The 144179-nt window shown below is 42.8% G+C and overlaps 2 protein-coding genes across 3 annotated transcripts; both read left to right on the top strand.

The window, feature by feature from the left end:
• Positions 1-13065: 13065 nt before the first annotated feature.
• LOC306768046 (hippocampus abundant transcript 1 protein-like) lies at positions 13066-35321 on the top strand. Of its 2 annotated transcripts, XM_079256256.1 has the most exons (13): positions 13223-13303; positions 20920-21064; positions 24513-24611; positions 24690-24752; positions 24837-24964; positions 25136-25250; positions 28205-28423; positions 28807-28920; positions 30326-30397; positions 30577-30689; positions 31395-31492; positions 31657-31820; positions 32920-35321. In XM_079256256.1, the coding sequence occupies exons 3-13, from the start codon at positions 24603-24605 to the stop codon at positions 33196-33198; spliced, it is 1374 nt and encodes a 457-aa protein (XP_079112382.1). In that variant the 5' UTR covers positions 13223-13303; positions 20920-21064; positions 24513-24602; the 3' UTR covers positions 33199-35321. The 2 variants fall into 2 exon arrangements, with proteins under 2 accessions (XP_079112381.1, XP_079112382.1); XM_079256255.1 differs by lacking the exon at positions 20920-21064 and having other exon boundaries at positions 13066-13303.
• Positions 35322-52929: 17608 nt separating this feature from the next.
• On the top strand, positions 52930-140998 carry shroom3 (shroom family member 3; the record flags this gene model as incomplete). Its single annotated transcript, XM_079256400.1, has 26 exons — positions 52930-53085; positions 68473-68627; positions 92337-92510; positions 109425-109550; positions 114991-115209; positions 115634-115953; positions 116033-116261; positions 116366-116415; positions 116502-116964; positions 117062-117298; positions 117378-117816; positions 118585-118718; positions 118818-118964; positions 119109-119497; positions 119620-119847; positions 121187-121379; positions 121487-121790; positions 126915-126991; positions 129897-129976; positions 130055-130703; positions 131137-131329; positions 131957-132102; positions 135470-135569; positions 137959-138124; positions 138203-138324; positions 140268-140998. The coding sequence occupies 26 exons, from the start codon at positions 52930-52932 to the stop codon at positions 140649-140651; spliced, it is 5880 nt and encodes a 1959-aa protein (XP_079112526.1). The 3' UTR covers positions 140652-140998.
• Between the last annotated feature and the right edge of the window lie 3181 nt (positions 140999-144179).

Below are 144179 nucleotides of genomic sequence, written 5' to 3'. Positions count from 1 at the left end.
GATGACGTGGTCTTGTTGATCTCCAGCTCTTGCTCGAACGATTCGCAGCCGAGTGTAAAGCGGCTGGGATGGGAATCAGCACCTCCAAATCTGAGACCATGGTCCTCAGCCGGAATAGGGTGGATTGGCCTCTCAGGTTGGGAGTCAGGTCCTGCCTCAAGTGGAGGAGTTTAAATATCTTGGGGTCTTGTTCATGACTGAGGGAAGTTTGGAGCGTGAGATCGACAGACGGATCGGTGCGGCGTCTGCAGTAATGCGGATTCTGTGCCGGTCTGTCATGGTGAAGAAGGAGCTGAGCCAGAAGGCAAAGCTCTCAATTTACCAGTCGATCTAAGTTCCTACCCTCACCTATGGTCATGAGCTGTGGGTCGTGACCGAAACAACAAGATCTCGTATACAGGCGGCTGAAATGAGTTTCCTCCGCAGAGTGGCCGGACTCTCCTTTAGAGATAGGGTGAGGAGCTCGGTCATCCGGGAGGGGCTCAGAGTAGAGCCGCTGCTCCTCCGCATTGAGAGGAACCAGTTGAGGTGGCTCGGGCATCTGGTTTAGGATGCCTCCTGGACCTCCCTGGTGAGGTGTTCCAGGCACATCCCTGCGCAAGAAGACCCTGGACCCGCTGGAGGGATTATATCTCTCGGCTGGCCTGGGAATGCCTCGGTATCCCCCCGCAGAGTTGGCAAATGTGGCTGGGGAGAGCGAAGTCTGGGCTTCCCTGCTTTCGCTGCTGCCCCGTCAACCCGACCCCACGTGGAACGTCACCTCTCTGGTGGGGAAGGAGCCTGAGCTTGTGCGCGAGGTTGAGCGGTTCCGGCTAGATATAGTTGGACTCACCTCGATGCATGGCTTGGGCTCTGGAACCAGTACCCTCGAAAGGGGCTGGATTTTCTTCCACTCTGGAGTTGTTCATGGTGAGAGGCGCCGAGCAGGTGTGGGCATTCTCATCAGCCCCCAACTTGGTGCCTGCACTTTGGGGTTTACCCCGGTGGATGAAAGGGTAGTTTCCCTCCGCCTCCGGGTGGGGGGACGGGTCCTGACTGTTGTCTGTGCTTATGTGCCGAACAGCAGTTCAGAGTACCCACCCTTTCTGGAGTCCTTGGAGGGAGTGCTGGAGGGTGCTCCTTCTGGGGACTCCATTGTTCTGCTGGGGGACTTCAATGCTCACGTGGGCAATGACAGCGAGACCTGGAGGGGAGTGATTGGGAGGCATGGTCCCCCCCTCTGAACCCAAATGGTGTTTTGTTATTGGACTTCTGTGCTCGTCATGGATTGCCCATAACGAACACCATGTTCCAGCATAAGAGTGTCCGTATGTACACCTGGCATCAGGATTCCCTGGGCCGCAGTTCGATGATCGATTTTGTAGTCGTATTGTCGGACCTGCGGCCACATGCCTTGGACACTCGGGTGAAGAGGGGGGCGGAGCTGTCAACTGATTACCACCTGGTGGTGAGTTGGCTCAGATGGTGGGGAGGAAGCCAGTCAGATCTGGCAGGCCCAAACGTGTTGTGAGGGTCTGCTGGGAACGTCTGGCTGAGTCCCCTGTCAGAGCGAGCTTCAATTCCCACCTTCAGCAGAGCTTCGAACATGTCCCGAGTGAGGCGGGGGACATTGAGTCCGAATGGGCTGTGTTCCGTGCCTCTATTGCTGAGGCGGCCGGCCGGAGCTGTGGCCGTAGGGTCGTTGGTGCCTGTTGTGGCGGTAATCCCAGGACTCGTTGGTGGACACCAGCAGTGAGGGATGCAGTCAAGCTGAAGAAGGAGTCCTATCGGGCCTTCTTGGCCTGTGGGACTCTGGAGGCAGCTGATGGGTACCGGCGGGCTAAGCGGCATGCGGCTTCGGCTGTTGCCGAGGCAAAAACTCAGGCATGGGAGGAGTTTGGCGAGGCCATGGAGAAAGACTTCCGGACGGCTTCAAGGAGATTCTGGTCCACCATCCGGCGGCTCAGGAAGGGGAAGCAGTTCTCCATCAATACTGTGTACAGTGGAGGTGGGGAGCTGCTGACCTCAACTCGGGACGTAGTGGGTCGGTGGAAAGAATACTTCGAAGACCTCCTCAATCCTACCAACATGTCTTCTGATGAGGAGGCAGAGCTGGTGGACTCGGGGGTGGACTCTCCTATCTCTGGGGCTGAAGTCGCTGAGGTGGTCAAAAAACTCCTTGGTGGCAAGGCCCCGGGGGTGGATGAGATCCGCCCGGAGTTCCTTAAGGCTCTGGATGCTGTGGGGCTGTCCTGGCTGACACGCCTCTGCAGCATCGCGTGGACATCGGGGGCAGTACCGCTGGATTGGCAGACTGGGGTGGTGGTCCCCCTTTTTAAGAAGGGGGACCGGAGGGTGTGTTCCAATTACAGGGGAATCACACTCCTCAGCCTCCCTGGTGAGGTCTATTCAGGGGTCCTGGAGAGGAGGGTCCGCCGGATTGTCGAATCCCGGATTGAGGAGGAGCAGTGTGGCTTTCGTCCTGGTCACGGAACCGTGGACCAGCTCTATACCCTCTTTGGGGTCCTGGAGGGGGCATGGGAGTTTGCCCAACCAGTCTACACGTGCTTTGTGGACAAGGGGGAAGGCGTTCGACCGTGTCCCCCGGGGGCTCCTGTGGGGGGTACTCCGGGAGTATGGGGTACCGGACCCCCTTGTACGAGCTGTCCGGTCCCTGTACGACAGGTGTCAGAGCTTGGTCCGCATTGCCGGTAGTAAGTCGGATTCGTTTCCGGTGAGGGTTGGACTCCGCCAAGGCTGCCCTTTAGAGTTTCTAGGCGCAGCCGAGGTGTTTAGGAGATCCGACTTGGTGGCCTCAGGATTGGGTCCCTGCTTTTTGCAGATGACGTGGTCCTGTTGGCTTCATCTGGTCATGATCTCCAGCTCTCGCCGGAGCGATTCGTGGCCAAGTGTGAAGCGGCTGGGATGAGAATCAGCACCTCCAAATCTGAGACCATGGTCCTCAGCCGGAATAGGGTGGATTGTCCTCTCCGGGTCGGGAGTCAGGTCCTGCCTCAAGTGGAGGAGTTTAAATATCTCGGGGTCTTGTTCACGAGTTAGGGAAGGATGGAGCGCGAGATCGACAGACGGATCGGTGCGGCGTCTGCAGTAATGCGGACTCTGCGTCGGTCTGTTGTGGTGAAGAAGGAGCTGAGCCAGAAGGTGAAGCTCTCGATTTACCAGTCGATCTACGTTCCTACCCTCACCTATGGTCATGAGCTGTGGGTCGTGACCGAAAGAACGAGATCTTGTATACAGGCGGCTGAAATGGGTTTCCTCCGCAGGGTGGCCGGGCTCTCCCTTAGAGATAGGGTGAGGAGCTCGGTCATCCGGGAGGGGCTCAGAGTAGAGCCGCTGCTCCTCCGCATCGAGAGGAACCAGTTGAGGTGGTGCGGGCATCTGGTCAGGATGCCTCCTGGACGCCTCCCTGGTGAGGTGTTCCAGGCACGTCCCTCTGGGAGAGACCCAGGGAAAGACCCAGGACACGCTGGAGGGATTATATCTCTCGGCTGGCCTGGGAACGCCTCGGGATCCCCCCCGCAGAGTTGGCAAATGTGGCTGGGGAGAGGGAAGTCTGGGCTTCCCTGCTTAGGCTGCTGCCCCCGCGACCCGACCCCGGATAAGCGGCTGAAGATGAAGATGAAGATTAAATGTTTATCCCTTCAGCAGCTCCTCCAGAGTCAGCGCTTGCATTCACATCAACCACCATCAGCCAAAACCAGTCAGTTGTCAGTGTGGCAGACAGAGCCAGCATCAGGTCCTTATACTTAAATTACAGTTATTTTCATGTTTGCTTTTTATTTATAATTATTTGTACTTAATGTTCAGAGGCTTGTGAAAAGTGTTTTCCAGCAAGATGCAGTATCAAACTCCAACCAGCAGAGGGTGCATTCGCAGCAATGTGTTCAGTGTGTTTTAGAGAAGTTAGTATTGAATCTACAATAAAACTGGTTTTGAATTACAGACATGAATATTTGTTTAGATTTGTGTGAAGAAATTCATCATTTTTCTGGCTTAGATTATCAGATGTTCAGAGAATGAAAACACAAAAGTGTGAAGCCAGTTCTTGTGTGTGGCGAACTTTGGCATGAAAACATAAATGTTTGCTTTTTGCAGATCAAAATAAAAATATTCTCAAAATTAAATGTGGAGTGGAGGACAGCTTCTCTCTGTATCATGCTACTCCAGCACCCTCTACCACCCACCAAGTAAAGAAAATATCCTGTTGCATTGTACATGCATCTTGTTGAGTGTCACTAGAATTCAGAGTATTGTATTATAATTGCTACGTATCTGCCTCCGTCCTCTTTGTGTTTGTTCCAGGAAAGAGAAAAGGGACTACTGGTGTCAGATGCCAACCAGCAGAGGCAAAGTAATGCATGAGTCAATAGCATGCTGCTGTTCTTTCAGGAACAGGCACAAAGGGAGGTAAAAGGGTGCAGCTCTACACGCAGAGCTGGCAGAAGCCCACCGTCAGCAGAGACCCTCATGGAGGCTGGAAGGCCAAAGTCATACGCATGATCATGAGACTTTATATATCATGCACATGTAAAGAGGTAATTTTGCACACCTGGTACTTTAAAAAGCTTAAAAATAGAACACAACTAAAGTGTGTCACTAGAAAAAGAGTTTTTGAAGAGTCAGAAGTATTCTTTCTGTTAAGAATAATGATGCCAGCTGTTGTCTGGCCACATCTAACGCTGAAATATTAGCTAATAAAATATTCATTAGGTATTAATACCAATCAAAACCAATAATAGCTATGGAATGATAAATAATTCATCTCTGCTTTCTACACTTCAAGCATCGGGGTGTGTGTTACACTACAGTTTATTACCTTATTTTCAAAATGCACCATATCACTTATTAAAAGGTCTCCCATACATAAACCTCTGGACACTTGTAAAAGTACACACCTGTAAACATTTTAACCATCACATACTGCTCACCACGAGCGACTGTAGCTCATAATTTATCTTAACCAAGCCTGTGTCGACTCCTTCACTTTGCTGCTGAAATGTGTACGTTTGTGTGTGCATGAATGTTCTGTCTGTCGAAACTTCCAAAAGCTTATTATGAAAAGGTGTTGTGATTAGTCATAAGACACAAGGTAAGGCATCAAGGCTGCGCGCACTCCAACTCCTTCAGTACCTGCAGAAGGTGGCTGTATTTGAAAATCTGGCTGTAAGAGAGGGTTGTCTTCACTCCTGTCTGAATTTCTCACCGTGGCTCGAACAGAGGTTGTGAAGCAAGCAGCATGTGAGCACCATGGACTTCATTCTCACAAGGCTGCAGTCGTTCCAACAAGACCATATTTAACATTTGCTTAGCCCACTTGATGGTTAAGATCTCAGGTTGCAATTAAAAGGGGCTCTTATCTGATAAGGGAAGAATTTGTTATAAAACACAAGGACACCAGCATTCCTTGGCTCCTGCGTGTATTTAACTGAAGCAATAGGAAGTGGTGTGCCTCGTTTTACAGCTCGACAGTGTCAAACTCCCCCTGCTAGCATCCCTTGGCAACTGTTTTAATTCCCTTCTGTAATAATTAAGATTAAAGAAAATTTAGAAACATCCTGCAAATCAAACTTCTAAAAAACAGCTGAACTTTAAATGTGGCCTGATAAAGTCATTCAATGTCCTATAGACATGTTCAAAAAATACAGTCCTTCACATACTCCCCTACAAGCTTAGATGTTGTAGTTCTTTCCTTAATTTTTTCTGCTCTTTATCACCTGCTGGTTTCTCTGGTTCCCCCTTTTGGTGGGCTTCTTACATTGATTTCATCACATCCATTACACTTAATAGTTCTGACATGCCTCCATCCTCAAGTTCATTCAACTCATCACACTCTACATGCTGGGTAATGTTCATAACAGGGGACTTTCGGGTTTTACCCAGAATTTTCTCTTGATTTCCTCTTGAGATTCCAAGAAGTCACAAACTTGTGTCAGCTGCTTTGTGGTGGCATCACCATCTTTTTTTATAGTTTGGCAAAAGCATTTCCAGCCACAACCCTGCCTTTGCTTGTTTTGAGGCTGAATGTCTCCTGCTGGTGTGTGTGTGAGGGCACCATTGTCTTGGAAGGGCTTTGTTAGCCAGCTTGATGTAGTTGCCAACATCCAATGTTCCTCTGCTGCTGTAAAAACACCTTCCCTCGCTCTGCCTGTGCAGACAAACACAAAACTCAGGCAACATGCAAGCTGTCAGGTAGCCCAGCATACACCTTCCAAAACAAACCTCTTCCATCAACAACTGCTGGTAAAATAGTCGAATATTACTCCATCCATGGTCTGGGGATTTTAACCCAAAAAAGCCAAATATATCATATTTGATACACAGTCTGAGACATTTTGCATCACTTTATGGGAGAAACTTTACTCAAAACCCCGTTGTACACCATGTAATACTGGTCTCCTGCCCCCTGGTGGACACCAGAAAGCAGATTATTAACCTATCCCAATGTAACAATTACTGAAAATACCCAAAAAAATTAATTGTTTCAAAAAATCTAATTTTGTAAAGGGGAAAATAAAGACTTCAGATTTTTCTGACTTTTCTGGTCATTGGTTCTAAAGTTGGGCTTTAAAGGGCTAAAATAGGAACATGGGAACCATCAACAGCCCCAACACACCATGGCACCCCCATGTCTGCTCAAAGTACAGACAGTTCTTCTAGTTTTTCTGCATTTGGCATCCTAATGACTTCAGGTAGCAACAGTTCTTCCACATTTCTGAGCTCTTTCAAACAGTCACAGGAAGTTGAAATACTATCTCTGGATATGTTGTGATCCTGTTCCCTGGTGGGCATCCTGGCACATGGATCAGCACCTGATCCTCATTTTAGCAATCAGCGACGGCACTACCTAAGACCTACTCAGCCTACTGTTCATTGCCAGATTGTTGAATGCCTTGCGGTACAACTCTCGGCCTTGAGAATTCTTCTCAGTGTTGTTTACATGTCGATAACCTGTTTGCTTTTCCCCGTTAGAGATCCTGTTTGTCTGCCTGCCAGCCTGCTAACCTGTCTTCCGCATTCGTCTTGGAAATTATCCGGATCCAGAGAGGGAAAATAAAATCTTGTTTGAAATTCTGAGCAGAGTCTGCATGTGAATTCTACGTACCTGACATCAGCATAACAGGATAGATGTGCTATGCTCTTGTACTTGGAGTCAAGGCACGTTCACACTGCTGCTGTTTGGTACGCTTTAAACCGTGGTCTGCTTCCAGAGCTAGTACGATTCGTTTGGCTCAGTATGAACACCAACTGCACTCTGATGCGGACCAAAGAAGTGAACCTTGGTTTGTTTGAATGCCGGGGGTCTCGGTTCACTTGCAAATGGACGATCCAGCGACCATGAAGCGGCATTAAGAAGAAGAGCGACAGTATACAGATTTGGGATCAAAGCCAATGTCATATTTTCTGCACTGCAGTTAAATTAGGCACCTCAACACCAGAGTCCTGCGCGGGTCCAATTTTACCTACCCGAACCAACCCAAATGGACCATAAAGATCGATACTGACCTGTTGATATCTCTTACTGAAATCCAACCCACTCATTAAGGCATTATGTAATTATAAAGCCACCCCAAGGCACCCTTACAGCAATGTCTGGTGCTGGATTCTTCACCTCCTAATCTCTGTGTGCTCTTCCAACCTTGATGTTAGACGCCTGATTTGATCGTGAATGGTTGATATTCCCATCATGCCGAGCACGCAGTGACATCCTTGCATTCCATACTAGCTTCTTGGTGTTGTTTTCTTCTCTCTTTTATTTTTTCGTGGGCTTTATTTTGTTTTTGTGTAATGCTTAAGTAAAACTTCACTGGCACAGACGGTTGCGTCACATTGGTCCCTATTAAGACCTGACTAAAAAAGATGGATGGAGCATCTGTGATGTCATCCAGAAGTTTCTGAAAAGTTGAATTGAAGCTCATGAAGCTCAGGCAGCATCATACGTGTTGTTACCCCTGGAAAATACAAAAATGGGAAACAAGGTAGAGCTAAGAGGTGGGCCGTGAGCATGGGGGTGGATGATTGACATCTATCAAACTCTGACCTGCCTGTAGCTAAGAGCTAACTATGCTAACCCGGAGCTAACAGGAGCTACCAGTAAACAGAGGAAGGGTGAGCTAAAGCTAATCTAAGCTGTTACTGGCTAAAAACCATGGTTGTGCTAGTCTCTGCCTTTTTGCAGAGACTAGCAAATTGGATATTGGGGTTTTATTGTAGAAAGCAGAAAATGCTAAATGTGCAATAACACAATAATAAAGTAAGGGCTTGTTTTGGGACTTGTAGAGTGTTTGTTTTATGACCAAAATGGTTTATATTTCACATAGTAGGTTTAGAAAAGAGATGTAGATGGAAAATAATGTAATTTGTTAACACAAACACCGCTGCTAACATGATAACAAAAGCCGCAGAGGAGTTCTAAGAAAGCATTTCTCAGAACAGTCTGTCTCAGATTTCGCTCTATGAACTGCCCCTCTCGAAGGGGAACTGTTTAATTCTGTATTGACACATAAGTCAGGCCCAAGCAGCATCCTCAGGCGGTTAAAATTGAATCCTGTGCAGATATTCTAAAAGTTGCAGTTCCCTTCCCATCCACTAGGGGCTTCAAAAGGAATCAATAGAGTCCCGTGTTAGAAAATAAACATGGTTACAGTCTACTACCATTTATTTTAGGTTCAGTGGGTTTACTTTATTTTTATGACAACTCACTGGAGAAGTGGCTCCAACACATACCTGGTGAAACATCAGATATCTCTGTCCAGAAAAGCACAGTCCTAGGAACTAAGCTAAGATACTGCGTAGGACCCTCAAGCTCCCAGGACGCTGGTAGAACCCGAGCTTGAGAGATGAACAGCCACCCGCCCTACCCTGGGAAGATGGGAAGGGTGGGTGAGCGAAGAGTTTTATACATATATAGAGGTGGAGACACAGAAAGGCATTGGCAGAGGAACCTGAGGAGCCAAACACCAGCTGCTGGTTGACAGAGCAGTCGCCTGAGACAGCAAGACCAGACAGACAAACCTGTGCACTGCCTGGATTGACAACCGGAAAGCCTAAGACTCAATGCCACACACATGAATCCTGGAATGTCTGAAGTTGTACAAGATAAATGGCAGCATAAGGACCTTCGTTGCACACATTAAGGAAAATGCTAAATTTACAATATTCCCTCAAATAACAAGAAACTGAAAAACGTTATTATAAATCAAAATTTGCTCAGTTATAATTTTTTTATAAGACATGCTGCTTTTGAACTTTGAACGAAAAGAAAAATGTTAAAAAATGCATGTCTCGGATTATTTGATGAGCTGCAGGCCGGAATATCTGCCAACGAAAACACCTGGTTGCAGTGATCACCTCAAAATATCTAACAACACTGGTTCTCGATTGTTTTATAAAATATTGTTGAATCACAATTAAAAAATAATGTTATTTAAAATTATTTTATTTATTTCTATCATATTTAGTTAATTTTTGGGGGGTTCTTCTTAGCCCCAAACAGAACAAATCTAAAATGAAAGCCAAATTGTGTCTTTTGAAGTGTTTATTGGGCCTTTGAGAATCCAGACGCCTGTCTTAAATGAAGATGTAAAGGCAACACCAGACATCTTGTTCTTTTCTTCTTCTTTTTTTTTTATCAAGGGAAGAGGAACAGCCTTGCAGTGGTCCTAAATCAAACCATGAAAGCTTTAAATGGTTTCGCTCTGCCCCTGATGCTCTGATGATCGATGATGTAAGTGAACAGGTCACGTTTTCCTCCGTCCCCACTAATTTCTTGGCATGTTTTATTCATTGTCACACACATCCACAGTCATTCACACACACAGCGGAGGAACCTCAGCTACTTACACGTGATTCCTCCCCGCCTCCGTCTGCCACCGTCAAACCAACTGGGATGCGACTGTTTTTCAAAGTAAACATATGTGGGCCAATTCTAGTGCAATCTCTTTCTTTAAATGTTCATGTAAATTCCATTTATTCAAATAAATCATATATTTAAAATCATTTTAAGCGTAAAACAATAATTAGATTGTGAGATGTCTTTTTCCGGTTCTTGTTTTTATGTTCTTTATGCAAATTTATTGTGAAGGCCAAATGTTTCCGGTGTCGCGAGCGCCGGGCTACTTTAGTTGAAGGTTTTGTCTTTCTTTGTCCGGTCTGTGATTCTGAAGTGATCAAAATAAACATATAAGAACGTAGTTTCTTTTCCGTTAACAGAATGAAAACGAAAGAAAAAAGAAAAGAAAAGAAAAAAACACCAACGCGGACCAAACCGGAAAGGAAACTGATATTCCTTTCAAAATAAATATTTCTAAACTCCCTAAATCAATGAATGGGTTGATGAATGGAGCGATAAATAAATATATTATGAAAAAAAATCATTAAAAATCTAACTATGATTGGTGTATTCTGATCAGTCATAACAGTATGATCACTAAACTGGATATTTGGCCGTTTCTCCGCTCAGTTGAACTGAGGTCCTGTTTACACCACGTTTCCATGCAAGCAAGGCCGGATTAACCAATGGGCATTATGGGCATGGGCCTAGGAGTCCATACCCATTGGGGGCCATGTGGGGCCCACGTAGGGCAAACACCAGCAGTTTGGACATAAAACAAAATGTATATAAAAGCCAGATAGTTAGACCACAGTGTCTAGAGTACTGCTATTGGTACCACTGGCTGAGAGATGTTAGAAATGTCGTTTCACAGTGCATCATTCCCACTTTTTACAATGTTATGGTGTGGAACAGGGCCCCCTGGAACACTCTGGGCCCAGGGGCATGTACACTTTCAATCCACCCCAGGATGCAAGACGTTTTCCTTTGTGTATCTTGAAAAAAAATATATTTACACAATAGCAAAGTGACAACTGTCTCTATGCAGGGAACATGCGAACAGGACCACAAAGGCAGATGCCAGGCCTTTAGCGGGCAGTAAACTTAAAGACACAGGTGTGTGAAACATTCTCAGAAACACAACACAACACAAGATAATCGCTAGTCATCTAGCACATGCAACTTATGCATCTTCGCTGACGGCATAAATGTTCTACACGTTTTGCTTCATCAGACCAAATGGAATAAAAACATGTAGCTCCACAAACATGATGCGGAGGTCTACCAGTGTTGTTGTGGCTTTCGCAGGTTAAACAGGGTCTGAGTGCGCAAGTGCAAGATGATGTGAAAGGCATCCCAATTGTCCAAAGATTCCCATTCCAGTTTACACAGATAGGACTCGGCTGGCGTTGCAAGAAAATCTCCCGCTCGAGGCTATTGTTAAGTTTTTGTGATTTTATCAAACCAAAACTTTTTATTCGAGTGAGGAAAAGGCCTGAATACAAAAAATCTTTCCATTTTAACTGGTTTAGCTTTGTAGTGTATCCAGGTCCTTAGTCTCCGGGGAGAGAAGCAGCTGCACTCAAACTATGGACCACGTTTACCAAAGCAGGGCTCCACAGTTTAATTAATACATCAGAGAACTGTTTCAGATTGGGTATAAAGTGTGATTTCCCCTTTAACACAACCATGAGGAATCGTTTATTGAATATTTTTCATTTTTATCTTTATAAACTATGTTGTTAACTTAGAAGTTTGAAAATCAACATTCCCCATAAGTTAGTTTTCCAACTTAGAAGAAAAAGGACATCATCATTCCTGAGCTAAAAACCTAAACATGGCAGCCCTACATGAGAAAATAGTGGTTTTTCTAGGTTATTTCTTTGTTAGAACAATGCTTCTTGGCAATAAATCTTATAACACTGGAAAACCCTTTTAGATTAAGCAACATTTGTAAGGAAGTTGTATTCTTGCGATAAGTAGTAGAGTTGAGAATGTGGCTTGTACCCATGAAAACCTTTCTTCTTAGTTACTTAGATTCTAGAAACAAGTCAGGGATGTTGTGTCTGAAACCTCTGGCAAAGAATGAGACTTTTCCTGTACCTGCCTGGAAGTCTCCCCAAAGGATTAAATAAAAGTGATACAAATCTACTGAAAATACTTTGGGCTGCAAGTAAAACGGTGATCACCAAATGCTGGCTCAAACCAAACATAACCTACTTTGAAGTTCTTCATAAATATTACTAATTGAATTCATGACATGACGATAAATTACCTTTGCACTGCGACTTCAGGAAGAAAAGGGACAGGAATTTTGGGAAAATGTGACAATACAAACAATTACTATTACAAAGACAATACATCTGGTACATACCTGCTGCATAGTGGCCTATGCCATGAACTCTGTCATTGTTGTTTTATTGTGGGTTACCTGTATGGTAATGTCATTTAAACATTGTTGTTTACATGATTTGTAGATGTCAGGCCCCTAAATAAATAAATAAACTGAGAAGTCCACAATTACCCAGGAATATTTTTTTTCTTCTCGGTCTTTGGCTTCTTACTTTCTTTCTCCTTTTCTTTCTCTTTTGTAGTTTGTAAAATAACTACAGTCTGCTGAATAAAGTAATTTGATTTTATGGGATAACGGATTTCATGTCCCAAAACAAAGTTTGAGTCATATTTGATGTACACATTCATCTTCATGATTATATATGTTCATTTGTTTAGAAATTAGACTTATACCATGTGTATATATCAAATCTATAAAGTCTCCACCCTTTGAGGTTTGTGCAAGGCCGGATTATCCAATGGGCATTATGGGCATGGGTCCAGGAGCACATACCCATTGGGGGCCACGTAGGGCAAACACCAGCAGTTTGGACATGAAAGAAAATGTACATAAAAGTCAGATAGTTACACCACAGTGTCTAGTGTGTTGGTATTGGTACCACTGGCTGAGAGATGTTAGAAATGTCGTTTCACAGTGTGTCATTCATAATTTTCACAATGTTGCGGTGGGGAAGGGGGCCCTGGAACACTCAGCGCCCAGGGGCCTGTGCACTTTTAATCCGGCCCTGCTGTGGATGTGTCCTGTGTATTTTGTGCCAACTCTTGTACTGAAATGAAGCCGAAACACAATCCGGATGTCTGCTGCTGCTACAGGCGGGTTGACAGCAAGCAGCAGACTGTAGCGGACCGCAGAGCACCGTATCTGACGTCGGACCTACTGGCAGACGACGTGAATACTTACTGTCACATTTTAGTCCTTGTTGTTTTAGGCAATTATCTCGGTTTAGCCTCTTCGCGGCTAAATAAACAGGCATCCTGGAAGCACCAAGAGAACCGCGGATATCAACGCGGCAAGGATGCTTCATGACCCGCGGCAGGTGTGAAGAGATGGCCGGGGAGCCTCCAGCCGCCGCCGGCCGAGTGGTGCTGGTCAAAAAGATCGTCATGAAGGACGGAGTGGTGGTAGGTGCACGACCCGCCATTTTAATCATGTTTTATTACATTTCAGCAGGAGCTGGTTATTATTACGCACTGATTCAGAGGATATTAGACTGAAATTAATTAATTTTAAATCATGAAAACGGCGAATAATCCAATAAAACGGTTGGTTTATAATCCCCATGTTATTATATGACCAGGCAAATCAAAATAAATAAATAAACATATGTATGACATAACAAGGAATTGAAGCATATGACGTAAATCCCATTAAGAAATTCACTTCTGCGTTATTAAGCAGTCATTTTTATTCTTAAAGCGAGCATATCAATAAAATCATAATCATCATAATGATGACTATTAAATCTAACAATCTTAATATGTTCTCAGAAACAGGAGGCGACATATTTATTGTTTTGTTTTGGTGAACGTCAGTGTGCTAAAAATAAAATGGAGTAAATGTTGCAGGTGGAAAAGTGAGGATTGAATGACTCCAGTAAAAATAAGGAAGAGAAGGAGGGAGGTGCTGCAAAATGGCTGTTGTGTGCTGGAAGGCAGGGTGCTGCAGTGGAGACGCGGCAGGCCAGGTTTAATGTGGCCTCAGACGGCTCGGCTTAGTGCTGATGCTGATGCGGGCGCGACGGATCCATTATCTGTTACATAACTGCTCAGGCTGGAGCCACACTGCAGATTCACCGCTCCACAGCGTCCATTTTAGCATCCCTCCAACTGAACACACACACACACACACACACACACACACACACACACACACACACACAAACACAAACGATAAAACTACCTATGAAGCCAGCTTGACAGGATGGAAAATGTCTGGAGAAAAGGACATACTTATATTTCTGCCGTCTCAAATAAAACCAGCTGTAGTGCTAAATAAAATATGCTGTTTTTCTCTGAGTTCAGAGCTGCAAAACATCTTTTTTAGAAAAGAGCTTCGATTTATGAGAATGTTTCCCACTTAATTTGATAGTTGATTAAGTTAATCAAGAATATACATTCATTCATTCATTCATTTTCCGAACCGCTTATTCCAATTCAGGGTCGCGGGGAAGCTGGAGCCTATCCCAGCTGGCTTTGGGCGACAGGCAGGGTACACCCTGGACAGCTCGCCAGTCCATCACAGTCAAGAATATACAGTAAAATCAATAATGAAAACCTAAATGATCACAAACCCCACGAAACCAGAGGGAATATAAATGTAAACACATGGCTGGAACCCTTATATTGACACAAAAAGGGATGGATGGAAAATAAAAGTTTAGTCCTGATTCATCACTTCATACATATATATATATATATATATATATATATATATATATATATATATATATATATATGTATGTATGTATGTATGTATGTATGTATATATATATATATATATGTATGTATGTATATATATATATACCAATCCACTTTTTGGGAGTTCTGATCCGATACCAAATGTGTTTATGTGAACATTATTGTGACTATGGTTATTATTGCCGTTGTAACTGTGTAAGATTTCATTAGGTTGTAATAAATGACCCATCCTTTCTGAAGTTACCTCACCAATACAAATATAATAACATTACAGATCGAACAATTTCAACAAGTTTTCTTCTGATTTGGCACATTTTACCCAAATACAACTTTACATGTGTGGTTTTGAAACAAAGATGTAGCTTTTAGTGAAACAAAATAGTCACTTTTCACATTTATTTCTTTTAAAACACGTCCAAAGCATGTCATCAAACATGTCTGCGCTGGCTGGACTGGTATGGTATCGGGTATCAGTTGTGGTATCAAAACACTTTTATTAATACCAAGTACGAGTACACACACAGTATTGAACCGATACCGAGGCATCCCTATACATGTATGTGTATATATATAAAATTACTAGTAACTTTATTTGAAACTGAAACTCCAACTTTATTGCTTTACTTTATTTACCATAAGATACACACATTGTGTAGTCTGCAAGAAGGAATATTCCCCGCTGTAAAATCCAGGATAAAGGAAGCTATGATGAGGTCATGCTACGCTGATGCTCCTAGAACGGCCTGTTCATGGCTCATGAACAACTCGTCAGCTATGTGTTGTCAGTAGATTAGATCTATTGACATGCTCCTGGAAGATCTGCACCCCTCTTCGGAGCTGACTTCCAGCTCTTTCTGTTGTAGGTTGTCGGTTTAGGTTTTGTTACCAAACACTATCTTGCATTTTCAGATCTCCGATAGCAAAATGATTTTGCGCGGCAGCTGATTGATTAGACTGATCAGCTGACATGACGGACAGAGGAGGTTCCTTCCACCGGTCTGTTTCAGTAGAATAAAAACTCCAATGAGTTATAAACTGTCTTGTTTCATTCTATGAAGTCTGGAAGTGGACACACAACCAGTTACGTCACTAAGATCCGTCTCTATGGCAACATGTCCAGGCAAAGACACACGCACACATACACACTAGCAGCGTATGCACACGCCACTTAAACGGATCAGAACTTCACACACATGCAAACACAGCTTGGATAAATCAGGAAAGCACATTCCTACAATTTATTAAAGTATACATCTGTGATTAATCAAGATTAACTTATTACAAAGACTCTGATTATTAGATTTATTACATAAATATATATATATATATATATATATGTTTATATATATATATATATAAATATATATATACATATATATATTTGTCTCTAGGGGTGGGCAATCGCATAAAAAATTTTGAATATTGTGATTTTTTTTCACTTCACAATTTTAATTTTTTTTTTTGTTAAAAAAAATCAATTGTTCTTTCAAATAAATAGAAATAATCAATTATAATTTTCTTTTTTGTAATTTTTATTGTTTTTATTGATCTTTTTACTTGTCTTCTTGGGCAGAATGATGTTATAGCAACGATGTTGTTTTTTCCTAATTGAAATGAAGGAAAATGACGAGCAAAATAGGTTTTGTATATATTTTTATATTTAGTTCACAAAAAGCAACAATAACGAAGATTTGCGAAAATCACTATTTAAATTGAATCAGCATTAAAAAAAAATTGTAATTGGACGAAAACATATCGTCACAGCCCTAATTGTCTCTATATAACAATAGTTTCCCCTAAAGGCAACTATTTTTATAATTAAATGGTTATAAGTGTAGGACTAAATCAAATGATTGGTACAGACATTAATCGTGTAAACTCCAGTAATATCTGGACAAACGCTTTTAGCTGCAGCTCAGTTTAAAACAGTAGAACAATAAATCGAAAGTATGCCAAAATAAATAAGAATAACAGTGAAAATACCATTTTAATAGCTAACAGCTAACTATTTTCTAATTAAGAGTCTACAACATGTTACATTACTTTTAATAATTACATGTTTTCATCCACACCCTTCATCTGGAGGTAAGCCAGGCCTGAATCAGCGAGTGCTACCTTTCATTTTCACCTCCTGTGGAGGTGAATATATCTCGCTACGACTGAGGCTGTTGGTGCTTTTGGACAGGGGAGGGGCCTGTGGCAGCACCTGCTACACACTGAAAAGACTGTTCATGTTTTCATATCATTCTCAGAAAGTTTACAATACCATAGCTAGAATTTTTATTTGTTGCTTTTTTTTAACTAAAGTCCCGAGAGGGGTCTGAAAGTTGACAACACTGTTGGCTGAACTCTGTGTAAATGCTGTACCAGGAAATCGTGCACTGACAAACCTTCCATGTTGTTTTGCATCCACGTTGTCACTGGTGCCATGTGAACCATTTAGGGACCAGTCCGGCAGTCCAACCCCCTAAAGCAGGGGTGCCCAAACCTTTTTGCCTCCAAGAGCCAAACTGAAAATGATCCAGTGAGCCACGGGCCAAATGTTGCAGCTTTCAGGATGAAACACAAGAAAATGCACAAAGTTATTTTAATTATTGTTCAATAGCAAATACAGTGTTTTTTGGGTTTTTTTTTTACTATCTGGACAAATTAAATGTTATATAAAAAATCAATATAGCAATAGAACAATGAAGCCATGGTTAGAGGGGCAAGAAACAATAATTACAACCACTAAACTTTAACCAAGTACATTACCAGTCTCTCCATGTTAGGCTTCACCTGGCTGACAAGGTCATTGAGGTGTGAGTCAGTCAGGGTCCCTCTGAGTCTGGTCTTATTGGGGTTCATGACACTGAAAGTATCTTTTCATCAAGCTCTGTAGGGCATATATAATATATATATATCTATTATATATTATATTATATATAATATAAACATTGACTTAAGGGCCAAAAGAAGAGTGCTGGCGGGCTGATTTTGGCCCGTGGGCCCCATTTTGGGCACCCCTGCCCTAAAGGGTTCAGGCGGCAAACCGTAAACAACAAAGCTACCAGAAGGCAGCAGCAGCTAGCTAGTAACACAACCATGTAGCAGCACCTCATGGCCCGAGAACTGGACCTGGTGACCTGTCGGTTTGTCAGAATAGCATACCAGTGTTTCACACAGTCTGTGGTGTTTCCCTGGTGCTGTGGAGGGAATCGAGTGTCATGGTGGAGTCAGTCATGGTGGTTTATACAAAGTGTGTGTACAACACACACACAAACTGTGATATAGACTATTGTCAGTGACATTACATGTTGGGTGGCTAAAAGCTAGCCGCTATCGAGTGACTGTTAACCAAACTTCACACTTTCCAAACCAGTTTAGCCTGTCTGTGTTCAGGTTCGACAGACATATTTAGAAAGTCGCGTGCCTGTTCGCGTTCAGGACCTCCATGTTTTTCCAAATCCCGGTTTTACAAACATCCTTAAGTGCCACCTGATTTAGACCTCCAGCTGTGGAAATTTCCTCAAAGTATTTCCTCTTCATGCAAAGGTGAGTAAAAAGAAAAACAAACGGCAGACTCAGATAACATAAATGTTACATAAAAATGAAGGACGTCCATACTATGTTAGTTAACTCTACTGTGAGAAAACGTTGATATTTATGGCTGTTTATTGGCTCTATGAAGGAAAAAAATAAGAACTTTTAATACTGAAACTCTTGTCCTCGTATCTGGCACTTACAAGGTTGAATTTGTCAAATATTCAACCAAATATATTGCAGTTGCATTTACAACAACGTGCTGTTAACACAGCTGACAAGCTTCCACACATTTAACCTTCGTTCTGTCAAAAGTTTGGACACACTCTCCCAAGTGTGGGCCGCACTTCCACTTAATTCTATTAAACATTCTTTCCTTCTTAATTATTTCCAGATTTCATCTTTCATGGTGCAGTTGAAGCATGTTTTTGTATTTACATCATGAGAAAAACACGTTAGTACTGTTTTCTTCTGGTGGGAAGTAAGGCTTGATGATATGACCAAAATCTCATATCACGACATTGCTCATTTGATATCCCATACCGATATACGTAACGATATAAAACTGTGTGTGTAATGTTGTGTCAGTCATGAGTTACGTGCCAGATGTGTTTGGTAATGGCAGTAGTGATTTCCTCCCATCTGGGGCAACTGTGGCTGTATGGCGTTTCATGGGTAAATACCTGTTGCAGCGTTTACGTCTGGAGTTTATTATGAGCTTTCGCCTCCACTTGATTCCTGCGCAAGTGATAAAATGAGTTAGTTGTGTCAGAGTCCGTTGTTGAGACTGTGGGCTAGTCTGTTGTCGGTTCCACTTCAGTCTTTTTACATCCAAACCGCATCCACGCGACAGAAATTTCCCTCTTTTGTGAACAAGCTGAGCATGTTTTAGTGAATTACTCTGTTCTGAAACACGTCTGCTACCGTCTTCCTCCATGTTTGCTCATGTATTGCAGCGTGCATGCCGAAAAATACTGCAATAAAACACGTTATAGTGGCGTAAACCATAGAGCCTTATATAAAACGATAGACAATTTTCTATCGTCCAAACAATATATATCGTCATATCGCCCAGTCCTAGTGGGAAGAATCTAGAACATGGTGTTCCTACTCTGTTTATTCAGGTCATATTAATGGGAATGGGTAATCCTGGAGTCTCTTTATTGGTTTCCACCACTGGTTTCAAATATTGCTGCTCTCATACTTCCGTGCATCTTTTGACGTTGCCATAGTTGTTAAGTAACTTCATCCACTAGTGGAAAGTTTTGACTCTGGAGAATTTACTGCTATAAAAATAGTTTCCAAACACCAGAAGAATAAAACCACAAATAATTTGGGTACTTTGTATTCCGTCATCTTTCTGCTCCTTTCTTCTTCTGTGGTTTATTCCAGCTGTGGGTGGGCAATACAACTCAATACTGCCACCATGGTTTCTGGTGGTATTACTCTGTTTTCTGCTTCAAATGACGGATAGCTTGAAAACGGACCAAATTAACCGATGCAGGATACGTATAAAACTGTCCGTCCATCTGTGAAGAGATTACTCCTACGTATAAATGCAAGCTACCGAACTTTAGTCATTTTCCCAGTGAAGTTCTGCCGATGGAGGTCTAATCCATCATCCATCTAGCATCCTACCTGACCTGTTAGCTTTCTTGACTCTTGTTTTGTCTCTTTCTCTCTTTTCATCTGCTTGCGTTTCTTTGCTGAATCAGCAACATTGCATGTTCAAAACAGCACCTCTACAAATACACACGATAGATGCCACTGTGTCATCAAACTAGTCTGGAGTTACATAATACGCCTTTGATTAAAACAGTACACAGATTAAATGCAAATACAACAACAAATCCTGTCAAAGACTTTCCACAGTTGGAACTGTACAACAACTCAACCTTTTGTTCATTTTCCAAGTGTGACCCCTTCAGTAAACAGATTTATACCACTACAATGAATTTTGCAGCTGAGATTCTTTTTCTCATATAGATTTTAAATCATTGTTTATATTTTTTTACAACTGTGGAAGTAAAAGTTTGTTTTTGCTGGAGTCTTTCAAATCTTCACCTATTGATAATGTATGACGCTCCCATAACGGTGACTTAAACCATAAAACATAGTTCTGGTGTAGAGTTTATAGTTGTGAATCTGAAAAAATCTGTCAAAAGGGGGACAATCAATGTGTCTGTTAATAAAAAAGGAAAACCAAATATAAAATGACTCCTTAACCTACAGAATGACTTTCTGTCATGTTGACATGGAAATTAGAAGTTCAGGGGATCAGCAAAGAGTAACTCATTATCTAAGTAGTCTAAATCTCTGTCAGAAAAAAACCATTAGTTCATCTAAAGATAGAAAATAGTCCATTTTTTTCACCTAAATCCTGTGTATCTATGTCAGTAGGTTGGTGATCACTTGATGTGGGATGCTCTACTTTTCATACTCAGCCTGTTTTAATCAGTAAGAAGTCAAACGTCAGTTAAAAATGGCCTATTTTATACTTTCCTTTGTCATGTTCACTGTGATATATGGTAACAATTTTACTAAATGAATATTTCTTATCCCTTCTACTGGCTTATTGATTGCTTTATTGTCATCTTGACTTTTCTCATGTCAATGTGGGAATCCAACGCATGACGCATGGATTAACATAAACCCACCCAGATTTCCCACCTAGGCGTAGCTGCCTTCATGCTTGTCCACGGTTAATCGTTTTAAGTTTGAAGTATGAAGAAGATGGTGAGATCCAGGCTCTAGCAGTTTGTTGGAGGAGGGATTATAATGTTTTTATTTGTTCACAGGGACACAAAATCTTTGGTGTGTATGAGTGCAAAGAAGACTCGTTTCTGTTCCTGTCGTTCCTCTTTATCTGGCGGCTTTTGTTGTTATGGTGGCCTCAACATGTGGTGATGGCACAGATAATTCTCTAAATAAGATGGGTACCAGGTAGGTGAAGAAACAATGACAAACTTCTGCTGCTGCCTGAGCTTATACTTGGCACTGGTTTGCAAATCTTTGATGTCAGGCCACCAGGAGGGCAATGTTGACGTAGCCCCCACTTTCAACTGCATTACCACCTCATGACAATGCCACATTAAAGCTGAATAACAAGAAACCACGTGAATGTCTGTCCCAGATCATTTTGAGGAAAGAAACTGGAATAAATGGCTGTCAGTAAGGAAAGAAAAAGCAGATGAAATGGGCCAGAACTTGAAAGTTAAAGAGGTACTCCAATGATTACGAGCCATACAAGTCCACCAAGAGTGGGTGGTATTTTATATGGTTCTGAAACTTTACTGGAGTGCAGTTAAAACTACGATGAAACTCAAGTTCAGGTATTGGCATATTGATGCGGTGCAGCTTGTGTCCCACTGCAAGATGATGTCTAGTTTCATAATACTGTAGTATTACAAATATGAAAAGGTCAGAGGGGTTTTCTGAGTGTAACACTTCTTTGTGTGGCTTGTGATGGCGTCAGTCTGCTTCTCTTTCTCGTCAAAGTCTGAACCTCACAGTAATAGTAACTATAATAACTAATGACACTAATTAAGTCTGTGTCCTGTGATTGTGGTGTTTCTCATAATATAAAGTCATATAGACCTATATGTCTATAAAATTAGAATCAATAGCAGTTTATAGTAAAGAATTATTATTAGGGGTGCAACGGTATGCTAAAATCACAATTCAGTACTTTTCAGTACAGTAAGGAAACAAATGCAAAACATAAAACTGCTTTATTTTGGTGTAAACAGGAACATATTTAATGAAAAGAAAACAGCTTGCAGTAAATTCTCCAATAAAGTATTCTTTAATAAACACAAATATGGCACAAACAGAGATATGTTCCTTCTGTTTTAATTGACTATCTGCAAATACATATTATAGGGCAAGAAGAAATATTTTTTACAAATATTCATTTAACCCCACAGTTCAATGTGGGACTCGATTTCAACATTTTTCATTTGCAAATGAACTTTGGTGGAGGACAAAATAAAAAGTACCTAAATATAATGAAAAAGCATTGAGGTACTATGTTTTTAGTGGATGTTTACAGTGTGCTTTGGTGTAATGAGTGTACCAGGAAATTGAGCACTAAGAAATGTTTCATGATTAAATGCATACATTCGTTAAACGTTATTTGTTCTGAAATTAATTAAACATAATTAACGCGTTAAACTGCCTCTTGTAATATGTGTTTAGTTATTTTTAGCGGAAGGTGTATTTAGACTGACATAAAAGACGTACACTGACTACTGTACATCGTATCAAAATGTCATTGCTGTAGGGTCGTCCTGTTAACAGAGAAACAGATATATACATATATACGTATATATATATATATATATATATATATATATATATATATATATATATATATATATATATATATATACAAATACTGTATAAAAATGCATGTATGCAAGTTAATGCATTTAATTGTTCATATTTCCTGGAATACTGATTACACTGATACGCACTGTAGACATCTGCTAAAACTGCTCTAGCGACTCTACTTAAGAAAAAGGCAACTTTTTCTGGTGTTATTGCAGACATTTGGTGATTAACGTGAAAACATGAATCGTTTACATATCTCTGCATCAGCCACTGCTACTAACAGAAAGTTCAAATTTGTGTTTTTCCAATACACCAAGAATTGCGCAAAAACTAAATATTGCAATAAAAACTGGAAATGGGAACACCTACATTTCGAAAAGTCTTAAATATCAGAAAAAAGTTTTTATGCTCTCATGAAGCAGTTTTTCAGACGCTTCGATATAGTAACAAATTGCAAAAGAGTAAAGGAAACACTTTTTTTGCATTTATGTGTCCCCGGACATGACCAGTTCATTTTCGGTAAAGATGGCGCAGTGTGGAACAAACAACTGCAAATTTCAGAGTTTTAGAAAAGAAAATCAGGGAGAAAAGCTTCCAAAATCTGTGGCAAATTCTCCGCAGCAAGTAGAAAACTCCAAAAGAACGCTACGTGGGTACTTTGCAAAAACTGTGATTTTTGTAAAATATCGCGAGAGTAACAATATTTTATGTGACTTGAGACTAATGCGCCACTCTTCAATGAAAATGCCCGCAAATTGGAATTGTTGTTTGTGAAAACATACTAATCGCTTTTTTTTGGGGGGGGGGGGGAGTGTAATGGAAATGCAGCGAATAACTGTTTGTACGTTACTCACCTAAAGTCTCCAATATCACCACAAAAAATTTCTAGATATGCTGATAGTTGCTTTTTCTTTTAGTATTGTAGCAAGATGGTCTGAAATCGCTACTTATAGCGCCAAAGCTACTAAATTATCAGCTGCAGTCCGACGTGTGAAATTGTCCACTGAAAAGCGTTTCGTATTCTGCAATAAAGTGCGTTCATTTTTTTAACTCATTGTTTTTCACAATTAACACGTTAACGTCGCGTCTCTAGTGGATCCACCTCAGCTCGTCTCTGTCTGGACATGACCTTCATTTTAATCATACTGGCTCTGAACAGTCAAAGCCTCAGAGACCCCTTATTGTCTTTGGGTGACCCCTTGTGTCGATTGTCCTCGTGTCCATTACCCTCAGGTCCGTTGCCCTGGTGTCCACTGCCTTCGTGTCCATTGCCATCAAGTGGACAGTTTATCTCGTGTCCATTGCCCTTGTGTGGTCTGTTGCCTGTGTGTCCGTTGTCTTCATGCCCGTTGTCCTTGTGTGCCCTCGTTTCCGTTGTCCTTGTTTGCGTTTCCCTGATGTTTGTTGCCCTTTTGTCCATTGCCCTTGTGTTTTTGCCTTTGTGTCCACTGCCCTTGTGTGGTCCATTGCCCTTGTGTGGTCCATTGCCCTTGTGTCCATTGCCCTTGTGTTGTTGCCTTTGTGTCCATTGCCCTTGTGTGGTCCATTGCCCTTGTGTCTGTTGCCCTCGTGTCCATTGCCAAAGTCCAAACCCAAAGTAACCTTTTTTGTTATGGATCAGTGTACCGTCCAGTACTACTGACACTGAAAAGGTCACTTTCATCATCTTGGTTTAGAAAACTGATCTAAATCAGGCTAGAAACCATTTTGCAAGGGACAAAATTGTAAGTTGTGACCCATAGTTGTTACATAAGTCAGCATGGATCAGATCACCATCATTTAGCTTTTAGCCACACATTAGTCAAGTCTTGCAGCTACATTTCAGTTGGATAAGAAACAAATATGTCAACCTTCAGAGTTGACGTTGATAGTTCCTAATCCTGGCAGTGACGATATAAATGACATCACAGTGATGTCATCAGGATCAGTTTTGCACATAACCAGAGGAGAGTGCTCTTCATGTGGAGTTCCTCTTTAACTGACTCGCTAAAGACTGAAATGCCATGAAGCTGGAAGTGTGTTCCTAAAATGTTGTCCTGTTTCTTGCTTTTCTTTCCAGCCTCAGCAGGGTATCGGCCGGCCCAGCGTGTATCACGCCGTGGTGGTCATCTTCTTGGAGTTCTTTGCCTGGGGATTACTCACCACGCCAATGCTCACTGTGAGTCACAGTGCAATGCTGCTTCTTATTTCTGGTGTGTGTGTGTGGATTTATGTTTATGTTGATGTGTTTTCATAGGTTTTACATGAGACATTTCCTCAGCACACGTTCCTGATGAACGGCCTTATCCAGGGCGTAAAGGTATGACTTTTAGCCATATTGGTGAATTTTAAAAGTATTTCAGATATTGCAGTGATTGTGTTTATTTTGTCCTCTGCCTTTCAGGGTCTGCTGTCATTCATGTCTGCTCCACTGATTGGAGCATTATCGGACGTTTGGGGCAGGAGGTCCTTTCTCCTAATCACTGTCTTCTTCACCTGTGCTCCGATCCCCCTGATGAGGCTTAGCCCCTGGTAAGGCCTCCTCACATCAGACTTCTGTATTCTTCTCCAGACTGGAGGTTTACTCTTTATTTTACTCACTTTTTGAGTCTGTGATTGTGTTAAAGGAGAGATTTACTTGAGCTTATGAGTCTAAAAGTTAAAGTAGTACAAGCCCTCTCATGGACATTTTTCACCCTTTAGGTGGTATTTTGCTATGATCTCCATGTCTGGAGCTTTCTCTGTCACCTTCTCAGTCATCTTTGCTTATGTTGCTGATGTGACGGATGAAAGAGAGAGAAGTACAGCATACGGTCTGGTAAGAAACCTCCTGTTTCATGTGACATAACATGTTTGAAGTATGTAAGCAGGATTTTCCCGCACAAACACCGATGTGTGATGCTGCGTCAAGTTCCACAGACTTCGAGGCCAAGCAATGTAGATCAGCCTGCAAATCATTTATACACGCACACACACCAACAGCTGATTCGGCCGCTCCTCCTCTCCACCCACAATGCACCAGACCTGTCAGAAGAAAACCTAATGCCATAGAGGACATTTGTCTGAAAACTCCAAAAACGGTCTGAACTGCTGTTTGGTGATTAAGCAAAAAGAGCAGTGACCCCACCTGAAGGCAGAGGAAGGCTACTCTTTCCTCCACCGAGGTAAACCAAGCGGCAACCTCCGGCGGTTAAAAGTGAAGCCTATGTGGAAGTGAAAAAACTGCAGTTCCCTCCTCATCCACTACTATCCAAAACATAGCAAATTCCCATAGACTCCTATGTTAAAAAGACCAACTTCACAGCAATAATCATGTTTACAGCCTGATGCAAAAATCCATTTTCGGTTTCATAGGTCAGGTTTTCCTTTATGAAAACTGTGGGGGTAGTAAATATTTTTCTAACTCCCCCGTTTAAAAGTCATTTTATCTAAAAAATTTGGTCTAATTTGGGGCGTGTCCTTTTGATTGACAAGTAACCGATATCCCAGTGCAAGAAGGAGGAATGTTGAACAACTGCGGTTTTTAGCTGGTTAACAAAGTGACTTAGCTTTAGCCCGCTTACCTCTGTTAGCTAGTTAGCTCCTATTATCTCCGGGTTAGCTCGGTTAGCTCTTAGCTACAAGCAGGCCGACGTTTGATAGACCTCAATCATCCACCATGATGCTCAAAGCCCCCCTCTCAGCTCTACCTCTTTGCCCATTTTTGTATTTTCCGGGAGAGACGCCAAGATGGCAACGGTGGGAACCATCCAATAAGCTTCAATTCAGCTCTTCAGAAACCTATGGGTGACGTCATGGAGGCTCCGTCCATCTTTTACATACAGTCTGTGGTGTAAATCCAATGTACAGGCACCAAGTTGGGGGGCAATGAGGATGCCCACACCTGCTCAGTGCCTCTCACTGGGAGGAACTCCAAATGAAAGAGGGTCTCAAGAACATTGGTTCCAGAGCCCAAGCCGGGCATCAAAGTGAGCCCAACTATACCTAGTTGGAACCGCTCAACCTCGCACACCACCCATCAGGCCTCTTCCTGGCCAAAGAGGTGACGTTCCTTCAAGTCCCTAGAGCTAGCTTCTAGAGCTGAGGATCAGACCGTAGAAGTGAGATGGGTCACTCAGTAAGAACTACATCTCTATGACCCCCCTCACAGGTGGTGAGCCCACAGGAGGGGGGGCTATGTTACCCTTTTGGGCTGAGCCTGGCCAGGCTTCACAGGCAAAAGTAAACCCTGGACAAGTCAGGGGTAAAGATCCCTCCCTCTTAAAGTCCTTCCTGTAGAGCGGGAAGAGATGGCTCAGACCGTTCCTTTGCCATCTGTCCTGGAAAAGCTGCTGATATGGACCGATGAATGATTTGATGAAACGCTGACCCTGTTTTCTGCAACGTCAGAGTGACACAAGCTGACAGTTCGGCTGAATAAGTGCTCAGATATCAGAACAGGATTTTTTATGCATAGACAACCTTCGTGTTTGTGTCTCCTTACAAAAGTGGTTTCCATGTCATTTAGAGAGAACAGAGTTCTTTTCTGACAAGGACAGATACTAAACATCTTTATTTATGTCTGGTTGTTAAAACAGGACAGATTGTTTTCATTAATGCTGGGCAGCGATTAACATGTTTACTGGATAATGATTTATAAGTAGTGTTTTGCACACTTTCAGAGCTGTAACCTTTGGTTTGACTTTAAGTGATGAAGCAAAAGCTTAGTCTGTTTAGACTCTTTAGTTTTATACTTGTAGCTTAGAGGCTTAATAAGCAGAGTGTGAACGTCAACCTTAAAATCAGCTCTGCTGAATCATCTAATCATGACATGTGGAGCTGTGTCAGGCAACCTATCCATTACTGCATTACAGCCGGAATATGATACGTGATACTGACAAATAGCCTTATTTAACCATCATGGGCAAGATAGACTCAGCTGTGATGTCACGTTGCATTTCCAAACTTCAACACAGACCATTTTTCCTTTGATGACGAAAGGAAAATGACCTCAGCTGGCTCCTCCGCATCGAGAGGAACCAGTTGAGTTGGCTCGGGCATCTGGTCAGGATGCCTCCTGGACCTCCCTGGTGAGGTGTTCCGGGCACGTCCCTCTGGGAGGAGACCCCGGGGAAGACCCAGGACACACTGGAGGGATTATATCTCTTGTCTGACCTGGGAACACCTTTGGATCCCCCTGCAGATTTAGTAAATGTGGCTGGGGAGAAGGAAGTCTGGGCTTCCCTGCTTAGCCTGCTGCTAAGTCATGGAGCGCGGATATATGACAGATGGATGGAAAATGAAGGAAAATACACACCTCACCCAGAAAGTCTGCCTTTCCGAGTCGTTACCTCTCATACGTGTTGCTTCCACGTACGCTATAGAGGTACGATGTCTAACAGCATTACTTTAACTTCTGTTATATTCTCAAAAGGCCAGTATTCCCCTCCAGAGTCAGATTTTTAAAAGTGGAGAACAGTGAAAGACCTTTTTGATTTGTTGCTGTTTTCTCTGCCTCACCAACTTTAAGCGCTTCCACATCGGCTCATATAGCATATTTCCAATGCGTTGCATGAACGTCGAGCACACCCCTGCCCTCCACCTGCCTTCTCCCACTTCGTGTTACAGATTCACGTCTGCATTCTAGCTGTGGAAAGCAGCAGCAGCAGGTTTAAGCTCTCTGGCTCGCTGCTTGTCGCAGTTTTGAGATTTTTGCCACTCGGAGGGTTAACTTGCTCAGCACGTGTTCCGATCTAATGAAATTCACCTGTCTGTGTCCTGTGAACCCTCTAGGTATCTGCCACCTTTGCAGCCAGTCTGGTGACGAGTCCAGCCATCGGGGCGTACCTGTCGGCCAGGTACGGCGACAACCTTGTGGTTTTGCTGGCCACGCTCATCGCCCTGGCTGACATCTGCTTCATCCTGCTGGCCGTTCCTGAATCTCTGCCTGACAAGATGAGGCTCAACACCTGGGGAGTGCCCATTTCCTGGGAACAGGCCGACCCCTTTGTTGTCAGTATCTGATAAATGACACATTGTTTGATTTGCAGGTGGAAAGATCAGCTAAAAGTCGATGAAGCGGTTTCATCTGAAAGCTACATGAAGACCTTTATCAATGATTTGATTCTCTCTGTTCTTTGGACACAGTTTGTAGAGTGAGACATGTGTGACGTCACCTCAATATTCGTTAGAGCAGTAACTTTATTTCAATGATTTAACTGTAAAATCTGCTATAAAATGAGACTCGATGCTCGTTAATGACGCAGTATTAACTGGCCAGATGAAAGGATGAATGGAATTTATTTAACAGACTGTAATGTTTGCCTTCACGCCTGAGGTGCTGGTTGAAGATGATCTAATGGTATCTCCTGTCCCTCTGTCCGTCTCTGATACAGTCTCTGAGGAAGGTGGGTCAGGACTCCACGGTTTTACTGATCTGCATCACTGTCTTCTTGTCTTACCTGCCGGAGGCCGGACAGTACTCCAGCTTCTTCCTCTACCTCAGACAGGTGAGACCCAGTGATCCATCCCTTCTCTCTGCTTTTTTCCTGCTAAACAACGACATCTTTGTGAAATTAAGACTATTTGTTTTTAATTTGTGCAACTAAATCCTCATAATGTTGTTCAGCTGCTGAGCTGATATCTGAAGATGGCTTCAGATAAGAAAGTATTGTAATGTTTTATAATGTCTTTAACCCTTTCATACATCGTGGCCATGTAGTTGCCACCTATTTAGAAGTTTTTTTCCTGCATATCAATAAATGAGGATGGTATTTTTGTAAATAAACCAATTCAGTGGATGTTAGTGAGTCATCCAATACGTTCCCACTCACTGGAGAATAAATAAATCCATGATATAATTTAACATTATGTAATTAAATAACTTTGCCTTTGCTATAAATAGGAAAAGAAAATAATACAGCAATATTTACATTGTATAATTATGATTATATATTTTATTAATATTTTATAAAATACATTAAAATAAATCATGATAAATTCTAAATATCACTAATAAACAAAAAATGTACCATTACATATGTCTGTAGAGGTAAAATACTGTATTTAAAACCATGTTGCATTGTTTTTTTATTCATTGATGCATGAAAGGGTAAAAAAAAAATTCTAAAACCGGTTTTAATGTTTGATCATTTGGATCAAAAAGTACAATTTTCTCAATAAACTGTTTCTGGAACAGCTGCAGGCTTTGATGCACAGCATTTAGGCTTTTTTCTCCAACAGATTCATGCTAATCGGAGCAGATGGAAATATGTTGATCCCACCAACACAAAAAAATAAAAATAAATAGTGAATTGTGTCTGCTTGTAGTGCGTAGGCATGATCACAACTAAAGATATGAAAAAAATTATCACAAAAGCTGAAAAAACAAGTTTTTCACCAAGTTGAGTTTTGGGTTTGTGACTTTAATGTTGAGACATCTGTCTGCAGTCTCAGCAAAGGTTTGCTGAACTGGATGCAAAACTATTTCAACTAGCTACTAATTAGTTTTTTTATACCAGAACTGAGCTTTTAACTCTTTTCTGCACAGTGTCCATTACAGTGGACACCTGCAAACTAGTCACCTTACTGGACATCAGTCATCCAATACACTACCATTCACTGGAGAATTAATTATTATACGATAAACTGGAAAAGAAAATCGCGTATTTTAATACAAAAGTGTGACAAAATATTATTTTATAAGTATTTTATAGAACATCTGAAAATGAATAAAAAGCCTAGTGAGGTCAATAATAAAGCAAAGCATCACTTCACTGGAGATGTATGAAAGAAATGCCGCTGTGTCTTTAACTACTCATGTCTCAGAGGGTTAAAAATCATCTGCCGTTCTGAAGCTTTTGGCTTTTGGAAGATTAACGGGACACTAATGAAGACATTCCTGTCTCCATCCAGGTCATCAACTTCTCCTCTACAACCATCGCTGTTTTCATAGGAGTGGTGGGCATTCTGTCTATAGTAGCACAGGTAACAGACATGTGTGGATTTAGTGTAATTTGATTCATTTCTTACATCCAGCTGTGAAATATGGTTACATTTCATATATTACAAATGATACTAATGGATACTGTTATCTGATAAACTCTACCGCTTAGTCCAGCTCAGGGTCATTTCTGACATTAATTCCCATTTTCCCATTTATTTAGACTCTTTTCCTCACCCTGCTGATGAGAACTCTGGGAAATAAAAACACCGTTCTGTTGGGTCTGGGTTTCCAGATTCTCCAGCTGGCTTGGTACGGCTTTGGATCAGAGCCATGGTAAGACCTGAGTCTGACGATGTTTTCCTCTCAGACTAATTCCTTTTTTTTCCTTTTTATATTTAAATTACATTTACGTGCTTAAAGACATGAAAAGGGAAAGACATCTCTTGTTCTCAGTCATCTTTGGGGCTGACAACAACAGCTCCAACACAACCTTAATGTTCTTGAGGGGAAGCTTTTGTTTTGTTGATCTGGATGTCTGCTGATGTCGTCAAGTTGGAGGGTGAAATTACTCTTAGATATAACTTTATATCAGATGCCTTTTGGGTCAAAAGTTAACCTAATTTTTGGAAAAATTCCCTTCACTTAGACTTAAGGTTACATTCACATCAGGATGGTCTGTAATAAGTGACTGTGAGGACCCGGAAATTTAACCACACACAGGAGTAGTAGCACAAAAGAAAGAGCTTTATTAGAGCCAGGGGAGTCTGATAAGACTTAACTGGTCCTGAAGGTTGGAGGAAACCTGAAAAATCCACAATCCAAGAGACAAGGTCAGAGGTCAGGCAATGGTCAGTATCTAGAAGCAAACGGTACTTAAGGCGACAGTCGTGACTCAACTGGATATAGTTTTTAAACTCAAAGCTGAGGAAATATGGCAGAAATGTTATTTTGGAATTGTTGTGAAATGTTTTAGAAGAAGCCTTGTGTAGAAAGACGCTGCGTAAACAACGGTAACCGTGTCCATGTGTGTGTTTACAGGATGATGTGGGCGGCCGGTGCTGTAGCAGCGATGTCCTCCATCACCTTTCCTGCAGTCTCTGCTCTGGTGTCTCAGTCTGCTGATCCTGATAAACAAGGTGACAATGAAAATGCCCCCCTCCCTCCCAGATCAATAGGTTTTTTTTTTACATAGACGTCTTTGTTCCTCAGTCAGACCTTAAAGTAAAACCGCTGCTGAAAATCCTCCACAGACTCAATGGTTAGCTTCAGCAACAGCATGTGTCGTCCTCCCGTTCTGCAGGTGTTGTCCAGGGGATGATCACCGGGATCAGAGGTCTGTGTAACGGTCTGGGTCCGGCACTGTACGGATTTATCTTCTTTCTTTTCAACGTGGAGCTCAACACCATGGACCCCATCCAGGCAGATTACAACATAGACCCCCTGCCTCTGAATGGTCCCACCGAGGTACACAGTGTTATTATATTATATTATATTATATTACCCGGCTCCAACGTTGTCTGAAACTGGGATGTTTAAAGTTTGCAGGTGTTTCTGCTGCTGGATCATATAATATAACAACTGCTGATGTGGGTTGTCATCATGGTACAATCAGCTGAGTCCATCTGCCAATGGCATGAGGCGTTTGCTTCCAAACTAAACCATTATTAACCAATAAGTAGATGATTGGGGCTTAAACATATATATACATATATATATATATATATATATATATATATATATATATATATATATATATATATATATATATATATAATATATAAATATGTATATATATATAATATATAAATATGTATATATAAATATGTATATATAAATATGTATATATATATATATATATATATATATATATATATATATATATATATATATATATATATATATATATATATATATATATATATATATATACCTTTTTTTAGATAAAAAAAATGTCTAAAACTTTTTTTTGTTTGCCATTTTTCTTGATTACGGTCAGGAAAAAACAACACAGTCAGACCATCATTCTGCTGCTATAATGGCTAAGAAGACAAGTAAAAAGATCAATAAAAAGAATTTTAAAAAACATTATAATGGATTATTTTTATTTATTTGGAAAAAAATAGATTTTTTAACAAAAAATACAAAAAAGTTGATTTTAAATTTGTGAAGCAAAACATCCCAATATTCAATTTTTTTTATTAGATTTTCCCTCCCCTAATATGTACAGTATGTACAGTATATATATTTATATATATATGTACACATATAAAGAGAATAATAGAACCGCCATCTTTGATAGCGGCAGAGTTTTGTAAGGAATTAGGAAGAGGAATGAGGTAGAAGGGCTTCGAAAAGTCGTAGAAAATCGTGAATAAAAGAACAAGATTTCCTGGCAAAAGCTTCAATTCTTGTAAGATCTCTTCTCGTGGACGGGATTCTCAGAGAACACCAATAAACACCTGCAGATTCAAGTTGTAGTTTGTTGAAAATGTGGAAATATGGCGTTTGTTTTGTGAGAAACTACTGGAAACGCAGCTAACGCCGCCGTTTCTTCCTCTCCTAGCGAGCGCTCATCCCTGGACCGCCCTTCCTGCTCGGAGCCTGCACGGTGTTCATCGCCTTCCTCGTCGCTCTCTTCATCCCTGAAAAAACCTCCTGCTCCTCCTCCTCCTCTTCGTCCGAGCTCTCCCTCAGCGACAAGCCTCGTCCGGACAGTAAAGAGTCCATGTCCTCGCTGGCCGGCATCCACATCAACACGCCGCTCCCTGGCAGCGATGAAGAGACCCCGCCCACTGCCAGCGACGAGGACTTTGAGCCGTTGCTGCACGACAGTATTGTTTGAAGGACAGGTAGACAGACCGCCAACGTCACGTTTTATCGACATTTTGTAACAAAAGCAGAGCGAGATTTTTTTGCCCCGCGGCGGGACGAGGTGAACTTTGATGGAGGAGAAGAAGCTCCGTCTGCGTCGTCTCTTCGCCGGGAGGCGGGACTTACCGCAACATCACACCACCAGGAAAGAGGCGTCTTTAATGCTGAAGTGGATCACACATCTCCTCGATGAAGAGGAGAATACCATCGTCTGATCCGCTGAAAGAGGGCGGGGCCAACGGGGACGCCATCGTTTGAATGAGTGAAGGACAAACTCGATTGTTTTGGGTTTTTAATAGAAAAAAAATTATTGAATTTTTCCATCAGCTCACTATAAATGACAAAACTGGAGTTTAAAGTTTATGTGGAATGTTTTTGTTGAAGTTTGAAGTTATTTTTGTGATAAACAAGCATAAAAAGATGGTTTTACCTTTTAGTTGCGTCGTTTGGAAGCCGTGTTTTAATGCCGTGGTTTATTTTGCAGAAGAAACGTGGCAGCTAAAACATCTGTGGGTTTATACTGTATTCTTACTATTATTATTATTATTATTCTGACTTTGTTTTTTGTAAGAGGTTTTGTTTTGGAAAATATTTTTATTCTATCAAAATGTACAGATCTTACTGCTCTTAGCTATCGATGCTGGTATGAATGGGATGGCTTTAGAGAGGAAATCCAACATATCACTTATACGAGTTTAGGTCTCCCTGTAATGCTAAATAACGATGCCTCAAGAACATCTCACATCCATACATTCTGGATAATTAAACATCCCAAATGGCACCAAAATGACAGAAACTCACATGAAGACTACTTTCATGTAGTTTTCATTTTTTATTTCACCAGTTTTACGTCCACGTTAGTCCCTCTACCTCTTCATATATGCTTTTTAAAACTACACTCAACCAGAACTTTCTGACTTTCCATCGCTTTTTTGTTAGATTTTTATATCAAGGTCACTTTATGAAAGTGCTGCTGGCTGCTGTCGGTGAAAAAACTTCCTCACATCTGAAGAAAAACAGAAAAGTTTTCAGCTCTTGGTTGGTCACACTGAAATGTTTGTCGTCTGAGGGTTTTTTTTTCCCGGCAGCAGTGATATTTCCTGTGAATGAACTCGTACTTGAAGCGATTTTTGAGTATTATGGGAGATTTGAAGAAATCCTGAAGAGTTTGAGAGAGTATGATTACCGCAGAGTGTACAAAGTTAACTGTTCCGTGACTTAAGATGTAAATGCACTTTGAATGACATTCTAGTATGTATATAGTGTAACTTAGTGTCGGATTGGCTTGTTGTTGTACAGTCTTTCATCCAGGACATGGAAATATCATGAAATGGGACTTCTACTTCTGGTTCTTGAAAATTGAAGAAGCCTTTCAGGCGCAGAAATGCGTCTTCAGCAGCCATGAGAAGAAGTCTTGTTGCCACGCATCGAAGCACAGAGGGTGGGGTTAGCCTGCATGTGGGTTCTGATACGAAGGTTTTCAGAGGCATCGGTACAGTCCTGGATGATGTAGGATGTAATTCAGTTATGTAACTCCAACACTCATGTCTTCTTTCCATTCAGAATACACTCACACACACACACTTTCATCTGGGAATCACACTGGAGTTTATTTACATGAACATTTTTACTGTTTGGTCTCATTTTGGTTCATATGATCTACATGACGGTAAAAAGCATCATACATGTCATTTGGGACGATGAAATCACCACCTACAGATCCATATTATCGGGTTGTTTTATCCTGATGCTCAAGTCTGGAATGACGACGTAACTTTGTTTTCTATTATGAACCATTTTTCTGTTGCTTGTCTTCCCACAGCCTAGAACACGGGATGAATAACAGTATTAGCAATTTTATTATTATTATTTTCATTATTATTATTGTTATTATATTATCATTATTATTATATTTATTATTATTATTATTATTATTATCATCATCATTATTATTGTTATTATTATTTTAAATATATCTTTATTATTGTTTTAATTATTATTATTATTATTAATATTAACATCAGCTCTTCAGTCATTTCAGCAGCAGTGAAACTGAGTCAACAATGTAAATATTGTGCATCTATTGGACGTCTGTACCTGTGAGGAACTGAGATGTACATAGGTTCACCGTTGTCTCGTCTGGATGTGTACAAGCCAATTGTTGCTTATTGGATATTAAACAGTTCAGACACATTTTCGCTCTGCGTTATCAACGCCTCTTTCTTATGTTAGCTACTGGTTTGATTTTGCCTTTTGTAAAGAAATGACCTTCTCCTCTTTTCTCAGCAGATCTTTTACATTGGAAAGAGTAATCACATGCTCGTGTATAAGTTTAACATACTTATTACATGTTGAGAAATGTTCAGCATTCCTCTCCCTGTTACAGACAGAAGTAGGTCAGCTCAGGCCGTGAACCCAGACTACATGTCCCCTGAGTCCTTTTATAAGGTTGTTCTGCGCTCTTCCTCCCTGCAGCTGGTTTTACCTCTGAGTTAGGAAGGAGGAGGTGAGGGCTAAAGGGGAGGACACTGTGTTGCAGGAACTTCACAACCTTTAGAGGCGAGTGCAGCTGAAAAATACGTTGGGTTTTTTTTTTTGTTTTTTTATCAATCTAATTAAAAAGATAAATATTTACATATCTCATGTACTCGCCAGGAATTTTCCACCTGCACTGTGAAGAGTCTCATATAAGGTCCACAAATGTATAAAAACAAAGTGATTAATTATACAAATGGGTAAATATGAATAAAACAGAGTGAATATAATTAATATGTTTTCTTTGCCTTTCTTCTAAAGATCCTGTGCTAAAACTTGAGGACATTTTGTCTCTATATACGATGGCCCTGAAGCAACTACAAAACCAAAAACGAAACAACAAATTAAAAAACAAAAATAAATTGAAAATGACAACAATTAAAAAATACACAATGACAAATCAAAAAACTCAAATTTAATTAACACTACAAAAATATTCTAAAAAACACAAAAAATAAAAAACAAAAAAAGATAAAACACAATGACAAATAAAAACTACAACAAACTTTAAAAAAAGCATGAGTACATTACATACATTAACGTCATACATAAATATCATAGAGATGATATTTATGACACGCACAAACACACATTTGCTCTTTTTATGTACATTTCTAAATTAATTTTCTTCAATATTTTAATTATAATAAAAATATTATTACATTTTATTTACACAATGCTTCTCAAGGCAGATTACTTTACAGCTGGAAAAAAGAATACAAAGGGCAATAAGAATAAAAAAAATATAGTATATGGGCTGCTTAAGAAATACCCATTAAACAAATAAAAAGTCCCTAAAATCAAGTTATTTGCAAATGATACTGTTATGTATATAATGACATTATATTTACTATTATAATATAATATAATATAATATAATATAATATAATGAAATGTTCGTGGCAGAGTGACAACGATCCAACAGCGACCTCTATTGGGCAATTCATGTCATTGCTCAATGAGCTTCAGAAACGTCCAATCAGAATGTCGATAGCTGGTCACGTGACCGCTCAGCCAGAAAGAATAAAGCTCAACGGCAACAACAAACATGGAGGCGTCTTCGTTCAGCTTCACGCCTGAGCGCTACTGGACGGAGGAGAAAGAAAGGGCGCTGATAGCGTTTTTCTCCAGTAAGACTGATCTCCTTCTTCAGCTGCTTCCAGTCAGTGCCTAAACTGCTGTCATATGTGTGTTTTTGGTGGGTTTTAGTTTGAGGGAAGCAGCAACATTTCTGGGCAACCATTGCTGGATGAGACCGACTTGCAGCAATGAGAGATTTCAGCAATGGCGAAGAGCAACCTAGCTGTTGTTATGACAAGATTTCTCACAGAGATTTCAGCAATGGCGAAGAGCAACCAGAGAGGAGTCAGCTGTCATTATGACAGGATTCCTCACAACTTTCTTCTGTTGTTTTCTGAACTTTCCCTGCTAGAGATCTGACTACAGGCAGAATGCATAAACAAATGCGGTTTTTTTTCTGATTTAAATGGCATGAAGGTTGCAGAAAATACTGACATACTGTGATTTAAAATGTTTTTATTCTGTATAAACCATTGCAACAGTTATCATAGTAAATAGATTTAGCAGGTAGACCCTCCACTTTGCAGGTGACATTACTTTCTCTCACTTCTAGGTTTTTATTTGTGAGCTTAATGTTTATTTAATATGTGGGTTTTAGGACTCCTTCTGCATTTCTACGTCACTGGGTGCAATGATAATCCATTCAGTATGTTCCTGTTGTTCCCCAGAGAACAGCTGTCTGTGGAACCACAAGTCGGAGAGCTACAAGAACCGCCAGCTGAGATGGAAAACCCTGGAACAGCTGAGGATCCTCCTGTCATCACACCCGCCTCCTGTTCCTTTTACAGGTAAAATGTTGGTAAATTACAACTTTTTTATTCCAGTTGCTCACAAATAGTAAGTTCCTTCAGCCCTTCATCCACCGGAAAGCTGGTAAATAGTCAGAATTAGGGTGAGACTTTATTACTTAATGAGCAAAAACAAGTCTGCAAGCGTGAAATGGTTGAGAAAAAAAAAAAAAAAAAAAAAGCAAATGTGGGGACAATAAAATAGAGATATAACGAAGGATGATCTTTCATGTAACATGGCTGTAGACCGCATTCATCGCCATGTGATCTCAGGTGACCGTTTGGTGCTGTGTGAACACCAACCGGGCCAAAGCAGCAGACTCGGGTCCACTTTGAAGCCGGGGGGTCTTGGTCTATCCAGCAACCAAACAGGAAGTGACGTCTGCCAACCGAAGAAGGAGGTGATGCGGATTATTGTTGAGAAGGAGGAGAAGCAAGACCAACAGGACATATTCAGAAAACATGTTCTGCACACCGCAGTAAAGTTAGGAACATCAAGACCAGGTCCAGTTTTTCCATCCAGAATCCATTATGATGACCAAACCTGACCCGTTTGTCTCCTATTGAACTGCGGACCGGACCGTTTATGTGTAACCCGCGATCCGGCCCGCATCTTAAGACTTTTAATGTGATTTATTTTGTTTTTTTTCATTTACAATTTACAGACAGCAGTAAATAAATTTGAAGGTTTATTTTAAGCAGAACTTGATCGTAAGATTGTTTTAACTTTTATATCAATAAGTACAAGGTTTGGAAATCTTCACGGGGCGCCTGATCACTGCAACGCGCATCAAGTTCACAAATAAATTTTTTTTAAAAAGGGGAAAGAAGCTGCAGTGAGGTGATAAACACATTTCAGTAAATATTGGTTAAAATAAAATTGTTAGAGCCTCTCTTTAATCAATATGTAAAAAAATATTGTAGGAACCAACGTTGAATATAAAACACACACATAAATACACTTTTTTGGACTTTTGGAGTAGTTTCTATTAGAATTTTACGATTGCATCTAAAACTGGAAGACAGGAAGAGCCGTTGCATCAACGGTGTCGTGCAGAAAAAAGCTGCTGCTGTGAAAAGTGCCCAGTTGTAAGAAATGCATCTCGCCTGTAGATGGTGCGTATTTGTTGTTTTTTTTAATGGTGGTAATAAGTATGCGCCATCTACAGGCGAGATGCCGTTACTGCGCTTCTTACAACTCTGTTTTCCACTTCAGGGCAAAATAGTGTATTTATCTATGTATTTTTTATTGAACTTTGGTTCCTACAATATTTTTCCACATATTGATTTAAGGAGGGGTTCTAACCTGCAATGTGCTCTTTAAATTTAGGTTAATTTTTTTTAGTCTCATGCCTAAAATGTATCTTAGATGTTGGACTTTACCGCTTTAATCACGATTAACTAATTACAGAAAAATGAACGTGTTTAATCATGGAACGTTTGGAAGTGCTCAGTTTTCTGATACACCGGAGACACTGATGCACAGGTTGACTTCCGCTAAAAACGTAGCTCTTTGGTGCTATATTTAGCAATTTTTCAGACCCCTCCAGTGACACTTTTGGGAGAAAAAGCGAGATGTACTTTTTGTGAGTTACGTTAACAAATATCTTTATTTCACAATAAAAGCTTCGTCCTCGCCAAGTGGCAACCTCTTGCGGTTAAAAGTGAAGCCTATGCGGAGGTGTAAAACTGCAGTTCCCCCTTCATCCACTAGGGGCTGCAAAACAGAGCAAATCCCCATAGACTCCCATGTTAAAAAGACCAACTTCACAGCAGAAATAAACATGTTTACAGCAGAAATAAACATGTTTACAGTCTGGTACAAAAATCCATTTTAGATTTAATAGGTCAGCTTTACCTTCATGACAACTGTGGGGGGAGTGAATCTTTTTATAACTCTCCCGTTTAAAAGTAATTTAATCTCGAAATTTGGCATATTTAGGGGTATATCCTTTTGATTGACAGGTACCCAATCTCCCGCTGCAAGTAAGAAGAACGTAGAACAGCAGCGGGTTTTAGCCGGTTAACAACGTGACTTAGTTTTAGTCTGCTTACCTCTGTTACCTGGTTAGCTCCTGTTATCTCCAGGTTAGCTTGGTTAGCTTTTAGATGGTAGGAACCGCCCACCGAGCTTCAAGTCAGCTCTTCAGAAACCTACGGGTGATGTCACAGAGGCTACGTCCATCTTTTATATACAGTCTATGGTCCTCACAAAGCATCCAGCATCGAGCAGTCAGAGCAGGAGGTGACCACCTCTGCTGCAGGACCAGACTGACTTTCATGGTAGATGTCGCTTTCTGATTGGTCACCGGATAGTCTGACTGCAAGTGAACCGAAAACCACCGCTTTTATGGGTATCAGAGTTTGCTTCTTTGGTCTGCATCAGAGTGTGTTTGGTGTTCATGTTGCGCCAAACAAATCGTAGGATCGCTGGAAGTGGACCACGGTCCGTTTTAAATCCGAGCAAACAGCAGCAGTGCGAACGTGGCCTCCACCCGTTCCAGCACACATTCACTGCAAGCAAAGATGACACAACATTCCCATTTCTGGGCTCACACACAGGTATGGAAAAACATGGCTGTTAGAAAACCTTTAGAAAGTGAATGTAGCTTAATCTGAAACCTATAAACGTTTTCATCTGCCATGTGGTCCCTCATGTGTCTTTCATGAGATGATCTGACCTCTAGATGTGGCTGACTATTACATCTGTTCCATTTGGCTGTAGAAACATAAGAATTCATCCATTAATCCCGACGCTGTGAGAACGTTAAGAAGGTGGTGGTACCTGCGGAAAGTTGCCAGAACGGACACGTGGTTGAAACAAACGTGTGAATGAGAGTAAAGAATCGCATCTGCTCTGTTTTCCTTCCCAGTCGAAGACATTAAGAACAAGTTTAAGAATCTTCGCACCACCTTCCAACGCCAGCACAAAATGGTTAAAGAGAGCAAAGTTTGCAATTCGGACGACGTGTTCGTGCCTCAGTGGAAGCACTACCAGCAGCTGACGTTCCTGCTGGGCAGCCTGGACCAGGACGATGGCGCAGACGAGCCTCCCATGTCGCCACTGGTTGTCCCAAAAGAGGAGAACCAGCCTGTCCTCTCCTCTCCAGAGCTCATCATCTCCTTCCTCCCCACGCCTTCCACCTCCTCTACCTCCACCTCCTCCGCCTGTATCCCCTCCAACGCCACCATAAAATCCTACTGGACTGAGGAGCGGGAGCGAGCGCTGATATCCTTCTACTCAGGTAAAAAAGAAAAAAGCAAAGCATTCAGCTTTTAAATGAGTCCTTACAGAGAAAGTTTTGCTCAGAGAAAACAATAACTGGGTTTCCTAGCCTCGGGTCATCGAAGAATATCGCAGATCCCTGAAACGACGAGGTGTGGCTTAAATACCATTCAGTACAAACACCTGCAAATCGTAAGAATTATCAAAATTTTAGAAAAAAATGCTTTTTGTGGAAAAACTAATGGAAATCAGCAACTAAATGTGTTTCTGTTCCATTTTCATGATATACTTCTGCATCTCAACGTCTGAATAATCCACCTCATGGGAGGTTTTCCGACAGTTTTTATTGTGATCTTTACGTTTTTGGAGTTCTGTGGGTGATGGAAATGCAGCCTGTATCATTTATAACTCAGACTTATCACCCTGAAACATCCCTGACTATTAGAGCTGTGACGATATGCTTTTGTCCTGATTCGATTTAAATTGCGATTCTCACGATTCTTTGATATTGCTGATTCTTGTCGATTAACAACAAAAAATAATGTATAAAACTTTTTTTGCTTGTCATTTTTATTGATTTTCAATTAGGAAAAAACAACACAGTAGCCAAACCATCAGTCAAGAAGACAAGTAAAAGATCAATAAAAACAATAAAAATGACAATTTTATAATGGATTTTTCTTTTTTTTTTCTTTTTTTTTTTTTTAAACAAAAAAAAAAAAAAAATCTATTTTAAAATAGTAAAGCAAAGAATCCCAATTTTTTATTTTTCTATTCGATTTTCCCATCCCTACTGATTATCACTATTACTAATGGTATTGGAAGTTTTCTGAAATTTTCATTCATTCATTCATTTTCCGAACCGCTTATTCCAATTCAGGAATCGCGGGGAAGCTGGAGCCTATCCCAGCCGGCTTTGGGCGACAGGCAGGGTACACCCTGGACAGCTCGCCAGTCCATCGCAGGGCCACACACAGAGAGACGAACAACCACACTCACGCTCACACTCACTCCTAGGGGCAATTTAGAGTAACCAGTTAACCGAACATGCATGTCTTTGGATGGTGGGAGGAAGCCGGTGGGAGGATGTTGGCCGGTTTTTACCAAGTGGTGGGAAACTGAATCGAAAAAAATTAAATATCGGGATTTTTTGCTTCACAATTTTAAATTAAATTTCTTTTGTTCAGAAATCTTTTTTTATTCCAAATGAAAATAATCCCTGAAATTTTTTTTTGTCATTTTTATTGTTTTTATTGATCTTTTTACTTGTTTTCTCGGCCATGATAGCAGCAGAATGATATCGTCACTCCTGCATGATTCTTGTAGCTTTAAGAAACAAACTGACAGAACCGTGATTGTGAGACTAGATCTCCAGTCCGTCCCTGCTCTGTCGGGGGAAATTAAAAGCTGATCAGTTAAAGTAAACGTGCAGCATGAGAAACGCTGCTGTCCACAAACTGAACAGCTTCCGGGTCAACACACACAACCAAAATGAACTATTGGCATTGTTTCCATCTGAGATCAACCAATGAAATGTCTTACTTGGCATGAAAACTTTCCTTTTTACACTAAGATCTGTTGCGTGTTTAGAAGAATTGTAAAGTTTGGATGAGATCACATCAGTCAGGAGGGCGCTATAAAACAATCCAGACATGGCGGGGTGCAGACACCCACCATGGAACCCGTCCGGTTCACAAAAACAAACTTAAGGTGAATTTTCAGGAGCCATGCCGACAAAGTATTGTGCAATACACAACTTAAATGTGTGTTTGCCTGCTGTATATTTCATTGAGTGACATTGTGTGTGTCTTGTGCACAGATCACAGCTGCCTGTGGAACAAGAAGTCAGAAAACCACAACAACCGTCAGCTGAGACAAAGACTTCTGGAGTCGCTGAGGAGCCAGCTGTCTGACCACTCAGTGTCTTTCTCTGGTAAACATCACGCTGCCCTGCAGGCTTTCACTTACTGCTCTGAAAATCATAGATTTCAGTCAGACATGGAAAAATGTTTGTATCTTTGTGGGTGTAAATACACAAAAAGTTTTTCTACTTTTGCATCAGCTGATCCAGTTTTTATGAAAAAAATTGACCTCGGAACAGTTACAAGCGTGTAACATAAGACTTTGTTCGCAAACAGGAATATTCCGGACACGGACTGTAACCTGCAACCTGACAAATGAGATCATGGTAATAAAAGGTCATGTGGATACAGATACAATGAATGAAACAAGCATTTTAACCCTGCTCCATGCCAGTGATGGCTGGGATGGACTGCAGCTTCCTCTGACCCTGAACCAGAGTAAACAGTTGAGAAGATGGATGGACGAGTGGATGGATGTATAGAAGGATAGATGGGTGTGTGGATGGATGTGTGGATGGATGGATGGATGTATCGAAGGATGGATGATGGATGGATGTGTGGATGAAGGGGAGTAATGAGCTGGTTTATCGCTGACTGTGCTGGAAGTAAACAAACCTGTCAGGAGAGGAAAGAGTCGGTCCAACATGGCTGAAACGGTCTTAAAGTCGCGGTATGGTTCTGGAAAGGAACAGATGCTAAACATCTGCTTCACTCTGTTGGAAACAGAAATGTGTTTAACGGCGTTTAACATGAAACCAGAAACCAAAAACCTGCCTGCAGTAAATTCTCTGATAAAGGATCCATAAATAATAAATATTTTCTGGCCAGTCTCTGCAGATAAAGGATGGATGTTTCTGGAGGAAAATAAAGATACTTGTACAAACATTGGTTTAATCCTGAGTTCAGTGTTGCCTGTTAAAAGTAACATCAGCTGCAGGACTGTGGCAAGTCTGATGAATAAAATATTGTTTAAATGAGACTTTTTCTGAATTCAAAGTAGAAACTCTTCATTCGACACATTTTACTGTTTAAAAACATAATTATAAGAAAGTCCTGCTTTTTATGGCTCGTATAGTAGAAACAATTCAAACAAGGTTGGAAAAACAAACCTTACTGCTCACCGTGCTGATGTCGGATTTTCATCCTCATGTGGAGGGGGCGTGGCTAAATGGGCGTGGTTATTCTGGGTGTGGCTATATGGGGTTGTAGGCAGAACAGGTCACACAGCTCAGCAGATTCCTGCATTTTGTCCTCTCCTCTGATCCAGCTTTACTGGGACCTGAAGGTCTCCTAAACAACAGAAGAGGGTCTTCAAGCTTTGGTTTCTCCTTACGTCCTGCCATCTGCCAGCCAGAGGTCAGGGCTGCACCGTGTTTACGGAGGAAGCACGTAGCGGGAACGCTCGGTGACGCACTGATGAATCAGAATACAGATACATGTACCGTCACACTCCCAAGCCAAACGAAAATGTTCCAGGAAGAAAACATGAGAAAGAAGATTTTTCTGTGACAAAATGTCCAGGAGGACACAACTGAAGAAGAAGTAACTGTTGCCTGGTAGTTTTTATCTGTTTGGGAAAATGTGGCGATTCTGACCCTCCACCACCAAACCCTCTGCGGGTGAGTGACTAGTCAGCCGCGTAGTTCACAAGGTTCAGATCTGTTCACCTAACATTAAAAAGCTGCTGAAGTCGTCCTCAGATGTCTTCGTTCCCTTCTTTTTAAAGAAAAGGCTGAATTTACAACAATCACTGAGATAACTGGAGACGGAAATAAGGAACAATAACTAAAAACTTACTCAATTATAATTTAGTGAAATAAGACGCTTTTTTTTTTTTTTCATTTAATTTAGTTGAAGAAATAAAACAAGACCAAACCAGTCGGTCCTGGGCGAACCGGAGCATTTTTCTTGGACAGAATACGTGTCGACAGCTGCAGAAAACACCTGACTGTAGTAGAAACATCAAAATATTAGTTTATGTGATGTCACAGATATTATTTTATCTTATATGTTTGGTTTTTTTTTTTTAATTATTCCTAATGACCCAGAATCAGGAAATAATGTCATGATATTCATAAATGTTTGTGTTTATTATGACTTTTGTCAAGTTCTGCTGATTTCCCAGGCAGCTGTTTTTAATGGGGGGGGGGGGGGGTATGAAGTTATCTGAGGATGACTCACCAGACTCTTCATCAGCTCCAGCTCACTGGAAGCAGCTTGGAGCCTTTTTCCTCCAGAACGACTTTAATCCCTGGAGACACTGAACAGGCGGGAAATCCTCCATTTGGACATGAACGCATCACAAAGATGCAGCTCATTCGTTACAAGAATCTCCGCTTCCTTCCATCGTTTCTTCCAAATTCCTCACCCACCATGTGAATGTGGAGCTGAACTGGAGACTCATCAGACCAGCAACGTTTCTCCATCTTCTATTGTCCAGTTCTGGTGAGTCTGTGGGAATTGTAGCCTCAGTTTCCTGTTCTTACTGACAGGAGGGAACCCGCTGTGGTCTTCTGCTGCTGGAGACCATCTGCTTCCAGGCTGGATGTGTTCAGAGATGATGTTCTGCATATGTTGGCTGGAACCAGTGCTTACTGGACTTCCTATTGTCTTTCCATCATCTCCAACCAGTCTGACCATTCTCCTCTGACCTCAACCAGACATTCTGGTCCAGACAAACTGGATATTTTCTCTCCTTCAGACTGGAAACCCTGTGTATGTAAATCCCAGTAGATCAGCAGTTTCTGTATCTTTGTCCTCCTGATGTTCAGCGTGACCTTCAGCAAGCCGCCGTGCTCGTGTCCACATGAGTAAAAGCAACTCCTACCGTGTGATTGGCTGATTAAACAGCTAAACCTGTCTGGTGTCGTTTTCCACGCTGAACACAGAACTGCTGGGTTCTCCCTTCCATCGCTTAACACCATCTCTTTTTGTTTCCTAGTTGAGGACATAAAGGGAAAGTTCAAGAACCTTCGGACTGTTTTTAACCGCGAGTTCAAGGCCGTTCTGGCCAGCAGGGCCTCTGACAAACATTACACGTCCAAATGGAAGCACTACCAGCAGCTGCTCTTCCTCTGTGAGTCCTGCGAGGAAGACGACTCTCCCGACGACCTGCAGATCCTGATGGCGCCGGAAGGCGTGGAACATGGAAACCAGAATCCCTCCTCTATCCTGAGCAACTTCTGCTCCACGTCCAGCCAGACCAGAAGCATGAAACCTCCCAACACTCCCAGTCAGAGCAGCAGCAGCACCAGCGCCGCGTACCAGATCTTCCTCTCCACAACTGGCAGCCAGACGGCCGCGCCCCCCCTCCCATCCTCGCCATCCCGATCGCTGCCTGACAGGAAACCCAGCGGAAACTCGTCGGCGTGCGGCGCCTTCCATCCCGACGGAAAAGCCACGATTGAGTCGCGCTGCCTCTGGAGCGAAGCCAAAGTTCAGCAGCTCATATCGTTCTACTCTGGTAAGCCCCGCCCTGCTGCGTTTCGCCGCCACCTCCGGTACGACCGCCGCTTTAACGTGTTCCCGTTCCCCGCAGAGCACAGCTGTCTGTGGAACCACCGGTCGGAGAACTACAAGAACCGCCTGCTGAGGCAGAGTCTGCTGCAGACGCTGTGCAGCCTCCTCTCTGACAACCAGCCCATCCCCTTCTCAGGTAGCAAAACCACTGTTCCCAGTGAGACTGGTGCGCGAGAGACTGACTGGTGCGCGAGAGACTGACTGGTGCGCGAGAGACTGACTGGTGCGCGAGAGACTGACTGGTGCGCGAGAGGCTGACTGGTGCGCGAGAGACTGACTGGTGCGCGCGAGACTGACTGGTGCGCGCGAGACTGACTGGTGCGCGCGAGACTGACTGGTGCGCGTGAGACTGACTGGTGCGCGTGAGACTGACTGGTGCGCGTGAGACTGACTGGTGCGCGCGAGACTGACTGGTGCGCGCGAGACTGACTGGTGCGCGCGAGACTGACTGGTGCGCGTGAGACTGACTGGTGCGCGTGAGACTGACTGGTGCGCGTGAGACTGACTGGTGCGCGTGAGACTGACTGGTGCGCGTGAGACTGACTGGTGCGCGTGAGACTGACTGGTGCGCGCGAGAGACTGACTGGTGCGCGCGAGACTGACTGGTGCGCGTGAGACTGACTGGTGCGCGTGAGACTGACTGGCGCGCGAGAGACTGACTGGTGCGCGCGAGAGACTGACTGGTGCGCGCGAGAGACTGACTGGTGCGCGTGAGACTGACTGGTGCGCGTGAGACTGACTGGTGCGCGCGAGAGACTGACTGGCGCGCGAGAGACTGACTGGTGCGCGTGAGAGACTGACTGGTGCGCGCGAGAGACTGACTGGTGCGCGCGAGAGACTGACTGGTGCGCGCGAGAGACTGACTGGTGCGCGCGAGAGACTGACTGGTGCGCGCGAGAGACTGACTGGTGCGCGCGAGAGACTGACTGGTGCGCGCGAGAGACTGACTGGTGCGCGCGAGAGACTGACTGGTGCGCGCGAGAGACTGACTGGTGCGCGAGAGACTGGTGTGTGTCTGACCAGCCAACTCTCTTCTCCTTCGTCCTGCAGTGGAGGACATAAAGACGAAGTTCCGGAACCTGCGGACCATCTTCCAGCGCGAGCACAAGGCGGTGAGCTCCAACAAGACCTGCGGCTCAGAGGACTTCTACCTCCCCAAGTGGAGACATTACCAGGAGCTGATGTTCCTCTGCGACTCCTGCGACGAGGAGGAGCGTCCTGACGGCCTCCATGTCCACAGCCTCCTCCGCTGTGGTGGCCAGAACCCCTCCTCCTCCTCGCACCACACGGCCGTCAATCCCACCGTCAGCACGCGGCGCCTGGAAGCCCCGCCTTCGCCCACTCCTCCAGACTCCCAGCACTCCTCCCCCTCTTCCTCCCCCTCCACGTCCTCCTCTTACGCGGACAGCAAGGTGTCGGGCCGGAAGCGAGCGAACCCACGGTGGACGGCCGCCAACGGCGAGCTGATGAACTTGATGAGGGCGGTTTGTCAAAGCCAAGCGGCGTCGCCACACGCCGGCTTCCTGAAATACGTGGAGGAGTGCCTGAACGAGGCGCCGCCTGACAAAGTCAAGAAGCTGAAGAAGAAGATCATCGAGACGATTCATAGCGTGGTGGAGGACGTCTAGGGGGCGGGGTTTATCCACGGCGAGCATTCAGACGTCCCGTCGGCTCGACACGCTGCAGATTTCTGACCGCAGCTCATCGCCATGCGATGTCGCTCTTCTGACCTTCCACGTCATCTACCCCGCCACAGAGACGAGCTGGCGCTTCGTTTCCTCCTGCGAAGCTGTCAGGTCACCTGCTGGTCACGTAGGAAGGATGAGAAGCTGAAGTACGAACGAATCTGTAAGCGTGGATCAACTCTCAGTCTGAGAGAAGAAACTGGGAGGAAAAAAAAGTTTCATCAGCCGGAGAAGAAACGTCAGAAAATACAAAACAGTCCAATAAATGGAACTTTTAATGCGTCACAAGTTAAAAATAGAAACTTCACGGCGCCAAAAGCAGCTTTTATCAGTCTGGAATCACAAGAACATTTAAACGTTCAGAGTTTATAAGAAATGTTTTTTGTTCGTCTCAAAGTTCGTAGATCAGTCGGTGTGAGACGCTCTCGTGGTTTCAGGCTGGGACTTCTGGACTCGTGGAGAATGAGGCGTACCTGCAGATCTGGTTTGTACTGGAATGGTTTCAGGTAGACCGTTGTCAGCATCCGCCACAGATCCCGTGGCTCGCACGGCTCCGCCGTTCGGGAAGCAGGCGGTGCTTCTGACCTGTCAGAACTGGCGGACCCTGAACGACGGTTTAAACTCGCTGCTGCTGGATGTGATTCAGGCTTCAGCGCGTCCTAAAGGCCAGATGTGGCGTTTTAAACGGTTTTCCTTCCAATGTTTTGTCCCCTGCGTAAAACATGGAGACGGCATCTGTGTCAACAGCTGGAGGTCTGATTCCCATCTTCCCAGTCCTTTTCATTCCACTCCAGTTTGATTCACCAGTTTGTTGTAAACCAGCTGGCAGTTCTGGAGGTTTGGAAACTGGGATTTAGGGAAGTCATGCTGGTCTGGAGCAGCAACAAGACCAGTAGTCATGTCTGTCTGACTGGAAGACGGAAGGGCTGCACTGGTCTGAAGTTCGCTCAGCTTCTCGCCATCCAGCAAAGCGGCGTAACGTCACCGACACTGGTGTGTACGATCAGACGCCCCCCTCCTTCCATCCGTCCAGTTTCCCAACCACTTGTTCCAGTTAAGGGTCACTGGGACGCTGGAGTCTGTCCCAGCAGTCACTGGGCGAGGGGCAGGTACACCTGGACTGGTCACCAGTCCATCAGAGGGACGTCCCTGTCTGGTGCCATAAACATAGTAAATTCTACTGGAAGTTTCCCAGTGAGCCAAACTGGAAGTCGTTCTCTCTCTATGTTCTTTACATTTTCTAAGCTTTAAGCTGCGTTTCTGCTCTCAGCCGTCTCCGTGGCGGCGCTGGAGGCGCCACTGATGTCTCATAACTACTGCCATCGTCTTATATTCGTTGATTTTACCCGTTTAAAAAGTAACTGGAAGTCACATTTCTACCAAAAATGTGACTTCTGGGTTCTGAGATGCAGAAGTCACGTATGTTATCCTGGATCATACTTGGCTGACACTGAGGTTTTACGGTCATATGTTTTTTGTAAATCTGTTGCATGTTGCCAAATAGTGATCCACCAAACTTCCAGAAAACCAAATAAAGTTTCGTTTCTGGACAAACTGCTGATGTTGTGGTGCTGCGCCGTCAGGAACACAACCGCTACAAACACACACCTGAATGTGTCTTCAACATGTTCCCGTCAATATATTTATGTAACGTCTTTTAAATATTATAGAACCAAAAATGTGTTGTTTTTTTTATGTGTTTGAGATTTTATTATAAATTCTAAAAATGCTGAGAAATATTTTTTCATACATGAAAAAAGAAAACATGTAAAGATGTTTTGAAACAGTTTTCTGTTTTAAATGTTAAATAAAAGCATCTTTTAATGCAATAAATCCTTATTTTAGCTGTTGTCATGATGAGTATGTTTGTTTAAACATGTTTTTTTTTACCTGCGGGCAGAAACTAAGTTGCCTCAGTGCCTTATCACTCAGTAACCATGTTCTGATCATGTATTGTTGGATTAAATGCACATGTATAAATATATGTTTCATTGCTTTTTTCTGAATCTTGTCTTTAAATGAACACTTCTTCCAGCTCTATTAGTGTTGTGATTTTAGTTTCTTCCTCACCAGTAGATGGCGCTCTAACCAAGCCCCTGTTAATGTCTGCTGTCCAGGTGTGCGATGTGATGTTAGAAATTAGTTTTATACAGGTTTAAACTCACTTTGTCACCAAAAATATCTTTATTTGGCAGAAATGGGCTTAATCAGGCTGCCTGAAGTCCTTAGCTGTACAATGAGATGCCTGTCTCACCTGAAGGCTCGACATCTCCTCTCACACTTTCCTTAAACCAAATTCTCATTAAACAGTCCCAAACAGCTGGTTGGTTGTGGTTGAATTACGTTGTTTAAAACACACAAGGCTTCGTGTAACTCCTGGAAGCAGACTGGTGGATTTTACTGGTTTCCAACTTTCTGCAGCATGAACACATTTTTACTCCTCGTTAGAAACTGAACCCTTCTTTCTACAGCTCAGATAAGCTTTCACTAGTTTATATCCAAACTTTCAAACGGACTAATTTAGCAGATTGTCAGCTTGTCGTCTTGTTTTCAGGTTGAAATTGAACTGAAAGGCTTGACATGACAAATGAGCTTAAAGTTATTCTAAGCTGAAACAGGAACATCGTGGTTTTAACGGCGATGCACACCTCGCATCACCGGGGTCCCGGGGCTCATGCAAGCATCGTGCAGGTGGGTCGGGTGCGTTTGTTAGCTTAGACTTTCCCATCACTTCAACCCCCACCAGTCCAGGCATGCCGACATCTTTCTGGTCTGGTTTTCCTGAAGGTTTCTACCAGTACAAAGCCAGTTAATCTTCTCCACTGTCACCCTCTGGTTTATCCAGCTCAGAACTGGGATTCTACAAACAGACAATGGGACAGGACGGACCTTTTGCTATAAATTGTTGAGAAATAAAGTTGAATTAAACTCCAACCTAATTCTTCAATGTGAGTGTTCTGTTCTGTAAAAGCCCTCAAGGGGTCATTTTCTTCCGACAAAAACAGGTAGGGGTACCAGAATATTCCATCCAAGGCATCCCAAGACCCTTCAAACCGACGCTGAAGGGAGTCGCTTCCCATGTGACTCCGTGATGAGAAAAAAAGCGGGAAATTACAGGATTTCTTGTTGATTAAAGCGAACTGTTGGATGTCCACCGTTCTTATCCTTCACTTCTGTTTGGAGGACGTCCTGCTGCTCCGGTGTTTACCCCGTATGATGAACAGAAAGACTATGACCTGCTTACCAGGTCAAGGTATGGCTGGCTATGGGAACGCAACAGAGATTACCGAACCAAACCATCCCATTCTGAGCCAATCCCTTGATGGAAACGGGGTTTAAATGTCCCCTCCATTTACTGATTGGTCAAAGTTTGCTCATTGAGAAGCACCTTGTTAATCTAAACTCAAAGGTACTCTCGTTTAAGGTAGCTAAAATGCATTTATATTTACGGCATGGTGACTTTACCAGTCATTTATTTATTAAACCTTCATTTAACCAGGTTAAAAATCCTATTTAGATCTCTAGTTAAGGGTAACCTGGTCGACAAGTCAGCAGCACATGTCTTATAGTACTCGTTCAAAAGAAATGGAGAGATTTTCAGTACAACTCCGATGTTCCCAAATGAAACAATGGTTGTTGGCTGTGCCAGGGAAGAGCGTTGGGGGTACTGGGGGGCAGGAAACCAGTGGAAATCTCTGAGCTGTGTTGTCTCCAGCACCAGCTGCAGATAAACACTTCAAACAACACTGTCACCTGCAGGACGCTTTCCACTTTCAGCCTGCCTTATTTCACTGTCTTTACTTATTTATTTACAGATGCAGTTGTTCACTTTATTCAACTCCACATTGTTTCTTTACAGTATTCTGTTTGTTATTTATGTTTTACCTCCGGGACGCCTCCCTGGTGAGGTGTTCTGGGCATGTCCCCCTGGGAGGAGACCCCAGGGAAGACCTGGCACACGCTGGATCTATCTATCTATCTATCTATCTATCTATCTGGATAGTGTTTTAGAAATCTGGTCGTTTCTATAGAATCTAAAGGCTATGGCGTCATGGGTGTCATATCTCCTGATATTTGGTCCAGAATAGGCTTTAAATGGTCCCTGACTTGCGGGTGCATAACTGCCTTACTAGAGGAAACATTTAGGCCACAGCTGACCTAGTTTATGCCCAAATGTGATGCCTAAACTAGGTACAGTTCTGGAGCTTTTGTTGGTCATTGGTGAGAACTACGGTCATTTTAACTGCAGAAATTTTTACACTATAAAAACTAAATAACAGATTTAGGAGCTAAAGAGCACATAGACCACATGTAAACCTGGTCACCGAGGGTGTCTGAACTGGTTTCTGCAGTAATCTAGTTTCAGTGTAAACGCAAACAAAGCTCTGCTGTGCAGGATTTGATTACGGCTTATCAGCTCTCACACAGGCAACAATGTGCTTTAAAGTTTCTCCAGTTTCCTTTTCAGACCGTAATTTTTTCCCTTTCTGACTTGAGTCTTTTCAGCCTTTCCTCCTCATACCTCTCCTGCCCCCTTCTCTCTCTTACCTCCCTCACTCCTCCTCTCTCTGTCTCTTTTCTCTTTGCTCAGTGAGTCGCAGTAAATCCTATTGTGATGCTAAACTGATTTTCGGAAGAGGGAGACAGGCAGACAGAGAGAGGAGAGGTTTTCAGTTTCAGCAGATCTGATCTGACCAGAACGTCCAGTCAACTTTGTCCACCACAGAAAAGTTTTTTTTCTCCTCCATTAGAGAAGTGTTTCAGCCAGTTTGGGGGTGTTACTGGAGTCCTGTCCGCTGGGAGCTCCGACGCTTCAGGAATGCACTTTGCAGGAAACGCAGATCGGTTTCCTGAAACCTCCTGCAGTCCGTTTTCCTGAGAGGAGTTATGAATGAATGAGGGACATGTGGCCGTGAAGGATTTACCGTGTAAAACGTTCCGGTGGCCCCCTCCTCACTCCGGGCTGACAACAGAAGAGCCCGCAAGGAGCGCTCCCACCGGCCGGGCATGGAGAGCGGCGGCCGGGCGGGGCTCCAGGCGGCGGGCGGAGGAGGAGCAGGAGGCGGCTGGGTGCTGGTGGAGGCCCGGCTGCAGGGTGGAGCGCCGTGGGGCTTCACCCTGCAGGGCGGTCTGGAGCACGGAGAGCCGCTCATCATCTCCAAAGTAGGTGACAGGAAAAAAAAAACCCCGTCATTTAATAACATGTGAAATGCACAGGCCTAATGGAGACAGCTTGTCTTTATTAGTCACAGATCAACAACCAATACATCTATTGATATCTAATCACTTTACTAAACAACTGTTATGTTTTCATTATGTCAGAATGAGGCATTTATATCTACTGGCTTTGAGCCCACATAAGTCCAGTCTTCAGCAGGTCTGGGTCGCTGCAGGACTGTTTTGGTTTTGTAAATCCCGTTGTGTCTCCAGAACCAACCATACCCCTACCAGGTCTGGTGCAGCCAGATGGCAACAGATGTGTCAGCTAGAGATGTGCCCTTCATGAACGAGCCAACTCTAAGAACCGATTCTTTGTGGTGAACTAGAAGAACCAATTCCTGTGAGAGCCGAGTCTTTAGAAGTGTTTATTTTGATGGACACACATGAGTGTACCCGCAGAAATATTTCACCTAATTGGTCTAAAAAGCGGCTCTATGTTCATGCAAACAGACCCAGATAAAAGATAATGAAGTGTCCTTTTCTTGTGTTTATCTGATTTTTATATCAGACACTTTGACAAGATGGACTTTATATTATTAATATTGGCTTTTTTTTAAAAAAAAAAACATTGTTGGTTTGTGGTGTGCCTTTTCAATGAAAAAGTCTACCTTTGCTCAGAAAAGGTTGAAAAACACTGCCTTAGAAGACAGTGTAGTGGTACAGACTGGGTAGACAGAGAGAACTGGAACCAGATTTACATCACAAGTGTCATGAAAATATGGTACAGTGTCATAATGTTCACACTTTGGCCTTTATTGACATTATTTCCTGGATGTTGCTCTGTGTTTAAACATTTGATTAAAGTAACTACATTGCAGTTTATTGGAAAAAATGCACAAAAATATGATGTAAGACAGGGATCCCTAACCCTGGTCCTCGAGGATCGGTGTCCTGAAGGTTTTCCAAGTGTTCCTGCTGGAACGCACCTGTCTCAGACTCAGACAAGTTCTGCACATGTCTGCTAAATACACATTGATTTGAATCAGGTGTGGTGCAGCAGGGGCCCTTTTTTCCCTGATTGAAGACATTTTAAAAATTGCATACCTAGAAACCCAATTAACAAAATAAACATAATTAATTCAACATAATTAGTCTAACATAATTATTAGACTAAAATAGAAAGTCTGAGTTAAACTAAATGAAGAGCTGAAAGCGTCGACTCTTCCAATGGCCTTTACACACTTTGAATATTTCGGCTGAAAAATTTGCACACCAATATCTTTTTATTGGATCAAGAATAAAATTCAGTCCAGTTTTACTTTGTCAAGCAGAGGTTTTTTTTTTTTAAATTTATTTATTTTTTAGCATCTGACAAATCTCTAATCGACCAATCAGTGAAGGCGTGTTGACTGACAGATCACCGGTTCCGAGCTTTGCAGGCGTCACTTTCACTGCTATTTCATTCAAACTTTGTATTATCATTGTCGAGCGTCTTTATTATTTTTTTTCTGCTTCTTAAAACTAGCAGCTAGCTAGCTGCCAAAGCAGATCCTCCATCTGTCCCACAGACGTCCAGAAGTTCGTCCTGAATCAACCATGGTCCAGCTTCAGATCCTGGATTAAACAATGAAACTCCTTAAGTTCTCTCTTTTCTGTCACCATCAGCACACTTGTCATGGCTTAATAAGAAAAAAAACTTGCGAGTTTGTTTTTAAATTTTCATAATTTGTTCACAATTTCGCATCCCATTTGGTGTGAATAGATAGAAACGTTGATAATTCACCTCCGAATTATGAGCAAATTCATGTAATTTATTGGCAATGGTCGCGGTACGTAAAGGCCTTAAGCGAGCCATGTCAAACGAGCCAAATCTTTGAAACGAGTCAAACTTCCATCACTAGTGCCAGCTTTGCAAAAAGGTAACATCATATTGGCTGCCTTATTAAATCCTTACAAAGGAAAAAGCAACACAGAAACAGAGGAGAATGGTGGACATCCAGCAGTTTGTGTTCTATCTTCTTGGCATGTGGCTTCCAACAACAAAAATCCCATGTGGCTATATTTAATCGTGTAGCTTGTTCCTGCTTAGTACGGAACCAAACAGGAAGTGATGACTCTTTTGACCAATGAACAGATTGCAGTGTGTGAAACTCCAACTATTGGTTCTGATTGTAAGACTCGGCCTCCCATCAGTACAATCCAGGTGGGATATTCTGGTACCGTTCCCAGTTTTCCTTGTAGAAATGCAAAAACATAAAGCGTACCAACTTGTAACATAAAGAGCCGGACCTGTTGATAGAAACAGCTAAACATATCAGCAGCCATATCTGTATAGCGGCATCGGAAACATTTGCCAGTTCTGCTAAAACTAAGATGATCGGGATTGTCTAAACACCACTTGATACCATGGAAGTGGAATCACTTCTTTATTCCTGCCCAACACCACCATCACCACACACAGACGCAGGAAGTTATGCATCTTATGTAGCAATTCTGTTTTGAGAACATTTAGCATTAGTGTTAAGCTAAAAATATGGCGTCACGACTCTTTAGAAAATCCAACTATCGTCACAAAGACATGTATAAGGTTCTATTTACTCCACAATGTTTTCAAGCAAAACTAGTTCCGTTGTGTATTTAAAAAACAGCAAGTCTATCTCATCAACAAACCATCATGCAGGGGAAACCATAGACCCTATATGAAAGATGGACGGGGCCTCCGGTGGTTAAAAGTGAAACCTATGCAGAAGTGCATAAAACTGCAGTTCCCCCTTCATCCACTAGGGGGTCCAAAACAGAGCGAATTCCCATCAACTCCCATGTTAAAAAGACCAACTTCACAGCAGAAATAAACATCTTTACAGCCTGGTTCAAAAATCCATTTTAGGTTTAAATGGTCAGGTTTACCTTCATGACAACTGTGGGGGGAGTGAATTTTTTTCGAACTCACCTGTTTTAAAGTAATGTAATCTCGAACTTCAGCATATTTGGGGACGTGTCCTTTTGATTGACAGGTACCCGTTCTCCTGCTTTAAGTCAGAAGAACATAGAACAACCGCGGTTTTTAGCCGGTTAACAACATGACTTAGTTTTAGCCCGCTTACCTCCGTTAGCTGGTTAGCTCCTGTTATCTCCGGGTTAGCTCTTAGCGAGAGGCAGATCGGAGTTCGCTCAATGTCAATCATCCACCATGACGCTCCCAGCCCCTCTCTCAGCTCCACCTCTTTGCCCATTTTTGTATTTTCCGGGCGAGATGACACACATGCCCCTGCCAAGATGGCAATGGTAGGAACCCCACCAAGCTTCTGTTCAGCTCTTCAGAAACCTACGGGTGACGTCACGGAGGCTCCGCCCATCTTTTAATATACAGTCCATGGGGAAAATATATGACTAGAAACGATTCAGTGCACATGCCAGGCATCTAGTAGGCAGTGGAACTCGGGGTGTTAGAGCTCCAACCACATTATGTTCAGTGTTAGACCCTAAATTTCATCTTTGTCCTTAATTTTGGCCATTCCGTAAGTGGCTGTGCTGAAAATGGGCTGTTTCTGTGTCCGAACCTTTCATAATGTTCAGGGATGGTGCATGTTTATGCCCACTCCACATCTCTCTCAGGCAGAGGATGCAGCTTTAACCCACTCTGTAATTTTACAGAGCAGAATATGCTAGTTGGGAGGGAGGGGTCAATGGCAGTATCCACTACCAGTGGGCGTGGTTAGTTCCCTTTGTGAGGTCACAGAGGGAAAGATCTCAGACTTACCCGTTTGAGCAAGCGTTCACTAAAAAGTGAAGCAAGGAAGTGATGGAAGTGATTGAACTTCTCACTTTTGAGGCTTAAACACAGGAAATGGAGACTAATATGAATGTTAAAAACCTTTAGGATGGGAATTTTGAGTGATATGGGACCTTGAAAATAAGATAAGAGGCATTTCCACTGCTGTTAGGGGCGGTTTGTACTTTTAGACCAGGCAAACAGTTAATAAGGCACTAACAATAACTAATGACACTCTGCAGCTCTCTGTTACATTTGACATCTGCCCGTGAAGTTGTATATCGTCATGACAATGTAATCTGTTTGAAACAGTCGTCCCCTTCCTTCTGAAAATAAAAACTATGAGAACTTCAGCTGAACCTTAACTGTGTCACTGAAAAAAAATCAGCTTTTGTCTCAAGTTTTGAAGATTTTTTTTCTTAATAAGCTTAAATTAAATAGTTATTTTGTGAGCATTAGTTTTGCAAGATACATTTAAAGAATAAGAATTCATTTTTTGACAATGTCTTGCATGTATGTGCTCTACTAGATCCTTTCCTCTTATTCTTGCCAGCTTTGAAGAAAGTAACAATTCCAAGTTCCCATGAAATAACATTTCTCGTGTAGAACACTGTTACACCACTGTAACTAACTCTGCTATTAACTGTAGTTTAATAGCAGAGTTATTCCACTGGAAATATTTTTTAATTTAATTTAATTTAATTTAATTTAATTTAATTTAATTTAATTTAATTTAATTTAATTTAATTTAATTTAATTTAATTTAATGCCCCTACACTCCTTCTGCTACAGCTATTGCCACCCTGATTGTGTGTATAAATCAGCCTTAAAGGAGCCAAAATGGGATGTAAGCATTAAGACTCTTCTAGATCTCCAACACCCCCAAGTGCTATGTCTTATACCAGGGTTGGCCAACTTCGGTCCTCAAAGGCCACACTCCTACAAGTATTAGGAGTTTCCCTGCTGCAACACACTTGACTGAAATCAATGGGTAGATAGTAGAGCTGTGACGATATGCTTTTGTCCTGATTCGATTCTATTCCGATTGTTTGGGTGCCCATTCTATTTAAATTGCAATTCTCACGATTATTTGATATTGCTGAGTTTTATAGACTAAAAACAGAAAAATAAAATGTACAAAACTTCTTTTGCTCGTCATTTTTCTTTATTTCAATTAGGAAAAAACAACACAGTAGCCAGACCAGCAAGACAAGTAAAAAGAACAATAAAAACAATAAAGACAAAAATGTTATAATGGATTTTTTTTCTTTTTATTTAAAAAAACATTTTTTTAACCAAAATATTGATTTTAAAAACTGTGAAGCAAAAAATCCAGATACTTGATTTTTCCAGTTCAATTTCCCGTCCCCAGTAATTAGCAGACTGGTGAGGAGTTTGATGTAGACCTCTGCACCAGTCTGCTAATTAAGTCTGACATGTGTCAGGTGTGTTGCAGCAGGTAAACTCCATGCACTTGTTAAAAACCAGATGATAACAGATGGAACTGTCCACTTGGGAAGCAAGACTGATTGACAATAAATTCCACATGCTGTTGTGCAAATGGAACAGACAACAGATGGAAATTATGGGCAATTGGTAAAACACACCCAATAAAGAAGTGGTTCTGCAGGTGGAGACCACAGACCACTTCTCAGTTCCGATGCTTTCTGGCTGATGTTTTGGTCACCTTTGAATGCAGGCGGTGCTTTCACTCTAGTGGTAGCATGAGACGGAGTCTACAACCCACACAAGTGGCTCAGGTAGTGCAGCTCATCCAGGATGGCACATCAATGCCATCTGTGGCAAGAAGGTTTGCTGTGTCTGTCAGCGTAGTGTCCAGAGCATGGAGGTGCTACCAGGAGACAGGCCAGTACATCAGGAGACGTGGAGGAGGCCGTGGGAGGGCAACAACCCAGCAGCAGGACCGCTACCTCCTTCTTTGTGCAAGGAGGAACAGGAGGAGCACTGCCAGAACCCTGCAAAATGAGCTCCAGCAGGCCACAAATGTGCATGTGTCTGCTCAAACAGTCAGAAACAGACTCCATGAGGGTGGTATGAGGACCCGACGTCCACAGGTGGGGGTTGTGCTTACACCCCAACACCGTGCAGGACGTTTGGCATTTGCCAGAGAACACCAAGATTGGAAAATTCGCCACTGGCGCCCTGAGCTCTTCACAGATGGAAGCAGGTTCACACTGAGCACATGTACAGGGGGCCTGGAGGGTGAAAGCAACAGTACTACCCACAGTGATCAGAGCACTGGGGGCCGTGTCACCCACACTGGAGAAGTGGCTCCAACAGATACCTGGTGAAACATCAGACATCTCCGTCCAGAAAAACGCAGTCCTATGAACAGCTAAGATACTGCGTAGGACCCTCAAACTCCCAGGACTCTGGCAGAGAACCCGCGCTTGAGAGATGAACAGCTACCTGCCCCACCCTGGGGAGATGGGAGGGGTGGGTGAGAGGGGAGGTTTTTATACATATAAAAAGTAAACTACATAGCGAATTACTAAGCTATTAGTAAGCGTTAGTGCACTTGGGGAGATTTTGGACAATATTTTAGCTTGTCTCTGACTGAAAAGCGTTATTAACGACTGTTTGTCTTAACTGTCCTTATGACCAATATGACCTAATTTCATTAAGATGCAAATGACCAGGCTGGTGCGTGAATGTGGAGGTCTTTCAGAGATGGAGGTCAGATGGGTGTAAAACAGGACAAGAATGTGAATAATGCGTTTTTCTTGGTGCTCTTGTTTTGTTCTGCGCTGAGATCGCTGTGACTGACCCAACAACAGCCTGGTGTCTGCTGTACTGTCTGTCTTCCTCTTTCAGTCCTCATCTGCTTTGAAGCTTTTATATGTACATTGTTCTGCTGTTGCAGAGTATATTTTTCTTTGCTGGCATTGGAGTGTGAAAACAGATTGTGATGCTTTCAGGAGCTTGTTTATTATCAGTGCAGGACAATTCTGGACATTGTTAGTTGAGGTCAGAGGTTGGAGTGAAGGTTTGTGTTAATCCAGGCAGCTGAGCTCAGTTTAAACAGTTTTAATCTGAAGGTCTCGTGACTGGAAGCAAACTGGATTTGTGTTACAGAATCTCAGTAAACTTTAATGTTAGCGCTGGAGACAAACACTGGAAAGCAAAGGAGTAGTCTGACCTCAGCAGCTTCAAATTCACTTCAGCTTTATTTATACAGCAGATTCCCAAGCAGGTCATCTCAAAGCACTTTTACAGACACAGTCCGGTTCAGTCCAGTTCACCATAGTTCAGTTATAACTCAGTTAAAACAAGTTCATCATGAAATCCACATTAGTCCAGTTTGTAACTTTACTGGTTTTTACTCATTCATAAAATAACTACGTAGCTATGGAAACCAACAGATTCCTCGCTGCAGAAAGAGACAATAGAGACAATAACCTCCGTTAGAACCAGAAGCATGAAGGACAGGAAAGAGAGTCCACAAACAGCAGAAGGTGAAGCCAGAGGGGCCTGCTGAGGACGAAGAGAAACATGGCGGTGATGGAAGATATTTCTACATGGAGAGACGTCCCAGTGCATCATGGGACGTCTCCCAGTGCATCATGGGACGTCTCCCAGTGCATCATGGGACGTCTCCCAGTGCATCATGGGACGTCTCCCTATGCATCATGGGACGTCTCCCTATGCATCATGGGACGTCTCCCTATGCATCATTGGACGTCTCCCTATGCATCATGGGACGTCTCCCTATGCATCATTGGACGTCTCCCTATGCATCATGGGACGTCTCCCTATGCATCATGGGACGTCTCCCTATGCATCATTGGACGTCTCCCAGTGCATCATGGGACGTCTCCCAGTGCATCATGGGACGTCTCCCTATGCATCATGGGACGTCTCCCTATGCATCATGGGACGTCTCCCTATGCATCATGGGACGTCTCCCTATGCATCATGGGACGTCTCCCTATGCATCATTGGACGTCTCCCAGTGCATCATGGGACGTCTCCCAGATTCTTGATTTTTGAGTTTGAAAACATGACATGACATCTTAAAGTCCAGGATTCTCTGGAAGCAGGCTTGAAGTTTATATTTTAGTGTCTGTTTAAATACAGTAAATTCTGTAAAACGCAGATTTTAAGTCTTAAATAAACAGCAAGGTTGGAAACTGAACTCTTAACATGAAACTCAAAGACTTGACTTGACACTAACGCCCCGCTGTGCTCTGAGGATATTTTCCCAAATCCCCGTCTTTATTGATGAGAGGAGGTATGTTGTTTCAGTCATGCTAAGAGCAGGCTGAGCCACTCTGTTTAGATACCTCCGTCTGCAGGGTAATGAACTTCAGCTGGAATACCAGCGTTACACACACAGCAGAGTTTCTCTGGGCCTTATTTGGGTATATTTATTCTTGGAAAAAGGCATGTGCAGCATCCTGCAGAGCTCTGAATGCTCCAGCTTTTCTTTCACAGCTCTGAGAAGTTGCTTCACAACCTTGACATCAGCAGATCACATCTTTTTAAAACTGTCAATTCTTCTTTTTCCATAATAAAATATAAACATTTGTGCAGATAAACATGAGCGAAGCATCTCCACCTGCGAGCACAGACCAGCTCAGTTTGGTTGGAGCTGCAGAGTTCTGGCAGCATGTCGTGGTTTTGATGCTGTAACTCTGCAGGGACAGACACACCCTGAAGCGGATTCTTACTGATTATTTTGACATTCAGATAGTGCCAGATGACAGCTGTGCTGCTTGAACCACTGGAAAACAACTTTTCCCCACGTTATTCTCGAGGTTTCTAAGTTTGCGTTGGTGTGATGGAACAGGAAAACAGGAAATCTGGACTCAGCTGTGAAGAAAAGGAAGGAATGATTTAGGTGAAGACAAAGGAAAGGCTAGGTGTAACAGGAAGGAAAACCATCTACAGAGATGTTTATAAAGGAAATTAACCAATGAAATGACAGATCAGTAAATATGTGCAGCGTTGTAAATGTTTGGGACATGTGACTCAAAACCTAACTGTGCAGCTCGTTGTCAGCAGCTTTTGTTTCCACATTTCTGTGTTTGCATTTTATCGTTGAATCAGTCGTCTTTTTCTCTGGTGTCATGCTTTGGTCATGCTTCCATAAACCAGGTTATTAAATATTTACTATGTATCCTTCGTTATGATGCAAATTAATTTCTCTCCCTTAAACTGCAGGATAGTTTTAGTTCATCAAATTTTTTTAAAATGTAAAACCGCGTGTCGAAACTGAACCGTTCACTCCCAGTCAGCTTGTAGACATGATGTTTCCATGCAGACATGATTTTTCCATGCATACGAGATGTTTTCATGCAGACATGATGTTTCCATGCAGACATGACGTTTCCATGCAGCCGTGACGTTTCCATGCAGACATGATGTTTCCATGCAGATGTATGTCTCCATGCAGACGTTCCATGTAGACATGATGTTTCCATGCAGATGTGATGTTTCCATGCAGACATTCCATGCAGACATGATGTTCCCATGCAGACATGACGTTTCCATGCAGACGTGACGTTTCCATGCAGACATGATGTTTCCATGCAGATGTGATGTTTCCATGCAGACATTCCATGCAGACATGATGTTTCCATGCAGATGTATGTCTCCATGCAGACATTCCATGTAGACATGATGTTTCCATGCAGATGTGATGTTTCCATGCAGACGTGATGTTTCCATGCAGACATTCCATGTAGACATGATGTTTCCATGCAGATATGACGTTTCCATGCAGACGTGACTTTTCCATGCAGACGTGACGTTTCCATGCAGACGTGACATTTCCATGCAGACGTGATGTTTCCATGCAGACATTCCATGTAGACGTGACTTTTCCATGCAGATGTGACGTTTCCATGCAGACGTGACTTTTCCATGCAGATGTGATGTTTCCATGCAGACATGATGTTTCCATGTAGACATGATGTTTCCATGCAGATATGATGTTTCCATGCAGACGTGACGTTTCCATGCAGACGTGACTTTTCCATGCAGACGTGACGTTTCCATGCAGACGTGACATTTCCATGCAGACGTGAAGTGTTCAGCCTCAGCTGTCAGATTATGAGGCTAAAAGTGATGTAAAATTAATGAACGAATAGATATTTAACTGTAATTTCATTTTTCTCATTTCACACATTGAATGGGTTCAGAATATTTATCACTTTTATGTTTTATCTTATTGCCGTCGTCTGCAAAACAAGTCTACATGTAGGCTCCAGGTTTTAACCCCAAGTCTAATCATTTTATCTGAACACAATATTATATCACACAGTGATTCAGTGTTTGCAGATATCATGAACATTGTGCTCATATCTACAAGTACAGCCGTACAAACGAGACTCCTGTTTTAGTCCAAACTAAATATTTTTACTGCTTAGTTAATAAAACCAAGCCAGCACAGGGTGAATGTAACTTTATCATAGTTACATAATTCTCCATTTTGCTTATTAGAGTAAAGGAAATGTCAACAGTTTTTTTTTTTTTTCTTAAACACATGGAAGTGATTACTCTGCTGAAGTTTGATCAATGTGTTTGATTTAGATCCTGTTGGAACTTAGATCATTGAACTGGTGCTTTGTTGTATCAATGCCATGTAACCTGAACATAATATGAAAAAAAGCGACAAAAATATCAATATTAACTGTCATATTTATATCTCAGATGATTCTTAGCGGCTAACATGGTCAAGATTTATGAACAAAACTGCCAGCTGCCATCAGGCAGTTTGGGTTCGGCTTTTTGGGCCGTTCTGTCCGTCTTCATGCAGATATTTTGATTCTGTGACCTACTCATAGGGCTTTTCTGCCATTTTGGTGTGGTGGTATGTGTGGTAGTGTGTGTGGTAGTATGGTACAACTGGTATTCTAACCTCAGTTTTACTGTCAGATCCTTCTTCAGCCATGAAGCTGGAAGGGTCCAGACTTCACGTCTCAACAGGAGATTTTGGTCCAGAAACGTTTGACAGATCAGAACAAGATGTGGTCAAACTTATCTCAAACCGAACAAGACAACAACACAAAGTGACCTTCACACACACACACACACACAACACACATTTTTACCAGCCTATTAGGTGATAACATGCAGACGCACATTCTGATGCTGTTGCACAAACTGACAGGCTGTTAAGAGGTGTCACTGTCAGGACTGATATGGTAGTAGGTCATGATGATGCATGCAATGTGTGTGTGTGTGTGTGTGTGTGTGTGTGTGTGTGTGTGTGTGTCTCAGGGCTGGACCTCGGATGAATCACTTTAAAAACAGAGATAAGAAACATTTCTGAAATCTGGATCAGTCTTTATTTAGTTTACTGAACTAAAGACTTCTGTGGAATGAGCTACATTCTGTCTGTGGTCTGGTCTCTGGTCTGGATTCTGGTCTGGATTATGGTCTAGTCTCTGATATGGACTCTGGTCTCAACTCTGGTCTAGACTATGGTCTGGTCTCCGGTCTGTAGTCTGGTTTAGACTCTGGTCTAGTCTCTGGTCTGGACTCTGGTCTAGTGTCTGGTCTGGACTCTGGTCTAGTCTCTGGTGTGGATTCTGGTCAAGTCTGTGGTCTAGTCTCTGGTTTGGACTCTGGTCTGGACTCTGCCTAGTCTCTGGTCTGGATTCTGGTCTGGACTATGGTCTATTCTCTGGTCTGGATTCTGGTCTGGACTCTGGTCTATTCTCTGGCCTGGACACTGGTCTAGTCTCTGGTCTGGATTCTGGTCTGGACTCTGGTCTAGTCTCTGGTCTGGATTCTGGTCTGTCTGTGGTCTGGACTCTGGTCTAGTCTCTGGTGTGGATTCTGGTCAAGTCTGTGGTCTAGTCTCTGGTTTGGACTCTGGTCTGGACTCTGATCTGGATTCTGGTCAAGTATCTGGTCTAGTCTCTGGTCTGGACTCTGGTTTGGACTCTGGTCTGGACTCTGGTCTAGTATCTGGTGTAGTCTCTGGTCTGGACTCTGGTCTAGTCTCTGGTCTGGATTCTGGTCTGGACTATGGTCTATTCTCTGGTCTGGATTCTGGCCTGGACTCTGGTCTATTCTCTGGCCTGGACACTGGTCTAGTCTCTGGTCTGGATTCTGGTCTGGACTCTGGTCTAGTCTCTGGTCTAGATTCTGGTCTGTCTGTGGTCTGGACTCTGGTCTAGTCTCTGGTGTGGATTCTGGTCAAGTCTGTGGTCTAGTCTCTGGTTTGGACTCTGGTCTGGACTCTGATCTGGATTCTGGTCAAGTATCTGGTCTAGTCTCTGGTCTGGACTCTGGTTTGGACTCTGGTCTGGACTCTGGTCTAGTATCTGGTGTAGTTTCTGGTCTGGACTCTGGTCTAGTCTCTGGTCTGGATTCTGGTCTGGACTATGGTCTATTCTCTGGTCTGGATTCTGGTCTGGACTCTGGTCTATTCTCTGGCCTGGACACTGGTCTAGTCTCTGGTCTGGATTCTGGTCTGGACTCTGGTCTAGTCTCTGGTCTAGATTCTGGTCCGTCTGTGGTCTGGACTCTGGTCTAGTCTCTGGTGTGGATTCTGGTCAAGTCTGTGGTCTAGTCTCTGGTTTGGACTCTGGTCTGGACTCTGATCTGGATTCTGGTCAAGTATCTGGTCTAGTCTCTGGTCTGGACTCTGGTTTGGACTCTGGTCTGGACTCTGGTCTAGTATCTGGTGTAGTTTCTGGTCTGGACTCTGGTCTAGTCTCTGGTCTGGATTCTGGTCTGGACTATGGTCTATTCTCTGGTCTGGATTCTGGTCTGGACTCTGGTCTATTCTCTGGCCTGGACACTGGTCTAGTCTCTGGTCTGGATTCTGGTCTGGACTCTGGTCTAGTCTCTGGTCTAGATTCTGGTCTGTCTGTGGTCTGGACTCTGGTCTAGTCTCTGGTGTGGATTCTGGTCAAGTCTGTGGTCTAGTCTCTGGTCTGGACTCTGGTCTGGACTCTGATCTGGATTCTGGTCAAGTATCTGGTCTGGACTCTGGTTTGGACTCTGGTCTGGACTCTGGTCTAGTCTCTGGTCTAGTCTCTGGTCTGGACTCTGGTCTAGTCTCTGGTCTGGATTCTGGTCTGGACTATGGTCTATTCTCTGGCCTGGACACTGGTCTAGTCTCTGGTCTGGTCTGTGGTCTGGACTCAGGTCTGGTCTGGACTCAGGTCTGGACTCTGGTCTGGACTCTGGTCTCTACTCTGGTCTAGTCTCTGGTGTGGACTCTGGTCTGGACTCTGGTCTCTACTCTGGTCTAGTCTCCGGTCTGAATTCTGGTCTAGTCTCTGGTGTGGACTCTGGTCTGAACATGTCACAGATGGATCCTGAACTGTTCTGGGTTTTAGCTTGTTAGATCTGGAAAAGATGGTACTTTTGTGAAATGAGCAACGTAGCTCAACCTGTGGGCAAACAACCCCCAAAACCCACTGATAGTCCCCTCTCATGTTGCCAGGTGTGTGTCATAAAGTTTGAAAATAAAATACCTAAGAACAACACAAGCACAAAATCAAACAGTAAAGGACATCGTAGGAAGGTGCGGGTGGACTGTCCAGCTGGACGTAGGTCCTTACAGGAAGTGTTACAGGCTTTTTTTTTTGTTTGTTTTTTATTTCACTCCCTTCCCACTCCATAAAATCACCTATGTTAAAGTACGAAGAATTAATACCATAATGTTTGTTGCTGAGAACTGGGCTAAGTTCTCCAACTTTCTGATAAATATAGCTAAACTAAGTGTGGAAGTGCTCCTTGAAGAGCTGAGTCTTCAGCTTGCTCTTAAAAGTAAACTAAGGACTCTGCAGAGCGGACAGAGTTTGGGAGATCATTCCACCATCGTGGCACAACAGAGGAAGAGTCTGGTTGGTGATTTAGTCCCACGTTGTGGTGGTAACACGAGGCGTCTTTCACTGGTGGAACGTAGCTGTCGAGAAGGAGTGTAGGTCTGGATTAGGGAGTGAAGGTAGACGGGAGCTGTTTGAGTTATTGTTTTGTAAGCCAGAAGCAAAGCTTTAAATTTGATGCACGCTGCGACCGGAAACCAGTGAAGTGCGATTAGCAGTGGAGTGACATGAGCCCGTTTGGGTTGGTTGAAAACCAGACTTGCTGTGGTGTTCTGGATCATCTATAGAGGTTTAACAGAACATGCAGGTAGACCTGCCAGTAGGAATTGCAGTAATCGATACATGAGATGACCAGAGCCCGAACCAAAAGCTGAGTCGTGTGTTCTGTCAGGTACGTCTGATTCTCTTGACGTTGTAGAGAGCATATCTGCAGGGACGGGCAACCAAGGCAACATGGACCTTAAAGGTCAACTGGTCATCCACCATGACACCCAGGTTCCAGGCAGCAGACGTAGAAACAAGTGGGATGGAGTCAAGCTTTACACTTAATTACGGATGTTTAGTTGTGTTTCTCCCCACAGACCACGTTGTAAACATGATTAATCAGGCTTTCCAACCATGTATAATGCAACATGAGCAGGTGTTCTTGAAGGAGACAAAAATAACATAAATTTCCTTACTTTTTGGGCTTTACTTTGTGTTTAGAAACATAAGCATGTGATGTTTGAACCTTTAACTGTAATGCTAAATGGGTGATTTCCTACACATTCATGAATATTTCTGAGAAACTGTGACTGTTTGTTTGGATATGACTTGGGAAGCAAAATGATAAGCTGCTCTGTTTTTTCATTTTCTGGTTTTTGGTTTAGAGAGGAGCTCAGGGCAGTCAGACCCAAAACTTAACAGACCTGCTGGGGTGGTTGCTCGCCTCTGATTAATCACGTTTTTGATTAAAAAACAGAAAAATATAGATTGACAAGATCTAAGAATGACATTCACCCAGGATATCCTGTTAACCTCTTTAAAAAAGGCACCTTTTGGAGCTTTCTACCTACTAAAACAATAAAAACTGCGATATTAGCTGTAAGTGAGAGTCAAGCATATTAAATATTAGGCGTGGGAAATCAAATAGAAAAAAATCAAATATCGGGATTTTTTGCTTTACGATTTTGAAATAGATTTATTTGTTAAAAAGTACTTTTTTCCTTCAAATAAATAAAAATAATCCATTATAATATTTTTGTCATTTTTTATTGTTTTTATTGATCTTTTATCTTGTCTTCTTGGGCATTATAGCAGCAGAATGATGGTCTGGCTGCTGTGTTGTTCTTTTTTCCTAATTGAAATCAAGAAAAATAATGATTAAAAAAAAGCTTTGTACATTTTTTTAATTTTGTTTTTAATCTACAAAAAATCAGCAATATTAGATCAGCAATAAGAATCGAATCGCAATTTAAATCAAATCAGCACCCAAAAAAATCGGAATCGAATTGGGACAAAAGCATATCGTCACAGCTCTATTGAATATAGAGATGTGTCCTATTTCATACAAAGAAAACAAGATTATGATGAAATAAACAGGCAACAACTGAACCTCATGTGCTTCCAGACCTGAAGGTCAGTCCTGTTTAATGAACAACTGCTCTTTAATAGACCTTTATTCACTGCAGACTTTTGAAAGTAGCAGGACTGACACATGTTACGCTCACAGAAAGGTGATTTAGGACCTGAACACAATGACAAAATGTCTGATTATTATGACATCACCGTCTTAGGGGACTAAATTCTGTGTGCTTGGGTTTGCAGGTAGAGGAAGGCGGGAAGGCGGGAAGTTTGGAGACGCCTCTGCTGGTTGGAGACGAGATTATCATCATTAATGACGTGGAGCTGAGTGGATACCGACAGGAAGCCATCGCTTTGGTCAAAGGATCATATAAGACTCTGAAGCTCACCGTCCGCAGGTACAGACAGCATATATATGTGTGTGTGGGTATGTGTGTGTGAACTGCAACCACACAATGTACCACACAATGTAAAATATATGATATATTTCTGTGCTGAACGTTAGCCTGCACATCTTTCCCCCCTCACAGCCAAAACCTGATAATCCCACAGGGGGGCATGAGGCTGATGTCACATTGAGGAACTCCCACTGGGTGTAGTTTCAGCATAGAACCAAAGTACAGGGTAAATAGTCAAGAATAAACACAGAAATGTGTTTGAAATTTACAAAAAAAAAAGACAGGTTTTTCCTTCTTCAGAGACACAGGCACCATGTTGACAGGCCTTAAAACAGGCCTGAGTAAACTCATCGTCCCATGCGTCAGAGCCACATTTCTGGTACCGGATTGGACCTTTTTTCCTTCAAAACTAATGTAATTCTTGGTGTCATAGATCCAACAAGGTGTTGGAAACCTTCCTCAGAGATCTTTCTCCATGTTGACATGAAGCATCACACAGTAGCTGCACATCCGTGATGAGAATCTCTCATTTGCATCCGAAGCTGCTCTGTCACAGTGGTTGTCAAACTGGGGGAAATGGTCATGAGGTCATTTCAGGGGGTCACCAGATAACTGTGAAAACTGTGAATTTGTGATTTTTTTTTACCAGGGATATAAAAATGAAACCATTCATGCAGGTAAATTAACATCTTCATTTTTTAACACGTTGATGAATAAACAGCAAAGTTACTGAACATGCCACATTAAAAATCTGACTGTGACATCATAGAGGAGGAGCTGATTTTAAGCATGTAAGCGCCTTGTCACAGCAGTGAACCAGAAAATCACTTTATCCTCCTTATTTATGAAGACTTGTCTTATATATGGAAATCACACAATGAATCGATTAGTCATCTTCTCCATGTCTACATGCAGTGAAATGCTGCAATGTGATTGGCTGATTAGATATTTGTGTAAACAGGAAGTTGAAGAGGTAGACATAAAAACAGGAATTTTGTCACATAACTGACACAGTTGACTGTTTTTATTAGTCAGGTACAAACTAAGAAGTGATATTATAAATACCAGATTGTATCAGCTCTCTTAGACTGGCAGGGTTATTGTCATCGTGATTAATCAGTTCTCTGCTGTGACTGTTCTTCCTCATTCCCCTGCTTTCCCCGATTGGTCCCGTGTAATCTGTAACCGATCAGGATTCTTCAGCACATCCTGGATCAAGGTCCAACTTAGAGCTTGTTGTTTCTAATCAACAGTCTTCAAAAACACTGCTACCAACACACGTTCCTATCGCTAACTTAGCATTAATTAGCTAATCGTTAGCTAAAAAGCACATAGTATAATTAAGTCTCAGAACTCCTCACGTTTGTTCCAGAAGCTGTAAATGAAGATCAAACTGATGTGATGCAGGCAGAGATAAATCTCAATTGACAGTTAATGCTTTCATAGCTGAAACATCATAAAATCGTAGCGCTGTCTGTTTGTTTGGCTAATTTGTGTGGCTAACTTGCCAACATGACATCAAGCAATATGGTAATATAACACTTATAATGTTTTCATTTGACACAGAAATAGTTTGGAGAAAGATTTGACGCTACTCAGGGTCATCAACTTTTACCACCAAGCTGCCTCGGTTCACATTAAAGCTTTAGGTTTCCAGCAGTTTTATCGCAGCACATTATGCTTTAGGGAGGTTTGTAGCAGCTACTCTTGTGTCACTTTCTACTTTTCATTTTTATACATTTCAGTATAAGAATGTAATGTGGAAGTAAATGATTTGGAATGTGAGAAAAGGACAACAAAGTTTAATATAACTTTGTTTTACTTCATGTGAAAGTGAACAAGCTCTGTTAAATGTAATAATTATGATTCCACCCGACATCTGACAGTTAACATATCGATCCAACAAACATTTTAATAACAAAACTACAAGTTTTCTGTGAAACAGGATAATTTTATTGAAATAGTTTCTAAAATACAGCTAAAATTATACTTTTCTGTGTTTGTTTAATGATAAATGTTAACATTTGATAAACAAAACTGTGACACATCGGTTTATTGATCCAACAGCATCAGAATCTCATTTCTGATTTTATCATTTCTAATTCTGTAATGATTAAATAAAATCCAAATTTGAAGTGGCAAATTAAAAAACTATCAAATTAATTAAAAAAAAAAGTTTTTCAGGATACGAATAGGCATAAAGTTTGCACTACACCCTGTTTTATTGTCAACAAACAGATTTATATTCAGTTTTCTTCTACACTGAAAAGCCCAACATCCAGACTGTGGTTCAGTCTGTTTTTATTTATTTTAGTTATTCATTTATTTCAATGCAACATTGTTGTTCATTTGAATATCTGAAAAATGTCTTAAGAAAAAATTAGATATTGATATTTTAGCTGCTTTGGTGATTAGAAGTGGAAGTGATTGGGTTTCATTAAAGGAAATAATTTTAAGGAAATTAAGGATTTAGAAAACAATTAAATGTGCAAATAACTTCTTTATGAAATCACACATGGTTTAGCTCCCCTCCTCTTAGATCATATGTATCTATTACATTGCAAACAGAATCACAAAAAGAGTCTCAAGAGGGGTTGTGTTATTCCACTAAGGTAAAGTTTCCTTGTATAGTCAGCATTTTCTCTTACAGCCTCACAAAAATGGAAGAACACCCCAACATACATCAGGGGGACCCACACACGGTTTTTAAGTCCTGTTTGGAAACAGTGGCTGGTTAGTGACGTGTTGATCAGGTGTGGAGATTTTAATAAATCTACAACAAATTGTTTTATTAACTGATAAATGTCTTCAGATATTAGAATATTGATCTGTAGTTCTTTTTTTTCCTCTCTCGCGTTTGTATTCCAAGGATCCTCTGTAACATCTGGACAGGAACAGCAGATGGAAAGTAGCTTTTTAGCTAAATCTAGCGTATGTGTTCACATGCTAAGTTACTGTCTAAGAAAGAAAGGTAGGAAGGAAGACAGAAAGTAGCGTGTAGTACGATCCTCCCATCACGCTGTGAACCGTTTGTGATTTGATGCGCCAGCAGCGTAGCATCTCATCTAGCTCCTGTAAGCTAGCAGGCCAGATGTTGTATGATGATATAAACTTCACAACTGATCAAATTAACCAGATGAAGCTTTTGTTTTGGTTGTAAATCCAGCAGCTGATTGTTTTTCCTGCCCTCAGGCCTCACCTGTCTGTGGAATATTTAGTTCAGCTCAAGCTACCAAGAAGAAAACTGCTCTGTGGTCATCAGGAGCTGTACTGCTCAGTGCAAGAATGAGTGTTACTGGTCTAAAAGTGAGTTGGAGTGGGAGACATCTGGTGTGGGAGTCTGAGGGTGTGTGTCGTACCATCAAGGATCTTCCAGGCTCATGAATTCCCAGACAAGTATTTGGGAATGAGGTGTGTCAGTGAGCCAGACTGCTGTTGCTACTGACACTTTCTCTTCAAGACACGCGCGTTAGGACACAATACAGGACTTTAGACTTTAAACACAAACACACACGCACAGTGGGGCAGGTGTAGAAGGACACTGTGGGAAGGCGTGGCGATGACAGAAACCCATAGAGGAGCAGAAAGTATCGTCTAAACGGCTTCCTGTAGGAATCTGATGGGGAACCATGAGAAGTCAACGCAACACAGGTTCGTTTGATATTTATTGATTCAGTTAGCAGGTTTTCTAAATGTTTAACACAGTTTGTCAACATGTGAACCGGTTTCTGTTTGGAGTTGTACTAAGGTTTGAAAACTGAGCCAAGGTTTGCTCGCTGTCCTCATGTGCAGTCAGCTGTGCAGCAGGCAACGCTGCACCTGCATGAGTTCACGTTTACCTTTGCAACACTGTGTTCACGAGCCGTCAGGAAGAGGTTTCCAAAGCTGTGGATGCTTTCCTTCCTTCTGAAGATCCACAAGCAACAGCTAGGTTGCATATCATCCATGTTTATGTTGTGGAACTATTAAAAATTACAAGCTAAATGTGATTAACTTCATTCAGAGGTCCAAAGGTGTGGTGTGTAAACATGAACAGATCTAATCTAATCAAAGCTAAATTATGTTGTATCATTCTTTGACTGAATTTTTGATAACGACCAAAACCAGGACATGAAGAAGTGGTTTAGGCAGAGCCAGGAGAAGGTGGCCAAGTCAGACTTTTCCCTAGAAAAATGTCCCTATTCCAAACAAAGTGGTAATCTGATGTAAAAGGTAGAGCAAAATCTGCACAATTATTTCCTTAAGATGAGTGTACGGCTTGAATCACGCCTTCTAAAACACGTAACCTTCATTGATTACAAGAAAAAGTGACCTTAAACCTCATCATCAGGTCTGTCAGGGTTTCTTCAGCGCAGTCATCACATCTGGTGGTTTTATGGCTTTTCATTAGATCCAAACTGTTTGGACAGGCATGTATGATCGCCCACGTAGCAGCTGCTGAGATGAGTCTGTTTAAATGCTGCATTAAGGGGACGGTTGTGTTGATATAGAATGTGTATAGAAAAAGACTGTGTGCTACATTCACTTGCACTGGGGGGAATGAAGTTTAGCCAGTTAAATGTCAGTTTATGCTGAATATGGTAGAATTTTACCATATATTAGTTATTAAAAAGGTCACACTTTGGACTCTCGCATAGCATAATTTTAGGGATGGCGAGAATATATATATATGTATATATATATATATATATGTATATATATATATATATATATATATATATATATATATATATATATATATATATATATATATATATATATATGATGGTGATTGATTTGCAGTGATGCTGAGGGAAGCCATTGGCTTTATACTGTTTTAATGAGTTCTGTGAGGGGGTCCTTAGGTTTTAGAGCACCAGACCCCCTTGTATGAGCTGTCTGCTCCCTGTTTGACAAGTGTTGGTCTGCATTGCCAGCAGAACGTTGGTTTAGTTTCTGGTGAGCGCTAGGCCCTCCCAAGACTACCCTAAATCAATGATTCTGTTCATAAGTTTTATGGACAGAATTTCTAGTCCCGGCTGAGGTGTTGAGGGGTTCCAGTTTGGTGGCTTCAGAAGGGGGTGTCTGCTCTTTGCAGATGAGGTGGTTCTATTGGCAACTCAAAATCTGAGACCATGGTCAAAAGGTGGACTGTTCTCCCCGGGACGTGAATGAGGTTCTGCTAAAGCAGCAACCACGGGTGGGTAAAAGTGAAACTAATGAGGAAGTGCTAAAAACTGCAGAACCCCCTCATCTAGGGGCTCCAAAACAGAGTGAATCCCCATAGACTCCCATGTTAAAAAGACCAACTTCACAGCAGAAATAAACATGTTTAATAGGTCAGGTTTACCTTCATGACAACTGTAGGGCAAGTGTTTTTTTTTGTAAACTTATCCATTTATAACCAATTTCATCTCAAAATTCGGCATATTTAATGGCATGTCCTTTTGATTGACAGGTTCCCGATACCCCACTTCCAGAAGGAGGAACGTAGAACAACTGTAAAATTTTTGCCACCTAACAACGTGACTTGGCGTAAGCCTGTTTACCTCTGTTAGCTAGTTAGCTGCTTTTAGCTCTGGGTTAGCTCAGTTAGCTCTGAGCTACAGGCAGGTCGGAATTCGATAGATCACAATCATTCACCCCCACACTCACAACCTTCCTCTCAGCTCCACTTCTTTGCCTACTTTTGTATTTTCCGGGAGAGACGACATGCATGATGCTGCCAAGATGGCAATGGTAGGAACCACTCAATGGGATGAGTTTCAAACCTACGGGTGACATCACAGAGGCTCCATCCATCTTTTATATACAGTTTATGGTCCTGCCCCAAATGGAGGAGTTAAAGTTTCTCAGGATCTTGTTCATGAGTAAGGGAAGGATGGAGCATGAAATCAACAGGTGGATCAGTGCAGCAATGTCTACAGTAATGTGTACATATGAGGACCAGACTAGACCTTGTACCATCTTCTGCCTTCAACTGTTTATTCTGTTGTTACTGTTGCTACTATTATTCTACATACAGAACTTTGGTTACGCATGGTATCTGAAAATGCTTTATCAATAAGTATTGATTGATTGATTTGATTATTATATCTTCAACAGAACAACACATTATTCTGATGGTCATTACCTCCATTTTACAGGTTACCATTGTTGCAATTTGACTACATCAAAAATGTAATTGTTTCTCTGAATATTCATCAAGCCTTATATTAAATCCATAGTGGTTTTTGTCAACCATTTTACCCACATCGTCAGAAAACCACCACAGACCTCGTAAAAGGACTTAAATATCACTTTAAAAATCCATCCATTTTCATAACCACTTAGTCCAATTCAGGGTCGCAGGAAGCGGGAGTCTGTCCCAGCAATCATTGGGTAAGGGCAAGTACACTTGGACAGGTCACCAGTCCATCACAGGGCCTTTTTAAATTCTATGTCCACAATTAGATAGACTAACTGTAATGAATAAAGCACTATCATTTAATGTCCGTTTTTCATCAAATCATTTCAGCAGCCTGAACTGATGGTCTACGGCAGGATGGATCCTTTCATGCTGTTTCCACCACATCTGAATGGTACTGCCATCAGACCAGACAACGTTTTCCAGTCTTACTGATGCCTTTCTATCGTCTCCAACCAGTCTGTCCACTCTCCTCTGACCTCTAACATCAACCAGACCTTCTGGTCCAGACAACTGCTGCTCATGTTGTGGAATATTTCATTTTAATATGCAACAGAGAGGACATGGTAGCTCACTGGATATTTCTCTGTAAACACTGGAGATGGTTGTGTGTCAAAATCCCAGTAAATACTCAGACCAACAACTATACTGTGTTCAAAGTCACGTAAATCTCCTTTCTTCCTCATTCTGATCTCAGATTGAGCCTCAGCGAGTTGTCTTCACCGTGTCTACATGGCTGGATGTGTTGAGGTGCTGCCATGCGATTGGCTGATTAAATACTGGTGTTAACAAACAGGTGCTTGGTAAGCTGCTTGTGTGTTTATTTGGTTGTGAAGGTTTCAGGTTTGATGTGTTCTATCTTTTTTTATTTTAAAACGGTTTGTTTTTTGTTTTTAAGCTACGTCTTTCACTGAGACTCTTGTAGGTGAACAGAAAGTCGTTGCAGGGGTTTTCACCTCACAGGACCAAAGAATCTGGTGACCTCTGTTCAACCCATATTCATGAAGGCGTGTGTGTGTGATTCTAGCAGGTGTCAGCTGGTTTGATTGTTGGCTTTGTGTATCTATCTGCGTTTGTGTGTCGTCCATCCTTGGTGTCAGTAATACAAAAGGTGTGTGATGTCGCCACCAAACACACCTGCCAGACACCGCCTCACTCACCACACCTGTTCCTCCATCTGTCTGACTCTTTCCTCCATACCTTCCTGCATGCCCTCTGATTGGTGTGATCAGGAGCGCTCTGATTGGCTGAAAACAAAGGCATAAAGAGACTCAAAGAGGCTTTCTCTCACACACAACACACACAAACACACACTGACAACCACAGAAGAAGACAGCTATGCCAACGGTGTGCTCATATCAAACTGAAAACAAAGGAGTGTTTTCTCAGAAGCTGCCCGTCACGGCTGTAAGTCTGCATAGTTTCTGGTCTTTGCGTGGACTAAGAGTAGTTTAGATTTTGGTCTTTTGGAGTAAAAGTTAAAGTTCGAGATTGTATTAGAAAAATATTGTGCTGTAAGATTACATGTAAGATGGGTTTTATTTAAATCCATCTTGTCTGTCTGACTGGACAACTAGCTTCATCTGCTGATACCTGATACTTCAGGCTTTCTTCATGAGTGATGCAGGAGCAGCGCTGCTCACCTGTGCTGTGTGTGTGTGTGTTTGTGTGTGTTTTTGTGCATAGGAGTGTTAATTCCCATTTCTGTTCCCTTACTAACATGAATGTGGATGTCCACTTAAAATATTTTCTCATGTCACCGCTCTCATACTTCAAAGCGTCTTTATGTTTCCATGGTCGTGAAGTCAGATCATCCACTAATTTAGTTTTTAGACGATTTTATCTGGATTTTAGTCGCTCAGGATTATTTATTGTAATTATTATCATTCTATTTCTTTTAACCATATATTATCACTTCATTGTTTAAATGTGGAATTACTTGGATATTTTAAATACCACACACTTAAGTCATTTTTATTTTGTTTTTATTGTCATCAAACTATTTATTTTTAAGAATTCTTATGTTTACTTTTATCTTATTGTTCTTTAAGGATCTTAGTCTTGTTGTATCCTCTTACACTTAGTTAATTCCCATGTTTCCCATTGAGGTCCTCTGCGCTGGGAGATATGTCTACTCAATCTGCGGGGTTGTTGCCATGGGGATGGCTGTTGACTCGGCGGCCCTTGCATTGCAGCCTTTTGGCTGTGGTGTGGATCAGGGCCCACTCTGCCTGAGTCGTGGCTGTTCCAGTGTTGGCTCCAGGATGTTGTTCCTTGGTGTGTGTTGAGCCAGATGCGCTTTTTTTTTTTTTTTTTTTTTATAGACTTTTTGGATAAGGAGACAGAAAATGCTTCTAGAGTTGTGGCATGCAACATGGGATTAGGGTGTGTCTGTATGTGTGTGTGAATCATCAGGCGTGTCCATTTATTTGTATTCTTTGTTGTTTTTGATATATGCAAAACACTTTGCATTGCTTCAGATAAGAAGGTGAAATAACATTGAATTGAATTGAATTGAATTGAATTGAATTGAGGGCTGCACGGTGGCGCAGTGGTTAGCACTGTGGCCTCACAGCAAGAAGGTTGCTGGTTTGATCCTTGGCTGGTTTGGTCAGTGGCCTTTCTGTGTGGAGTTTGCATGTTCTCCCCGTGTATGCGTGGGTTCTCTCCGGGTACTCCGGCTTCCTCCCACCATCCAAAGATGGTTATTGGTTATAGGTTAATTGGTCACTCTAAATTGCCCCTAGGAGTGAGCGTGAGTGTGGTTGTTTGTCTCTCTGTGTGGCCCTGCGATGGACTGGCAAGCTGTCCAGGGTGTACCCTGCCTGTCGCCCAAAGCCGGCTGGGATAGGCTCCAGCTTCCCCGCGACCCTGAATTGGAATAAGCGGTTCGGAAAATGAATGAATTGAATTGAATTGAATCTAATTTAACTAGTGGTCGCTTACATCCATCTAAAACACCAGAAGAAGTAGAGGAATAAGACCACTGTGGGTTTTTGCTTTTCACTGCTTCTTCTGTATCTTCTTCGGGTACGTTTTATTTGGCAGTTTCTGCAACGTCCGCTTCTTGCTCCTTTTCTTCTTCTCTGGTTTGTTTCTATTGTTGCATGTGGGCTACACAACTCAACACTGCCCTCGTGATTTCTGGTAGTATCGATCCGTTGGATTGCTAAGCACCTTGAAAACAGTCAAAATTACGCGCAGAACCAACGCAGGAGACGAACCAAACCATCTTCTGCACCGAGCCTAAATGGACTTTAAACATTAGGTGCAAAGTATGCTCAACTTCTTGAGTGTCTGCACTTTAAAAATTTTTTTGCTGCTTGTGTCTATGTGTTCATTACCTGTCTTACCCCTTGCCTCGCATCTTGCAGCTGTTTTGTCTTTGCTAAGCAGCCATCTGTACCTCAGTGGTGTTGTGTTACCATGAAAAATGGTAGTTTACCCCAAGCGAAAAACAATACAAGAGCTGTGAAACTGAGGACATGGGGCAATCGCTGGTTTAGTATTTTTTAGGTATCATTTGTAGGTATGGAATGTCTTAATCCACTGTTTTGTTTACAAACCTGCTTGTAGCTGTAGTGTATCAGCGAGCACTGAGGCTAAAAATATCCTGTTTGTCCTGGTAGAACATAACTACTCTTGGTACATTTCTACGTTACCTTACTTGGTAGATCTTAGGGATACATTTGGTTAAATTACCACATATAGTAATTTGATTGGCACATCTTGTAGATTTAAGATATTTTTCTGCCTGAAAAACAAGTGAGTGAAAAGAAAAGGCATGGCCAAACTGCCCAGAAAGAGTTTGCAACAGATGTTTTGGGTTGTTGTGTTTTTAGCCTGGTTACAACTACATATAACATATATGCCAAATAATATAAAAAGCTATTATATATAGCTTTACCTTAAACAAATAAGTGACCTTGTTTGTAGTTAAACGTGCCTTCTAACAAGTTTTACAACTTGTCTGTGAACAGTATATTTGTATTTACCAATATGGGGCCTTTCTGCCATAAACTAGCATATTTAAAGCATTAAATACAAATATTTAAATATGGAGTATATTCGGGGCGGGAGAAAAAAATCGATTCAGACAAAAAATTGACATTTTTTGTTTTACAATTTTAAATCTATTGTTTTGATCAAAGATTTTATTTTTTTCCCGAATTTTAAATGTTTATATGTTTAGATGCCACATGGAGAAGATGTTACCACTTGTCTCCTGTAGAGGGAGAAATGTTTCTCTTTGACTGTCTAGTAACACAATCTGTTTTGGAAGGCATTTAAACAAAAAACAGAGAATGACGGTGAACCTGCAAAAATGTCCAGAGATAAATCCTCCACCATCATATCTTAATTCAAAAGTCTGGACACATTTTGGATTTTTTTGCTTTGAAGGGAAAAGCAGAGCTGGACATGTGGAAAGCTGTTTGTAAACTCTGTAAAGCACATGTGGCGTACTGCGGGAACACACTAACGTTACTGCCCACCTAGCAAGATGCCATCCTGAGGTAAATGCAGAGCTAATAGCTAAACGCAGCAGCAAGCCAACAGACACTCAGACCTTAACTTTTATATGCAGTTCAAGCTTCTGAAACAAGAGTATTAGTTTAAACAGCTGGTTCAGATATATTGCTGCTGAAAACATCTTAAAAACTTAAACATAGTTGATTTTTTGTTTGGGAAATCTGGCTCGGGATATGGTCTGTAAACTTAGTCATCATGCAACATTTTCACTAGTCTGCTGTTTAAAAAGCAAACTAAAAATTGCCAATACTGAGCAATTTAAACAGAATCGCTAAAAAAAATCGCTAAAAATTTAATCAAGAGAAAAGGATATCGTCCAAGCCCAAGAGTAGAATGATAATGGTTCCAGTGAAATATGTTTTTCTGTCCAAAGAGTTTTCCAGATGAAGTTTTTACAAACACTGAGGATCCCTTTGGCTAGACATTTAATGCAGTCCTTCATGTCTACATCGGGAATAACTATATTTTATTATGGATAATTATATTGTATTCATAAGGCTGCATGGTGGTGTGGTGGCAAGCACCATTGCCACACAGCAAGAAGGTCACTGGTTTGACCCTGGCTCAAATATACATATATTTGGTTTGGTTTGGTTTGGTTTGTTTCTGACAATAAAAAAGTATCTTGTATTTACACACTGAGGACGAAGCAGCCCCAAATGTGGAATAATTAGCATCTACTCCACATCTAAAAATCACCAAAACCCAGCAGCTGTGGTTTATGGGTGAAAAGTGACCGTGGTGCTTCTAACAGATGCTGTGTGAATGTTTCACAGCCAGCGTTGCTTCATTCTTACCGATGACAGCTGCAGAATGTAAAAGTGTGCCTTTCAGGCTGGTAGTGTTTGCCCTGTCAGTGTTCTCTGGTGAACAAGCTGTAATCAGTCAGTCAGGATTTTGTTGAGCGGGTTTCGCAGCCATCTCCTTCTGCTTGTCACTGGTTTGCATGTGTTTTGTTTGGTGGTGTTGGTCGGACCCAGACAGAATGCAAAACTGGCCAGAGAATACTGGTCCCTCCGGATTTACTCTCTCCTGCAGTAACGACAAGGATTTGGCTAAAACCACATGCATGAATCTCAGAAAGTCTTGTTTATCCCCCACCCCCCCAACCCCCCATTGGATTTAACCAGTTTTAACCAGTTTAACTACTTTTCTTTAAAGAAAGATAGTTTTTATATACTTTTCCAGTGAGAGGCTGATCATTTCAAACTTATTTGTTTTCTTAGACACGAGTCATTACGAGCTCTTGAATGTGCTTCAGAGTAACTGTTAAAAATGAAAGTTATGACTTACTAAAGCTTTGCTGAAGTTGTTTGGTTCAGATATCTGCCACTGTGGTAGTAACTGGACATATAAACAGCATACAAAGCTGCTGGATCGCTCAAAAGGACATTCGTTCCCTGCACCAAATCTTAGTTCTAATCCGGCCATTTGTGGGCATTCGTCTACAATATGGGAGCCAGAGTTTGAAACCAGCTAGGGCAGCTATTAACATAGCTCACTACACTCCCAGATGGCAGAATAACAAATGTGGAGAGTGACAAGTACTTTGACATACCACAAGCTAATAGCAATGATAAAAAGACAAGAAAAAGAGCCAGCCATGAACAGCTATCTCCTGCCAGTGATCAGATACCCTGCTGGGATAATAAACTGGCCAAAAGATGAAGTTCAAACCACAGATATTAAACATGGAAGCTGTTCACCATGCATGGAGGGTCCTGCCTCTCCCCCCTCTGCATGGGAGGTACCACTGACAGATCACTAAAGTGGCTGATATGAACAAGTCCTACAAATGGTAATCTATATAGCCACTTTGGTCCCCTTAGTACCCACATGTCCTATTTTAACCAGCACAGCCTGCCTGAGTCCTGCTGCTGACCATGTCCATCCCTTTCTGAGCACAGTGTAGCATCTTCTGATGGAAACTTCCAGCAGGATGATGCACCATGTCACAAAGCTCACATCATCTCCACCATGACGATGAGTTCACTGTCCTCCAACGGCCTCCACAGTCACCAGATCTACATCCAGCAGAGCAGCTTTGGGACGTGGTGGAACGGCAGATTCTCATCATGATGTGCAGCAACTGTGTGATGCTTCATGTCAACTAAATCTCTGTTAAATGCCTGAGGAATGTTTCCAACTTGTTAGATCTGACACCAAGATCTGGTTGGGGGCGTGGGGGGCACTTCATAGGCCTGATAATGTGTGTGGTTAGTGTACTTATGTACTACCACACCTTGAATGTATAAATGAAAAGTATCAAATACTATTTCTTATCCAAAATCAATGCTGGGGTTACAAATAAAAAAAAATTAGTACCTGAAGCAAAAAGCATTAAAATAAAAAGAAAATGTGAACACACAGACTGTCTCTGAGCAGGTTTTCCACACAGTTGTGTGTGAAAGTGTCCCCCCTTTCCTCTCCGTCTTCTATTCATCTCCAGTGACTCTCCGTTTTTGCTCTCTTTTGTTGTCGGTTGACGTAATCGAGCTGAATGAATGTTTGAGTTTCTCTTCTCAAAAAACGAAGAGGAAGAAGTCATTATGTGAGCAAACCACATCAGCTCCGCTCCCGAGGCGCCCCCTCTGTCTGTGTGGGGATTAACTGACTCATGGGTACAGTGACTTTGTGGGGACCAAGATGGTTTCCTTCACCAAACAATCACAACCTACAAAGAAAGTCATTAAGCTCAGTAACAATATTTGATCTTTTAATCCTTAGAAAGTAGAAACTTTCTAATTGGAGGATCTAAATCTGGTTTAAACTTTGTGGCTGCTCATGTTGGCACATGATGGCATATATTCATGATATACGGGGGTTCAGTTACAGTCCGGACATTGTTCACCTGTTTGTTACTGTGGCATGGCTGTTGGGTAAGTGTAGCTGAAGAAGCCAGAGGGGCTGCATACCTGACATTAACATGTAATCATGCTCATTAAGTTCTAATATTACAACATTACTTTAAAAATAAGGATGGAAAGTAGTTGGCTGTATTGATGGGCAACTTTCAAGCTCCTGTGGATCTGAAGGATTCATCCCCGTTGTGTATATTTACAGTCGGGCCCCACACAAAGCTACAGAAGCCAAATAATTAATTTATTATACCTTCGTGTCCCGTTTGGACCATCAGAACCATCTTCTCCAGCAGTTACGACGTCATTCTCATTTCCTTTTCAGTGTGTTTTTGGGTTGTCCTCCATACTGTCTGGGAGCAGAGCTCCTCTCAGACCACCTCCACCGTCCCAGTGCCCCAGTGTGTGTCTGGTTTTAAGTCCTTGCTCAAGACTTTGAACTGGCTTTTAAACATGGTTGAGCTCGACCTTATTTTTATAGCATCTGTTTTGTTTTGTTGGCTTTTGTTTCTTATTCTTGTTGTTATGGCGAGGTTGTTTTAAAGGTTATCTTAGTTCTGGTTACTCATCTTATTTTGTAGTTTTCCTCGAGTTTCTGTTTAGCCTTGTCCTGTTAGTTCATCCTTGTTATGTTTTCTGTGTATTCATACCTTTCGGTTTCAGTTAGAACTTGCTGCTTCATTGTGTTTGTTGCTCTTCCCCATGGTCCATTAAATTAATTAAAGTAAGATTCTCGGCACTTCCTTGGTCTTCCTGCCTCTCCATCTCTGCAATTGGGTCCACATCTCCATGGCTTCGTGATGGTTTTGTCACACATTTGCTTTGACTGGTTTTATTTTTTAGCACCTTGGGCAACTGAGGTTGTAGTAAATGTGTGATTATAAATAAACTTGAACTTTAATTTGAAGCATTTGGGCAGGAAGAAACTAAGACTTGTCAAAATAAGTTTCATGATGGAACTGCATGGCAGATTTTTCAAAATAAAATGCACTGCCTAATTGTCTAACGGTGTGCTACGTATTGCACACTGAACAAACAAGGAAATGGTCTCCTGTCCTCATAAACACAACATACTTTCATGTAATATGAATGCCTTTGAATGTTTTGGGCAGTCTGCTGATTTTAATATGGAGAATGTTGATAACTGCGTACGACAGCCTGCTGTGTGTGTACTTGAACAGTAAGATCTTGAGCTGGATGTTATGTTTATGTTGGGTTTTATGAATGACAATGCGACATGACAACACATTTGTGTTTTGTTTAGTCTCAGTTACCATGGTGGGCTTCCGCTTATTGCAGTTTAGTTTTCATTGCATTGTTGAATTGTTTATTCTCTTCTTCTTCGTCATCTGCTTGTGTTTTATTGGCAGTTCTTCTTCGTCCAGTTGACTGCACTCAGTCCATTTACTATAAATAAAAATAAAAGTTACTCAGTCCATTTACTATAAATAAAAATAAAAGTTAGTTCCACTTTAAACTGATGAAATAAAACCACCATGTAAACACTTAATTCCTAATGCAAATTTCTATTCGGAATTAAACTTAATTCCAATGTAAGTTTCTGGTTTTTTTGCATTTTAATCTCGAACTATATAATTCCTCTGTCATGTAAACCTTCATTCCACTCTAAGTTAATTCCGGTTGTTCTGAGCATGCTCGTTACCTTGTCTTGTCCCAATGATGTGTGTTGTTTTGCCTCCCATGTTCAGTGGTCTATCTTTCTTCTCCTTCTTAGTTGCTGCTGAAAGTGAAGTAGTATGCTCGTGTTGCGCTGCTACTTCACATTTATAATAAAAATAGCGGCGAAACTGGTACTTATTATGTAGTTTTTACAAGTTACGACTGAAAAGACGAGAAGCAGGGAGCCAACTTTGTTTATTTCTGGTAAACGTCATACATCACTTGCACCCTCTGTCCAATCAGAACCCTTCCTAACCCGCCGCTCTAAAGAGGAATTAAGTCAGGATGTGTTTCATGTAAATCTTCATTCTGAATTATTATTTTCATGTAAACTCGTAGAAGAATACGTTAATTCTGAATTATTTAATAAAGAAATATTAATTCCGAGTTAAAAAACATTGTGTAACTGTTGCATTTGTGGTGTTTGTTGGGGGAGGGGTTGGTGCGGGAAAGTTTTTCTTCCTGCTGAAGGTGGAGGTGGTCTGAGCGTAGAACTACCCCCCCAGTGGGTAGTTCTACGCAGCCAAACCTGCTCGCCTACCTCTGCCTCGTTCGCCCCGTGGATTCCACAGTAGAGCCTGTTATTTTCTAGTCTGTGTCCCACTTTGTTCTCATCTGCTGCATCTCTGCTGCTTCTTGTCCGATGCGTTCACACAGGGCAATGCGGTTCATTTTGTTTGGCCGGATGAAGTCGTCACATGTCAGGTAGCGGTTGTCGTGATGGTTTCAGATCCATACAGCCGTACAGTCTGAACATTGGAGTTTGAGCTCGGCATTGAGTAAGATGTTTTGGTGTCCAGATCCAAGTCAACGTGTTAAAGGTTGCTTTTGCTTTTGCGCTTCTCGTTTTTATATTCTCTGCTGTCCACAGAGATTGCACTTTCCAGGTGTCATCCAGCTTCTGGTCCCCGATCATGATATGATGCAATCTTTAGCTGTACGTGATTTTAGATCTTGATCCATTTGTTTAGAGTCCCAGCCTGGCTGCAGCTGCTCTCTCAGGTGGGATTTGTCCTGCTTATGTTGCTGGGTGTGTGAGAGTAGAGCATTGTCATCTGCGAAGCTGAGGACCTGGACTTGTTCTGCCAGACTCCACTGGGTGCCCGTCTTTTTAATGTGGGTTATTTGTCTGATCTAGTTGTGCTAGGCGGAAATGGAGCTTGTCAGGCTTAACTTGCACACGTCTGGTGTGGTTCCTGACATTGCATGCCCTGATGCATGTTTTTGATGAGCTGGATGTACTTGGGGGGAGGGGTTTCCTTTGTGTGCCGTTACTTTCCATAGCAACGTTTCTACACTGTCAGATGCTTTTTCATTGGCAATGAAACTGACAATCCAAATACTGGCGTATTCCTTTTGTTTGATGATTCTGAAGAAGCCATGTCTTTTTTCAGCCAAATCACTCCTAAAACCTTTTTTTTCTCCCTGAGCTCATCATCCACCCCTTTGCAGTCTCTCTAAGATAACGCTGTTGAATACTTTGCATGATTATGATAGCAGCATCATCACTCGGTAGGTATTGCAATCATTGAAGTCTCCTTTCCTGTGTATAACAGTAAACCGTTCTTCCAGTCAGGTGGTATATTTCCCTCTTCCTCCCATATTTTCTTGATCAGCAGATGGTGGTGGATGAGTCAACATTAGCCTTTAAGACCTCTGCTGGAATATTGTCTGGCCTTGAGGCCTTGCCACGTCCTAACTTCTGTTTTTGCCGACTTTCCTCACCCTGCTGTGTGTGTTAAGATGGAAAGTGGAATGTGACACATTGTCTCACCTGTTCTGGTGATTTCAGGTTGTTTATAGCTGCCACACATTCCTCTGTCTAGCTCAACTGGTTTCCTTTTTTTGTGTTGTGCAGACCAAAGATACGATGTCTACTTTATGAAGTCTACAGTCATGGAATGTCCTCATTTAATGATATAAGCCTGGGTGTGTGTGTGTGTGTTGTTTGTATTCAGCTTGCTGTTTAGGAGGATTTAAATGGAATTGCATTTAAGTGCATTGTGTTGGAATTTGTGGTGCTGCCCTGTAATAGTTCAGGACCTTCCTGTCTGAACCCTCCTCTTGTGTCATGTGGGGTCCCTCAGAGGTCCATTCTTGGGCCTTTGCTCTTCTCATTACACCTCCTTCCCCTCAGGTCAGTTATTAGGAAGCACAGTTGTGCTTTCCATCCAAATGCTGATGACAGTCAGGTTTATGTATCCCTTAAACATAAGGACTCTTCCCAAGAAAAACTTTTATTCTGTCTCAGTGAAGTGAAAGCCTGGATGACTTTTAACTTTCTTCATTTCAATGAAAAGAAAACAGAAGTTATGAGATTTAGTCCTGGGGCCAGTAGGTCAACTTGAGCCTTTTCGGGACCTTCTGTCACAAACCTGGATGTAAACAGTGATTTTAATCCAGCAGATAAATTCAGCTTTTTCCAGTTAGGGCAACTGGCGATGGCAAAATGCATTCTTTCAAACCAAGGTGCTGAAGTAGAAATTTGGGCTTTTAGAAAAATGGCACCTTTACATTGTTACTTCTAAGCAATGTTTGTCCTGTCTGTAGCTGATGCCAGATGTTGACTGGAACCATAGACTGTATATAGAAAAATGGACGGAACCTCCGTGACGTCACCCGTAGGTTCCTGAGGAGCTGAATTGAAGCTCGGTGGGCGGTTCCTACAATCACCATCTTGGCAGAGGCATGGGTGTCGTCGTGCCAAAAATACAAATATGGGCAAAGAGGTGGAGCTGAGAGGGGGGCTGTGAGTGTCATGGTGGATGATTGACATCAAGTCAACTCCGAGCTGCCTGTAGCTAAGAGCTAACCGAGCTAACCCAAAGATAACAGAAGCTAACCAGATAACGGAGGTAAGTAGGCTAAAGCTAAGTCACGTTGTTCACCGGCTAAAAACCACGGTTGTTCTACGTTCTTCTGACTTGTAGCGGGAGATTGGGTACCTGTCAATCAAAAGGACACACCCCTAAATATGCCGAACTTCAAGATTAAATTACTTTTAAACGGGGGAGTTATAAAAAAAATTCACTCCCCCCCCCACAGTTGTCATGAAGGTTAACCTGAACTATTAAACTTAAAATATATTTTTGAACCAAGTTGTAAACATGTTTATATCTGCTGTAAATATGTTTATTTCTGCTGTAAACATGTTAATATCTGCTGCAAACATGTTTATTTCTGCTGTAAACATGTTTATTTCTGCTGTGAAGTTGGTCTTTTTAACATGGGAGTCTATAGGGATTTGCTCTGTTTTGTAGCCCCTAGCGGATGAAGGGGAACTGTAGTGTTATGTATTTCTGCATAGGCTTCACTTTTAACCGCCGGAGCAGATCAGCGTTTCTGAGGACGTGGAGGAAGCTCTGAGGGGGGACGGGAGCTTGTTTGTGGTGGGATCAGAGCTGTGGAACTATTTCTGCAGCTCAGACAGTCTTCATCGCTGTTTAAATCCTTTTGTAAGACCTAATTCCTTTCATTGCCGTTTCACCCAGTATGAGCTTCTTTACTAACTAATTGTATTGTTTGTGGGTTTTGGTTTTTTTTACATATTTTATTGTGTTGTCTTTTTCCTTTTTTTTAATCATCCATCATTCAAAATCATCCAAAATATCGTAATATTTTATTGTTTGAATTATTTCATGTTCAGCACTTTGTTCAGTGGTTGCTGTTATACCGTGCTTCTATTGAAAAAGTTGGCCTGACTTGGCCTGCTGGGTGGAGAGGGGGGGAGCTACTCCAACTTGAATAATGAGCACAGTAATGATTCTTCCAAAATCATGACAGAAAATGTCTTTTTAAGGGAAATCTGGGTCTCCTGGTCTGCCCGTTTACAGCAGGAGTGATGGCTCCTATGCAGATGAGACGTTAGGCATCTAAAAGCAGCCAGATAAATGATGTATACAGGATGACCTGATGACAACCTGTTTGACAAGTACAGACAAACTTTGTGTTATGGCTGATGTTGGAGAGGTGCCCCACCAGTCGGACAAAAATCAGTCGATGAGACATGAAAAGAATGCACATCTCTGATCATTTTTATGGCGCTAACAGACTTAATACAAAGTAGCAAAACTACATCAGGCATCATAACTAAATGAAGCAGGTCATGTGTTCAGAAATGCAGCCAAAGCCTTTGAATGGAGGGCTAGGGGGGTCTATTCACAGTCTAGGAGGAAATGGAATTGGAAAGACTCTGCTGAGCTGATGATTTAAATCTGTTTTGTCTTTTGATGAAGCAGATGCTGAAATAGTTTCTCTGTCTTTTTGTGTACTTGTTCTTTAAGTGTGCAGTGATTGAGCTGATACAATATTGGTGTCTTGTTGCCCAGATAAACACGCATCAAACAGTCGTCTGAATGAGCTTTTTGATCCACTCTGTATCTCTGTACATGCTGGTTGGTGATTCACTCGCCCACTAAACAAAACACAGAAAGCTTCTTCTTTGTTTGAATGACAAAAGACAGCATGGGAGTGCATGAGCTTCTAGTTTATTGTGACCATTCAACTCTGACCTCCTCTCTGTTGTTGTTACCGCAGCTGACCTATGAACTGCAGGCCATTGTGATGAACCGCATTTGATAAATGTCTAAATTGTGAATGCAATGTCATCAGAACAGAAAGCAGACATGCAGAGAATCCTGGTGGAGCCAGTCAGACCTGAACGCTGGTTTATTTAGCTGGTTATGTGGTTGAAGATTAGCCTGATCTGTTCTGAGCCCAAAACTGGGGTCAGGGTGATTTTGTCAGAGGAAGAAGATAAAATATCCCAAAAGTATATATTTTTACACATGAATCAGACTGTCTGCTTGTAAAGCCTCCTTCAAACTGAGGTGTAATTAAGGTTGTGAAAACCACAAGAGGGGGTTGTTCACGTGGATGTTTCTTGGGAATATGATGTCACATAACCATGTGAGCATTTTACTTGCTAACTGTTTGATTGGTGCTTCACAGAAAATAAGGAATACCACAAATATAAGATGTTACCATCAAAAAAGAAAAAAAGTTAAATATTAAAGCCACTAGTGGCATCCCGTGGGTTTGAGCCCCATACTCTCCCCTCCACCCCCACCTCCCCACAATGCATAATGCCTAATATGTGAAGGACCTTACAAACATGAATGTTGTCAGTTTTGGTGCAGATCCCATGTATTTCTATGGACACAGGAGTAAACCCTGTTTCTTGGCAAGAAGGGTTTTTTTGTGGGTTGCCATGGTAACACAGTTTGTCCTATTAGAAAGGCCGCAACGGCATTTGGTCCCAATCTTGTCACAGAGCTGCCTGCCAAAATTGGGGTCAGTCGCACGAACCCCCTCAGACGTATTCGTTCAAATACAGTGCGTGTAAAATGAAAAAAAAATGGGTAAAAAAAAAATGGGTGTAAACTCTAAGATGGCGGACACCCTGCTGCCATGTCAACAGATGTATGACTTTTTTTTTCCTGCTTGCCTTGGGGTGTTCCACATGTGCACCAAATTTCATTGTCCTACATCAAAGTAGACGCTGTAGAGCCATTTTTGCATTTGCGTGTACGTGGACCATAGATTATCAAAATTTTTGCTGAGCTTGTACTGTGTGCCAAATTTTTACAACTTTCATGGGTGTTTAGGGGGTCAAATTTGAGGTAAATGCATTTAGAAGTAGAAAATTTGGAAAACAAAATGCCCTGATCTAAACTTCATACAGCTGGGACCCTAATAAGGTCTTCCAAAAAGACATGGTTTTAGATTAGCCTTGAAAGCAGGAAAAGAGTCATTATCCTGTAACCAGTCAGAGCTCCTGTAATGTCATCATTAAGATCTATCAGGTTAGTTGGTGTTTGGCCATTAAGCTGCTTGAATGTATGGAAAAGAGTTTGAGATGGAGAAGGATGGGTAATCTTGCTTGCCTGTACTGGTCAGCAGAAGATTTTCAAAGAATTATTTGTACATTCAGCTAAAGTCACCTTACAGTTGCCCAGCCTGGGTGTAATAAGTGTAGGAACCAGATCTTCAGCATCACTCTGTGACTGAATGCCTCTGATGTTGGTTATGTTAGATAAAAGAAAAAAAAGCATCTCTAGAAACCTTTAAAGGGGTGCTATTATGGTATTTGGAGTTTTCTGAGCTTTCTACAGTGTTACAGTGTTGAATCCTCATCAGACATGTGAACGGCACTGTTTTTTTTATCACCTAAACGCATGTTTGAGTTTGAGTTTGAGTTCCAGCACTCTCTCCGTTCGGTTTCCATGGCAACGAAAAACGCGTCATTTTAGAGAGTTTTTTCTACTTGGAAATCCTTGCGACGTCCCGGGGGATAAGGTTCGGTGATTGGTTACCTTCTACTGGTTAACAAGGGCATGTACAAATACATCAGGCGGGTGGAAAACGTGGGATAAAGTTATTTCCAACGATGGCTGGTGAGTTTACCAAAGAGAGACATCCTGCTGCATTCGTTGCTGTGGGTTGCTGTTTTCCACTTCGTTTTCAAGCTCTGATTCAGGTTCCAACATGTAGGGCTGTATGCTATGTGTTGACATTGTATTTTGTTTTTTTTATTGAGTTCATATCAGCCTAATCCTTCTGTTTATGAGATGTTACAATGACGGCGAAAGCAGGTGCGGTGCGCGCTCCCGATGTAGTGCAGTGGCGGGAGGCGGGGCTTAATGCGGAAGAGTCTCAATCCACTCGTTTTGCCCGCAGGCTGATCTGACAGCCTACGGAGAGGGTCGGTCTGAAGTAAATAGAGCGATTTGTGACAATAACTCCATCAATCCCAGCCCTTCTGGGCTCAGAAATAAAAATAAATGAGCCTGAAATGCACATAATAGTTCCACCTCAAATGTTAGAAATAGAAAGAAACATCTGAAGTAAAGACCCTCAAGTCATCCAGACCATGATGCCTCTAAGACATAAAGGACATAAACCGTAACTTCAGTCGCTGTTGTGAATTGTTCAGTGAACAGTAAAGTTGAACATGCTTTGTTTGCTGGCTTTAAATTTTCCTGCATGTCATGATAACTTCCTGTTATTCTTCTGACATTCATTAATTGTTTGGTTTCTAAAAGCAACAACAGTGCTTTTATTTTGAAGTTCTTTAATTTAAAGTAACAGTAAAAGTGACTGTTTTTATGAGAGAAGATGAAAAATGTTCCGGGTTTGACGAAATGTCAGCCGAGAACAGCGCTTTTTTTTAAATTCCTTTTTCCGTATTGATGGATTTATGGAGCGAAGTACCAGTAGCTACTTAAGCCTGTTACATCCTCCACGAGAAGCGAGAACTTTTGTCTTGTTCTCAAGGCCCGGAGAAGACAATGACGTCATTTTGTTCTTGCAGACGTGTTTGAAGACAGTTGTAGACACATCAAGCTAGCAGAAGTTTTGTCTCGTGGGGCTCCGAGAAGTATCGTGTGATTTGTTGAACATTTAAGGTGGAAAGTGGAAAAGCATGAAGCGAAAAGATGCCACTTCCACATTTTTGCTGTTGCAGGTAAAACGGATTGTTTTGAGAAAAACAGCTGATCGAGGTGGTAAAAAAATAAGTACGAAGATTTTCACAACACGGCCACGGATAAAGTTTCCCATTAAATATGACCTAACAGGGTTCATGGCACATAAAGCAGACATTGCTGCCCACAGTGATCGGTCCACGCTGCAGACGAAGCTTCTCGTGGAGTATGAATGGACCAGATGAAAAAGTTTTTTTTTCTTGCTTTTGCACGCTCAAGAGCAAGAACTCAGTTCTCGCTTCTCTTGGAGGATGGAACAAGCTTAAGTCTTTTCTCCTTTATGGGCAAAATGAGATTAAATAATCAGTCTAATAATAAGAATGTTTCCTGATCATATTAGCCAGAGAAAACCTGTACATGGAGAACAGAAAGGGTCCCAGACCAGAACCCAGTGGTGCACCATAAGTAATACCAGTATGAAGGCATGGATGAACAGGAATCAGATCAATATGACTTCACCAAATCACCAAAGATTGTTTTATATTTCTCATAACCTTCCCGTTAAGACCAGTCATCATAGATGTGTGAACACGATGTAGTTGTAGGAAGGGTTGAGTTTAATCTCAGACTTCATGGACCTCAAGTTCATAAAAATATAAAAAAGAAAAAGCTTTCAGGAGAGAGAAGTTTGCAAAGCTGCAACCGTAAAACACGCTTCTGGAACAATGAATTTCACACATACCAGACCGGAAAGCGAGGGACCATGTTTAACAAAAACAAACAACGTCCAGCAGTACAAAGGCCTCTTACGAACCACCAAGCACGGAGGAGGAGGGGTGATGATTTGAACTTGTCGCTACGGGACCTGGGCCCCCTGTGGTTACTGAACTGACTATGAACTCCCATGTAAACCCAGCAGTTTGAACCAAAGTGTGAGTCCGTCTGTCCAACAGCTACAGCTCAGTCCTGTCATCCCAAACAAAGCAGAAAATCTACCAGTTAATATATATATGTACTGTTTCAGGATGAGCACTGTACTTTCTCTCCACAGGGAGTTTGACCCTGGATACATCGAGGAGTTTGTTACCTCACCTATCTCCCTTCCCTCTCTTCCTCCTCCTCTTCCTCATCCATCCTCCCCGTCGACCTCACCACCACAACAAACAACCCCATCATGCAGCCACAGCCAGGCTTGTTCAGCCGTCCAGCTACGCATCAAAACCAGGTAATACAGGGGGCGTGTCCATGCATCAATCAAAGCAGCGAGTAACCAATCATTGCTCAGCAACCTGGATCCTCACGCCGGGTTAAAGCACTGAACACAAAGCTAAAAGGACCCAACAGGACGAGAGTGTGCACGTGAACATGTTCGCTGTGTTGCTGAATGTGGTTTCCCATCAGGGTTGATACATCCTCTTATTTTTCTGTCTTGGTGGACAGTTAAACAGGAAGTGATGTCATGTCGGTGACACGCTGTCAGCTGAAGAGGTCTTCGCCCCGGAGTTAGGATGTCCTGCTCGTACTTCCTCCACCCGTGTGATTTGTTGCAGTGTCCTATTGTGCGTTTGTGACCGCTAGGGTCAAACTCTGACCAACAGGAAAACAGATGTTTGCTGATGTTGCCATAGTGACCACTGCTCTGTTTCCTTCAACATATCAAATATTACACCGATATAAAGTCTTTCAATGTTTTTTTGTTTTACAATGGCTTTTTGTAGATCTCAACATGCCCCACTATTCATGACATGCATATAACTTTTAATTTAATATTCATTTAATATTTTTTGGTCAAAAATGGTATTTTTCTATCAGCTGCTGTGTTCAGACAAAAAAGTTTGTTTTTCCAAGGAAACTTTGTGGATTTAAAGTTATTGATGAAGAGTATTGTCCTTTATGTTAGTTATTACAGTGGGGGTTTTTTTTCCATTTACAATCTTGACAACATAATAGAATACACACATTACAAGAAAAATAAAAAGTAATAAATGAAAGTAATTGCAGATCATTGAGAAGTTTAATGTTTTAAATATGATTGTATAAAAATCCAGGGTCTATTATCTCCACTATCCATACTGAATACAACTCAGGCAAATATTTCCATCATCAATAAATCTAGAAAGTTTTTTAAACAAGTGTCAATATTAAAACAATTCGGCTTGAGTGCTTTCAATATAATTCATTTTACAGATAGGAAGGCTAAAGCAATGAAGTTATGTATTTGTAGAATGAATACTGTCAACTCTCATTCCCAGAAAACAAACCAAAGGACATTCCTTATATTTAACATAGTTTACAATAAAAAGATAACCTTTTTCCAAAACATCCATAGTGATGGTCAGTGCCAAAATAAATGAATAAGTGCCCCAGTTTTCCCACAGCCATGCCAACACATTGAAAAAACAGAGAGGTCCATTTTATCTAACCTATACGGAGTGATGTATGTGTGATGTTATTGCAATGTTAGATATTTATGGAGGACCTGGAAACAGGTTCAGCATCAAGAGGAAGCAATGGAAACAATGGAAAAAGAAGTGTGAAGTGTGAACAATACAACACACAGAAAGCCTCAGCAACAGACACACCAGCTGCTGCACCTGCAAAGAAACGCAACAGAAAACATTTCAATGCCTCGTTTAGAAGAAAAGCAGACAATCATTGGGAGCACCTTCTGGAACAAGAACTTCAAATTGCATTATGACTATATCAGAGAAATTTTAGTACTTTAAACATTATTATTTTATAGTTATTATAGCGTATAAAATAAAAGCAAACAAACATTTTCTATTTACTCAGACATGGACACTTTCAAGGATTGTGGAGATCTGGACCCAAATGCAGGCTTGAGAGGTAGGAAGTGCTGAGAATATTTTTTTATTTAACTGAAGAACTGAACAGGGAAGAAATCAGAACTGACAAGCAAACAATGAACCAGCAGTGAGAACAGAAATCAAGTGGTACAAACACAGAGAAAACAACAAGACACAGGTTTGATCGATAAGAAAATTGATAAAAGATTGATAAAAAAAAAGAAAGACAAAACACAAAAGCCAAATGATGACAGACACATGGGCGTTGTCCACACATAGCAGGTATCTCACAAAACAAAGACATTTTTCTCTAATTTGGCATGTCATCTACACAAAAACGCAGATTTATGCAATTAAAAATCTTATTTATGCAATTTAAAAAACCTCTGACCAAAGTGAAGACGTGCAACCACTGAAACGTCACCGACTGCAACAGAAAATACCATGACGTCACATGTGCGACCTTTGTTTTCAACTGCATGGACGTCCTCTAAACTGTGCTGGGTAATCCATTGTCCATGCGATTTGTGTTTGTTTTTAACCAAGCAGCTACCTCTGTCAATAACCTCCGGCTCCAGCCTGGAGAATGGGATGGGCCTGGATATTGGGCGGAGTTGGATGTCAAATGGGCGGAGTTGAATGTGAAATGGGGGCGTGGTCAGGGTTAGGGTTATTCCAATCAAATTGTTGAGGGGTGGGGTTGGACATTGAGCCTCGTCCAAATTTTAGCACCCCTCATTCTCCAGTCTGCCGCTAAGACCCCCTCACCTCAGTGTAAACTGCAGTTCCAATCTCGTCCACTAGGACTACAAAACAGAGCAAATCCTCATAGACTCCCATGTTAAAAGGACCAACTTTACAGCAGAAATAAACACGTTTACAGCCTGGTACAAAAATCAATTTTAGGTGTAATAGGTCAGGTTTACCTGCATGACAACTTTTAGCCAGTTAACAGCGTGACTTAGCTTTAGCTCTCTTACCTCAGTTAACTGATTAGCTCCTGTTAGCTCTGGGTTAGCTCAGTTAGCTCTTAGCTATAGGCAGGTCTGAGTTTGCTAGATGTCAATCATCCACCATGACGCTCACAGCCCCCCTCTCAGCTCCACCTCCCCGGGAGAGACGGCGCATGACGCTGCCAAGATGGCGATGATAGAAACCGCCCACAGAGCTTCAATTCAGCTCTTCAGAAACCTACGGGTGACGTCACGGAGGCTCCGCCCATCTTTCTATATACAGTCTATGGTTTTTACACGGCCGCCATCACCACTCCACGTAGATGACCGAAGGCAAAGGACAAGATTAAGGACAACTATTTTCTGCCACGTAATGATATCACGTTAGAGGCAAGTTTCGTGTTTTGAGAAAGAGACATCAAGAGGGTTAGGGTTATTCTGGATAGGATTATGGACGCTACTGCCGCCTGAAGGCTTGATATGCTTATCAATGTACTTAACAATGTCATGCGTCATGCGGATAGGTTTGGATGGATTTGTTTTGAGAAAACAAGGTTGTGTGGACTTGTTTTTTACTGGTGGGAGGGGGAATATATTAAGCCCAGCGACGTGTGAACAAGGCCATAGACAAACATATTGCCGTCATGGTTTGACCTGTCGTCTTGTGGCCTCTAGTTTAATATGTTATAGCCATAATTAAGTTAGTATAACTCTGTAACCACGAGAGTTATTTACATGCTTGGAGTCATAAAATATCAGAGATTTAATAAGACACATAAAAGTCACTTTGTTTTTCACTGGTGGAAAATAGATGAACATTTCCAACACGCCTAAAACAGACACTTTCAGGAAGAAATTGAATATGTCTTTGTTAAATCGGTCATGGTGTGCGCCCAAAGCGGCCAGTGTGTTGGCTGTTTTGCCAGACAGTCGCTGACATGTGCTGTTACAATAAATGCTCCATGCGGGAAATAAAATTACAAAATGCAATTTTTCAACCTCTGGCAGCTGCAGGGCAATGACCACTGAATGAGCATCATAAATATGCATTTGTTGTGAAAAGGAGTCAGAAGACCAAGATTTTAAAGCTGATAAAATATTTTGTGTACGAATATCGGCTGTGTGTATGTGAGGAAATGCAGAAGTTTCTGTGGTATGCGAGGACAAACTATGTTGACAGTGAATCACCTGGACATTAGAAAACGCCACAGTCTCGCTGTGTCTCCTTACCCACAGTCTATAAATACTGACACAGCCAGTTTTATCCTAATATGGAGGTCAGGACACGGAAGTGTTGCATCTATGTGTAATGAGCATCACAGCCTGAAGGGGGTGCTACTGTGCACACAAATCTCATGTACTTCCAGCACGTATTTACTTTGGGGATGCTTTCTGATGGATGAATGAGTTGCAGAAAGTTTGCTTTGAGTTTTGATGATTCCAGGTGACTGTTGACAAAAAAAATCCCTAAAATGAGCTCCACTGTTGCCTCTTTGAGCCAGATAAGCAGCCAGAATGACTGCATTCTCTCACTATTCCCTGGGCCCTTGCTGGTTATCAGATACCGTTGAGTGGAGGAGGGCAGCGATGCCTGCCTCTTATTGGTCATCCAAAAACAGGAAGTGTTCCATCAGAGCCCCGTGGGACTGGGTGTTAATCTGGTGAGGACAGATAGACTGATTTATAAACACAGGCTTTTCTCTCTGACTCCATCTTTCCCTTTTTCCATTTTATCCCTCCCTCCATGTCTCCCTCCACTCAGTTCCTTTCCTTCTCCTTTCTGGCTCCTCATCATCCTTCCGCTCCTCCTTTACTTTCTTTTTGTTTGCTTTTACTCCTGTTCTCTTTCCTCCTTAGATGTTTAATAGGTTGAATCACCACATTCCTCTAAAACAAGATCATCTCACAGTTGCACAAAGCATGGATGCATGCTAATATAAGCATACCCCCAAACACACACATACACACACACACAGACACTCCTAAACTACTTAACGCAAGTCAAACTGTAATCTCATCAGTCCTCTTGATAACTTCAGGGATTATTGCAGAAACTGGCTGTGTTTTGACTGCTGGTGGTGAGAGTGGAAGCACTGGAGTTTACATGGATCGTAAACAGTTTATCCTTTGTCCCGGTTAGTTTTGCTGCTGTGTCAACTGCGAGCGAAGCTGGACTCATCTGTCTTGGCATGGCTGCCTGCAGCTTGATAAATCTTAATTTCAACTGTAGTTTAGTGAATCGTATGACAGTTGTTGTCCTTTCGGCTTGTACCTTTCAAGGGCTCGCCACAGCGAATTGGCACATGTTTAACGCCAAATGCCCGTCCTGATGCAACCCTCTGCATTTATCTGGGCTTGGGACTGGACCTCAGAGAACAATCCCCTTTTGGCTGCAGCAGCGTAGGGGACAGGACTCAAACTCTCAGGTCACAAGACAAGCGGCTCTACCACCAGAGCCACTTACACCCCAAATTGTTTGACACAGTTAAAAAGCCAAAATTAGGAGAATTTTCGGCTGAAGTTTTTCCTCTTGCAGCTCAGAATGAAGGATTTAGAGCAACTAGTTGTTTTGCTTATTCTTTTCAGACAAAATGGCTTAAATGAACGTGATCATTGTAGACTGACTGCTGCAGATCATGTGTCTGTTTTAACTGGATCATAACTGGGCTGCATTACTGGACTGAATTGGTCTGTCTCTGTGCCTTGAGATGACTTTTTCATCGGTTGGCACCGTTCAGATGAAGCTAAATTAAACTGAATTGTTGTTTTGAATTTATTTTAATTGTGAGATGAGCTTTTTTAGCTGACTGTTTTATGCCCAGTAGTTTCATGTAAAACTTTATAGTCTGTATCGGTTGGGCAACTCTGGTCCTCCAGGGCCGCAGTCCTGGAGTGTTTCCCTGCCGCAACACACCTGACACACATCAGACTTAGGAAACATTCACATCTGCCTTTTTGATTGGAATCCGAGTCCGTTTGCCTGGAAAGTCTGCTTTGTTTGGGGAAATGTGAACACGCCAAGCGAATGCTAATTCGGATCAGAGAAGCGGACTCGGCCCACCTACAAATGTCAGACCCAGACAGCAAATCTTTCCTAAATGTGTTGATTTTTTTGGCCTAAATTTGGCCTGGACTTGCTACATAGACTAGATGTGAGTGTAGAACTCAGCTGCTTGACCACCACATGTCGCCCACAAGGAAATGGAGGAAGATTTCCCATTTCAGGACCACTTCTGGGCCACAGAATACCCATCATAGTCCTTATTAGGCCCACAGGAGAGGAACTGTAATAAAAGCCAAGCCTGCAAAGGTCATCTAGTCCAGTTCTGGCTCACACCAGTACCATATGGGCCAAAAGTAGCCTGTCTTCAGCCCAAACATGTCTGCTGTCTGGGAGGTGTGCTGCTGTTAAGAGTCCTGTCAGTTTTATTTCTGTTAGCCTCCGTTTGCATACAGCATTTCACTGTTGTATCGGCTTTAATTCATTGTGTTGAACAGTTGTATTGGGTAGATTCTGGACTGGCAGCGTTGTCTGATTCACAGATCATTTCTACACCACATCATCATCATTCCTCTCTCTCAACTCAAGTACAGTTGACAGTTTTCCCATGACGTATGACTCGCAGGAATCCAAAGGCACCTGCTGTACAACTGAAGAAAACTGTACTTTCACTGAAGTACTGCGGCAGTGCCTTACACCTCGAACAGGTGAGGAAACAAGCAGAGGCCAGATTCAGACCTGACTGGAAGAAAAAGTGTTTTTAAACACATAATTTGTCGTTCAGGAAAAAGGGTGAGAACATGAAACACATTAAGCTAGTTTTTATTTCCAATGCTGAACTGAATTTTATTTTATTTATTTATTTTTTTTATTTTTTATTTATTAATTTTATTTCAGGATTAGGTTGGCAGTGGCTCAGGCGGTAGAGCTGCTTGTCCTGTGACCTGATGGTCTGTGGTTTGAGCCCTGCTCCCCTAGCTGCCCTGGGGGGGACACACGATTGTTCTGAGAGGGCTGAGCCCAAACCTAGATGAATGCAAAGGGTTGTGTCTGGAAAGGGAACTGGCATAAACTGTGTCAATTCACTTGTGTGATTTGGCGCTTCATAGGGGCGAACAGAAAGGGAAACAACAACATAGTTTGTGTAGGATTAGAAGAAAAACAATCATGGCATTGAACTGGCGGATGGTTAAGACTGAAGAAGGGCAGTTGGAATTTGCAGGAGTTAAATATCAGTCTTGTAAAACTGCAGTCTTTGCCAGGTATCCAGGTAGCGTTGTTTCAGGGTTTTCTAGAGCTCTTCTTCCTCATTTCCCTCTATTACTCTTTCTAAACTCTGTATTTTGTTGTTGTTTGCCGTCAAGAACAGAGGTTTTATTTTTCTCTTTAATTATTTGCTAAAAGATTTTCATCTCCTCCGTCCACCCGTCCGTCCACACCACGCCATCTATACCTGAAATGAACGGATCACATGACCCCATACATCACATCCAGAGATGTGAAAAAAGTGTTTACATTAAACTTTTGCGATATACTTCTACATGGACACATCTTTATGTGCATGTAAAATAATTTTGCGATATTTTAGAGATTTTCCGATATGTAGGTTTTTTTATTTCGATCAATGCTGCCTTAATGCATGGGCTTACCTGGGCTGAAGCCAAGAGCCCACAGAGGTTAGAGGCTTGTCATTTTTCCACTTTGGTGGAGAGACAAGTGAAAAATGGCTGCCAAAAAAAGAATTAGAGTGGTGCCTCCAAAAGAAAATCATCTCATGACAGATCTGGGAGAAAAGAAAATGACTAAAGAGCTTCCCGAAGCTCACGGATTTATTTAGTCACATGGATGAGAAAGGAGGAACTGCTCATCCAACCCACCCGAGAAGGCAGTGGGACCTGCGCCGACACCACAGAGAAAGACAGGGAGACCTGTGCCAATGCCATAGCGAAAGGCAGGGAGACCTGTGCCGATGCCACAGCGAAAGGCAGGGAGACCTGTGCCGATGCCACAGCGAAAGGCAGGGAGACCTGTGCCGATGCCACAGAGAAAGGCAGGGAGACCTGCGCCGACGCCATAGCGAAAGGCAGGGAGACCTGTGCCGATGCCACAGCGAAAGGCAGGGAGACCTGTGCCGACGCCACAGAGGAAGGCAGTGGGACCTGCGCCGATGCCACAGAGGAAGGCAGTGGGACCTGCGCCGATGCCACAGAGGAAGGCAGTGGGACCTGCGCCGATGCCACAGAGGAAGGCAGTGGGACCTGCGCCGATGCCACAGAGGAAGGCACCGGGACCTGCGCCGACGCCACAGAGGAAGGCACCGGGACCTGCGCCGATGCCACAGAGGAAGGCACCGGGACCTGCGCCGACGCCACAGAGGAAGGCACCGGGACCTGCGCCGATGCCACAGCGAAAGGTAGGGAGACCTGTGCCGATGCCACAGAGGAAGGCACCGGGACCTGCGCCGACGCCACAGAGGAAGGCAGTGGGACCTGCGCCGATGCCACAGCGAAAGGCAGGGAGACCTGTGCCGATGCCACAGAGAAAGGCACCGGGACCTGCGCCGACGCCACAGAGGAAGGCAGTGGGACCTGTGCCAATGCCACAGCGAAAGGCAGGGAGACCTGTGCCGATGCCACAGAGAAAGGCATTGGGACCTGCGCCGATGCCACAGAGGAAGGCAGTGGGACCTGCGCCGATGCCACAGAGGAAGGCAGTGGGACCTGCGCCGATGCGACAGCGAAAGGCAGGGAGACCTGTGCCGATGCCACAGAGAAAGGCACCGGGACCTGCGCCGATGCCACAGAGGAAGGCAGCGGCAGGGAGAAGAGGAGCGGCAGGCACACAAACATTAGAGAGGAGGACGAACCAGATGACCCTCTTAGCAGAGACCCAGACCTCATGGGAGATAACTTGGACAGGTCCAACGTACCTGCTTACTGGACAAAATGGGACCGCTGGCTTGTGCTGATATGTCTGCGTTGTAGCCTCCTAATCACTGAGCATGACTTTTTTTACTTATTTGGATTTTAGGGACGTAATCACAGCTTTGTGTGCAAATCAGAGACATCAATAAATAAAAAAAAATAAAATCAATATGTAAGTAATGTATGTATGTAATAAAACGAAATTAAAAAAAGCTCAATGTAAACCTGGATTTTACTTCCTGTAATGAGACTCCGCCCGGGGGCCCAACAGGAAGTAAAGGCAATATTTTGGTTTTGTGCAGCTCTAGCGGTGATGGGGACGCAACTTGTGATGTTATGCTAAAACTAGTGTGCAGCCATCTAATAAGCTATAGTCCACCTTCATCAGACTCCGGTGGTTCTTAACAAGTGTCTCTTGGATAAACTTTCTGAGAAAAGATATTGATTGATAATTTTGAACTTTTTTGCCTGATAAACCATCGGCAGCTCCGTGACTTTTCAGAGCCCAACACATTTTGCAGCTGATAACCATCTGCCACTAGTGGATGTTGTCCTATTGGCCGACAGGTAAACTGTCAGACGACTGGATGGGAGCTGCTGACACACTGAACTAAGATGCTTTTCAGATTGTCTGGTAACCTTTCTGACATTAATCAGTGACGTCAACGCTTGTCAACACATCTCAGTGTGCTGCTGCACCCGAGTGTCTCTGACGGTGATAATCTAACATTTGTCGATAATAATCGCCTCATTGTTCGCTGCAGGACCACATGATGCACATGATGCAGCATGTGATACCCATAGCTTTAAAATTAACTCAGACAACAACAGCCTCTGCCTTTCTGTTTATTTGCCCTCCCTCTTCCTCCCCCTCCCTCCCTCCCTCCCACCACCCTTCCCCTTCTCACCTTTGCACTCTCTAATCACTGATTCTGCCTTAAAATTGACCCAAATTTCAATTTTCATTCCTCTAGTGTAAAAACAGATCTCTGGGCCCTTTTTCATCCTCCCACTCCTTTCATCTGTCTCACCATTTCCCCTCTTCCTACCATCTCTCTATCAGTCCAATCGCTGCTTCATTCCTCACTATCTCCACCCTAACAATCTAACCACACTTATCTCACCCTCCCCGTCTTACCACTCATTATGTCTCGCTGTTCCTCCCTCCTTTTTCCTCTCCTCCCTCGCTTTCTGTGTCCTCTCAACCGCTACCGTCCAGACCAAGTTGTGCCGAGGATGTTTACTTCATGCCTTTATCGTATGGCAGCCTAATGACACTTAATTGCTTCGTTTGCTTTAGGAGTTGGGGGCCGGGGCCAGACGCAGCACGGCTCAGTCCGAATGAAACCAGGGTGGAGAGGCAGAGACCAGGTCTTTCTTTGGAGTTTTGATGGCAAAGAGTGTGTAAATGTGGGGAATTTAGGAGCATGGGTTGCAGTTTTCTCCAAGGTGACAGCAGGCAGCGTCATTAGGGACACATCTGACGAGAAAAAGGGTGTTGATAGGTTAAAAAAGGGATATTATCAGGTTAAAAGAGGAACAAAGATATGATATGAAAACTAAAGTGCTACTAAAGTATTGTTAAGTACAGGCTGAGAGGTTTTGGGGGATTTTGTAAAGCATTTAGGTTGCGTAGAGTGAAGTAAAATATCTAAACGTAGGTTTTCTAGATCGCGTTAAAGATCACAAAGAATAAAGAGCAGAAAGTGTGGAAATGGACTTCACCTGGACCTCATAAAGGAGAAGGAAGTGGAAGAGTAAGGACAGGCTGAGAGGGAAGCAACGTGAAGGAAAGCAGACATAAAGCGGACTGTGACCTGCTGCCATGGAACTGCTGGAGGTGTTTTACCGCAGGAAGCTCAGGAGGAAGCAGAAAAAGCTGGAGCTGGGGCGCTCAGATGGGGCGCTGTGCCGGTCTCCATCGGAGACCAGCGTCAACAGCCTGGCCACAGGTCTCATCTCCAAAGTCCTCCGGTTCACTTCCAGGTAAAACGCCTTTCTGCTTTAGTCCATTTAAAGTTCAGAACAGCCTGGACAGCTTGATTTAGACAAAGGTAAGGTTTGGAATTCAGAGCTGCTTCCATTCCTGGAGCCTTTTGATGTTTATTTTCATGGCTCTGAGGTGACCACGAGGCTTGGGCTTGAACTGCCGGTAAGAACGCTGCCGACATCAATGACTCGGGGAGAATCTCTTTAACTCGCACACAATTTGGACTTGGAGCTGACATTTAGGGCAGATACAACCATGATGGATGGCTTGGACATTACTTTAGTCATTTACCTGGCAACTGGGACATAACCATGGATAAAAGCATCTGCTAAGTGACTGTAGTAAAACAGTGGTGTAAACTAACAGGAACTTTAAGACTTTTTATCCTCTGACCAGCCTTGTAACCGAGCTTAGTTTTACCATTTCTGGATCGAGAGGGACGTTTATGTTCCCGAATTCCCAAAAAAACGTTGTGTTGCTGTAAAAGTAAATGTAAAAACAGATTATCCAAACCGCTTAGTCCAATGAAGGGTTGCAGGGAAGCTGGAGCCTATCCCAGCAGTCTTTAGGCGAAAGGCAGGGCACACCCTGGACAGCTCGCCAGTCCATCGCAGGGCCACGATTTGGTAAATATAAACATCACAAATCAGAATTCACAACTCAACACAAAAGCAAATGTTAGAAAATGATTTTCTCTTCTTTAGTTTGATGGCAGCGACAGTCCTCAGAAAGTTGGCTGGTGAGTCCTGCTGCGTAGTAAACACCACCAGCTGTCGAACCTTTGGCAGAAAAATGCTGGTCCATACTTCCATACAGGATTTGAACTCCCAGTCCTGGTCTTCTAGACTAGACTACAGAGGTCAGAACAGCACCCGGACTCTTCTACTGCAAAACAGTATCTGTGTATTATGCTGTTAAACATTATCCTGCTTAAAAATGCAAAACATACCCTGGATGGGATCATTTAAATCCTGTTTACACCTTTCAGTGGTGCAGCTTGAACTATTAATGCTGGCCTGCAGGTTGTCTGTCCGAGATGCTGATACCAAGTCCAACAGCTTCTCTCTTCTGATTCCCAAATTTTAATAAATCTGACCACCGAACAGTTTCTCTTTCATGTCTCTGACTTGATGACAGTCTGTCTCGTTTGTTGTAATATGTTCTTCCATCTACCTCAGCTTTCCACCACTTCCGAGTCCAAAGTCAGACATCATAATTGGGATAGATTCATTGATCATCTCAGATTATTTTTAGGTGTGTATAAAATGATTGGCTCACAGGTTCAAAAAGGTGGTGGAGGATGTCGACGTTTATCTGTTTGTTAGCAACTTCATACCAAAACTCCCGGAGGGATTTTAATGGTGTTTTTCTGAGGATAGGTCTTGGTTAGAGATGTTCAATATTATTGGTTTATCAATATTATCAGCTGATAATCGGAAATTATCAATATCAGCTTTTCCATGTTTAATGTCACAATGTTTTTACACAACATGCACAAATTATAAATCAATCTCTTCAGCTGATTCTCCTCTAGCTTCAACTCAGCTGATTCTGTAGTTTTCCAAATATTTTTGTTTGTTTAGTATAGCTTGGTCCAAAAATATTGGTAATGGTTGATATCGGTATCGCAAATTATGAGTTGGACAACATTCAGTATATTGGATATCAGTAAAGAAAAACAAACAAAAACAATATCACAACATCATTGGTCTTGGTCTAATTTAGACCCCATTAAATGTTAGAAGGGATTTGGATCCAGAATGTTGTGAAGGAACTTCCTCATTGTGAGATCGGACCATTTTAAGTAAATCTGCAAATAACTCCACAATACATGGTGAGGAGATCCAGGAGACGTTCCCAACAGGTTTTCCAAGATATCAAAGATAGATGCATTCTAGATACTACCATCTAGATCAGGAACAACAATCTAGATACCACCATCCAGAATAGGAACAACTTTTCATCACTACAAGAGAACAAACATGCAACAAACACCACAATAAAGCCGACACATTCATTATCAATGGATCTGGAATCTGATGGTGGATCCATATGAGATGAATGTAGGACCAGAACATCAACTAACATCACTAGATGAGCTGCTTGCTGCAGGTCTGACCTCTAACTGTAGTTTCTATTTACGACATTGTTGCTCTAGACATATTTTCTAGAACACTCAGTTTCTCTGACTCTTTTTAGATTGCCGTTTACATCAGAAGTTACTAATTGTTAGCACATTTTTAACAAATAAAAACTCCAGATTTTAAACAAAGTGAACTGAAGACAGCTCTCCCAGCGTTAATTGGGACGGTGAATGTCTGTATAAGTGCGATGAAAAAGCGTTGAGGTATTCATGTCATGTCCTGTCATTAGCCGGGTCCCTGAGGTTCAGAGACATGCAGGCTTTCATGTCTTCTGTCTCAGCCTGGTCAGATAAAATTGTTTCCTGTTTATCTCTGGGAATAAATACCCAGTAACAGGATATGTGAAAAGTGACGATGGTCAGGAGGAGATTATTCCACTGCCAACGTTTCTGTTATCAGATAAAATGTTCAGCAATGTCACAAAGATAACTATTATAAACAAAAACAATTTTCTCCCTGGAAAAAGGGTTTGACGGTGAGCGATGTGGTGGACATATTGCACACACAGTAGGCTGACTGACAGAGACCAACGCTGTGTTGCTGCAAGTGCACGAGGACAGGCATGAGAATTCACCACGGAGCATGCCTGATGACCATGATGCTTTTATTCCTGTTGAAGCAAACTTGATTCCACAGACTTTTGCCTCCTCAGAACGTTTTCATCCTGGATATTGACCTTTTTAAACTTACCTTTTATCTATCAATCTACCCTCAAACCAAGTCATTATCCCAGCTTCATGTCTTGATGTTGATGGCTTAGGTGTTATTTCCCACCATCAATCTGGCCTCATGGTGCATATTTTACACCGGAGGTTCTTAGCTGGTCTGGCTTGGAGACCCCCCCCACCACCCCTTAATGATGAAAATGACCCAAATTGATGAAAATGTTCAACCTTTCCAATTTATTTATTGATTAAAGCTGTGATTGTCCAGAGTTAATGGTGCTTACATGCACAAACATGGAATAAAAAATGCAACAAATGACAAGTGTCTTAAAAACAATCCTCAGAAGTACGAAGCTGTAGCCGAGCACCCTTTTACTGTTCTGGTAAACTAATACTGTCGTTTCAAGAGGCTAAACTCAACTTGAGGTGCAACACTGACATCATGGACTCGGTTCTGGAGGAATAAATTAGAACTGAGGATGTTTTTAGCCCCATATGACAGTTTTCCCTGCTACCCACTAAGAACTGCTCTGCAACTCACTCTTACATCTGGACCGACCAGATGAGAATCACAGTTTTACACCATGGATGTGTTGCATTATGGTTCCCACTGGAGCGTGGGATACCCTGGTTCTTCTAGCTGTCCCCTTTATTCTGCCTTCTGGAAAACCCATGCAATGATTCCAAATAATCCTCCTTGTTTTTGATTTTCTTTCTTTGCCACAACATGGTCATATTTATTCTGCTCTTTTAAGATTTCTGCCAAAAATGACGATAAGCTCGTCCCAGTCTTGTAGGCGGAGCTATGCGGCTTTGTTCCAGCACCTCTCCTCAGGATGTCTCACCTCTCATCTGCCTTCATCATGTCCATCATTATTCCCTTTTAATACCTCTGTTATCCCTTATCTTCATTCTGGCTTCCTTGATTTTGTTTCATCTCAGTGTCGTGATCTGCCCAGCGATCTCCCAGGTATCGCCAGGGTTACTGCTGTGGTGTAGCCTGTTTCTTTGGTATCTATGATGGCTGTGGGATAGTCAGATATGGTGACAGGTCTGCAGTTTAGTGTGTGGCCTACTGGATACAACCTCTTACACTAAGTGTTAATTTCTTTGCCAAAAGGTGACTTTCTTGGTTTTTAATGTGAAAAACACAGGAACTGAAAGCATTATAGGTTTGTTTTCATTTGGGAAAGAAAGGAGGGGCGCACGAGAGGGCGAACTCCCTCTTTAATGAAACCATGCAGCTGTGCTTGTGTGTGTGCATGTGGGAGGACACAGTGGGATAATATCTAATGCTGAAAAGATCACTTCTCTGTTTGCAGCTCTGATAATGAATCCTGTTCAGTGGTGTTTTAAGCCCTGCAGCAGTCTCAGACATCTGTTTCTATGAATGAGGATCTGTTCAGGATGAAAGGAGACAAACACAGAAGGAATGACGGATGTGAGGATGTTGTTCAGCTTTACATCTGCTGCCCCTGCAGTTGTAACACAGTAATAACATTTAAATAGCACAGCAAAGTTTGAAGGTATGCAGAGCCTGAGAAATATGTCTAAGTCACCGTTTTGAGCCGAGTCACCGACTCAGTCAAAGATCTCCAAACAAGGACAATGTTCAAATGGGCCGTATTTAGAAATAACACATCCTGAGTCTCTTTGCTGAGAAAAACAAGTCCAAGAAATATTTGAAGAATCACCAAACTTTTAATATTAAGAAAACATGACTGACTCATGTTGTGTCATATAAATATTAGGAAAAGACAACACAGTAGCCGTAGCATCAGTCTGCAGCTATAATGCCCAAGAAGACAAGTAAAAAGATCAGTAGAAAACAATCAAAATGACAAAAATTTCATAATATACATATATATATATATATATATATATATATATATATATATATATATATATATATATATATATATATATATATATAGCTGCAGACTGATACTATGGCTACTGTGTTGTCTTTTCCTAGTTGAAATTAAGGAAAATGACGAGAAAAAAAAGTTATTTTTTCGTTTACAGAGATCAGCAACATTGAAGAATTGTGAGAATCCCAATTTAAATCAAATCATTTAGTCACATCCCTATATATATATATATATATATATATGTATATAATATGTCAGGTCTAGCTTCAGATCTGGGGTGCCAACTTCTGACCATGTCGGTTTGCCTGGGCAGTTCTTACCGTCGCCATCTTGGCAGCGTCAGGCATGTTGTCACTCTCAGTAAATACAGAATGAGCAAAAAGGTGGAACTGGGATGGGGGCTGGGGATGTGGCCGTGGATGATTGACATCCATCAAACTCTGAGATGCTTCGGAGGCTAAAGCTAACGCATGGCTTTTAGCCGGCTAAAACTGCGGTTGTGCCTTTTTTACCTGTCAATCAACAGGACACGCCCCCAATTATGCCAAATTGCAAGAATACATAACAGTTGTAATGAAGGTAAAACCTGACCTATTAAACATAAAATAGATTTTGAACCAGGCTGTAAACATGTTTATTCCTGCTGTAAACATGTTTATTTCTGCTGTAAACATGTTTATTTCTGCTGTAAACATGTTTATTTCTGCTGTAAACATGTTTATTTCTGCTGTGAAGTTGGTCTTTTTAACATGGGAGTCTATGGGGATTTGCTCTGTTTTGGAGCCCCTAGTGGATGAAGGGAGAACTGCAGGAGGTGACATTTCTGCATCGACTTCACTTTGAACCACCAGAGGTTGCCGCTATCAACCAAATTTTGTTATTAATATTGAATCAGAAAAATGTTGCTGTCTAAAGGTGTGTTTCATAACGATGACAAAGTCAGCTGGTGCTGCCTTGGTTATTATAAGTCCAACTGATGGCTCTTCTCCTGGGTTTGGTTCTGCTGGAAGTTTTCTTCCCTGTTCCAAAGGAGTTTTTCTCTCCGCTGTCGCCCTGTGCATACTCAGGATAGAGGATTGCATTGACACTGCAGTCTGTAGGTTTCCTTTGCTTCTGTTGGAGAATAACATCCCCACAACAAAATTACCATGGTTTCCCAAGTAGACCTCCCGTTTGCAGAGATATAGTCATCCTCTTATTACTGAGCAGAGGTACTGTTTGCTGGTGAGGAATAAATAAAGATGCCACATAGCATAAAGGAACAAAAGCTTCAGGTTTGTTCAGGATTCATGTGTGGAATGATGCAGCTGTCGCTCGACATCTCGAACAGATCACACAACTAGATGTGAACACAATCCTTGCAAAGGCAAGTGCAGGACAACAACATTAGAGAGGTTTTAGTCTGGTCAACAAACTGGGACCACTGGGCTCCAAGTCCCCCAGGTGGTGGACCACAGCTTTTAAATGGTTAAAAGTCTTATAAATTAGATTAATGTTGATCATATTCATATATTATTGGACTGAACTGGAGTGTGTGTGTTTTTGTCCTGTAGTTCCAGCACGCAGGTCCCCCTGTGACATTGTTTATGCATCTGGAAACATCTGGACTCCTGTCAAACAGTTCAAAGTAAAACAGTTTAATGACCAATGTGGTCTCAAAGCGTTTTTCCTATCAAAATGCCAGATTTTAATATATGTCATCCTTTCAAACAACTGAAAACACGGGAAACGTTACCTACAAGCAGCCAGGTAATGTTCTTTCCTCTCATGTTTTACTCCCACAGACGCACTGAGCCAGCGTCTCGCCCTCATTCGTGGCACTCAACGAAGCTCGGCGACGGCGGGCAGCAGTTGGAACAGGGAGCGATGGACACCATGAGCAACGCGTGGCCCTACAGTTACCACGCCAGGTTAGTACACGACGCCACTAACAGCTACTGGTATTCATCTGTTTTTGCTCGGTTAATATTCATTCACCAGTCCCTCATTTCCCTTGGGGTACCGGACCCCCTTGTGCGAGCTGTCCGGTCCCTGTACGACAGGTGTCAGAGCTTGATCCACATTGCCGGTAGTAAGTCGGATTTGTTTCCGGTGAGGGTTGGACTCCGCCAAGGCTGTCCTTCATCACTGATTCTGTCCATAATTTATATGGACAGAATTTCTAGGTGCAGCCGGGGTGTTGAGGGGATCCGGCTTGGTGGCCTCAGGATTGGGTCCCTGCTTTTTGCAGATGACGTGGTCCTGTTGGCTTCATCTGGTCTTGATCTCCAGCTCTCACTTGAGCGATTTGTAGTCAGTCATTTGTAGTGTGAAGCGGCTGGGATGAGAATCAGCACCTCCAAATCTGAGACCATGGTCCTCAGCTGGAATAGGGTGGATTTTCCTCTCCGGGTCGGGAGTCAGGTCCTTCCTTAAGTGGAGGAGTTTAAATATCTCGGGGTCTTGTTCACGAGTGAGGGAAGGATGGAGCGCGAGATCGACAGACGGATCGGTGCGGCGTCTGCAGTAATGCGGACTCTGTGCCGGTCTGTCGTGGTGAAGAAGGAGCTGAGCCAGAAGGCGAAGCTCTTGATTTACCAGTCGATCTACGTTCCTACCCTCACCTATGGTCATGAGCTGTGGGTCGTGACCGAAAGAACGAGCTCGGTCATCCGGGAGGAGATCAGAGTAGAGCCGCTGCTCCTCCGCATCGAGAGGAACCAGTTGAGGTGGCTCGGGCATCTGGTCAGGATGCCTCCTGGACCTCCCTGGTGAGGACGTTCCTCTGGGAGGAGACCCCGGAGAAGACCCAGGACACGCTGGAGGGATTATATCTCTCAGCTGGCCTGGGAACACCTCGGGATCCCCCCCGCAGAGTTGGCAAATAAGTGGTAGAAGATGGATGGACAGTCCCTTATTTAGCTGGTGTAAATAAAAGACTTTTAAAGATGATATGCTGGATATTTTCTAAACATAATGGGAAGCACAGCTAGATATGAAGCCAATGCAAGTTTAACTTGTTATAAATATGGCTGCTTCTTAGTCGCATTGTGACAAACAGAGCTGAGGAATGGAAGTTAGTAGTCAACAAGACTTTGCACCTATTTATGGTTAAACTGATGATTTCTGAAATGTTTGTACAGATGGTTTTGAATTTATAGATGGGACACACAGCAGTATCAACAAGCAGACGCTTTCAGAGCTCTGTGAGACCACAGAGTGCTGACTGTCATGTAGCTCCACGTTGTGCTGACGTCAACGCCGCTGAATATTCCCGTGGCATTTGGAGACTGCAGAAGCAAGAGGTTCTTTGTGAGACTGTCTGATCAAACTGGGATAAGACAGGTTATCGGGTTTAGACGCACTCATTGAGTCAATGCAGCTCAAACGTTGTTGTGAAAGAAAACAAACAATAAGAGCTGATATTCAGGGATGTTTTCACAGGCTGAACTTTTCATTAAAAAGTTAGTTTTTTCTAAAAAGCACCCTGTGTGGTCTTCGTCTTCTTCCAGGCTGGATGTGTTCAGCGATGACGTTGTCATGGTTTTGATTTCTTGTGTCGTTTTAGTTCCGGTTTCCTGTTTTATTTTGTAGTTTTCCTTGTTTAGTTCCTCCATCTCTTGTTTCCTGTTCATTAGCTCACCTGGTTTGATATTTTGATTAATTTCACCTGTTCCCAGTTACTCCCTCCCTTGGTTTATGAATCAGTTGCTGGTTCACTGAGTGTTAGTTTATCCATGGTCTGCCTGAGTTTAGCCTTCTAGATTTCCATTCAGTTAATAAAACATCTGGATTCTGCATCCCGTTCCTGCGTTTGGGTCCACACCTCCACCGAAGCCGTGACAGATATTCTGCATATCCTGGTTGTAACCAGTGTCACTTGTTAACTTATACCCATTCTCCTCTGACAACAGCATGTTTTTATTTTATTTATTTCTGTAAAGTTTATTTACTGCTTTGTTAAATGTAAAGTCTGAACTTTTTAGGTTTCCAACACGGCAGAACTGTCTGACGTCTGTCTGACTCGCTGACAGAAAAGTTCAAAGATCAGTTTGAACTTGAAGTCTACAACAATAACACACACCATACACTTCCTTTACTCAATTTTCTGTTCACTTCTTACACGTTTTGACCAATTTATTTCTAACATGCTGAACACGAGTCAGTAAATATGAATTATTTCCTATATATGAGGGTTTCACTCATGCACAACATGTCAGATGTTGAAACTGATACATTTGCTGAAAATATGAGTTGACTGTGAATCTGATGACTGTGAAAGGTAAAAAGTAGTTCCAGGATGATGTTTACCATCATATAGATTCTTCTAACTAGAGATGTACCGATACCACACTGGTCAAGCCAGTGCAGATGTGTTTGATGACATGCTTCAGACGTGTGCTAAAAGAAATAAATGCCTTGAATGTTAAAATGTGACAATTTTGTTTCACTAAAAGCGAGATCTTTGTTTCAAAACTACACATTTATACTTGTATTAAGGTAAAATGTGCCAAATCAGAATAAAACCTGTTGAAATTGTTCGATCTGTAATGTTATTATATTTGTATTGGTGAGGTAACTTCAGAAAGGATGGGTCATTTATTACAACCTAATGAAATCTGACACAGTTATAACAGCAGTAATAACCATAGTCACAATAATGTTCACATTAACAGATTTGGTATCGGCGGATATTAACATTTCAGATATCGGTATCGGATCAGAACTCCCAACTTCTAACATCTGTCTGGAAACATCTGGGAGGTGAGGAGACCAGCTGGAGATTTTCCCGTTCTGGTCTGATGCAGGATTCCAGCTGCTTCCATGATGCTCCAGATTTTCTGTACTGGTTAAAACATCTGGACTGCAGCAGACCAGTTCTCCTGTTCCACCATCAGGATGTGGTCCAGCATGGTGGAACCTGCAAGGTCTTCCCTGAAAGAGACGTTGTCTGGATGGGAGCAGATGTTTCAGCATTGATGGAGCTTCCCAGATGTGGAAGCTGCCCACGCCATCGGCACTAATGCAACCCCATCCCATCAGAGATGCAGGCTGATAACAAGCTGGATGCTCCCTCTCCTCTTTACAATTTCAACCCTGATAAAATTGCAACATCTTTAAATAATTATTCACAAGTAATGCGGAACTTTTGAAGCAACTGTTGTGCTTTATTGAAAGACACATTAAAGCATCTTTGAAAGTTCTGCATTTAAAGCTTTTTTTTTAGGTTACTTGTTGGAAACTCTTGGAAAAAAGAGGGCATTGTCGACAGAAATTATGTGTTTTCGTTGAGTAAAAACCCTTCAGGAGGGTTTTGTCATGTCAACATGTATCCCTGTTTTTTTTAAGTTTATATTTATAGGTTTGACAACTTGTTAGAAGACCTTTAGACATTTTAGGTGGTTAGAAATGGAGATGCAACACCTGCATTGTGGTGCACCTGCAACACTTCCATGTGTCACCAGCAGCTGTTTGTGTTGCACAGACTGGTGGATTCATGACTGGTGCAGCAAATAAACCCACCTGATGTAAATGTTTTTGTGTTAAAGAGAGAGAGAGAGAGGACAGGGCATTGACGTCTGTGCCCACAACACAGGCATTCCTAAAGCCCCTCCCCCTTGACTCTGAGTCTCCCACAGCAACACGTACCATCCTCCCTCTACATACACACATGTACATGCACACACTCTTGGCTGCTGTGTTGTTGTTGAAGTGTGTGTGAATGCTGCATGAGTGAAGATGGAATTAGGACAAAAAGGACAGAGATGGAAAGCCAAATCCAGCCAAAAGAAAAAACTTAAAGTTACGACAGAGGAGAAGGAAAGAAAAATCCAAACACTGTCCTCTTTCTCCGAGCAGTAATTGCATTGTGTCCGGCTGAAAGACTTGCTGGGTCAAGCTGTGACGTACACACTCATGCATGCACACACATTTACATTCCAGTCAGTTATTCAGAGCGAGGAAGCAGCATGCTCAGCTGCAGAGCAACTGCTTTGCAACCGCAACTGTAAAACACACACTGTCCTCGTCAGGTAAATGCTGTTTCATTCGCCTGTCTGCTGACACAGCGACTGAGCTTCACTGGAAAATGACGATGACACCCTGAGTCTGAAAGACCTCCAACAAAGTGACCAGAAACGACTTGCAGGCTGATCTGGTCAGCTTGTTTTCTTCTCAGCTCCTAAAAAATCTGGAAAAAGACTCAAATGATTCACATCTGAGTCTGTCTAAATTCTTGTTTCAGACCAGAAGAAGTTTTGTGTTGGAAATAATCAATCATTAACAGTCAATAAAACCCGTTCCAGTGGCTGAACGCTGCTGGCAGGAAAGGCACGCCTGTACTTACTTACTGTACTTACTTACACACAGCTTATTTAAAAAATCTTCTGTCTGAACATACTCTGATTCTATTCTATTCTATTCTATTCTATTCTATTCTATTCTATTCTATTCTACAGTAATTCAGCAAACGCTTTTCTCCAAAGCGACTTACATCTGAGTGAGAACAACACAAGCAAGAAATCAAACAATAAGGGACATCATAGAGGGGTGTGACTGATGCAGGTCCAGTTGGAAGCCTAGTAGTGCTGGAGGCACTTTTTTTATTTTGTTGCTGTTTATTTATTTATTCATTTATTTATTATCTTTTTTTTTGTTTTGTTTTGTTTTTATTTTTGAGTTCTCACTGTAAATGTGAATAATTTTCCATGTTCTTTTCTGTTCTTTGTTTTATTTATTTTTATTTTATTTATTTATTTATTATCATATTATTATTATTCATATTATTATTCATATTATTGTTATTATTATTTTATTTTATTATTAATATTATTTATATTTCTCCTTACTCTCATCGTAAATGTGAATAATTTTACATGTTCTTCTCTGGACAGTAAGTTCCAGAAGCCTCATATCAGTCCCTGGCAAAAACCAGCCTTGTTGAGTAGTCTGGTTCTGACGTTGATGTCTGGTTGCAAAGCTTCCTAACAGACTCAGAGAAGATTTTCACCATCTTGGTGCAGACATTGCACGATCTCGGCTGCCTTCAGACGTAGTCTGGTCGGTCCTTTTTGCACACGTCTGCTTTGTTGCTTTTGTCATTTTCTTCTGAACTCAAAGGTAGCGACTTGCACTCCTCCACCACCTCCACAATTTTAAACATGGTTTCTACGGAACTGTCCTGACTTTTCACTCGACCAACATGTACGTGCAAATTAGTAGAAATACTCATGGAAGATCTGTAATTTCAATGATTTCTAAGAAGAGCTAGTTTAGCTTAGCTAACTCACCTTAGCATTGTTATAGTGCAGCTGTTAGCCTGCAGCTGTTAGTGTTAATGCTAACTTAATTTTATTTTTTTCTATCTCTTAGTGCTTCCACAACTGACCTGTCTGGTGGGTTTGACTCTGGTGGGGGCTACCTGAGGAAGAGTCCGGACCAGTACAGTTCTAGAGGCAGCATGGAGAGCCTGGACCCTCCCCATTCCTCCCAGCTTCACTCCGTAGCTCAGCACCAGCATTCACTGGGTCAACACGGCCACACCGGAGCCCACCCTGCTTACTCCTCCTGCCACCAGCTGTCCTCTGCCAGGTTCATACAAAATAAACTCACCTAAACTTTTACTGTTTGGGATGTACAGAGAAACGTTTACATTCAGAAAACACTCGGAGAGCGCAAACCTCCGCTAAGGCGCTAAATAGTTCCTGGATCCAAACGGTGATCCGGATCACCACCAAAATTAAATTGGTTCTTCCTTTTCACATTCCCAACAACTTTCATAAAAATCCATCCATAACTCATTAATCTTGAACACAAAGAGATAAACGCCGTTAAAAACACAACCTCCTTGGCAGAGGTAACAATGCTAACAGATTTATTATGCTAATAAATCTGTTAGCATTGTTTAACAGACATACTGAAGGGCTTTGAAAGTGATCCGCCTACATATAAACTAGCAAAGAACCACAATTTCCAAATAATGAAGAAAATGAGTGGATTTTGTTTTACGTTCCAGGTCCTCGAACAGTATTGACCACCTGCACAGCAAACGGGACTCTGCCTACTCTTCCTTCTCCACCAGCTCCAGCATCCCAGAGTACCTCGCATCTACCCCTACATTCAGTCCAGAGCGCTCCTACTCGTTGGAAACTGTCCATCAAAGAGGAGGCGGAAGTGCAGAGATGCTTGAGGCAGACATGCGTTACGTCCGGACGGTTTACGACGCCCAGCAGGGCTACTCACAAGAGCATGAGCTAAGCGCTACCTCCGCCGCAATGCTAAGCAGCAGCGACTCCAGAGGGGGGACAAGATCAGGACTAAGCAGAGATCTTCAAGGTAAAGTCTTGATTTCACCCCCCAAAAAAACAGGGATTAGCATTTTTATTCATGACACTTATCTGTCTTTATACTGTAGGTTCGGTCGTCTGTTACCGTGGCAGCACCAGTGGCAGCAGCGGTAATGGTGCCCCAGCTTCAAACAGACACAGCGTGGGCCCCATTTGGGGCCCGACAGCCAGTCACAGCTCCTATGAGAGCCTGAAGGGGGCACCGGCTCTACCGAGACGGAGCGACAGCTACGCCGCCATCAGAAACCACGAGAGACCAAACTCCTGGTCCAGTCTGGAGCACGCTCGGTCGCTGCGGTGAGTAGCGGCTCAAACTGAACTCTGGTTTTCACCCAGAAATGTAGTTTCTTGTGCGAATAAAGTTTATTATGTCTAATTTTATCCAACCGGAAACTTCTCAGGTCTCTGCAGAAAGGTTCTGGGCATCACTCCAGCGGCCCCGTGTCTTTAGGTACTGGTTATACTTACTGGAATCAATCCAAACCAGAATGATCAATACGCATAACCATCTCATGGCGTCTAATACTTTGGTTCCAGCAAAAGGTTCGTACGGTGCAGACGGTCACCTCCACACTGTGATAGAGAAGAGTCCAGAGAGCAGTCCAACCACAAAACCACGACAGGGTGGAGGGTTTCCTCAGGCCGCTTCCCCGTCTGGACCCTCCTCAGGGCCTGCAGGTCCCACCTCCCAATCCAGTCGCCTCATCCTTCCTACTGGCATGTACCCTGTTCCCCAGCCTGAGCCACACTACGCGCAGATGCCCACCGCCAGTCCAGGTCCAGGTGCTTCTGGAGTCTACCCGGCCCTGGCCAAAGAGAGCGGCCGACCGCAGCTCCAGGCTGTCGGTGGGAGGGATGAAGGAGTGTCAGACGAATGGAGAGAAGAAAGGCTGTGTGCTACAGAGAATATCCACCAAACTACAACGTCTCCGCCATACCTACGCTCCTCTTCTTCAGCAGCTTCGTCACAACTAAGGACTCGGGTCCATGATGCAGACAGGTGATTTTTTTACCAGTAAAATGACTAATTTTCCTTGTTATATCTCAGTCACAAGACCGCCTTTCTAATGCTAACTCAGTTTTATGCTTTTCATTAGACATCAGCAGCAGGAGTATAAACCTGGACCGTGTAGACCACATATGAAAGCTACTGGAGGGGAGTCTCAGGACCAGACTGGGGCCCAAAGGCCATCTAATCACCAGCTTCCTTACAGTCAGAACTTCCATCAGGATCAGAACCAGGACTTTAGCTTAACTCATGTCCGCTCAGGCCCAGACATGGCAACGCCGTCCTCCATGGACACACTTGTCCAGTTCAGGGGAGACAGAAGCAGGTACAGTAAGGAGAAGTGGTCACCAGCTTGGGTTTATGTTTAGGTTTATTGTTTTGTCTTCCTGCTTCTTTCCATCCAGATCAGTGGACAAGAGCAGCGTTCATCCAGAGCCAACGGTGTCCAGACTCGCCCAGGGACAGGTGCCATCCCCCCATATCGCTGCTTATCCGCAGGCTCCACCCACCTCCACCTCGCAGCCTTCTTCTCGTCATTTCAGCGACTCAGCAGTGACTCAGTTCCAGCACTGGAACCACAAAGACCCGGACAAAGACAGAGATCACCCCCTGACCCGCCTAGAGATCGCCCTCGCCGAAGTCCAGCGATGCGCCAGCCCTGACAGTGTTTTCTCTGGTGGTAGCCATGACAACGGGGGTCTTAGCGATGGTGGCCAAGGGTCTGCCCGGAGTCTCTCCGTTTTGGAGAAAGTCAGTCGTTTTGAGCGTCGGGAACGTGGCGGAAAACAACGCAGCCAGAGCACCACCAGCAGCAGCCCCCACAACAAAGCGACTCATCTGCGGGTGACAGATAATCCATCACTTTAACGAGACAGTGTCTTGTCTTTATATGCAAACCCAACTCCAAAGACTGTGCGAGAGACAAAATCTAATAAAAATTTATTCTTATTGGGTTTTTATTGGATATTTTTATTGGATTTTTTATCCAACAAAAAAAAAATGTTCACATTTAATTCCCGATAGAAAATATCCGACAACATATCCGATGTTGCAACTGAGACATTTCACCATTTCATGAAACACATGAGCTCATTTTGACTTTGATGGCAGAAAAAACAAATTAAACAAGTTGCAACAAGGCGATGTTTGGCATGTTTACCTGCACACAGAGATTCGTCACGATTCCCTGAATATGGTGAAATTTTAGTTTTAATCGTTCCACAATTTTTAGACCCAGTTTGTCTCAGATTGGTGAGGCTCCATCTTTCCATCTCATTTTACACCCAGTCATGTTACTGGCTGGCTGTTAGTTAACCTAATTAGGACTCAAATGCTCCTCCGGTTGACTTTTATTTGTGTAAATTACATTTCCAGCCTTTCGTTGCTCCTGTTCCAACTTTTTACAGATGTTTTGCTGCATTAGATCCAAAATGAGCTGATCTGCTTTCCACAAAATGGTAAAATGTCTCAGTTGTTTATGTTCTGTTGGGGAAAAACATGGTATTTTATACATTTTAAACCACTTTTTGGGAGTTGGGGTTGTTGAAAATTAGGACATTCATTTGTTTTTTGACAGAATCACTGAGTTGCATTTTCCTTACTTTGAATCAGATGGGTGATAAAGGTCACGGTGCCCCCTGTGGAGCGGAGGACCTGAGAAATATGCTGGAGAGGAGCAACAAAGGGACCAAAGCCCACAGGACGATGAGCTACAGAGGAGGCAGCAGCGATTACATGAAATACAGGTAAAAACACTGCATGTGCCTGAAAATGCGAAAGATCGTGGATGATTCTGGAGGCTGCAGGTGTAAATTTTCTCCTTCGCTGATTTGTTTGCGGTACAGGATCCCTGTAGATCCCAGTTCAGCTCTCCAGAGAAGCCGCAGCAGCTTCCAGCTGGATGGCTCAAAGGAAGGAGACCCCAGCAAAGACCTCTTCACCAGGCAGGACATCCACGAGAAGATGGAGCCTCTGCAGGACTTGTCTAGCAGGTGAGAGCTCTCAGGACCTGTCGGATCAGGGTCCTCCAGCATGTCGGCGTTTTATCCCAATGCTGGAAACTGGTCTCTAATCAGATCTTACAGGGAATCCCTGAAAGATGTTGAGTCTAATGTCTTTTGGTCCAATTCCTTCAGACGGAAAGACCTCAGCTCCCCTGTCAGCTCCCAACCTCCTCCTGCCAACAGCCAACAACCTCCACCCGTCCCTGCCAAGTACCATTCACTGGAGAAGAAAGGCCCAAAAACCATGCCTAAACCGCTGGGCGTTGTCATCGCACCACAACCACAGGTCACTTCCCCGCACACTCCGAAAGAGAGGCATGTGGTCAGTCCTGATGTTCGAGGTCCCAGCCCGCCTGCTCTCCCCAGCGTTCCTCCAGTTGGACCTCCACATCTGACCAGAATCTGTGGCCGTAAGCGTCTGACAGCAGACCAGAAGAAACGTTCGTACTCAGAGCCAGATAACATGAACGAGGTCGGGGTTTCAGATGCTGAGACCGTCGCCCTCTTCCGGCGTGGAGGAGGTAAAAATCTTTACAATTCCTCGAAATTAATATAAGCAGGTGATGACAGGACTTTGAAACTCATAGTCTTGTTTCAGTTCTGGATGTCCCCGCTTTAATCGGTGGCTTTTATCAACTGTCAGAAACTAGCGTAGCAGACCGGCGGAAGATGTTTGAGCTTGCAGCGAGTCGCGCTGGAGGCGGAGCCCCTCAGAGCGCCATGTCGAGGCCTGACCTGCGACAAGTTCGGCATGAAGCTCTCATGGAGTATGTAGAAAGAAAAAGAGGAGTTAGGCGAGAAGACACTGGACAGAGGAGTGGATCAAGACCTCGCAGTGCTTATATACAGCCTGAACACAGCAGCTACACAGGTGAGTGACAGGATTTATCAATCTGGGGATCCTGACGGGGTCCCAAGATCATTTCAGGTGTCCCCAAATAATTGTAAATTAAAAAAATGTGGATTTATCTGATCAATTTGGGAATTTAATTACGTCATCTGTAACCAAAAAAGTTGATGATCATCGGGAGCACATGTAAAGGCAGACAAGCTGGAACAAGAAAATTGTGAATCACAAAGACACAAAGAAAAAACATGAACATAAATGTTACTACTGGCGGTTAAACCCACAGGACAGCGCTGTAACAGCAGGTTAGTAAGCGTGACCCTAACCCTCACCCTAACACCAGCAATGGGATTTACACCATAAACTGTATATAAAAGATGGGCGGAGCCTCCGTGACGTCACCTGTAGATTTTTGAAGAGCTGAAGTGAAGCTCATTGGCCGGTTGCCACCGTCGCCATCTTGGTATCGTCATAGGCGTCATCGTCTCCAGAAAATACATAAATGGGAAAAGAGGTGGAGCTGAGAGGGAGACTGTGAGCGTAGGGGTAGATGATTGACATCTAGCGAACACTGACCTGCCTGTAGCTCAGAGCTAACCGAGCTAACAGAAGTTAGCAGACTAAAGCTAAGTCACATTGTTAACCGTCTAAAAACCACAGTTGTTCTACGTTCTTCTTACTTGAAGTGGGACATCGGGTACCTGTCAATCAAAAGGACACGCCCCTAAATATGCTGAATTTTGAGATTAAATTACTTTTAAACAGAGCAGTTAGAAAAAAATTCACTCCTCCCACAGTTGTCGTGAAGGTAAACCTGACCTATCCAATAAAAGGGATTTTTGAACCAGGCTGTAAACATGTTTATTTCTGCTATGAAGTTGGTCTTTTTAACATGGGAGTCTATGGGGATTCACTTTGTTTTAGAGCCCCTAGTGGATGAAGGGGGAACTGCAGTTTTTGGCTTCACTTTTTACCACTGGAGTTTGCCCCTCGGTTTACACCAATCTTTCCCAATTCCAGTCCTCAGGCCCCCCTGAGCTGCATGTTTTAGACATGATCCTCCGCCAAAGCACCTGAGTCAGATTATTGAACTTCTTTATCAAGTTCTTTGCAGTCTGTTAACGAGCCTTTATTTCATTCAGGTGTGTTAAAGTAGGGTTGCCGATAAAACAAGTAGTGCAGGGGGGGGTGAGGACCGGAATTGAGAAACACTGGTTTACACCAACATACCTTATCTCATTAATATCTCATGAATGCAGGTAATTAAAGAGAAGAGATCATTTATGAATCTTTCTTTTCATTTTATACCATCTCTATTTCTGTGGACCTATCGCTCTGTTTTCAGCCTCCTCGTGTTACTCAGACACCGTCAGCCTCTCTTCCACCTCCAGCCTGCTCTCTCTCCAGGACTGTGGTCCAGATCATAGCCTCCTTTCTGGTGAGAGGCGTCTCTGCTCAACCCTTCCTCCTGGAACTGATCTACGGAGCTTCCAGTCAAACCTTTTCTACCCAGGAAGGGTGACGACACCAAGGCCTCCAGCTCATCCACCACCCAGGTTACCAAAACCCAAACCCAGCTCTGTCCAGCTGGTTTATAGTTGCTACCAGTTTGACTGTTGGGTTTGCATTGTAGGCCTGACTCTCCTTGGTTTCTTCCCTTCAGCCCTTCTCCTGGTTCCACTCTTGAGCTCCAGGCCCAGATCCACCAGGATCCCGTCCCTGAAGCAGCCAGCCGTCAGAGTCAATTTCACAGCAAAGATCCGAGCTCAGGCTACCAACGGCAGACTGCAGAACCTCAAGTGGGACTTTCCAAGCAGCTCAACGGGGCTCTTCAGAGGGTCGGATCGTCCCACCGGTCCTTGAAGTCGGCTTCTGCCGAGGATCTGCTGGAGCGTACCGAAGACAGGCCAATCGCTCCTCAACACTACCGCTCCCGCTCTTCTCCAACCGCAGACCACCTGAACCAGGTAGCACTCCGAGAAGTTAACACTCACTGTTACAATCCAAAGATAGATGGATTTACTTCTTCTTTTATACATACCGACATTAAGTTATTTGGTTCTTTTCAGACCTGATACTTATTTCTAGACAATATATCAATGTCAGAGAATACCACATCCCAGCCCAGGATTTACTAGCCCTGGTCCTAGAAGGACTACTGTCTGGCAGGCTGTAGATGTTTCCCTATTTCACCACTCCTGATCCAAATGAAATGCTCTGTACAAGCCTATTAACAAGCCATTCCTTCAAGTTGGGTGTGTTGCAACAGGGTAATCTCTAAAACCTGCAGGATAGTAGACTGTGAGGACCAGGGTTGGTGAGCCTTACAGCCAAATTTAGGTCCTCACCCTGCAGCTGGTAGCTGCACACTGTAAAAAAAAAGAATAAATTCAAATAAAATAGTAATATGGCAGCTGGAGCGCTTGAAAGTACAAACACAATACAGTAAAAATACAGTTTAGTTTTACAAGGAATCTTTTGTTTTATTTCAGCTTTTTAACGTTAAAAGAAAGACGTTCCCACGTATAATAATACTTATATTGCATAAAAATACAGAAATGGGACTTCCCAGTCCAGGAACTGCAACATGAGTCAGTTTCAAGTTGACCTTGTTACCTTCAGACCAGACTATACATACATATAAATACCTTATAACAGTATTTATACATTCACAGAGTATCAGAGTATTGACAGTATAAAACTTTCATTTCTGTGTTTAGATTTTTCTTAACATTTTAGTGAAACGATGACAAATTTGAATTTTAGTTGTTTCATGTTAAATATTAATTAATTATCTTGATTATTGCTTTTTTAAAATAATTTTCAGAGATATTTTTTTTGCTTTTTTTTAATTAGATATGTCAAATTTTCTTTCTATTTTCATAATTTTGTTCGTATTTCCTCATCTGTCAAAAAAAATGTTTTGTTTGTTTTTCGGTGTTTTAACGACATATGGCTCCATACTGGTCTGACCAGAGTTGGGGGCCGTTGTTCCTTAAACCTATAAGAGGTAAAGTCAGTTCAATTTTTCCATTTTATTGATCTCTGTGAATCCCCGCTCGTCTTCTCTTCTTGCTTGGACCAGCTACAGCCACCAACATCACAGCTCCCAGGATGACAGGGTGAAAACAGGAAAAGCTGTCAACTCTCAGAGATGCTTCACCTCTCAGAAAGCTTACAAAGCCCAGAAGGAGTTACTGTTTGTTCGTGTTCGATACCTTTTAAAACCCCAGTTCCCCAAGTAGGTTGATGAGAACAGATGGTTTCAAACTGGGCCAAAAGGTCCATTTCGGAGACCTTTTCCTGAACCAAAACTGCCCTAATTTTCTTTTGTTTCTCTTTATGAGAGCTGAGCTTTACTGAGAAAATGTTCAAATATTGCACTGTGATTGATGGAGGTTTAAAGCTGCAGCTACATCAGTCCAACTGCATCATTCCAACGTTGCGGCTGCATCATTCCAACCATGCGGCTGCATCATTCCAACCATGCGGCTGCATCATTCCAACCATGTGGCTGCATCATTCCAACCATGCGGCTGCATCATTCCAACCACGCTGCTACATCATTTCAACCACGCGGCTGCATCATTCCAACCATGCGGCTGCATCATTCCAACCATTTGGCTGCATCATTCCAACCATGCGGCTGCATCATTCCAACCACGCGGCTGCATCATTCCAACCATGCGGCTGCATCATTCCAACCATGCGGCTGCATCATTCCAACCACGCTGCTACATCATTCCAACCATGCGGCTGCATCATTCCAACCATGTGGCTGCATCATTCCAACCATGTGGCTGCATCATTCCAACCATGCGGCTGCATCATTCCAACCACGCTGCTACATCATTTCAACCATGCGGCTGCATCATTCCAACCATGCGGCTGCATCATTCCAACCACGCTGCTACATCATTCCAACCATGTGGCTGCATCATTCCAACCATGTGGCTGCATCATTCCAACCATGCGGCTGCATCATTCCAACCACGCTGCTACATCATTTCAACCATGCGGCTGCATCATTCCAACCATGCGGCTGCATCATTTCAACCATGCAGCTACATCATTCCAACCATGCGGCTGCATCATTCCAACCATGCGGCTGCATCATTCCAACCATGCGGCTGCATCATTCCAACCACGCTGCTACATCATTTCAACCACGCGGCTGCATCATTCCAACCATGCGGCTGCATCATTCCAACCACGCTGCTACATCATTCCAACCACGCTGCTACATCATTTCAACCATGCGGCTGCATCATTCCAACCATGCGGCTGCATCATTTCAACCATGCAGCTACATCATTCCAACCATGCGGCTGCATCATTCCAACCATGCGGCTGCATCATTCCAACCATGCGGCTTCATCATTCCAACCATGTGGCTGCATCATTCCAACCATGCGGCTGCATCATTCCAACCATGTGGCTGCAGCTCATCGATGATGGGATTCCAGCTGTTTGTGTCTGTATGCCTTCGTCTTTTATTCTTCTCTGGTGACACTTATGCTGATATTTACACATCTTCCTTCACAAAGACTAAACGTGTTTGACAGACGTGACCTCGTTTTATTGCAGATGTGCAATTTTCCAGCAGAGGTCTAAAAATAGGCACAGGGCTCACAGGGTTAAAAGGAGTTGACATGATTGAGGGATCTACTCAGGAAGGCTAAAGAAAAGCTTCCACTGGAAGTTTCCACCATATAATACATGTTATCTGGCCTGGGCCAGAGGATCTCAGATAATGGCCTATAAAACAATGCTGTGCTGCAGCGTCTTAGTTTGAGGGATAAAAATAGAAAATTTAGTTACCAACCTTTTAATTAGTTGCAGGTGAGATCTTTTTTAATAAGCATCACAGATACGGTACATCAACAAAAATGCCCCAAAAGTCCTAAAAAGGGTCATAGTTTTTCATGTTAATGGCTTCTGTATTCTGTATAAACACTGTAAGAATCTGGTTTAAATACGCTGCAAGACGGAGATTAACTTCAGATTTTAAAGATGAAGGTGCTAAAACAATAAAAAACAGATCATCTGAATTTGAACATTTTCCCTGGATTTCAGCTCCACATCCTCCAGTTTGGCTTCACACATTCACCAGTCATGCATTCCTGCTGGATGACATCGCAACATAGACTGTGTATTTATGCAGTTTATCAACAGATAAGATAAAGCCGGTGGAGATAACCGTTCAGTTCATAATGATTTCATCGCAGGCTGAGTCTCCATGCAGGTGAGAGAGACGCGGCTCTTGCAGAACTGGCTGTTTGGCTGATGAAACATGTTCAGCTTCAGATCAGTTGTTTCAAGCCTTGTCCATCATGATTTCTTTGATTTTTTTTTTTTTTTTTTAATTTTATTTTAGGGGACATTTTGGGCCCAAGTCATTTAGGAAATACCCAAAATCCCCCATTTCCGGTCTGCCTCCATGGAACCAGAGGTGGTACGCTGGCGCTGTCTGATGATGGCAGAAATTAGAATAATAATCTTTATTCCAGACACATCGGTCCATATCAGCAATTAATAAGAAAAGAAAAGAAAATATATATATATCGACACTTACCCTATATACACACACACAACTTTCTTTACTTTGCACTTTGCATCGAAATGCAAGTTGAATTAAACTTTTAGACGTCTTTAAAACTGTTTCTGTTTACATCGAATCACAAAAGAACCGTTTTTACTCTTTTAATGCCTATTTCTTCTGTAAAGAAGTTTGTCTCTCTGTGTGTGTAGTCAGACACCCTGAAACAAACATCTTCCGTGTTTCTAAAGTAAATTTCTCTAATTCATCCAGCTGCAGGTCTGTGATGGAACATCTTGTAATGGACTAAAAATGAATGAATTGCCATGAAGTGAACATAACAAGCCTAAAATCTACCCTTCGTCCGTCAGGATGGACAATTTCTTCTTCTTGTATCTGAACCAGTTTCATGTTGATGAGAATGAAACTTTCCCACAAACATCTGATGATAAAGACGAGCAAGAAGATTATAAAATACAAGCGTGACGATTGAATCGGTTACATTTATGAGCTCATCATTTAGAGTTTGGCTGAGCAGAGCTGGTCGTCTCAGACAACAACCAGACACCTTCCTGACGCCGCCTCTGTCCTCTGACACTGGAAGTCTCCGCGCTGCTGGCTGTGTCTGCTGGTGTCCGACAAACGTGTCGAGGTTAGTGGAGATGTGGGAACGAGACTTAATCCCAAATAAAGACAGAGCTGAAGGCGGGACGGAAACATGACAGGATGATGTGACGGTGGAAAGTCAGAACCAGGGAGTAGAAACACACTGGAACGGCTGAAATGAATCAGAAAATCAAACCAGGTAAACGAAACGGGCTGCACCACACAGGTCAGCTAAACAGGAAGAACTACAAAATAAAACAAGAAACAAGAACAAAAGACACGAAAAGTCCAAACCATGACAACATGTTGCAGATCCTTTTGGGTCCTGTGGGCTTCGTGGTGGAGCGGGCGTCAAACGGAGCTCATTTTTCCATAAAGTTCCTGATGCAGCTTCAAACCAAGTGCAAGTACTTGGATTTGAGCACTAATAAATCCCATTACAGTTTACTGGTGAGGAGCACCAGGCTAAGTGGTCCTGCAGCCATCCTCTACAGCTCAGACTCAGGCAAACTGCACCAGCAGTGGTGAAGCTTCATTTCTAGACAGTGTTAAATCTTCTGAATGTGAGGCGATAAGAATCTCCGTTAATCAGGAGGTTTCATGGATCCAGTTCCCCACTGTGACAAGGCGCCTTTGCTTCTGGACCTTGGTGATGAGAGGGTTAAATATCAGGCTTGAAAATGTCCCGTCTGAGAAGATGAAGCGATTTTCGGGTGATTCGGTTCACCTCTGTGACAAATTCAGATTGTTTTTATGGCATAAATATGTTGTTGGAGGGTTTAATCAGCTGCGACCGGTTGGAACAGAATGTTTTTGGTCCTAACCATATTTTTGCAGCGCCACAGTGCACATATGTGCACGCTCTCCTGTGTGGAAGGAGTGGGGGTGCATTTTCCTGCTAGAGGAGGCTGCTGACGTGAACTGAGCTGCACCTTCTGTGTTTCAGGACTTCCATCCAGCTGACGTGAAGACGTTCGGTGTCTCCTTCTCGGAAACCGGGCGCTGTGCTCTGGCTGCAGACAGGTGCGTCACACCTCCTCACAGCATGACCAAACAGCCCATAACGGCAATACCAAGTGTTACCAGGTGACCTCACATGCTTTATATCCACAACAAAGAACCTGTTCATGCAGCAGGGGCGTTGAGTCACAGAACCAGTCACCCTTTCAGCACCAGTTTGACTTATTTGTCAGGAACAATAGCTGGAATATTTTCATGCTAGCTCATACTGATGATGTCATCATGAATCAGTGACTAATTCTACTTTCTTTTTCTTTAATTGCTGATAAAAGCAAGCTGATAGGCAATACAAGCACAGAGAGCGAGACTGAAGGAGTTTGCTACCTGAGAACACCTGGTTACTGGTTGTTCTGGCTGAGAACTAGTGGTTCTGCTGAGAACTGATGTTGTTTCCGGTCCCCAATAAACCAGTTTGGGAATGAGGTTCCAGACTAACGATGGCTGGTTGACAGTCGGCTTCATTCACAGCAACACAATGAATTTATTTTGCTGTGAGTCGCGGCTCAGCGTCTCCCTCCGCTGGTCAGCTGTGACGGACCGCTCTGTGATCGGCTCCCAAAGCACCAACCATAACCAAGTAAAAAGGACTTCAAGCAATCAGACTTTATCTGTGCTTTTCCTGCAAATGTAGCACAGAATGCTAATGCTGAGCCTGGACAAATGAATGCTAATGCTAATAGTGCTAATCATCATCATCATCATCATCATCATGTCTAAAAAATGCATCGAGGTTCAGCTAAAATGCAGATTTAAAAGCTGATCTTGAGCTTCTTATTGGATATCTGAACATCCTCTTCGGCTTTCTTTTCAGGATTTTGCTCCAAAATCATTTATTACAATAAACTTTATTGTTCATTCACAATTTCACTCTGGTATAAATAAAGTCTATTTATTGGATGACAGCTGTGTATAGTGGGTGACTGCTGTGTAGAGTGGGTGACGGCTGTGTAGCATGGGTGACTGCTGTGTAGAGTGGGTGACGGCTGTGTAGCATGGGTGACAGCTGTGTAGAGTGGGTGAAGGCTGTGTAGAGTGGGTGACAGCTGTGTAGAGTGGGTGACAGCTGTGTAGAGTGGGCGACAGTTGTGTAGAGTGGGTGACAGCTGTGTAAAGTGGGTGACAGCTGTGTAGAGTGGGTGAAGGCTGTGTAGACTGGGTGACAGCTGTGTAGAGTGGGTGACAGCTGTGTAGAGTGGGTGACCGCTGTGTAGAGTGGGTGACGGCTGTGTAGAGCGGGTGACAGCTGTGTAGAGTGGGTGATGGCTGTATAGAGTGGGTGACTGCCGTTTAGCGTGGGTGATGGCTGTATAGACTGGGTGACTGCTGTGTAGAGTGGGTGACAGCTGTGTAGAGTGGGTGACAGCTGTGTAGAGTGGGTGACGGCTGTATAGAGTGGGTGACTGCTGTGTAGAGTGGGTGACAGCTGTGTAGAGTGGGTGACAGCTGTGTAGAGTGGGTGACTGCTGTGTAGTGTGGATGACGGCTGTGTAGAGTGGGTGACAGCTGTGTAGAGTGGGTGACAGCTGTGTAGAGTGGGTGAAGGCTGTGTAGACTGGGTGACAGCTGTGTAGAGTGGGTGACAGCTGTGTAGAGTGGGTGACAGCTGTGTAGAGTGGGTGACGGCTGTGTAGAGTGGGTGATGGCTGTATAGAGTGGGTGACTGCTGTGTAGAGTGGGTGACAGCTGTGTAGAGTGGGTGACAGCTGTGTAGAGTGGGTGACCGCTGTGTAGAGTGGGTGACTGCTGTGTAGAGTGGGTGACTGCTGTGTAGAGTGGATGATGGCTGTATAGAGTGGATGACGGCTGTGTAGAGTGGGTGACAGCTGTGTAGAGTGGGTGACAGCTGTGTAGAGTGGGTGACAGCTGTGTAGAGTGTGTGACCGCTGTGTAGAGTGGGTGACGGCTGTGTAGAGTGGGTGATGGCTGTATAGAGTGGGTGACTGCTGTGTAGAGTGGGTGACAGCTGTGTAGAGTGGGTGACAGCTGTGTAGAGTGGGTGACCGCTGTGTAGAGTGGGTGACTGCTGTGTAGAGTGGGTGACAGCTGTGTAGAGTGGATGATGGCTGTATAGAGTGGGTGACTGCTGTGTAGAGTGGGTGACTGCTGTGTAGAGTGGGTGACGGCTGTGTAGCGTGGGTGACAGCTGTGTAGAGTGGGTGATGGCTGTATAGACTGGGTGACTGCTGTGTAGAGTGGGTGACAGCTGTGTAGAGTGGGTGATGGCTGTATAGAGTGGGTGACTGCTGTGTAGAGTGGGTGACCGCCGTGTAGAGTGGGTGACGGCTGTATAGAGTGGGTGACAGCTGTGTAGAGTGGGTGACAGCTGTGTAGAGTGCGTGACCGCTGTGTAGAGTGGGTGACGGCTGTGTAGAGTGGGTGATGGCTGTATAGAGTAGGTGACTGCTGTGTAGAGTGGGTGACAGCTGTGTAGAGTGGGTGACCGCTGTGTAGAGTGGGTGACTGCTGTGTAGAGTGGATGATGGCTGTGTAGAGTGGATGATGGCTGTATAGAGTGGGTGACTGCTGTGTAGAGTGGGTGACTGCTGTGTAGAGTGGGTGACGGCTGTGTAGCGTGGGTGACAGCTGTGTAGAGTGGGTGATGGCTGTATAGATTGGGTGACTGCTGTGTAGAGTGGGTGACAGCTGTGTAGAGTGGGTGATGGCTGTATAGAGTGGGTGACTGCTGTGTAGAGTGGGTGACCGCCGTGTAGAGTGGGTGACGGCTGTATAGAGTGGGTGACTGCTGTGTAGAGTGGGTGATGGCTGTGTAGAGTGGGTGACAGCTGTGTAGAGTGGGTGACAGCTGTGTAGAGTGGGTGACAGCTGTGTAGAGTGGGTGACGGCTATGTCGAGTGGATCAGCGTCCCAAAAGCATGAAAATGTGGACTGTTTCTGTTTTCTCTCTCAGGCCTGCAGACATAAACGCAGCAGGCGGTCTCGTCTCTCCTCAACCATCCCAGACCACCAGGCCTGCAGGACCTCCACATGGTGAGCGATCAAGAAGAAACTTGTGTTTCCGTGTGGACAAACCTCACGTCTCATACCGTCTCCGTCTTCTGATACTAGATTGGTCTCACACTCCGGTCACTCGCAGAGAGCGACAGAAGAACGTGGAGCGCCAGCGATCCCACAGCACCTCCACCTTGGCGGCGTCTGTGGGCCTCCCCTGCCCCTTCTCCCCCTCCGGGACTCAGGACAGCGGCGCCGCCGAGTGGAAAGCCAGCGAGAGGCTGAGCCAAGCCAACCTGGACGCCATCACCTTCCCAGACGTCCCACAAAGCGGCGACTCGGAAGCGGACACACACAGTCTGAGTGACGCCACTGTGTTGGTCGACGTCAGGAAGGACGTCTTCAGAGGCAGAGCCTTCAGCTTGGAGACGAGAGAAAGACAGTTTGCATCAGTCCAGCTGTGTCCTTCGGACAGGAGGTCCAACGGGAGCTCCTCTTCCTTGCTGCCATCCGTCCAGCAGCGTCTGTCCTCTCTGAGGATCTCAGAGTCCAGCTTTTTCAGCTCCGCCGACCAACAGCAGCCTTTAGAGACTCCCACAGGAAACCCACAAGACTTTGATGAGGTCTTCCTCCAAAACGCTCCCCTTCCTCCTCCTCCTCCTCCCCCTCCTCCTCTAACACCACCTTTAAAAGAGACAAACATCCCGGAGGGCTTCCCTCCTCCTCCTCCTCCTCCTCCTGTTGAGATGGAGCCGTCAGCAGGAAGGTTTGTTTTCATCCAGTCCGTCAAACTTTATCCGTACAAATGTTTTTATACAAAACCATGAAGGTTGATCATAAAAACTTCCTTCAGCTCCGCTGATGGGATCGAACATCAGCAGAGGGTCGTAGGCTTGGAAGGAACGGAGGAAATTTTCTCACAAAAAAGAAAAAAAACCTCCAAAAACACAGTTAATCCGACTCATTTAGTTAGGAAACAAATCGCTTCGACAACAAAGCAAAGACTTTGTGAATTTAATGATAATATTTAGTTTCCTCCAGCACAGTTAAGATGGAAACAGGATGAAGAAGATGCCGGTCATTTGCTTGGTCCTCAAAATCTCGTTTTTCTTTTTAACTTCCGGTTTCATTTAAAAAAAAAGATCTTTAGTTGTTTGTTTGTTTCTCCATCTTTATTCCTGGATCTCTCCTGTTTCCAGTCCCAATTCAGACGTAATGAAGAACATCTCCTTCCCCACCTCCCCTCCTCCGTCGAAGCCCCTACAGCCCGCCGCTGCCTCCGTCAGCACTTCCACCGCCTCCGGGGACAGCTTCAGCCTGGAGTACCAGCCGCTGGCCAAGCGGGAGAAGACGCCTGAGGAGCTGAAGGTGGAGGCGCTGGCTCGCCAACTGGTGTGTATCTACAGTCCATCTACAGCTGTGTTCATATTTATTCATCCCCTTTCATTAAAGAAGGGAAAAAAACAGCTGCCTGTAAAATAAGCTGAAACTGAATAAAGTAATAATAAATAAAAACTTTATGAAAATCATTACATTATTTTCTAATTCTTGTTCAATAGAAATATTTTTTTTTTAAATGAAACAAATAAGATCATTTATTCCATATTCCATCAGTCATAAAGTAATATTTAGTTGAAGAATCCTTTAATGTTTCCGCTCCAGTCAGGTGTTTTCTGTTCCTCTCAGTCAGACTTCTGCACCTGTTGACAGGTATTTTGTCCCACTGTTCAACAGAAAAGTCTCTCATTTGTCCAGGACACATTTGTTTGTTTGTTCTTTTCTTTCTTCAACTCAATTAAATGAAAAACAGCATCTTATATAACTAAATTATATTTTTGCAAATTTTTTAGTCATTGTTCCTTTTTTAAGTCTCCAGTTATTTGAGAGACTGTTGTAAATTCAGCCTTTTCTTTAATGAAAGGGGATGAATACATATGAACACAACTGTATGACTTTCTCCTCCTTCATCAGACCTCTGACAGCCCATCTCGCTCTCATTCTCCTCATTCACGGTGCCAGGTGCAGCAGGACCCCTCTCTGGCTCCCCTCCTGGAGACGTGGGGGGGTAAATCCACCGTAGAGTTAATGCAGAAGATCTTTCCAAACAGCAAAGCGGAGGACGAATCAGAGCGGCAGCACAGAGGCAGCGCCCGGCCAGGTGACAGGTAACTTGCACCCGATACATCGCACCAGGCCTCAGACGCAGCAAACACCAGGGTTATGATGCTGGAGGAAGATCAGAGCGAGGTTCCTCTAAGAGCTTAAGAGTCAGAGTGTTTATCTAGCCTTCAGAGCTGAGTCAGAGAGACACGCTGAAGCTTGAGATGAGCTTCCTGTAAACCAGCGTTTAGCATTCCAGCTTTGTTTGCTGACAGCCTTCTTCTCTTATCTGCTGCTGACAAAGCAGAGGAGGAACAGCACGAACCTCTGCCGTCTTCGCACTTGTAGACGCCTGTAAAGTCAGCGACATCTTGCATGTGTTTGGTGAACTTCATGTTCACAGAAAGAATGTTCCCTCGTTGCAAAGAAGACAAACAGCGATGAGCGATGATACGTGGTCTGGAAAGACACAGAGGAAGACTTTTTCTGAACCTTGTTTCAGGGTTAATAGAAATCTGCTTCAAACCTCTGAAACTGCCTGAACGAAAAATATTTTAATCATTTACCACTTAAAAAGATTTTGTGTTTTATTGGGATTTCTATCAGGTTCACCGAGGTCACATCCTCTTTCTCCTCCAGAAATGCTCAGTTCAGTTCTGGTGTCACAGATTTAAGAATCTGGTGTCAGAGATTTTGCTCCAAACTGGCATAAAGTATCATATAGTTTCTGTACATCACCATGAGAATCTCCCGTTCCACCTCATCACATGAGAATCTCCCGTTCCACCTCATCACCATGACAATCTCCCGTTCCACCTCATCACCATGACAATCTCCCGTTCCACCTCATCACCATGACAATCTCCCGTTCCACCTCATCACCATGAGAATCTCCCGTTCCACCTCATCACCATGACAATCTCCCGTTCCACCTCATCACCATGAGAATCTCCCGTTCCACCTCATCACCATGACAATCTCCCGTTCCACCTCATCACCATGAGAATCTCCCGTTCCACCTCATCACCATGACAATCTCCCGTTCCACCTCATCACCATGAGAATCTCCCGTTCCACCTCATCACCATGACAATCTCCCGTTCCACCTCATCACCATGAGAATCTCCCGTTCCACCTCATCACGATGAGAATCTCCCGTTCCACCACATCATGATGAGAATCTCCCGTTCCACCTCATCATGATGAGAATCTCCCGTTCCACCTCATCATGATGAGAATCTCCCGTTCCACCTCATCATGATGAGAATCTCCCGTTCCACCTCATCATGATGAGAATCTCCCGTTCCACCTCATCACCATGAGAATCTCCCGTTTCACCTCATCATGATGAGAATCTCCCGTTCCACCTCATCACCATGAGAATCTCCCGTTCCACCTCATCATGATGAGAATCTCCCGTTCCACCACATCATGATGAGAATCTCCCGTTCCACCTCATCATGATGAGAATCTCCCGTTCCACCTCATCACCATGAGAATCTCCCGTTCCACCTCATCACCATGAGAATCTCCCGTTCCACCACATCACCATGAGAATCTCCCGTTCCACCTCATCATGATGAGAATCTCCCGTTCCACCTCATCATGATGAGAATCTCCCGTTCCACCTCATCATGATGAGAATCTCCCGTTCCACCACATCATGATGAGAATCTCCCGTTCCACCTCATCATGATGAGAATCTCCCGTTCCACCTCATCATGATGAGAATCTCCCGTTCCACCTCATCATGATGAGAATCTCCCGTTCCACCTCATCATGATGAGAATCTCCCGTTCCACCTCATCATGATGAGAATCTCTCGTTCCACCTCATCATGATGAGAATCTCCCGTACCACCTCATCACCATGAGAATCTCCCGTTCCACCTCATCATGATGAGAATCTCCCGTTCCACCTCATCATGATGAGAATCTCCCGTTCCACCTCATCACGATGAGAACCTCCCGTTTCACCTCATCATGATGAGAATCTCCCGTTCCACCTCATCACCATGAGAATCTCCCGTTCCACCTCATCATGATGAGAATCTCCCGTTCCACCACATCATGATGAGAATCTCCCGTTCCACCACATCATGATGAGAATCTCCCGTTCCACCTCATCATGATGAGAATCTCCCGTTCCACCTCATCACCATGAGAATCTCCCGTTCCACCTCATCATGATGAGAATCTCCCGTTCCACCTCATCACAATGAGAATCTCCCGTTCCACCTCATCATGATGCTCAGTTTGAACCTCAGGAAGTCGTATTGACCATGACATTCATCACCCAAGTGATTGGGTGATTAGATATTTGCATTTGGAAGTGATTGGGCAGGTGGACGTGAAGGAGTTGGCAGTGAGTGTTTTTTATGATCAGTCCTCTTTTCAGGAAATCAGCTGCACGGTTATTTGTATAAAGAAGCATGAGTGATGAGGTAACGTGGAGGTATGAATGTGAGTTATTGTTGGCTGAGTGTCAAAGTCAGACTGTTGTAGTGTCAGCAGGCCGGGCAGGGGAGACTAGACTAACCTGATCAACGTAGTACGGACAGTTATACACTTTGACACAGTCAAGGTATAAGGTACACTTTGTGCAACGGTGTGTAATGTTGTCCAACCTGAAATTATCCGCAGATATGAGTTCATATGACTGAATAAGGCCTTGTTAGTCAGTAAGCAGGTTTTCATTCAGTCCTTCTGATTCCTAAGTCTGGAAATGCCTGCAAGAAGCACTCAGACGGCTCTTTCTATTGTTCAAACGAACACACAGAGCTGCAACCACAGCTGCTCAGTGTGCCAAAGGAAGAACTTTATCAGAGCTAGTTAGCTGTTTGACAACACTGACACCTAGTGTCCATCTGTAACTCGGACCCTCTTCATGCTGTTTTTATAGGTTTTTTAACGCTTTACCTTTTGCACTAACAAAAAGACCAGAAAAAAAAATATTTTCTCTGTGCTTGTTTTGATAAGAATAAACAGAATAAATGTTTTTTTCAGCAAATGGTTGAGATATTAAACAGAAGAAGATAATAATAATGTAACAACAGTGAAACTGGTGTTATAACAAACCTTGGTTTGGGTTTAACATCCAAACCAGCTGGTAGAGATGAGGCAGGCTTATTTCAACTTTTTTTTTTTTTTAAGAAATTCATCAAAGTCATTGCAAATTCACCTCTACCAGATGGTAGAGCAGGATCTAAAAGGGTTCAACTCAATTTTTTAAAAATAAAATCTAAAACTTGACTTATTTAGCAATAAATATGATGAAGTTTGTTTAAATGCACGACAGTGAAATGGACGGCAGAGAAACTGGTAGATTTATGCAGGATTTTGTCTGTGATGATTCACCGTTTCTCGTTTCTTTTGTCTGCATTTGCTGAGACACACAAACGAATTTAGTTTTAATTCTGGTTCTTTTCACAAGGAGCCACGATGGTGTCCGTGATCCGGTTCAGAGTTCGGCAACAAGTCAACCAAAGGAGACGGATTTGGACGAAGAAGAGCGGGACCTCAACGTCAGGAAGGTAGACTCTTTCCTCCAAACATGTTGTTCCCATTATTTCCTTTCTTATCATCATCATCATGACGAGGATCTTCAGCCTTTTTTAAGTCTATTATCCAGGGAATGAAAGTAAACTTGGTCTAAATGGAGAAAAGATCGGATTTGTCCTGCTCAGAGTGTCATAGAAACAATCTGACGTCGCATATGTGCAAAAAGTCGGTGCGAACGTGGATCATGTATCTTCCTGGAATATCAGACCTGATGTTGATTATTCTGTTATATCTTTAAAAAAAAATCCTGCTGTGAAACTAAAACTACGTGAATATGAATTACAGAGCGTAATTTACAGGCTATAGAGACACCTGAACGCACCTGAATGCACCTTCACTGAGCTGCTGCAGTTCCATTTCCTTCTTCAGCAGCCACATCGATGGCTTTTAGCTTGAAGCCTGCATCATATGCATTTCTTCGTGTGTTATCCATGATGACGGTGTGTGTGCGCGAATCGCAAAATGACTCGTTAGCCAGTAAAACTCCATAAAGTCGCTGCATCATTGTTTCAGCTGCATTATTCAGGTGGTGTGTGAAATGTTAAGGGCTAGAAATAACGTAGAATAACGTATTTAATCTGTAGCAGTATGGAAATCAAACTTTAAATAAGTCTAATTTACAAACAGCACCAAACATCAGAGCCGCAGTAAACCATCAAATCTAATTAATTACTTTAAAACAAATCTGTAGGGGAAGACGCGAAAATGGACCAGAAGAAAGCGAGCTTTTCTACCAAACATAGCACCATTAAAACCACTAAAACTCTTACATTTCTATAAAGCATCTTCAGGTCTGTCTAATCTTTGTAATAACAACTCGAGCCGTGCATTAGACGGCTATAATGCACGACGCCCAGCCCAGTGCATTATAACTGTATAATGCACAGTTCCACGTTGTTTATTACGTTTGGTCCCACACAGTAAGCATTTATAACAAATATTTATTTCTGTTTTACAAAGTTTGCTGTAACGGATCGTGGAGATGTGGGGACACAATTACAGGACAGGGAAGCAGGAGGCAGACTAGATGCAGGAACAAGATTTATTCCTCTAAATAAGCCGAATGGGAGACTGGACGGCGACGTCACAGCCGACGACAGACAATGAACCAGAAACCACGTGGTATAAAAACAGAACAAAACGGAGGTGTGTTAAATGGATTAAATGAAAGCAGGTGAACTAACGAGCAGCAGGCAAAACAGGAAACATGAATTAAAACTACAACAATCTGCTGCTAAACATGCTAAAGTACAGGAAGTATTTCATGTTGGCCTCCATGAACACTGCACAAACTGAAATCTAAAATTAAAATTCTTGAATTGAGTACACATATGCTTATTTTTTTAAAGGTAAGATAATCCTTAGTTTTTATGCCAGAGAATTCCTCTTGTTTTAAGAGTATTTTTACTTGTTTTGGGAAGTCTTGACAAGCCAGATGTTCTTGTTCTGTTGGCAGATCATTTATCTTATTTTAAGCAACATTTACCTCATTTTTGTATATTATTTTTTCTTGTTTTTAAGGCTGAGTTTTTGCTGTGAACTTTTTATGCTGAACAACCACGGTCACGCTGCAGCATGTTTCCATCATTCATCTGTCAAAAGCAGCTGATCTGAATCCGTTGGTTAAGGCGTTGCTATGGAAACACAGTAATATTTAACTCGCTGAACTAGATGAGTGTATGTAGGAAAATAATGCAGCCAGTCGGCGCTGGAGTTATCACTGAACATTTTTTTAAAAAATCGAAAATCTGGATTTTTTTTTTATTCACAATTTTAAAATCTTTAAAAAAAAAATTCAAATAAATTGAAATAATCCATTACAAAATTTTGGTTGTTTTTATTGATCTTTTTACTGTCTTCTTGGGCGTTACAGCAGCAGAATGATGGTCTGGCTACTGGGTTGTTTTTCCCAATTGAAATCAAGGAAAATGACAAGCAAAAAAGAGAATTTTATACATTTTTTTTGTTTATAATCTACAAAAATTAGCAATACCATAGAATTTAAATCGAATAGACACAAAAAAAATCGGAATCAAATGGAATCGGGACAAAAGCATATCATCACAGCCCTCCTGAACATGGTATAAATTAGATGCTGCTGAAGTCTAAAAGAAGATTTTACAGCTGGAGGGTTTCCTCGTCCTGACATGACCAGATCAGGTTCACGTCCTTCCTCCTTCATGTTCACCCTCATTTCTGATTGGCTGATACAGGTCCCAATGCTCCCCTTTAAAAACATTGATCCCAGTTCTCCCAGCAGCCTCTGAAGGAACACCCCTGAAGCAAACACACTGATGAAGATGGAGAATCCTCCCCAGTTTGGTTTGACATGTGTACCGTGTTTCTCCTCCTGTGCTCCAGCTGGAGCTGTGTGAGGCTCTGAGGAGCAGCGTGGAGGCTCTGCAGCAGGAGAAGGAGGCGCTGTGTGAGGAGCTGAGGCGCCACCAGGCTCTGGGCGCCAGCATGGAGTCGCTGGTCCAGGAGCGCCTAACCACCAACGAGAAGGACAAGTACAGCATGTTCATCGGTACGCTTCCTCCGGCGTCCGACCATCGGGCCTCGGCGGAGCTCCTAACTGACCACGTTGTTGTTTGTGTGTTCGCAGGGGATCTGGAGAAGATCGTGAACCTGCTGCTGTCGCTGAGCAGCCGGCTGTCGAGGATCGACAGGTCTCTGCTCGCCCTGCAGAGAGACGAACCGATGAGCGAAGATGCAGCGGAGGAGAGGGTGAGGAGCCAATCCGAGGAAACTCCTTCCTTCCACATGATCCGTCTCCTCGGTCTCGCATGAAGAGGATAAAATGTGTGTTTATCTGCTCCTGTAACATCAGCAAAGCCTGGAAGTTTTAGGAAACCAACATTTCATGGTCTCAGACTCCAACGTCGGTCATCCCTAAACAAGCAGCTCAGAACATTTGCTGAACTTGTCAGGTCGGAGGATGATTTTGCATGAAGTCTGTCGACACGTTAAAAGTAGAAAAACAATCTCTTCTAAACTGCGACATGATCAAAACTTCTTCCATACGTCACAAAAATCCCTTTTCTACAAGACCAGAAGGTCTGTGAAGGATAAAGACTCCATTTCAGATCCTCATTTCTGGTCGTTTCACTATAATTATGATGGAAATTAGGTTTTTTTTCACAATGCAGAGGTTAAACTACGATCATGTCTGTTAGTTTAGACCGAATGTCAGAGAGAGGTGTTGATCGAGTGACCCAACTACGTCAGGGAGCAGAAATGTAGACGACAGTTTTATGCTTTTGCTTTAACACTTCAGCAGACAGAAATACGTCGACAAGCTTAATCAGGTGTGAGAACATATTTTTATATATCATAGATGGAAATGTCTTATAATCCACTTTTAATTTCACTTCCTTTTTACTTGGTAATATCTGTTATACTCATAATGGGGTCACATTGTATGGAGCACAAAAATGACATAATTATAAATGCTAAATAATAGAGGAATCAATTCATAAAAAATATAATAAACTGAAATAAATAAATATAAATTAGCCAATATTCTGTATTTTAGTATTTTTTCTTCATTTATTAATGTATTACTATATGTGTTTATTTCTATGATAATTATTAATTTTCTACATTATTTACTTATTTATAGATGTATTAATTCACACATACTATTTTTATGCATTACTGCATATCTGTGGTATAAGGTTTCTAACTTTACACTAAAAGTTCTGTATGAAACGGAAACCTTTCTGAAGACCCGTTTATGCCCAACGCAAAAGACGGACCCGCAGCACCGACGCAGCAAATGGACAAAACTATGTGTCTAACAAGGTGTTGTCTATCTGCGTTGGTGAAATAGGTGGATGAGTGGAGAAATAATAATAATAGTAACAAATAATTATATGCTTAATTGTGTAGAAATACTTTAATGAATAGAGACATTAATAAAATTATTACACATTAAATGAATGAAGGCATAAATGTGGAAATAAAAATGCAGGAATGCATAAAAAAAATGTAGAAATGATAAAATACATAAAAGTTAAATAAATAAATCATCAAATATATACACAATTTCAAAGATATTTTCACTCACAATTTTTTCTATTCATTATCATAATTAAGTAAAATAAATAATTTTGAACAAAAAAATATATGGAGAAATACATAAATGACGCTGAATAATACGAAATAACACTACAGACAAATAATTGAAAAAATGTCATAAATGTAAAGTAATATGGAAATAAGTGAGTTTTCATGCATAGTATTTACATAAACAAATGCAATTGTACATAATTTCTTCAAGTCACATGTTTAAGTATTTCAAGTATATTCAGAATTTATTAGTTTATTTATTTCTTATTAAGGCATATTTGGTCTTCTGTATCACATTAAATAAGTCAGTAAAATAAAAACTGAAGCAGTTTAGCCTTAATTTTCCTACTACTGGCTAATTATTTTTTTTACATGCAGTGGCTGCTTATTAAATCATAGATACGTGAAAGAGTTGAATGATTGTCTCAGTGAATGTTGTAGGACTGACGGAGAATATTTCTCTGGAAGGAGAAGTAAATCCAGCCCAGTAAATCCTGAGACGCCGAGACGTTGCACAAACCAGCCGTGGCGTCAGATTATTTATGCAGGATGCAAAATGTTAACAAAGTTTCTGCTTCTTCCTCCCTCCTCTTCCTCAGGACTCCCTCCATCACAAACGCTCTCTGCTCCTCCGTCAAACGGAAGATGCCCGGGAGCTGAAGGAGAACTTGGACCGGCGTCAGCGTGTGGTCCACGCCATCCTGTCAGGGTACCTCAGCGAAGCACAGCTGCAGGACTACCGCCACTTTGTCATCAGCAAACCCTCCCTGCTGATTCGCCAGCGGCTCCTGGACGACCTCATTCGGCAGGCGGAGGAGCAGCTGAAGCAGCTGGCCGAGGAGCTGCCGGCGGAGCTGGCGGAGGCTCACGGCTGCTCCGCGGCGTGCCGGATCTCCGGCCCGGCGTCATGCTCCCCTCTGTTCCCCTCTGCGATCCCAGCCTCTGTCCACTCCTTCAGGCCCACCACTGTGACATCGCTGTGACGATGACAACGGGGACGAAAAAGAGACATTTTGCTTCCTAAAAACTCAGCGAAGGCACGTTAGATGAAAGAGGAACAAGCTATGCAGACTTTCCGTTCACTTCGCCTGAAGCCCGCCGCTAACAGCTAACTTTACTTTACTCATGGCAACAAATCGCTTTCCTTCCAGGAAAGATGGTTTGGTTTCAGAACATGACACAAGACCCACATATACTGGATTTGTCCTTTACCGGGTCTGATGATGCCTTCAGGGACTTCTAGGAGGTTTTTATCTCCTGCTACCAGACAAAGCGAGCAGGAAGATGATCTCCCAAAGAGAGGATGCTGTCGTCTGTAAAATACTGTCCAGGCTCACGCTGAACCTGCTCTGCTTTCGCACGTGTACAGTCAACCCTCAGAAATAAATAACACCAAAATGGAGAAGACTTTGTTTGGATTTCAGCTCAGTTTTACTGTAATCTCCATCATGGCACCGTGTTGTAACACATCTGTACGAGGCTTGTAGCACTTTGTCTCAACACTGCTCTTCTTTTGGTTTTCAGCAGAAATTACACTGAATGATGAAACATTTTCTGTCTAAAAGTTCAGATTTAAGCAGTTTTATGTGGATATATTTTGCATTAACCTTCTTTTTTTTCTGATGCAAATATTTGTAAATTTTCCTTCTGGCCACAAATGAAACACAACATCTGGCTAACTTTTCTTCTTTGTTTGTTTGTTGAATTATTATTTAAGATTACAATAATCTTTAGTAATAAATATGAATCATCGAATAATTATTAGGAAATTATTTTTCTTTTTTTTATCTCCAAAGACTATTCAGAAGGCAAAACTGTAAAACATAGTCATTTTTCAAACCGTAACCTTTGTCTAACAGGATGCCTCACTAGAAGGAGGAAACACTATTATTTTAATTTAACTTCTCTTTTATATTTGTCCAATAAAACAGCAAAATGACTGACTTGTTGACATTTTCCTAACTCCAGCTCTCTTTCAGTGATAATCTGTCAGAGATCAGTTCAACTTTGCACATAAAAGCAAATAAATAAAATGTTTCCTTATTTAAACTCAATTTAAGCTTCAATAAAAGCACTTTCAGCTCTGCCTGCTGTCGTTCGGTTTTTCCTGTCGGAGTCATGATTCCTGAACGCTTCCAAGCGCTAACAGAGACACACTGAAATCCCAGTAAATCAGAAATAAATGAACAATAAAGCAGGAAACAGTTTTTAATCTGATGAACAGTAACGTTTTGGAAATAATCCTGAAAATTTACTTTGTATGATCAATTTTTCTTCACTGATTTATCACAAAACACGAGCTAGCTAGCTAGCCAGCTAGCTAACTAGCTTGCTGGCTAGTTATTTAGCTAGCTAGCTGGCTAGTTAGTTAGCTAACTAGCCAGCTAGCTACAACTTCTGCTTTCTTCTTTTGCTTAATCTGATGCATCTTTAAGTTCCTACAATTTTACACTAAATGCCTCATTACGACATGGTGTCCACGCTGAATGTCTCCGGCATCAACAGTGTGTAACGGCTGTCCACATTTATGGGTTCGACACACGAGGGGCAACAAATTGCAGCGACAGGCAAGGTCTACACTCAGCTTCCATACCTCAGGGAATAAGTAGATTTTTTTATTTGATTTTGTTTGTTTGTTTTTATTGAATTCCAGTATAGTTGACATAATGAAAATCTTTATATAAGTTCAGTTTTATCAAAATCTCAACAAATCTGCCTTTTCTCCAACTGCTTACAGCTCTAATTGTCTTACGATGTGAACTCGACTAGTTAATTGGCAATTAATGCCGTTTGTCAGAATCTACAACAGTAAGTTGAGATAAATGTGTCATTTAATGCTTTTGTAGGGTTTTAATGTGTCCAGTAGAAACACAGCCTACTGAGCACGTTAAAACCTTTACATTGTTCCTGAACTCTAACACAAAGACATATTTGTTTTATCTCAAGATCATAAAAAATGTTCCAACGCAGCTGCCTTCAGCTTCCGTAGAAACTTCTGGAATTCTGCAAAGGCTCTTATAAAAACAATTTTTCTGAAACAACTATCATCTCATATATACCTGTTGAACAAATCATGGCAGAAAGGGTCAATGTGGTGGAAAAAAGTCTCTAAAAAAAAGTTTTGCCTCTAAAAATTTTCATCTGTCTGACAGTTATCCTTCACTCTGACAGGAGAACAACAACACCTTGCTAACAAATTCCTCACATACCCTGCAGCTACATCCGGGTTACCTGCAGGAATGCTGCAGGTGAGTTTTGGGTTAACCACCTGCGGTGGGCGGGGCTTATTCTGGTCTGACAGAAACATCCCGCAGACCTTTAGACTCGCGGTGCGGGAGAGGAACGGACCCGTACGGACAGACATGGCTACAGACTTCACTCAGGACGCCGTTTTGTATTTTCTCCAGAGCAATGGTGGCTCGGTGAAAAACGCAGATCTGATTTACCACTTTAGAAACTTCATCCGGAACCACGAGGACCAGAAGCGGAACCGGGAACTCTTTAAAAAGTTTGTCAACTCCGTGGCCACTGTCACGCAGATCGATGGGGTGTGTCATGTTGTTCTCAAGAGTAAATACAAAGGACATGTTCCCGGAGTTGGGACTGGACTACCGGCAGGGAATTACCACGACTCCTCCCCGGTGAACGCTAACCGAAACCCGGCTGTTGGAGCAGATAAACCCCGCCAGAAGCCGCAGTGGAGGGATGAGGCAGTGCCCGCCCCGGCGGGAGACACGGAGAAAAAAACGATCCTACCTTCGGCAGGTATCATGCTGTCAGAAGACAAGACTCAGTTTTACCTGTACCACAAACGGGTACCTGAAGTATCCATCGCCCCTGAACTCATCAGCAGACCAGGGCCAGCTCAGGTGGACCTGAACCAGAGACCAGAGAGAAAAACTCAGCTTCCAGGTCCAGATCAGAGCTACAAAGGGGTACACCACAGACTGGGTTCTGGTCCACATCCTGGTTCCAGTCAGCAGATGGATCTGAGCCAGAGACCAGAGAAAAGCTATCAGTTTCCAGATCAGAGCTATAGACTGGGTTCTGGTCCACCTCCTGGACCTGTCCAACCGGTGTACCTGAACCAGACACCAGATAAAAAGTCTCAGTTTCCATATCCGGATCAGAGCCACAGGGGGGTACAACACAGGAGGGGTTCTGGTCCATTTCCTAATCCCAGCCCACCAGTGGATCTGAACCAGAGACCAGAGCGAAGCTATCAGTTTCTGGATCAGAGCTGCAGACTTGGTTCTGGTGCTCCTCCTGGTCCTGTCCAACCAGTGGACTTGTTCCAGCGACCAGAGAAAAACTCTCAGTTTCCAGATCCAGATCAGAGCTACAAGGGTGGAAAACACAAGAGGGGTTCTGGTCCTCCTCTTGGTCCCAGTCTGCAGATGGACCTGAACCAGAGACCAGAGAAAACCAGTTTCTCTCAGTTTCCAGATCTGGATCAGAGCTACAGGGGGACACAACACAGGAGGGGTTCTGGTCCTCCTCCTGGTCCTGTC

Source organism: Telmatherina bonti, assembly GCF_933228915.1.
Source record: "Telmatherina bonti genome assembly, chromosome: 17".
Lineage (NCBI taxonomy): Eukaryota > Metazoa > Chordata > Actinopteri > Atheriniformes > Telmatherinidae > Telmatherina > Telmatherina bonti.
This window is presented reverse-complemented; position numbering and strand designations above follow the sequence as displayed.

Coding starts and splice junctions, on each gene's coding strand:
- LOC306768046 (XM_079256255.1), top strand. CDS start 13,205: ATGACCCGCGGCAGGTGTGAAGAGATGGCCGGGGAGCCTCCAGCCGCC. Junction 24,753..24,836: donor GCCTTATCCAGGGCGTAAAG/GTATGACTTTTA, acceptor TCTGCCTTTCAG/GGTCTGCTGTCATTCATGTC. Junction 30,690..31,394: donor GGCTTTGGATCAGAGCCATG/GTAAGACCTGAG, acceptor GTGTGTTTACAG/GATGATGTGGGCGGCCGGTG.